The 144,179-nt window shown below is 39.1% G+C and overlaps 1 protein-coding gene across 1 annotated transcript; it reads left to right on the top strand.

Annotated features, from left to right (window-relative positions):
* Positions 1-57,212: 57,212 nt before the first annotated feature.
* LOC149302565 (F-box/LRR-repeat protein 7-like) lies at positions 57,213-123,334 on the top strand. Its single transcript, XM_089482354.1, has 3 exons — positions 57,213-57,294; positions 119,574-120,185; positions 122,598-123,334. Exons 2-3 carry the CDS (start codon positions 119,588-119,590, stop codon positions 123,332-123,334), a joined length of 1,335 nt encoding a protein of 444 aa, XP_089338480.1. The 5' UTR covers positions 57,213-57,294; positions 119,574-119,587.
* The last annotated feature ends 20,845 nt before the right edge of the window (positions 123,335-144,179 follow it).

The following is a 144,179-nucleotide window of genomic DNA, read 5'->3' as shown; positions in this document are numbered from 1 at the left end:
AGTTACATTGATTTAATCTAATAATGTTGTAGGAATCTAAAATACACATAATCATCTAATATGTGTTGCAGAGTAAAGGAGGATATATATATAGATAATATGTTTATTTTATGTCAAGCATACACAAACAGCATACACAAGGGAGTATGAGCACTTATAGGATAGTCATACAGTTATCCTTAATCTAAGACGAGATCAAGAACTGACTAGGCAGACTAGATGAACCAAATGTTTCTTACTTGCTGTTAAGTTCTATAACCTCTAAATTCATTTTTTATGTTGTTGTTTGATAGCAACTGTGTAGGCTCCTGTGAACGTTTAGTATAGAGGCCAAATGTAATTAAAGCATGATGCAGCTACCCCAGGTAATGAAATGTCATCCCAAATGGCAATGGAGCTAAAGAAGCACATCCAAAGCATAACTTGTATGGGGCATCTTAAGAGCCAACAGTAGATGGGCTATCTCGGCCCTTGTGACCGCTCTTTTTTCTGTGCTCTACCTATGAAGCCTTTTTTAATTACGCATTTTTGTGGACTGTGAGGGGTACCAGATATAGTGAGGGAAATTAAACATGCATGGGATAGGCATAAAGCTAAGAAGAGACCAATGATTGATTTGGGAAAAAATATGCAGACAACATGGATTGAATAGTTCTTATCTACCCTGAACTTCTGTGTTTCTATGTTTGGAAACCATCAATTTAAGTTTTCTCTGCAGAAAGTAAGCACTGAAGCACATTCATTGTTAAATCTGTTTTGGTGCGTAATATGGATTTAACAGACACAAATACTACCCATACAGTGGCATTGGAGCCTGGTGTTAAGATGCTTAGGGTAATTGTGAGGGCTAGATGTATTCAGCATTATTAAATATAATAATTTCATATTTGCCTATTACAGACAAATCAAAGAAGGTTAATCCTATAAGATCCTTATTAAAGGATGTCACATGTATACCTATGGGTGATGAAAAACCTACATCACTTAATATTTTCTCTGAATGAAGATAACAAAGCCACCCACTATGGTTTAAACAGCAGCCATTGTGGAAAGCAGCCAGCTTTAGTAATTTAAATTGTGGTCAAGTTTTTTTCCTTTAACTCCTGGAAAAAAGTTAAATGTAATCGGATATTAACAGAGAATACTTTGCCATCTAAAAATACAAATTAATTTCTTTTCAGAGAATATTCTCTGTCAAAGTCATGTCACATAGCCAGTGAAATAAAATGAAGATTATGGGTGTGTGGAGATGTCTGTCTGAAGAAGTCTTTGAGATAGCTAAGGACAGGAAAGCTTGTGCAGACTTGACCCGTGTGTCTTGCTTGTCCTGGTTCAGGGAAGTGAGCAAGTGAAGAGTCAGAACTGGCTTAAGATTTGCTTCCCTTCAGTTAGTTAGTTCTCACAGTGCCCTTCTTGGAACCCATTAGCCTGGTGCAAACTTGTTGTGCACTTTGTAGCTCTGCCTCAGTTGTTGCATTTTCATGTTGCCCCTGTAGACAGTGCACTTTGATATGACCCTCTATGCCACATAAAACCACCACTGAGGGTAATATAGCAGAAATGGAGATATAGCTGTATTTTAGTCATGCCCGAAGGTTGGTATGTTGTATAATAATGTATTATGTTTCAATGTAACCATTTCCTAAACGCCACATAGAAATGGCAGATAAGAACCATTCGGCCCATCTAGTCTGCTCAATCTATGAATACTTTCCTTAGTCCCTGGCCTTATCTTATATCTAGCTCACCCTTACTTGTATGCCTACCCCATGCTTGTTTAAGCTCCTTCACTGTATTAACTTTTACCAATTATATGACCGGAAGACTATTTTCATGCATACATTACCCTTTCAGTAAAGTAATGTTTTCCGATATACTTTTAAACCTTTGCCCTTCTAGTATTTCTTCTTTTAAATAAACTTTCTTGTTTTATCATGTTGATTCCTTTAAGTATATAAATATCCCCCGGTAGCCTTTCTCTGAACTCTCTCCAAAGTACGTATATCCTTCTGGAGATACCGTCTCCAGTACTGTACACAATACTCCAAGTGAGGTCTCAGATCTCAGAGTGCTCTATAGAACGGCATAAGCACTTCCCTCTTTCTACTGCTAATACCTCTCCTTATACAACCAAGTATTTTGCTAGCATTTCCTGCTGCTCTACTGCATTGTCTACCTACCCTAAATCCTCTGAAATTATTACCCCTAAATCCCTTTCCTCAGCTCTGACCATTTTCCCAGTTTACCTAAATCATTTGCCATTCAACTTATCCCTTCAAGAACATCAACCATGTTGCAAATCTTTGTGTCATCAGGAAAAAGACATACCTTACCATTAAAGCAACATCACTTATGGAAATATTAAAGAGAATGGGTCCAAGTACAGATCGCTGAGGTTTCCCACTGGTAACAATACCTTGATCCGAATATACTGCATTGACTACAACCTGTCTATCACTCAGCCATTGCCTTGTCCATTCAATAATATTGGCATCTAAACTCAGAGATTGTCAAAAGCCTTACTGAGATCTATCTAAGGCAATGTCTACTGCACGGTCTACACCACCTTGATCAATTACTTTAGTCATTCAATCAAAACAATCAATACGGTTAGTTTGGCATAATGCTCCTGAAGTAAACCCATGTTTGACCTTAAAACTCATGTGACTTTAGATCCTCAACATTCCTATCCTTCCTAACATAGTTTCCATTAATTTCCCAACTAATGATGTAAGACTCATTGGCCTGTAGTTGCCCTGCTCCTCTCTGCTGCCATTCATGGCACAACATTCGCTAATTTCTTTTGGGACTACTCTCATTAATAATGATTGGTTAAATAAATCTGTTGACAGTTTTGTTAGCACAGGGCTAAACACTTTTAATAACTTTGGGTGTATCCTATCAACGTGTTTTTTAATGTTTTGACAATTGCATATACTTATTTCACAGCAACTTCTGCAAAGCATAGTAGTGACTCAACAAAAATTCACTTTGTAAGCTCTTGTCGCTAGTAATTTGATGGCAGATAAAACAATTTGGCCCATCTAGTCTGCCAGTCCTTGGTCTAGTCCTAGATTCACGATAGACGTATGCCTATCCATATGCATGTTTAAATTCTTTCATTTTATTGGTCTCTACAACTTCTGCTGGGAGGATGATCCTTTTAGACCATACTCTTAGTACAGTAAAATCTCCTTGCATCTAAGCTTCTGGTAAACATTCTTCCTCTTTGCTTACATGTTTCTATTGTATCCTCTCTCTCCCTCTTTGCACATATAGACTATGCATATTTAGATTTTTTAGTGATTCCTGGGGTTTATATAACCCAAGGGCTCAATAAGCAATAACTAGCACCTAAGGGGGGAATATAGAGAGAGAAGGAGAGAGAAACAGGAGGAGAATAGAGTACTTCTGCTACTACTTTACATGGTAGCAGAGTGTCATTTCCTCAGTGTTGTCACGTGAAAAGATATAATAAAATATTTACAAAAATGTGAGGGGTGTACTCACTTTTGTGAGATAATATATATATATATATATATATACTGTATATATATATATATATATATACTGTATATATATATATATATATATATATATATATATATATATATATATATATATATACAAACACATATAACACATAACATCCAACCTCCCGCCCCCGCTTACCTTTCACCGCTCCTGCAGCTTAACCTCTGGCTGCTCGCACACGTGACCCCAATACATTCCTGTCTCCCTGTGTTGGTTCAAAAAAGTTTAGAAATGGCCCTTCAGACCTGGTGCGGTCCAGGTCAGAAGGACCATTTCTAAACAATTTTGAACCGGTACGAGGAGACAAGAAGAAGGCGTTGCAAAGGTCACACCAGGCCCCCTAAATGCACGGGCCCCGTTGCAGCTGAGATCTCTGCGACCCCGTACTTATGCCAGTGGATATACCTGTGCTCATATGTGGATATAATAACAATTTGCTACATGGTTTTGTTCGCAGAATATGTTTCTATTTTTTCTATAGATATGCTTGAATTTAATATGATTGGCTGGATATTTCCCACAATAACAAAACTGTCTCCGACACATTCCATGTAAAAAATAAATTACCAATCTTGTTATCTTACTTGCTAATCAGCTGTATGAAATATTACACCCAATAACAATCAAAATGAGCACGTATCTGTTAACAGGGAATCTTAAACAAAAACCATCACTTTCATAGCCTTTCACTATCACTACTAAAAACCATCACTTTCACTAACACAGCAAGATCATTTATCAAAACGAATTTATTAATTGATTTCTGGTCCAAATGTTAATCCCACCCGTCGTTATTAAGGCAGGCCATAACAAATAGGAACAGTAACAATAGTCACACACGTTTGCTGCCTCTTCTGGCTTTGACTTTGTATAAAGTGGTTTATCTTATTCTGTAAATTTAAAGATTTACTAGAATCAAAGATTGTGTGATTGCATGATTCACTCTGCACAAGAATAATCATAACATGACTTACGGCAAATAATGTATAATGTATTTTTTTGTAAGCTAATTTGTAAGTGATGCTTCCTTGGCTTCTTTTTTGAATTACCATACTTGCCACAATAGCAAAAACATATGTCTCTTTTTCACCACTAGGCACAAAGCTTTACAAGTTCCTGATCTAGAAGCAGTATCAGTTACATTCAGTAGACCTCATTCTCAGTCTGATTAATTACTTACCATCACCACACCCCTCCAGCATCTTGTTCATGTTATAGGATATGCTGAAAGAAAATATTTTGGCTAAAATATAGTTTTTCTTCATATACCCTATGCACGTTTTTAACTTTAATTCACAACTTGTTTAATATCGTTTTATTTCACGTAGCAACAAATAAGGTGGTGGTCCATCTACTCTGCTTAATTTAACACCTTTGTAGCTGAATGCATTTTAATGCAAACTAGTACTGTTTAAATGACCTGATTATATATATATATATATATATATATATATATATATATATATATATATATATATATATATAAATTAAGACTAAATTGTCATGTTGCCTAAAAGAAAGTGCTGATAGGCTCTTTTCACAGAATCTGGAAACATGACCAGCTGTTTTCCCACCCTAGTGTGTCCACTCATGATTCCCATTTTTATGTCTAGTGCACCCACACCATGTATTTATTGTTTTTCCAAAGACAGATAGGCCATTCTTTTAATACAACATTTGTATGTATGATCCATCTCAGACTGATCAGCAAACAGGGCTCTATAGCACTGCATTGCTGATTTCAGTATCTGCGATCTGCTTGCAGAGGAGGGGTCATTAAAGATCTGGGGGGGGGGGGTTGGATAGCCAACAGGGAATGTCCAAACTGAGGGAAAATAAAATTACAAATCTGCTCATTTACTTGTATAATGTTCAACTTGTGCTTATTTTTTCATTTCCCCGTCTAACACTATTATGTTGTTTTTAAATAAAAAAAATAATATATTCTATTCTGGGGGAAAAAAATAATTTCATTGCCAATTAAATGAGCTGAAGATATTCTGATGCCAAGTATTTCTGAGACTTGCTATTTGAGCAGTACTGGCAAAGTAACACAAGGGAATAAAAGTACAAAATTAATAATCTCTATATTTCAATGTCAGGCATATTTTTAGGAAAACAATATAGCAGAATCCTAAAATGTGGATCACAGCTTCAGGAAGCAGCTGATAAATTATACCAATTATTTAAAAAAAGGATATTTAGTTCATAAATTTTACTCTATTTAGACTGTTAATGTGGTAATACTTTGTATTTTTATTCAATATTAATTTCCTCTTTTAGTCGCACGCCTTTAGTTTTTCATTTTATTGTACTTGTCACATCTCCTTGAGAACCATAAGTAAGGTAGATTTAGAAGTCAAAATCCCTTTTTTATATTCTAGTCTAGTTGATGTTTTATGCATCAGTTTAAATCTAAATTATTTTTTACATTTTTTTAATTTAATATTGTAATATAATTATTAAATAATATATTTTCTAACCTAAGTGGTGGAATGGAGCATATATTAACATTAGTAATCATATGTTTTATAATGTATAGTCATGCTGAATGTGAAATATACAGCTGGTCAAGATGGTCACATTGGGAAATCTATATTGGTGTACACCATCTTTTAATTACCCAATTTTATCTAAAGGTCTGGTGAGACAATTTATCATCACAAATTTTATGCAATTATGTACAGTATATTTAGTATATACAGTATTTGCTCGATTATAAGACTACCCTGATTATAAGACGACCTCCCAAATCTGAATATTAATTTAGGAAAAAAAGAAAAAGCCTGAATATAAGACGACCCTATAGGAAAAAAGTTTTACCAGTAAATGTTAATTCATTTAAACTATTTTTTTAATAAAAGCTATGATTGAGAAAAATATTTTGGTTTTATTTCCTTCTATTTTCCAACCTGCCCCCCCCAGTTATGCACATCTGCCCCAGAAATGCCTTATACCCCCTATTTGCCACTGTGCCCCATGATATGCCTTTTAACCCTCTAAATGCCACTGTGCCCCATGATATGCCTTTTAACCCTATATGCCACTGTGCCCCATGATATGCCTTTTAACCCTATATGCCACTGTGCCCCATGATATGCCTTTTAACCCTATATGCCACTCTGGCACTTGGAGGGTTGAAAGGCATATTATGGGGAAGAGTGGCATATAGGGAGGTTTAAGGCATTTCAGGAGAGAAGAGCGGCGTATAGAAGAGATAAGAGTTCCCCGCGCCGGCGCCGCACCGGTGCGGAGAACTCTGATCTTTGACAGCCGGGGAATGTCTGCGCGATGCACGCAGACAACCCCCGCTGCTAGCCACGCCTCCTTCCGGCTGCAGCGTGAGTCTACATGCTGCCCCAGCTACATGACAGCTGCACACCGGGGACTCTGAAGTACCGGTAAGTGGGGCGGGGGGTTGAGACAGGACTTTGAGATCTGATTATAAGACGACCCCGATTATAAGACGAGGGGTATTTTTCAGAGCATTTGCTCTGAAAAAAACCTTGTCTTATAATCGAGCAAATACGGTATATATGTTTAAAAAATGATTGTTTAATTATACAGACAGGGATGTCTGGAGTTATGGAGGTGTTCAGTTTCACCTACATCCTTTGTATTCTTAATGTTTTCTCCTATAAATATGTTATACCAAGAAATATGTTTTATGTTTATATATTTGTTAACTTTATTGTTTTAATTGATTTCATTAGTGGAGTCCAACGCCATATTTATGGAACAGTAATAAGGACTTTTAGACATCAATTTGTTTTATAATGTATAGTGAAATGTTTTATAAAGGGAAGAGCAGTGTGTCTGCATTTTTTTTAGTTTTATGTTCTTCTTCGGGAGTACTTTCTTCAAAGCTTGCACAATTGTTCTTCTTTGCAATGGCTTTCTGGTGCTTGCCTGTTGCGGCCCAGTGGAACGGTTGCCTGCCACCAAGTTTTCCCAGATATAGGATACTCCAGATACGTGTTGCTTAATTAATATGCAACTAACTATCACAATGTTCATTTCTTATCCAGTCTACTAACAGTGTTGTCTGACTACTCAACCTCTTCTCTCATGGTAGGAGAAGATTTCAACATAATAAATAACCCCAAACTGGACCAATAGGGAAAACACAGGTAACTAAACTAGCAAGTATCTCACATTCTTATGCATACCTTTTATGTCATAGATCCCAGGAGGGCACTTTACTTTGCAGAGAAATAGCTCTCACACTACTCTAGGGCACATGCTCCCTCATATAAGTCAGACTATATACTGACATCCTCAAGGGTTTACAGAGCCAAGACTAAGAACATAATATGGATCCTCCCCTTAAGTGATGACACTTCCCTTGTTCCTTGATCAACAATTATAATTTGAATTGAGCAACCATGGCACAGAGGTGATCCACTAAACAGCTAAAAATAGGAGCTCCTCTTTGATGGCCCCTTTTTAACACACTCCTAGATGATAACCCAAATATTATCTCTATGAAGCAATTTATAACTATATTACGTCTAATACCTGGCAAGGATGCTTCTGTGTTACAATCTTACCGCTGTTTTGAATCAAGGTATTAAACACCTAACTAAACTTATGGCAAATCGTCTGTAGCAAACACTCCCTTTTCTACTAACTCACTACTAATTGGGTTTTGTCACAAGATGCAATAATGTTCAAGGGATTAGAACAGCATTGGCAGCTGTAATACTGTAATACTGTCCCACTCCTCCTCAAGGTCAAACTCGTTGGTCCTCAGTTTAGATACTAAGAAAGTATTTGCAGTGGCTTGGCCACAAATCTGCAACCTTAAATTTTCACATTAGACTGTCCATTTAAACACGTGCTACCTACTTCACCCTTAGGTCTCGTGGGTAGTGAGTTGTTGAGAGGACAACAGTTGCCAGATCAGGTTGTAGTCGTGATGCAGGGGAAAGATCAGGCCCAGAGCTTTGCTGAAGGCAGACAGATGGTGATGTGTCCAATTCAGAACTTTTGCCCACTATAATCTTATAGTCTTCCTGTCATGCAGAGCCTGTGTTGGGCTAATGCAGGGGTTTGGCGTTGGAAGGGTTAACCTAGCCAGATGTATTTTACAGCCTACAGCTTGCCTTCTTAAGCTACTCAGACTGACTGACATCTTGTACATACCAGAGCCCTGTCATAAATTCAGTCAGGTTCAGCTGCAGTGACCATTAGTGGTAACTCCCCTATGATATGGAATTTAGGGTGAGGGTTTTCTGTGCTGGGTTTGGGTCATCTTGAGGACACAATGGAATCTGTCACTCTTAACAAATGTATGTTAAGATGTAGCTTGATATGTGTGTGATAATAAGGGCTAGGCCTGGGACACTGGAGGGGCAGAACATCTCACCAGAGAATAAAATTGAAAGTTTTTTGGAAAATCAGAGAACCTCTCCTGGAACTTTTTATGGATTTGGAACATCACTGAAAACCCTAAAACTCAACAAGGACATTGAGGTTCACGCAGATGACCTGTGTAGATTTTGTATAATAAATTTTTCTGTGTTTCTCCTTGTTTATTTTTACAAACTGTATTGTATACTAAATACTATTCACATTTGTTCGTATAATTTTGTACATAAGCAGTTACTTTTGTACATAAGCAGTTACTTGTTTGAGCAGTGCCCTCCTCACCTGTTGTTTCTGTAAGTCAAATAGTTATGTTATATGCTACTTGTTATGCCCTGTCTAGCCATTCTACAGCGCTATGGAATTTGAGGGTGCTTTATAAAACAATAAATAATAATAATAATGAATCCGGTTTCCGCCTCTGTGCTCTAACTGAACTCCACCTTCCGAGAAAGCCAGAATAAATCACGTTACTTAATTGTTTTACTTAAATTGGGTTTTATACATTTTTGATTGGTTCAGTGTGTTACTGGGCGTTACTGAAACGTCCATAAGCTGTACTCATCTTAAAATATAACTTGGTGGTGGCAGCGTATTACCAGCCTGTTGTGGTTTTGTGGTGTGCTTAAGGGTTGAGTGACCAAAGGGCTGGTATTATTAACCCTTGCACACCCACACCCTATGTGTCCAGTTATCCAATAGCTAACCAGAACACTTCTTGTTTAGGAGCCATCTCTAGGAAATCCGGAAACAGGCAAGATACAAACTGTAGCTAGGGACACACAGCATTGAAAGTCCTCGGGTGGGACACAGAGGCTGGATAGCCCACAGACAGGACAAATGACTGGATAGCCCACTGACGGGGCCCATCCACTGCATCCAAACAAGCATCAGAGTTCAAGCAGGGTCAAGCAAGGTGAATAACCCTCCCACAGGATATCCCACAGGCAAATTCCTGAACACACAATAGGATAGCCCACAGACTGGACTCACCACAGGAAAGCCTTCAAGCAGGGCACTTGGACACATGGCAGGGAAGGCTGGCAGGGAAGCTGGCAGTCAACAGTAGACCAGCTAGCGGCAGCAGACCAGCAGAAAAACCAGGCAGATGGCGGCAGGCCGACAGGCAGTAGTGGATGCTGACAGCTGATGTTGTCCAATAAGCAGTACAAAGGATGTCGTGTATCCAAGAAAAGTTGCAGTTCAAGCCCAAGGTCAGAAACCAGAATATCAGGATCAGCTGGGTACCAAGGGAAAAACATTAGAACCAGGTCAAAGTCCAAAGCTAAAGGTCAAACTCAGAAGGCAAGATAAGATGCAGCAAATTACTAGCTCAGTATACAAGGTCAGGAACACAATGCTCTAGCAGTGAGGCTTGGAGAATTCCTGGTTTATATAGGCCCATAATGAAAGAATGAGGGGCAGGTGTGACTCAGGAGCATGCAGGTATAACCAGCAACTGAAAAGCTACCTGGTGGTGTAATGATTAGGTGATTTATCAACCATGCCCAAGGTTGCTGGGATGAGTCACTGCAGTGGTTTTCCAATTGGTTTATTAAACATGTTTACTTTCTACATTTTCAATTTATGTCATAATAAACTGGAAATATAAAATAATGTCTTAATGGCCTGCCAAGCACCCGTGTATCTCTGAGTATAATCAGATGAGAAGAAAGATGTGATTTTACAATAATCCATTGTGAAAAAGAAGCTTCACTGACCAGTCTTCCCAAATTCAACTCGGAACCTTCTATTACAAAATAGGTTCTTTTCTTAAATGTAACCTCAAACCAAAGAAAAAAATAACAGAACAACTTCAAAGGCCTAACCAATGTGTGGTTCTTCCAAAATCACTCACCAAAAAATATAAACATCCTAAATTCTTCAATCTTAATGCCAAACCTTTATTTAATTTAACCCTACATTTTCAGTTTCTTCCTGAAAACAGCTACATTTTACTGTTGGAATAATGTTATTCCACTCCTGGAATAACATCTGGCCAAATAATTAGAGACTTTGGAAACAATAGGCTAATTTGTGTAAAGTCCCTGTACATACCATTAAATAATTCCACCAATCTTACATTACTTAAATCATTTCCAACAAGTATAATTATAACTTTTTTTTTGCTGATGCCATTTCATACCCAGACATATATTTTGTCTTTTAGGTTATAATGCAAAGTGTGTTGAGCAGCAAAATCATAGCTCTTTCCATATTGTCACACACAAGTGTTTTTTTATGCCCATCAATGTATGAATCCACTATTACTTTAATAAATAAATTGAATAATTGTTCAGAACATTCAGGTTTTATATTTCTAACTTGAATGAGTTTCCAGAAATAAATCTATAGTTTACAGTCTAGACTAACAATAGCGAGCCATCCATGAATGAACAACTATCTTACATGTGTGTGCATGGTGGTAGTTATTTTTTATTACCCCACTATCTAAATCTAAGAATTCTCTACTATTGGAGTACTTCAGTGGTTGAAAAAAGACCAGGGTGTGGACAAACGCACAGTAAGCGTGTACCTGGGAAGGGCTAGCATTAGCCTAAGCCTCAATTACAATCAGACTTCTAATTTTTTCAAAAACGATTCATACCATTGTAAGGTTATGTGGTAAAATGGCTCATTTATGCAACCCAAGGGCATGGTACAAAAAAAGCATGATAAACATTTCACACAAAAAATAACGAGACGAGACGTATTTTATTTTGTTTAATTATGATAATTGAATTGAAACATTGATTTACTATAAACTGTTCTTAATGGTATTCACAATCTACTGTTAGAACATTTCGCACAGCTGTTACATCATGCTACATAATTAAACTAATTACATTTGTAATTTAATTCGGGGACTATGACAGAACTATGTGTATGTTTTAGCAATGTTATTACGTAACCTCTAAAAATCTGAAACATGGGCATTAATTGATTTCTAATTGTGTAGGTAACTCCTATTCTGGTTAAAGAAAAACAAACCCAAAATGAAACAAAAGGCATTATTCTGAATCGATAATTGAACATTTTTTTTTAATTAGAAGTAAAAGACATATTAAAACGCAGACGCTTGTTAATCATTGTTAATGATAATGGTTAGTAGGTTCATACATGTAATAATTACCGGACTAAGGATAAAAATCATGCTGGCCTTTCTGCATACCTGGAAACTCTCATGGTTTGACTCAGGGGGTTTTGCCGCAATGTCAGGGTCTTCGGGTGAAGGGGCAGATCTCTGCGTAGAGCTGACTCCTTGATATTCTACATGTTGGACGCCCCTGAAAAGGTAGTACTTAGTACCAAAAATTGTACATTTTGGAGATGCGGTCACGAAGATGGATCATAGATTCATATCTGGTGGGCTTGTAGTAAAATATGGGCAGGCTGGGTAAAGGCTTTTCAAATAACTTCCACCGTACAGGGACAAAGAATCGGCCCCTCTCCACAGATGGCATTATTACACCAGAATTGGAGAAGGATAAAGAAAAAAAACAGCAGTGGTGACTCTACATATTCTATTAGCAATTACGTTGATACTTGCTAGGAAATGGAGGAAACCAGTCCAAATTACTTGGGAGCATATTAGAAATCAGGTTAACTTGCAGAAATCAATGAAGAAAGGGTACTATAGTAAAAAAAAGGGAATACTAAGAAACATGATTCAATAAGGGATGGTTAAAATATCATAACAAATATACGCTGAACATTATGTCTGTATGTTGTGTCTATCGTGACAGCTTTGCGTATCAGATACGGATAATATATCTATTTTTGTTATTATTTTTTTTCTTCTTTGTATATGCTTGAGAATGTTGCATAACGACAACACTATTGAGTTTCAATAATTTATTCCTTTATCTGATTGTACTTTTGTATTTTAACAAAAATTAGGAACACATTGGTAAATACAAAAAAAGTTACATAAGGTGGAAAATTATACTAAATACAAAAATGTACACTTTGCAGTCTAACTGCACTTTTGACTAATATAAACAGCCAATTTTTTTTTGTTTTCTGCTCACACATTTAAAAATAGGACAGTTTCAATGACTGAACTAACTTAAATCAATTACTTAAAACTTAAATTAGCTTTTACACACCATTATTATATCACTCATTCCATTGAGTATTGTCCAATTTATAATGAAAAGAATACCAACGTAGTTGTAATTTTCTGCTAGGTGCTTATTCATAAAAAGTCATATTCTGGATTTGCAGGCATTCTGCTGGTTTCTAGTTTGTCAATGTCACAATTGCTTCATCTAATAAAATACTGGATACCTAGCACAAGACATATAGGGTTTATGTACAAACTAAAGTTATAGTGCAAAGTTTGAAAAATGCCAATGCCTAATGTCCCCTTAAGGACAATGGGTGGTCCCTAAACCCATTGAAAACACTGCATTTTGTCGTTAAGGGAATGTTGGACTTTGCAATCACTTTTTTGGACCATAATCAGTCTAGTTATGGGATGTACCTTTTATGGAGACAAACCTACCACTAAAACAGGTTTCTAGAGCAAGCAATCAGTGCCGACACCTATATTGTAGAGAATTTTAGTCCAATTCTTGTATTTCTGTTGTGCATAGACTGAAATACATACCTGGGAACATCCCAGGGTAGGCTACCCAGAGCTCAGATTCTTCTGGGGATGGCTTGTTGAAATGATGAGACTAGTTACACATAGGAGCAAGACTAGCCCCAGACAGCTCTAGATATGCAAATATAAAGTATTGTCACATTGACCAAATTAAGGAGATCACTATGCATCAATAACGTCACATCATTAGACCTTGATGAGCTGACATTTAATATAGAGCATTTAAAAAAACTTAAAATTGCATTTAATTTGTTTTAACATTCAACATGTAGTTACAGTAATTGATACCTTTTAATTTAGTAATTCAAGTTATTTCTGCTTTTACTGTGAATGTAATTTAACCTATAAAATACATGTCACCCCATAACTATTACATTATATGATTACAGTAGTAACATACATGAAAGCATAATTTTCATTTAAATCAAACTGTTTTCCAGACCATAACACATAAATTATCCCTAAAAGCATTTTACGTTGGTAAACCTTTTAATTCTAATGTACACTTACACATTTTATTTCATTTTCTTTCCGTGATATGTCATACCACTAATGATTTCCTGCTGGGTTATTTCCTGGAACTTTTTAGTCATTTTATTAACTCATGGTGCTTGCTTACACCACCTGTTTAAGGCTAATTACTATCTTGTTTGTTGTTTGTTGGTACAGTTGATTCAAGGATCATGAAAATTAAAGAGAAACAGGGCCAGACTGGAAATAAAAAAGCAGCCCTGGAAACATTTGGACACCAGCCCCATATATTTTATCACGTGGTTGATGTGTAAAAGGTTCTCCCTTAAGGGGAAAGGACTGTGAACCCAAGGGGAATTGTCCAATGTAGAGCATAAAAAAATCAGGCCTTACAATTAAATTGGGTTTCACAGACTCTGAAGAACCCAAGCACCATCCAAGTTTCTGTGACTATACCTTTGTGATGAGATATGCAGACTGAAATAGATTAAGTGACTACAAATTGATGAGGGTGTTCTATTTCTGGATAAGAAAAAATAAGTAGTTTAATTTATGCCTACAGTAAGTGCCAGTTTTCTATAAATTATGTTTAACAAAACTAGGGGGAAAAAAACATTTTTTTTGCATAATTTCATCCATTTTGCCCATTATAATAAGACTAAACAAAGGGTTAATTCTCTAAAGATGGTTTCAAAAGAAAGCCCTGTCTGTCCTTAAAAAAAAACCAACTAATATATAATATGCGGGGATTCGTTCAAAAACAAGCGTGCAATTCTGTTTGAATGCACACATAGCTAAAGGTAGCAAAATGGCTCTTGTCCCAGAGAAACATTTAAGAAAATAAACAATTGTCCTTAAGGGGTTAATGGTCAGGGGTGGCACAGGCAGAAGTTTAATAGGTAGAAGTGGCAAAGGCAAGCTGCTTAAGGGGCAGTGCTTTCAACCCCCTCTGGCTGTTAAATGGCAATTTGTATTTAGGGCGTAGCAGACAAGTTTGTCTTGTGGAGCTAAGGAGCCTTTCGTCTTGGAGCAATTCCAGACAGCTAGGTTATAAATCTTAAGGGTTGTATTCCTTCCCTCCTACATAAGCCCTGCTTCTTTAGGATGGTCACCTTGACCTGGTCTGCTGAGGTTCATCCCTCCCAGACACCGAGAAGGGGGATCTGTAGACGTAGCAGCTGGTTGTTTTGAGGCAGAAATCCATTTTTCTTCCATTGTTTTATTTGACATGTGATGCTATGTAGCGCTCCTGAGGGTATTGCAGGAGTGAGGTAAGGGGGAGGGAAGGAATCGTGCCTGACGTGTGGGTTGGGAGGAGGCAAAGGAGGACCGGGGGCTGCTGAACCTCCTACATTTGACGAGAGGGTATGGATGTTGGAAGAGTTTTTCTTCACTTTGAATGTAGTGTGTGAGTGGATGCAGCAGACAGCAGCCTCCCAACCTTCTTCTCTTTAATGCCCCTGGGTGGGGGGATCTCTTAAAGCAACACGTAGAGACGTCCTTCCAGAGTGGATCTGAGAGGTGATTAGGAGTGACAGATACAGGACAGATCTGTTTGCATTCACCAGGACAGATAAGCCCTGTCTTCCTCCCCATCTCTCTCCTGTGGATTATAATGTCACGGATCTGTGTGTGTAAATCTCCTTCCACCGCAGTCTGGGGGCTGAAGCCGTCTGTGGATATCGCACTTATTCTGGGGAAGAGCCTCTAATCTGCTGTGATTTGTTTGTCCCCCTCCCCATCAACTTTATTGCTTGGGGGTCTTTACTAAATTAAGGGGGCCTGTGCCATGGAGAGTTGCGATGTGTGTATTATTGTTTGCCCGATGGAAATACCCTGCGTCTGTGTGATAGGAGCATGAAGCCATCAGGATGGGAGCGAACAGTGGCAAATACGGCAGTGAGGGTGAGTGACAATACTCCTACTTACCCTCTACCCGAGGTGGAGCCTCCTCTGCTTCATTGTTCTCAGGAGCTCCACCGATGATTGTCTTACTGGGTAGATCACTTACTGTCTAGAATTTGCTACTTTTTGTTTCAGATTATCACTTTGCAGGACATATTTTTGTTTACTAATCAGATTCTGCTCGCTTTAACCCATGAGGAATGGATTACACACCATCCTGGCATTCAAGGGGTTAAACGCCGTTACAGTATTGCCTTTATGTATACCTACTAATGAGTATCTGTTTGGAGGTTTGCACAATGATATATGAAAGTTTGAAGTTACCGTTACTTTAAAATAGGCGGAGAGCCCTTGTATGTAGTCGAAGTTATTTGCCCCATTGTAGGGTAAAAGTGAGTTATCAGAGTGTAGAATGTGACTGTCACACAGCGGCTGTCCCCTGTCAACCATCTAGAGGGGATTCTCTTGGTAGAGAGTTTCCTTAAGTTTTCTTAAAGGAATGTCCAGCTCAGGGCTTTGTCTGGTTAGAAGTGATGATAGGCAGGAATGACACTATGTAATGCCACTTGTGGATGTCATAGCATTCAGTTTAACGCTTTACGTGTCAGGGGGTAGTTGTAAAGCCCATCATGTATGCACAGATAAGGTTAAACTGGAAAAAAAAATTTTTTTGTGAATTATTGCACAACATAGCTTGCTGTTACAGATGAGGATTTGTTTACAAATGTTATAGTTTGTAGCTTCCATCATAAATTATTTGCATCATCATAATATGTTGTATTAGGACAGTTGTCCCTTATATGACAAACTGAGGAGCAGTTTCTTGCAGACAGCTATTAGTATATTTTTTTGGTGGCTAACAAACTTTGGAGCACACCCTGTCCTACTTTAACTACCTCTTAAATTCTAACAGTCAGACTCCTTCTGGTGATCAGCTGTAGCTCCTCCTTGTCTTAAGTGTCCAATCACATGCACTGGATACGTAGATGGATCTTCTGTCTTAATGTGGTGTAAGAGATGTTTTACAAAAATGATAATGCTTTTTGGTTTTTGAGAGAAAATCGAATAAAGAAAAGTTGATTTGACATGTTCTAGCAAAGTGTTTTATGTAGGCCATTGTAAGGCCATGGAAAACCCACCATGAAACCCAAACTTCCCAAGCCATTTTAAATTGTTGGGTGTACTTTTTGCTGCCTTCCAAAATTGTCCAGACACATATATCTCTCCATCTGTAGTTGGCTTCCACTTTACTCAGCAAGCAAATTAAGAATCAGGGGAAAGGTAGGTTATCCACACCCTGCAAGCTATTCCTGAACTAATTACTTTATTGAACAGAATTGAAAGAAGATGCTTAAAAATTAAGTCAGTTAATATGGGAGACTGGCAAAAGATTGCTGAGATCGCAAAGCTGACGTTCTGAGATAAATGTCCCTTTTCATTTGCACCACCAGGTGGTGCATGTGCAGATCACATGAATGATCCTCTTAGGTGTCAGTGGTACCTGTATTGAACTCATGTCTTCACTGAACCTCTTGGAGCAAGACAAGGTCTATTAACTCATATCCCTATAAAACTGCCATCAGTTCCTCCTAATACTAAACTCAATGCCTCCGTACTCCTTAAAAGCTGTCCAGTGGTTCATAGGCTGTGTGGATTTCACAAATACTGGTGATGATGATGATGATGATGATGATAAGCCCACATGGTGCTATGTATTGCACATCTCACAGATTTTGCTGTACGGAATCCTAGCCAAACTTTATTTGCTTTGTGGTATGGCCTACAAAATATCTCATACTCCATGTTACCTATAGGTAAATAGCTTTAAATGGGCAATACTGTCAATCCATTCCATCGGTTGACACATTTGCGAGCTTAAAGTTGGAGACAATACGCTAAGTAAAAAGGTAAACATGGTTTCTGTGCTCAACAGGCCCCAATTCAAGGGGTTCCTTGACACCTCTCTTGTAGCCAACTGGAATCCACCTTGCCAATTTTTTTTACTTGTGTTTTTGCTATTATAGCTACATATCTGGATATGGCTCTTCTCTTGTTTCTTTGGAAGATATTTGGTTTCCTTTCTGTAAGCAGCCCTGTGTCTTAAGTCATTTTAAAAGTAGTCTTTTCATTATTGCATCCAGTGGAATATCTCTTCTGACTGGACCATTCCATTGGTTACTATAGCAATAAGTTTGCACTTTTTATACATAACTCCTTAGTGTCCTTTCCCAATACCGGCATATTATATATATATATATATATATAATATAGTGCATATAATGCCTGCATTATTTGTCAATCAGTTGTTATAGAATTCACTTTTACAATTATGTACCAAAGTTATAGCAATGTAGTATATGGTGCATAACAACATGTAACAATGAAAACATTGCTCCAAAGCTTTAAAAAAAACTTTTTCCAAGGTAATTGTGTATCCCACAATTCCTCCACATACTGCTCAGACCCTGACTGCATTCCTTCCAAGCAGCGATAGAGCAAACCCCTGGAGAGGGAGCTGAAACCAATGCGTTCCAGCTGTTTTGTGTAAATGCTACCAATGTAATTTCTCTCGACTTCAGGCATATACTTTTTTTTTTGGCTCAAATGTACATGAAGTTTTTGAGGAGGAGCGGTTGGGATGGTCAGCTTAAGAGAACTTTACAAAGCACATCAACTCAACGGTATATATTTATTTTACAGAGCTTTATTGAAATTTGCAGCACAGGAGAACTTGTATAAACACACACGTGTGTGTGTATATATATATATATATATATATTAGTACATTATCAATGCAGCCGGAGACCAGTTTAAATTGCTGTTTTGAAGTCAGTTGTTTCTAGGCCTGTTAGCTAGATGTGTGCAAATGGACCACACGTTTTTAGATTCAGCTGTAGCGTAGTCTGTACAAAATTAATATTCAGCTCCCCAAATAAAAACAAAATACTATTAATAAGCAGAATAGTATGCCTATTGTTATAGCATACCCACTAATAGTAACATTAAAGTGTAGCAGAGTCATTGCAAATACTACTAGCTACATTGACTTGTTGGTACCAAGGCGTATCATAAAGGATGTGCTCACTAAGAGAAGTGGGCCTAAGTTGGCCTTTGAAGAATTATGAGTGAGTTAAATGCAAACTACCACATTTGCTCGATTATAAGATGAACCCCCAAAATGTGAATATTAATTTAGAAAAAAACTGAAAATAAGACTACCTTATAGGAAAAATAGTTTTACTAATATATTTAAAAAAAACTATGATTCAGAAAAAAAAAAATTTGTTTTTATTTCCTTTTATTTGCCAACCTGCCCCCGAGTTATGCGCATCTTCCCCACGGGATGCCTTATACCCCCGTTATGCCACTTTGCCCCTGATATGCCTTATACCCCCTATATGCCACTCTGCCCCCTGATATGCCTTATTTCCCTATATGCCACTCTGCCTGCCCCAGATATGCCTTATACCCCTATATGCCACTCTGCCTGCCCCAGATATGCCTTATATTCCTATTTGTCACTCTGCCCCCCAGATATGCCTTATTCCCCGCTATTTGCCAATCTGCCCCCTGATATGCCTTATACCCCCTTATATGCCCCCCGACTTACCGATGCATCCCTAGACTTGTCCCTTGTGCTCCAGACTCCCTGGTATCAAGTGGGGTCAGTTGGTGGACGTCTGCACGATGCGCACAGACAACCTCCGCAAGGTGGTGCAGTAGACATTGCGTATCTGGATTTCAGTAAGGCCTTTGACACTGTCCCACATAGAAGACTTATAAATAAACTGCAATCTCTGGGTTTAGATCCCAATGTTGTTGAATGGATTAAGGAGTGGCTGAGTGACAGACAACAGAGGGTTGCAGTCAATGGCGTATATTCAGAACAAGGTCTTGTTACCAGTGGGATACCTCAGGGATCTGTACTTGGACCCATTCTCTTTAATATTTTTGTTAGTGATATTGCAGATGGACTTGATGGAAAGGTATGTTTATTTGCTGACGAAACAAAAATTTGCAACAGGGTTGATGTTCCTGGAGGAAGAAGCAAAATGGCAAACGATCTAGGAAAACTGGAAAAATGGTCAGAGCTGTGGCAATTGGCATTTAATGTAGATAAATGCAAAGTAATGCACCTGGGGCATAAAAACCCAAGGGCAGAGTATAGAATATTTGGTACTGTCCTAAACTCAACGTGTGAGGAAAGGGATTTAGGGGTAATTATTTCTGAGGATTTAAAGGTAGGCAGACAATGCAGTAGAGCAGCAGGTAATGCTAGCAGAATGCTTGGTTGTATAGCAAGAGGTATTAGCAGTATAAAGAGGGAAGAGCTCATGCCGTTGTACAGATCACTGGTGAGACCTCACTTGGAGTATTGTGTACAGTACTTGAGACCATATCTCCAGAAGGATATAGAAATGTTGGAGAAAGTGCAGAGAAGGGCTACTAAAATGGTTTATGGATTACAAGATAAACCTTGCCAGGACAGGTTAAAGGATCTTAACCTATATAGTCTGGAAAAAAGACGGGACAGGGGGGATATGATAGAAACATTTAAATACTTAAAGGGAATCAACAAGGTAAAGGAAGAGAGTTTTTTTAAAAGGAGAAATACTACCACAACAAGAGGACACAAACATAAACTAGAGGGGCAAAGGTTTAATGGTAACATCGGAAAATATTACTTTACAGAAAGGGTAGTGGACGCATGGAATAGCCTCCCAGCAGAAGTGGTAGATGTTAATACAGTAAAGTCATTTAAGCAAGCATGGGATAGGCATAAGGCCAAGCTAGATATAGGATAAGGGCAAGTACTAAAGGAAAGTACTCAGAGGTTGGGCAGACTGGATGGGCCTACTGGTTCTTATCTGCCGTCACTTTCTATGTTTCTACCCAGGACTTCGGCCGTGACTTCTATGACGGAGCTCCGGCATGGATGCAGTGTCGGGTAGCAGCGGAGGTTGTCTGTGCGCATCGGGCAAATGTTCACCGGCTGCCAGAGAGGAGGATCCAGGTCTCTTGTAGCGCTGCAGGGGATCCTCCTCTCTGGAAGCCGGTGAATGTCTGCGCGATGCACGTAGACAACCTCTGCTGCTGCTGGCCATTACTACGGCCGGGACTTCTATGGTGGAGCACCGGAAGGTCATGTCATGCCGGTGCTCAGTCATAGAAGCCCCGGCGGAAGTGCTGGCAGCAGCAGAAGTTGTCTGCGCGCATCATGCAGATGTTCACCAGCTGCCAGAGTGGAGGATCCAGGTCCCCTGCAGCACTGTGGGGGATCTGGATCTTAGTCTTATAGTTAGACCTCTATTTGAGGTCTAATTATAAGACGACCTTGAATATAAGATGAGGGGTATTTTTCAGAGCATCGAGCAAATATGGTATATTAAGAACTACTTATGTCAAAGAAAGTTAGACAACCTTCCTAACCACCTCCCATGGTAGTTACTTTTAAACTACCAAAGCAGAGTAGCTTCCAAATAATGACTGTACAAGAACCAGGGGGTCGTTGTTGCATGTACACATGGAAACAAGGGGGGTCCAGCATCCATTACATTCATAATTATGACAAATATAAATTAAAAATATACAAATAACTTGAACAGAACAACAAAAATATAATAATAATGATTTAACAATAACATTTAGATATTCTGCTTTAGGCACAATTATACTAAGCTATAGCAATATAGAGTAAATTATACATAAAAACATATTAACAATCCGAAACAAACAGAAAAACCTTAATCAACGGAATATAACCAAAATTATCATATATTAACAAGACCATATAATGTTACAGTGACTATATCCAAAAATTACAATGCTCGGATAATGCAAGATAAACAGAAACATATGGAAATAACCTTCAGAAAAGAGACAAATGCTGCACAAAGGTCACTAATCTATAACGTGAAAGTGGCATTTTTTTATGCATTTTTCATTTTCCTTTGGGATATTAGCAATCCATGTATCCTTTGTCTGATCATGTAGAAGATTCCTGTTTGTCTTTGAGGATTGCGTTGTCAGTGATCAGTCCATGGTGTTGTTTCCCAACATTCAACTATAGAGAACTGTACACCATTGAGGAACTCTGATGGACAAAATATTTATATTTTTTTTTTTACAGCAGAAGCTTTAAAAGTTTCAGAATAGCTGCAGGCAGGGCGTACTAAGGCAAGTGCACCCAATTTTACATGGGCCTTCAATAGTAGTAGTGAGAGGCAGGTAGAGAGATATGTATGTACATTATTGTATGGTATTAGTGTGTGTAAATGTATGGTGTTAAAGTGGTTGAGTTTTTGTTAGTGTTTATTTGCATAACATATGCTATTCCACAAATTAGTAATGTAGGTTTATAGCACATGCATGCTAGAATCATCAGACCAGTAATGAATGATGCAGGAAGCTGCAGCTTCTTCCTAAGTGTTTTTTTTAACCTTTTAAAAAAATGTTAAAGTACATTAACCTGTCCCTTTAAGATTTCCAGACATCACATGGAGGTTAGCAGTACCTTACAGGGGTCACCTCCATTATAATTTTCTAGTGATGGTGTACATTCTCCACTCCTGCTACTGCAGCTGTGTGCAGCACACTTCATCATTTTATTTACAAGCTGGTTTTGTGAGCAGATGGTTTCACTGTTGCCACTAGTAAGACGAACTTTATGCATGCAGAGTGATTTTTACCTGTTTGAATATTGCGATCTGTTACTGAGCTAAATTCTCATCATGTTCTGCTCGAATATGTCTTCTACCCCAAGTTTCAGGATGGCTTCGGTGCAGGCCCGGACTGATATAATTGATATTTAATTGATAATGAACAGTAACTTAAACATTCAGTAATATGCATTACATATGCATATTTAACTAACCATGGAAATTACTCCTGACCAGTTCTTAGAAAGTTCAAAAAGAAGAACAAGTGAGATACGTGACATATCAAAGGGGAGTTAAAATTACAAATAAATTTATAACATTTAAAAAGTGATTGTCACCCACTACCAAAAGTTTTCATTTGGCCTTTAGAAGGCCACTCTACCTTTGGTAGAGTTATTGAGGGAAACCATCTTGTCTCCCAAAGAAGAAAACTTGAGGGTTTTACTTTACCAAGATATTGGTAGATAAGTGAGACAACTTCCTAGCAGGAGTGGTAGAGGGTAATACAATGAAGGAATTTAAACTACTGTATTTGCTCGATTATAAGATGACCCTGATTATAAGACGACCCCCCCAAAATCTGAATATTAATTTAGGAAAAAACAAAAAGCCTGAATATAAGACTACCCTATAGGAAAAAAGTTTTACTAGTAAATATTAATTCATGTTAACAATTTTTTCATATTTAATAAAAGCTATGATTGAGAAAAATATATATTTTTTTATTTCCTTTTATTTGCCAACCTGCCCCCCAGTTATGCACATCTGCCCCCAGAAATGCCTTATACCCCCCTATTTGCCACTCTGCCCCATGATGTGCCTTTTAACCCTCTATATGCCACTCTGCCTCCAGAAATGTCTTATACCCTCCTATATGCCACTGTGCCCCATGATATGACTTTTAACCCCCTATATGCCACTCTGCCCCATGATATGCCTTATACCCCTATATGCCACTCTGGCATATAGGGGGTTAAAAGGCAGGGGCGTAACTAGACGCCTCAGGGCCCGGGTGCGAGAATCTTTTAAGGGCCCCCCCACCCCCCCAAAAAAACATGATTTTTACCCAACAATTTTTTTTTCAACAAATTACATATCGAATAATATCTGTAAATTTTTTTCAACTTACTTTATCTTCAACAATGCAGCATTCAGGACAGGTAAAAGGTGACACGTAACAGCCATTGATGGTGTGGTTCTGCAAATATAAAGGACAACCATTAATCAACCTGTTTTATACATTTAGTGAAGTTATTGTCAATGATGTATATTTCTATAAGAAAACCAAGAGAAATTCATGGCAATTATGGCAATGTTAGACAGGAACCAAAAGTGTTAAAAGGCCAAAATAAATAGCAGGGAATAGACAGAATATTAACTCCTCATCATCCATGTATGCTAGATAAAGATGACCTCAGAGCTCAGCAGATGTATGAGATAGAATCTTTTGTGATGGGATTGGGAGTACATCAATACACTAAAAAAGTCATGTTACATCCGAAGCCACAATTTAGTGCCACTAATAATTTTTAATAAAATATGCAGATTGAAATAGAGTAAATAACATAAAACCTTTACCTTTCTTCTCACTGATTTCAGGGCCTAGAATGTTTTGTCCACTGAAGTGACTACAAATTCAGAAATGGCGTTTTATCTCTGGATAAATAAAAATTACACAGTTCTATTTATTCCTACAGAAAGTAAAAAAAATGCCTAACATTAGGGTGCAGTCTTCCCTCCTTCTGACCCTGACCATGGTACTCTCCCCCGTAATCATCCCCAGAGTCCCCTTGTCCCTCATTCACTAAACCATACCTCTCTTGCTTACTCCCTGTAGTTCATGTATAGATCAAATAAACAACACATGTAAACAGTACGTTCATGTATAGATCAACTGAATAAGACATAAAAACCCTGTATTTACAGGTATACATAAATAATGCTTAAGAAATATAGATCACTCTATCACGTGATATGTGTTCAAATTAAAAAGTGAAAATTAAAAGTAAAAATAATAATAAACAAGACTCCTCAAGCAATGCACTGCAGCAACCTGACAAAACACTCCTCAGGATGTTCAAGACCAGACGTAATCAAAGAAAAAGGGGCGCATGTACATAGGGCGAAATCAAAGAAAAAGGGGCGCATGTGCATAGGGCGAAATCAAAGAAAAAGGGGCGCATGTACAAAGGACATAATCAAAGAAAAAGGGGCGCATGTACATAGGGCCCCTTTTGTACATGCGCCGCTTTTTCTTTGAATACATAAATAATGTATGGAAACATAGCATAGCAGATATAGATCAACAGAATAACACACAAACCCAGCTTTGCAGGTATAGATCAAATAGAATTCACATAAAAACTCTGCATTAAAGGTATATTTAAAACCCCCTAAATTATAGGCATTGATCACAGGTTACACACCCCAAAACCAGCCCTGGTCTCCACACTGCCCACATAGAACCTGACCAGCACCCAGATAACACACGTAGGGTTTGCCATCTTTGTCCCCAAACAGCCCATCCTGTGCCTGGCTGGATGGGGACAAAGGTGACACTGGGGAGCTGAACTTGTGTGTCTAATTTATATATGTATATCTATATAAAAATAAATCTAGAAATCTCCATTTTTTTAAGAAAAAAAAAACTTTGTGTTTTGTCCCCCTCCACAGACACACACACATATATTTATTTTTATGTTTATAATTGAAATAATAATGAAATAATAATTAAATGCCATATACAATATATTTTTTTTTAAAATACATTATTGTACCGACCTCCCTATTCCTTCCACTTTGGGGCCCTGATGAAGTGCTGATGGAGTGATGTATGAGGGGGCGGAGCTTTCACCCCTCATGCTCTATGTGATCCGGTGATCCTACACTCTGAGCGTGAGGGGGCGGAGCTTTCGCCCCTCACGCTACATCAATGATTAGGCGGCCGTCGCCAGCTCCGTGGCGCGGCTTGCCTTATTTAAAAAAAACCCAAAAAACATAAAAAGGTATCGGGCGGCCCCTTGGCTTGGGCCCCCCTTCCACCGGGTCTCGATTTCATGCGGCCCCTTTGCTTGGGCCCCTCTGCCGCCGCGGCCCGATTTCGTGCGGCCCCTTGGCTTGGGCCCCTCTGCCGCCGGGGCCCGATTTCGTGCGGCCCCTTGGCTTGGGCCCCCCTGCCGCCGGGGCCCGGTCGCAGTCGCGACCCCTGCGACCCCGGTAGGTACGCCACTGTTAAAAGGCATATCATGGGGCTGAGTGGCATATAGGGGGTTAAAAGGCATTTCTGGAGGTATATATATATATATATATAACTGCTAACAGCAATCACACTCTTATCAAGCCAAGGCAGACAGTACATGCTGGAACCTGGGGATGATAGTAGTGTGATTACAGCCTCCCTATGCCATGCTACCACCCCCACCCCCTTACACATCCATGCTATCACACACACACTCATTCACAAACATTTAAATACTCATTCATTAAATTAATGACACATACTTGCTCAAAAACCCTCCCCCACCCCCTTACCTGAACTGCAGATCTCTCACTCGCAGACTTCTGCAGGGGTCCGGCTGTGCGAGCAATTTCTCTGGCCCCGCCCCCAGAGGAAGGAGGGGGGAGGTAGAGTTATGTGAGGACTGTGCTAGCTTCCTGTTCTCCTGCTGCTAATAGCAGAGACGCTGCTCGCGACCAAAGCCCGGTAAGCAGCATGGCTCCAGCAGACATTTTTTCTGAGGTCTGATTAGAAGACGACCTCGATTAGAAGACGAGGGGTATTTTTCGAGCAAATACCGTAATTGGGATAATCATATGGCTATCGTGAATATAAGACAAAACCATGGACTGAATAAGGTTTGATATCTTCCAAGGAGAAAATAAAATGGGCAGACAAGATGGGTCATAAAAATTATTTTTCTGTATGCAACCTTACCCTCAACCTTCGTTCTGGTTTATTAGCTCAATGCCATCACGTCAGCGGGTCTTGGCTAGGTTCAGTTTGTGAAGTAGTGTAATTATCAACACAAAACTAGGTTCATAAAGATAACCTTCAATGTCAGTAGAGAAGGGTGTATTAAATATCTCATTGTTTTTAGTAATACATGAAATACACAGCTTTTAAAGTAGTGGAAAATAAAGCAATACTACGTGTTCCCATTAAAGTGCAGAATTGGCTTTAATGCTTCATTCTGTACTGTGTTACAATACCATGTGTTCTCTCTTTCTCTTCGATCATTATAAAATTCATACCAACCCCAATCTACATTAGCTTTAACTTTAAACCCTTTTTCTCCATCCAGCATTCCTTACATGCTTTAGTCTGTTTTTATGATGCCAGCAAATTTTTACTTCTATTCATGTTGCATTTTACACCCTATCTACGGTATATTTGTGATAACATACAGCATTGATATGTAGTGTTATTTAATCTGTATCATTTTGCAATCATTTTACTTAATTTTAATTGACTTCACAAACATATTTTGCTATGTTTTAGAATTAGGTTAGAGGTTATAAGTCCCTTCCCTTCTTTTTGGCTTGTGCTCTGTATTAAGGTTTAATTGGGTGAGGCATATAAAACCTGGTATTTTTTTCTTTCCACAGATAGCCACATGGTTCATCTATTTTATGTTAGATATTAATACCCCACCTCACATGGGGTAACTTGGCAGACGTGCTTTGGTCAAAATACAGCACTAAAGCCTGATGATTTTTAATTTGTTCTTCTTCACAAAGATATAAGTGCCTTTCCCTTTATTGCAATACCACCATTTTGGGATGGGATGGGCAGCCAGTCATTCCAAATGAAAGTACCTGCCTTCCCTATTCCGCATTTATACATATGGACAATATCAGTCATCAGTAGATAGCTTTAGTTATGAGTAATGTGTTATGTTCACATCTGGTAACTGTCTGGGTTTAATCAAGAGTCTCCAAATGAAGCCCTGCTTCCTTGGGTCTCAAGGTCAGTTTCTTGTTTCTCCCGGCAGGGGAGCATTGTTTGGTCATGCCTATTCCTTACCAACTTCCCCTCCCACTAAAGGCCATCTGGGGGTAGCTCTGCCTCTACATGAAGCCGCTTCGCCAGAAGAGGGAGCGCTCCTGGTAGCCTACCCTGGGTATGGTTACGTTATTCTAGTCTTCTGATTTTTTTGAGATTGGTGGATGCAAATGTACTATTTATTGAATGAACTGTAAATATTTTAGTGTTAATAGTCTGCTTATCGAATAAGCAAAATGTCACCATTTGGTGACATGTATGTAGGTACAATTTTGGAAGACAAATAATAAACATTGCGTATCTATGCACAGGGGGTAGGGAACATTCAATATTATTAAAATTAAATGAAACAAAATAACATGTGGTTTGGATCTTGAATTTACCCAGGTTAATCTCCACAATTTATGACACGTGAGTCAAACCTTCAGTGGGACCCACTGATTGTTGCTGTTATCAGTAAACAACATCTGTTAAAATGATCGAAAAGCCCGACCTTAATAATTCCAAGGAGACTTCCTCCTCTAGTGGTTTCTTCCTGTTGCCATCTTTTAGGTGTTAGCTGGGGATTTGTCTTTCTAGACTGAAGAAGAACTTTACCTGATTCAGCATTATGTTATCCACTGGATAAAATTTCTCTGAGAATACTTACCAAAGTTTCTGAATTTCCATACATAGAAAGATGCAGGTATCGACCTTACGTGTATGGCATGGGAGCAGCATCTAAACTTCCCATTCAAAGGGTCTTCAGTATTATTTTTTACCTTCAGTTAAAATCTACTAAAGTGACCATAATTTTTTTATTACTGAGATTGCTTAACGTATAGTGATGGGGGATTTGTGGGGACACTAATACTTACTGGTTTCAAACCTTACCATTAACATGATTGTCCTATTTTGTCAAACAATTGAACAATTTTAATATTTGAGGATATTTTTACTGTGTAGTAGCTATGAATGGGGTTATGTAACTATGTCTCAAGATGTTTGAAGGTGGACTAATCTGCAAGTGATTCCATTGATTATTATTGTGACTGCTCAACTTTGTCCACTTTATACCACAATTACCTACAGGACAATGATTGACCGTGTCAGTTGATGGTTGTGTTTCCACCATCTGTAGGTTGAATGGATAAAGGTTAAGTGACTTTTTAAAACAATTATTACAATTTACAAATGCCCTAAAGTCCAAAGATAAAAAAGAAATATGTTATGCTAATCAAACATCTTTTCTTCTGTTGGTGTAAACTCAGTGATAATAGCTAGTTCATTAGAGATTCCTTGGGTTTGCATTCCATGCCCTAGATACTCTGTCTGCTTTCTAAATAGTTGGCATTTTATACCAGTCTGTTTTCAGCGTGGGAAACATTTATTTTTATCTAAAGAAACACATCATCACATTATTTTGACTCCATTAAAAATTCAGCACATATATAGTGCTAACTAGAAAAATAATACAAATCGATTTATTGAGATGTAGTAAAATTCTTTCATATTGAATCACACTATGATGCGTACAAAGTGTACTAATAAAAACTTAAGAAATTAACTATTTTTATTATTTAACTAATGAGATGTGTTCTTCAAGTGTTTTTTATTTAAAAACAAAAGATGAGGTACGATGAACTGTTATTTTAGTCAGTTCAAGAAACAATTTACATGGTTACTTTGGGGTCTAGAGTCTCCTTGACGCCTTTCTAATGGACTTGTTCCCTTTTGTCTGAAGGGTCTTGAGAATGACTTAATGTGACAAGGTAAGATCAAATCATTTAACCTTATAATACAACTAATAATAATAGTATCAGTGGCTATTTGAATGAAGTGTGTGCATACTTTGAATATTTTTCAGACTTTATAAGCTACCATATAATTCTTTTCTGGGAATATACTTATTTGAGCCTTCCCTGTAGGTCTTCAAACCTGAAAGCAGATAGTACAAGGCCTTTGCTGTCTCGAGTATGTGCAGATGCGAAAAACATATGGACCACCAAAAAATAAATGGTTGTAATTCTTAAAATAGAACCTAAATCGATGCTGCTGCCCTCTGGAAATTATGGTAAATGACAGACAAAGTTGGCGCTGGCTGGTGGGAGGGCAACATCAACAGGGCTTCCCCGGAAGAGCATTTAGAAAAACAAAACATAATTTGGAACTAAGGATGTTTTTAATTACATATAGTTTCTAAGTGGCATCCATATTTTTATTGGTTACGATTTTGCACCTAACCTTTTGAGTGTCGGGGAAATATATATTTGCGGGAGGCCAGCGTATTTCCATAGTTTTGCTACAGTTAGAATTATATAAGCAGTTTGCCTAGGATAATGTATCATTATATACATATTTTTTTCAAAGATTCTTAATTTAAGGAAAGCAACCATGCATCCAATCACGTAATTTAACCGTATATATGCCAAACCAAATAGTGAATGTAACTAAAACTAGATAATTTTGTTAGCATCTATCTATATTATGTAAATGTAGATTGTACATGTACGTGGTAGTACATAATATATTTACATAGCAAGGAGTTAAATATCATAACTATGCTATAGAAACACAACATAAGTAAAAAATAAGTTTACAAAAGCATGACTTTTTGCACATGCTTTATGGGCTACAACTCCCATCACCCACATCCTTATTGCTGTGTGTGATTGGAGTTGCAGACTACAGAAGTTCATTATTAAGAGCAGTAACTGGATTTTTAATTGACTCTATTCTTTAATTGGACAAAATTCTGTGTATGTGGCTGATTAGCAACATCATCTTCAGAAGACGCCTCTGCATTTAACTGTAAACTCAAGGTTTTTCTCTTTAACACTAGTCTCTTGTGAATATGTTAACACGCATGACTTCCTCTGTGAGAGACAAGATGGCTGCCAGTCAGCAGCCTCCCTACGCAACAGAAAAATAATTTCTGCAATCATTTTTAGCAATTGCTGAGAAAGGACTTTGTTGGGACACCACATATGATACGTAGTTAGCATCACATACCTGGTTGACTACTAAAAAGTATAAAGTGCATAGCACACTAAAAGAGCACAGTGAGGAATGCATCCTCAGGCCTAATCAGATACATTCAATGATTTAAAAAAAAAAAAAAACTATATCAAAGAGGAAGTTCATTCTCCTGCAAACACATTAGCCAGGAAATAGCTGCATAAATTTGACTTGGATATTGTAATTGTGTGACATTCCTTATTCCCAGGGTTGGCGGAAAGAGCTTCACGCTGTGTAGCAAGGCAAAGGATAGCGAAAGCCAAAATTCTTTCTTTGTTTTATATTCCAGTTTGGGAACTGAATTTGTGATTTTAGCCAAAAGGACCATCAAACTGGAGTAAAAAGAAAAAAAATTGTGGGCCATAAACATACAATGGGAGAATAATTAATTATGTATAGTCAGAGGTCTAACTAGAAACCACAAGGCCCTGGTGCAAAAATGCCCTGGGGCCCCCCAACAGATGGTTTGTGCCATCATTGCCCCCAGACTTGTCTGTGCCTTCTTTGTCCCATGCCCCCCTTCCAACATACGCTCTGGCACACATTTGTAAACATACTTACACAAATTACACACACTTATACTCACTAACATGCACGCATTCATTCTAACACAAACTCCATCTCACCCCACTTAAACATACATACTCACACATAGAAAAACCTACACATCCGTGCTCACACACACACAATTACACATCCATGCTCACACACAAACACATACAATTACACATGCAGGCTCTCACACACAATTACACATCCATGCTCACACACACATAATTACACATGCACAGAAGTACACATCCGTGCTCACACGTACACAAGTACACATCCATGCTCACACGCACACAAGTACACATCCATGCTCACACACTCAATTACTCATCCATGATCACAGACACACAATTACTCATCCATGCTCACACACATACAATTACACATCCATGCTCACACACACACACAATTACACACACACAATTACACATCCATGCACGCACACACTATTACAAATCCGTTCTCACATTATCACACATTCATGCTCACATACATACAAACAAACAACCCCTGCCCCCGCTTACCTCTCACCTCTCCTGCAGCTTGTGTTTCACCACGGGGTCACATGGTGTAACGTGAACCCAATATACTCCTATCTCCCCGTGCCATTTCAAAATAGTTTACTTTTAGCTGTGCGGTCCAGGTCGGAAGGGACCTTTCTAAACTACTTTGAATGAGGAGAGAGGAACAAGGGGTCGCACCCGTCCCACTAAAGGAACAAGCACCATCGCAGCCTCTCCAGAGTATATAGTAAAGCTCAAATGAGGGACAGGCAGTTCAGAGCTTGCAGGTCCTCGCTGCTTTTGAAAAGAGTTGTTTCCTGTTGGTACCCATAATCAATATAATCACCAGTATGAATAGAAATCTGAAAAAATAACAGTATAGAAAGAGTACATAAGAGGATCCTCTGCATTTCATTCCCATTGCCTTCAATAGAGGTTGGAGGCAGCTAGCATTTGATGAACTATAATTGCCAAGATCCTATAAAATGAAGTTTGTGAAAATCATATCTTTATCTGGAACATTCACTACCAAGTTCTTAGCTTCCTGTGCAAGCAATATCAGCACCAGAAATGTTTCTAAGGAGCTTTATAAAAGAAGTTTTAATTGGCATCCCACACAATCCTAGGGTCAACCTACACAATAGCAAGTATCAGATCAAGTAGTAGATAACATAGAAAGATACAATGTGTATGTGTAGGTCCCCCTTTTGCTTCCAAAACAGCCCTGACTCATCGAGACATGTACTCCGCTAGACCTCTGAAGGTGTGCTGTGGTATCTGTCCCCAAGACGTTAGCAGCAGATGTTTTAAGTCCTGTAAGTTGCAAGGTGGAGCCTTCATGGATGCATCCTGGTGCCATGTGTTCTCCAGGTAAGCAACGCACCCAGCCATCCACATGATGTAAAAGAAAACGTGATTCATTGGACCAGGCCACTCTCTTCCATTGCTCCGTGGTCCAGTTCTTATGCTTACAAGCCTATTGTAGGCGCTTTCAGCAGTGGACAAGGGGCAGCATTAGCACCCTAACTGGTCTACAGTTATGCAACCCCATACACAACAAACCATGATTCACTGTGTGTCCTGATAAATTTCTATCAGAACCAGCAATTTGGGCTGCAGTAGCTCATCTGTTGAATTTGACCATGCGGGCCAGCCTTCACTCCTTGGACTACTTTTGATAGGTACTGATCAAAGTCCCCCACGTTTGCCCATTTTTACTGTTTCTAACACATTTTGACTAAGACGAGACCAACGACTAATCTTTGAATCAGAAAATCAGATTTCCTGTCTGCTCTCATGTTGTGCGTTTCTATGTAAAGTTTGCCGCTTTGGAGCAGGGGAAACATGTTCTTTGCAATTATGAACTACTGGACTACGCTTCATCTGGCAGCTGATCTGACGACAGAGTTGACGGATGCAAGGAGAATGCTGCCAACCTGCCAAAATGCCATTTGTAAAGTTTGTTTGAGGCAGAAGATTTGTCTGGGGATGTTTCCATTATTCATGAAAGTCCGCCTAGTTCTACTGATAAGACGTGTTAAAGCTACAACAAAGTCACATTGTAGACAATTCTTTGGGTCCAACTGTGACAACAGTTTTGGAAGGCCTTTTCCGGGTTTATGAATGAAAGGACCCCCATACATAAAGTCAGTTTTATAAAGTAATGGTTGTAGAGATTGTGGCGGGATAACTTGGCCATGCTACAGAGAGCACTGAGTTTACCACAATCAAACACCTTTGGAATGAATGGAATGGAAGCAAATCCAACAGCAATGTTCCAATAATTGATTAGAAAGAATTCTGAAGAGTTTAGGCTGTTATAGAAAAACAAGGGTGTATCAACTCTGTAATAATGTCCTGGTAATGGAATGTTTAAAGATGCTGTTCCATCTACTTGTGACACACACTCACACTAACACCCTGATAGGAAATACTAACACCATACTACTGTTGTGTGGGTCAAGTGACTCATGTTACAAGACCCCACTTGGCACGTCTGTTACCATCTTAACTTGCCCCTGGTTAGAAACATCATTCCTAGTACTGTTGAATGTCTAAATAAATGTTTTTTAATCATGTAATTATTTTATCATTTTTCACGGAATAACATGACAGATGGCAGAATCAGGTTCTCCCACAAACAGCACACAAACACAACAGAGATAATCTGTGTAAAGACAAAAACTTGATTACTATAGAGCAGTTCATTGATAATTAATAATGTTAAACATTAGGCATTTGATTGTCCAGGTTATGGTTAACCCATTTAATGGGAAGAAATGGAAACGATACAAATGCTAACAAAAGGATTTCAAACAAAACACATTTTTTATATGTAAACACACATAAATTTATACTACACTTTAAAATGTTGGACTTTGAGAAGGTAATTTTGAAATCCTAAAAGTAACTAGAATTTAACTTTACTGATACCTTTGAAGTGATTTGAAAGTACCGTATTTGCTCGATTATAAGACGAGGTTTTTTTCAGAGCAAATGCTCTGAAAAATACCCCTCGTCTTCTAATCGGGGTTGTCTTCTAATCAGACCTCAAATAGAGTCTGATTAGGAGACTAAGATCCAGATCCCCCGCACCGCTGCAGGGGACCTGGATCCTCCTGTCTCACCCCCCCCCCCCATCATACACACACTTACCGGTGCTTCCTGCTGTATTGCCTGGGCAGCGGGTTGACGTCTACGCGATCCGCGTAGACAACGTCCGCTGCAGCCGGAAGGAGGTGTGGCTAGCAGCGGGGGTTGTCTGCGTCCGTCGCGCAAACCTTCCCCGACTGTCAGAGATCAGAGTTCCCCGCACCGGTGCGGGGAACTCTGATCTCTGACAGCCGGGGAAAGTATACGCGACGGACGGATACAAACCCCCGCTGCCAACTCCACCTCCTTCCGGCTGCAGCAGAAGGCGACGTCAACCCGCTGCCCCGGCTGGAAGCACCGGTAAGAGAGGGCTGAGAGGGGAGGGGAGGGGAGAGTGTGTGTGTGTGTGTGTGTGTGTTAGTTAAATGGGGGTATAGGGTGTGTGTGTGTGTGTGTGTGTGTTAAATGGGGGCATAGGGTATTTCTGGAGTGGCGTTAAGGGGGCATTTAATAGAGCACTCTGCCTCCTGAAATGCCTTATACACCTATATGCCACTCTGCCCCATAATATGCATTTTAACCCCCTAAATGCCAGAGTGGCATATAGGGGTATAAGGCATTTCTGGAGGCAGAGTGCTCTATACAATGCCTTTTAACTCCCTTAATGCCACTCTGCCTCCTGAAATGCCTTATACCTCCCTATATGCCACTCTGCCCCATAATATGCATTTTAACCCCCTAAATGCCAGAATGGGATATAGGGGTATAAGGCATTTCTGGAGGCAGAGTGGCATATAGGGGTATAAGGCATTTCTGGAGGCAGAGTGGCACATAGGGGGTCAAAAGGCATACCATGGGGCACAGTGGCATATAGAGGGTTAAAAGGCATATCATGGGCCACAGTGCCATATTGGAGTGGCAAGCCTGGGGGCAGATGTGCGTAACTGGGGGACAGGTTGGAAAATACAAGAAATAAAAACAAAAAAAATATTTTTCTCAATCATAGCTTTTATTAAAAAAAATAGTTTACATGAATTAACATTTACTGGTAAAACTTTTTTCCTTTAGGGTCGTCTTATATTCAGGCTTTTTCTTTTTTTCCTAAGTTAATATTCAGATTTTGGGGGGTCGTCTTATAATCAGGGTCGTCTTATAATCGAGCAAATACAGTAGTTCTCCTTGTACTTCAGCTAACATGGGAAACTAGGGTATTGGTTTTTTTTTCATTTACTCACTATACATCATTGTCATGATGTTCCGTTTTAACACATGTAATTGCTTTGTTTGTCAGATCATTTCCTTGTTTGCCTTCAGGGGATGGATGTTTGTCCCACAGAAATAATTTTGATTAGCATCCAGCTAGAAGGACCGCTTATTCAATATGCTTATGGCTGGTAAGATCAAATATGTGACAAGCATAGCCTACCTGAGGGGTAAACACAAAAGGAGTTATAAAAAGGCAAGCTTGCACAGGCAGGCTTGCACAGCTTGGACTAAATTGTTAACTCCCAGATTTATCAAGCTTGACTACTAAAATACAATTCCAATGGAGTCCACTGCATGTGTTTAATACAACTCAAGCTGCAAACTTCAACTGGCACCCTCTGCAGGCGGCAAGCTTAACAAAAAATATATAAATACTGCTTGCTTATTCACAACTATTTCCTATACCTGATAGGTCTCCTCCTTACCCGTCTTGCCCCTCTACAATCCACCATGAATGCTGCTGCCAGAGTTATCTTCATCTCCCATTGCTTTATTAACACCTCTAACCTCTGTCGGTTTTTTCACTGGCTGCCTGTGCCCTTCAGGATTTATTACAAAATCTTGACTCTTAACCATCAAAGCCCTTCATAGCGATTCCCACTCATCTTTAAGTACACTGTTGCCAGTCACTCTGTTCATCCGATTAGCACTAAGGCTCAAATGGAAAGCAATTACAGATGGAAGTTGTTCTGTAGCCAGATTTATATGTATAATATATTGCTTGCAAGTTTACAATCTAGAGGAAATGGGGTGAGAAGAAACATAAGGTATGGAGAAAGGGAAGAGGTACTGTGAGGTTATATTAGTAGCAGGAAAGTTCATGCTACAGAGAGGGTATGCTTCATGAAGAACATTGGGAGGGAGGGTGAAAGCTGGAGGTTAGGTGGAAGTGAGTTCCAGAAATATGGGGCAGCGCAAGTGAAGTCTTGTAAACTGGAAATATGTTTGTTCTTTTGTATAAATGTATTTGAATTTTATTAATAAAAATCACCTTCTACAATATACGCATTCTTTGTCTTCTTCATGGTGATGGAACAGTGAGGCCTTTCTGCTATGTGTCTGCAGGCCCGGAGGGCCGGGCCGCGGCAGGGCCGGATTGACTTAGGGGCTGATGGAGATGCAGCTCCTGGCCCCTACCTTAAAATAGGCCCAGTCAGGACCGGGCTGACTGGGCCTATGCGGCCTCTACGGCCGCATTAACGCAGGGCATAAGGGGCACCTGCCCCATAAGCCCGCCGCAACTGCGACCGGGTCCGCCACCCTAAGGGGCCGGAAGCCCCCACCAGGGCCGGCCTTATGGGTGTGCGGCCACACAGGGTTTAAATTAAAACATCGGGGGGGGGGGGGTTTACTTTATTTAACATCCTCCATGTTAAATAAAGTTTTTGTTAACTTTATTTAACATGGAGGATGTTAAATAAAGTAAAAAAAAAACCCGATGTTTTAATTTAAGCCCTGTGCGGCCGCAGACCCCTAAGGCCGGCCCTGGTGGGGGCTTCCCGGCCCCTTAGAGTGGCGGACCCGGTCGCAGTTGCGGCGGGCTTAAGGGACCCTGCGTTAATGCGGCCGTAGAGGCCGCGTAGGCCCGGTCAGCCCGGTCCTGACTGGGCCTATTTTAAGTCAATCCGGCCCTGCCGCGGGTCCGGTCGCAGTTGCTGCTTGCTCTGGCAACAAGGTAAGTAGGGTGAGGGAGAGGGGTGCAGTGAGAAGGGGCAGAGGGGGGTTAGATAGTGAGAAATGGGGAGAGGGGATAGATAGTGAGAGGGGGTACATATTGAGAAGTGGGGAAGGGGGTACATAGTAAAAAGGGGGTACATAGTGAGAAGGGGCAGATAAGATGGGGAGAGGGGGTAGTGTGAATGCGTATGAGAAGGAAGGAATACATGTGTGGATGAATTGTGTGAATGCGTATGACGATTAATGAATTCATGTGTGGATGAATTGCTTGAATGATTTGTGAGACTGCATTAATGAATGTGTTAATGATTTGTGTGAATGAGTGAGTAAATGCAAAGATGGTACATGAAGGGTGGGCTTTAACAATAAATAAATAAAAATGGGCTGCTCAGGCTTAAATGCCCGGGCCTATTTTTTGCCCCAGTCCGGGCTTGTGTGTCTGCGCTCATTCTACGCTATATGGTGCCCTCTTAATAAGATCTGCAGGTAGCTGTGGATCAGACCTGCACAATGTTCATTTTAGACCATTATTCCTTACAGAACTGCCTTAACTCAGCCATTTTCCTAAGATGTCTGATGTGAACGGCTCTTTTGAGGTCATTCCACAGCATCGCTAATGGGTTAAGGTCTGGGACCTGATTAGGCCACTCCAAAAGACAGATTTACTTTGATGTTTAGTGTCATAATCATGCTGCAATACACACCTTGTACTGAGCTTCACCTGGCCAAAAGCCACTCTGACATTATCCTGTATTATACCTTGATAAACTTGGGAATTCATTGCCCCTTTGATGGTGGCAAGCTGTCCAGGCCCTGAGGCAGCAAAGCAGCCCTAAATAATGATGCTCCCTCCACCATACTTCACCATTGGGATTATGGCAGGCATGTCCAAACTTTTTTCGAAGAGTGCCAGATTTGATGAAGTGAACATGTGCGAGGGCCGACCATTTTGCCTGACATTCTTTGAACCATTACAATTAAATGCAAATTAACTATTTTATGCAAAGTTTATAGAAAGCGGCATACTTTTCATTTTGTGACTTGGATGACAAATCTAAACAGGTGTTAAATCACTCTGCCTTTAATATAAAAAAAACCAGATCTATATTTGGGCAACTTATCTGTGGGGCCTTACCAGTCCGGAACGCGGGCCGCAATTGGCCCTCGGGCCAGACTTTGGACATATGTCCTGGCAGCAAGCTCCTACCTGAAATTTTAATACATCATATTTTGCTGTTATGGTACCTTGTATGGCAGGGGTGTCCAACCTGCAGCCCTCCAGCTGCTGCAGGACTACATCTCCCATCCTCCTCAGCCAGCCCCTTAGCTGAAATAGCATTATGGGAGATGTAGCCGCAGGTTGGACGCCATTGTTGTATGGTATTAACAATGGGGTGATCATGCCCGCCCCACCGTTATTTTTAGCATACTTGTACCAAACCCCACTATCTAGGTGACCTATTCTTTCTTCTTATCCCCTGTTAACCCTCTCCTGCACAAAGCACATATGTTTTTGTTAATGTGATTAGCCTAGGGTGTCAGGGTCCGTACAGCAAACCCCGACGAAGTTACTCACCGGAATATCCGCTACTCGCGGGTATCGAGTCCAGCGCTGCGTCACTGGTCCTCTCCTCCTCCGTGGCTGTAGCTAGAGGGCATGCGCTCTTTCACATAACTTTATTGTTCCCGAACAGCGGGAACACACTCGAGTGACATCACGGGCGGCTAAGCTCAGTGCTCAGTTATTGTGCCTCGTAGTCGTTTCATACTCCAGCATTGTGTTTCCCTGTTTGCTCTCCGTGTACCAAACCTGGCTTATACTTATTTTTGCTGCTCTCCTGTTCCCGGCCCTTGGCATCTAAACGTTTTTCTGACCCTCCGTGTCCCGACCTCGGCTAGTTTCTGGACCTTGCATTTCTCAACTACTTACTGTGTACCGAACCCCGGCTTGTTACCCTACGCTGATTGTGGGCCTTGTCTACTAAACTCCTTGCTCTTGTCCGTGTCCTGCATACTGGACTCCCTCGTACCTACCAACAAGCCTGACATAGGGGCTCACATTTTTACACACACTGTGAATGTTTGAGTAGTTCATTCAATATGGAGAAGCGCAATACAATAATTTGTTTGTTATTATTTAAAACAGATTGTTTTTGTTCATTATTTTAACTTAGATGAAGTTAATATCCTAAGACTCAAACACTAATTCCAAAGTGTTGCCTAATGATTGCTGTAGAATGTATAATTAAACAATTGTAAACAAAGTCCAGTCTATTGAACGCATTGTCTCCCATCAAACCAGAAGATTGCAACTTCATTGATTAAAATTAATATAGTGACAAGACACATTGCATTGTTTAAAGTTATTTAAGCTTGACTTAATTATGAAGGCTAATGTTCACTTTAAAGGAGTGGACTTCCTGACCTTACATTCCCATGCATATTCCCATGTGATGTCATGACTTAAAGGACCTGGGCCAGAAAGGAAGTAGCAAATTAGGGCAAGATAAACATACTGAAAATACAACAATACAGACTCAGTTCATGGAAGTATTACAGTTTTGAAATTTAATTTATAATGCTTAATTCATTTACTGACTATGAACTTTAGGAATTCTAATCAAAGGGCAGGTGTGTAGCTGAAAACTGGTCAAAGAATTTCCCTACAAGACCACAAAACCAAACCTACCAAACAGGAAATTGCTTAATGTTTCCTGCTATTTGTCTGTGTATTTAAATTACCATTAGCTGCCATGTTAGGCTCCTGCTTTCTCTGTGGTCAATAAATCAAGATGTATTTTTATATTATCCATTTGGGTATTCCGCTCTATTCAGTCCTTCTCACCAGAAGGCATTTTGTAAAATGTAAGCATTGGTAAGCTAACCTTGGACTTGGGTTTGTATAGTCTAGTTGTCTCTGATGAATTTATCATTTGTTTATTTTCTAGATTACGTGATATGTGGTTGTCATTCTATTATAAAGGAGTGTCTTATCCACAGAGATGTAGTGAAGCATACTTATCATTATTGTATTCTGTCTTCTCTTTTTTTTTTAGAATTATAGATGGCTGAGTAACTAACTATGAATGCAATATTCCTATCTTGGTGAGAATGCTAACATTTTCCATAGCATCTACACCAAGATTGCAATATTGTAATCCCAGTTATTTAGCATGATTGAATATAGCTGCTTTCCAAATCATCATCTAATAAGCCCATTACAATATCATGGTTTCATAAGTAAGCAACAACCTTCAGGTGCCCATAACTGTAACTGCTTGTTTTCACCAATGGCTGTCAGCCGCACACAGATGGACCAGACAAAGATTATGAGTGTCTAGGTAAACAAAAAATAAGAAATGGCAATAAATGCTATGTTATAATAGCTCTAGGATGCATTAAGTGCATATATTAGAAACCAAAGAGATTTGTTGATGAAAGGCATTTAATTAAGTTACTACATTGCAATATGTTCATTTCAGTTCTACAACTTCATTCTGCACTCCTTGCTTCACCTGATTTGAATTTTCGACAGAAGAAGCAATTTTGTTTTCTGATTTGATTCTCTGTAGCCTAAAGGGAAGATCATGCACATCATTAATTGTTGGAACAAGTTCTACATATCGTATAATCAACAAGGCCTAAAAAGAGCAATACAACCATATGTATTTAATTTGTTCTCATTTAGTTGTTTACCGTTACAATTCAAAGATTGTACAGGCTCTGAAATCCCATCACACAACAAGACACGTTGGCAGTGATGATGAAGTCTAATTGTATTCTTAATCTTTTAAGATTTACTAGTACACGTGTCTAGCTCTTCTCTACAAACAAACATACAGAGTAGCCACAAAGGGTGTCATGTCATGAATTGCCCTTTTTGGTTAGATACTTACAAACACAAAAATAAATGTGTTAAAATGAATCTGCTATCAAATACTAACATAGTTCATACACATAGAGGAAATGCTTTAACCATTAATCTTCTACTTCTACGTGTTCTACATGCAACAATATTTACCTGGATTGTGTAAAAAATATTGTTTTGTGCCTTACTTATTTACATAAATAAGTATGTAAAATCTCTATAAAGCTCTGTCCATAGCCACATCTCTAACTATACCTCCTAAAATAAAAAGTGTCCCTCACCGGCCATTAAGTTGTATATTGGGAAGTATGGTGTATTACACGTATATGAGGGTTGTAGCACTAATAGGGAATTTTGCTTTGTTCAGTGTGGGTACATGTTTATATTAAATAATTTGTTTAAAATTACTATTATTTGTTTGGTATAAATCAACATGCTGGGAAGTAAATTGCTGTGGGCAAGTATGTTCATGTTTCAAAAAAATGTTTCAGCAGACCTCCTGGCAATCATACATGCGCTATTAAATGACTTCCAGATAGTTATACTAATTCCACAGATCATCCCAAGATATTTATATGGTAGGAATATGCTAGCCAAGATTGTGATTTGTCAGCCAACTTGGAAGGGTTTCATGTAATAGAAAATACAGACAGTGCATACAAATGCAGGAGGCTGGCTTGTTTTAGGTACAGAAGTGCTTTGTCAGCAAAGTATCTTGGATTTATGTTATCACCTTTTAGGTAACCAAATTTTATTATATCTGGTACACACAATACTGCAGTTATGACAGATGCACTGTATATTGACTATTTTCCTTAGATATTTGATTTCTGTTTAGATGTTAGTAAAGGCTTGCTTGCTGGACCATTGGTTTGTTGGTATAAGAGCACAGGAAGAAATGGGGCCATACGTTTAGTTAAATATTATGCATTGAAGTAATTTTGTTCTAACGTTTCATTTTACCGCTCGAATTCTTACTTTACAGCAATTTCTTTCACACCTGCCTACAACTTTACTGTATATACAGTATATATACTATTAAACAAATATCTTGCCCCTGAAATGAACTAACATTTGTTTTCGCATAGTGGTGTTGCATTAGTTCTTTCTGAATGTTCTAAATTATCCCTTGACAATATTCTACATTCATGCCCATACACAATGGTGAAGAAATGACATGGGTACGTGACTGAATACAAACATCTGTAACACTGAATACCAGACACAGTTGGGGTTAAGGGTTCATGTTCCATTATGCTAAATAAATACTTCAGACTGTTACCTTTGTTTACATCTATGGAAATGTCCTATGCAATATGATACACACAGTGTGTTACAGCTAAGGTAATGTACAACATAATACTAAAGACTTTTGGTTTCCTTCTTTGCATTGCAAGTATCTACTGTTGGTGTCTGACATCCACACCATGCTTAATAACATCAGGATATAAAGAGGCCACTTTTCATTGCAACTGGGTAAACATACAAGACCGGACTAGTTTCTTTTGAAAAATAAAATCATCCTGCAGATGACAAATCTAGCCTTGACAGCTTACATGGTTTTTGTTTGTTTTTAGATATAAAGGTCAAAAATTAGTTTTTGATCTGGTTGCCACTTGTCTGATCAGCCAATTATGTACTGGAGTGTGGATCCCAAGAAGAGAGGCTCTTTGAAATCACATGATTTAAAATAGACCTGTCATCCATAAATGTTGGATGGTTGAGTCTCCCTTTTACATACTAGGGTTTGTAATTTAAATTGAAGGAAAATGTATATCGTGCATGTATGTAAAACAGAGGATAGAGAGAATTGGGTGATATGCATTATTTCATTATATACATTTTGTATCTGCTGGTAGTTTGTATTTTTAATTGTATTCCGGGAAGACTCGGTGGCGTGTCCTGGTGAGTGAGGTGAAGACTCGTCTGTCGGGGGCCTGATTTTTTTTACATATACATACTTACCATTGCATGCAACCAGGAAAGATTTGGAGGACACCACAAGATTCACCATGTAAACAGTGATTGTAAGGAAGGATTTCATATTACATCCCCTGGGGGATGGGAGGTGATTTGTGAGTCAGCGACATCAGTAAATGATAAGCGATAGGGTACGGTGTAAGGCATTGGATGGATATAAATACCCGCCGCAGGGTTATTATAATCACACTTTTAAAATAATTTTAATTTTGCTATAAAGCATATTCTCATAAATTAGTTGAGTCAAGTTTTCTACAGACCACTTGATATCTTACTATATGGACCCAACAGTAAGGTTTTACCCCAAATAGTAAAATAGGGAGGTAATTCAACTTTGACATTATACAGAAATATAGCATATTGATTATGCTTTTTGTTATAATGAAATGATAAATTGGAAGTAATAGTTTTCTATGTATGTAACTATAAGAGTAAAGTTACAAATACAAACTATTGCATATTTTCCCTTTTTAACATTTTGTCTATGATTTTATCATAGCAAAATGACATTTATCTATGTATATACATTATATATAGATTATTAGTATCCATGATAGCCATGGTTTATTGTAGATAAGACTTTTGTTATATAACATAATATATTCTGTCTTCCTGGTTTGGGTAATCGCAACATGCGGTTGGCATTAAACTTCTATACTTTACGTTACATAGGCACAGAGCTTAAAAGTTTTAATTCATAACATTATTGCCAAGAAATGCATTATCCTAAAGTGGTCTTCAGAAGAAGACCACACAGAGTGGGATTGCAACTTGAGATGGAACATCTTTAACGCTATAGTTCTGTTATTTTTTTGTGATGATATATCACCAAATAAACTAGTACTTATTTTCTTTTTGACTTCAAAATGAGTAGGTGTAACTTTACTTTAGAAGTATATATTTTTTTGCAATATGTGTATCCCTTCCATAGCTTAGAATGTTAAAATCAGAAGCACGCCGTTATTCCCCAATTGTTAAGTGATACCAGCTTCTTATGTTACTAACAGGTAAAGCTTTGAGGGAAATGTCGGTTTATAGTTTAATAGCTGGGGAAAAACGATGTGCAGAACCCATTAATATTTCCTTTATGCCATAAAAATACCATATACAAAAAGCTGGGGAGACTGCAAGTAATTTATACCATTAAGGTTTACCACTAACATTTATAGAAGAAATTTCATATATTCTGCTCTTGCCCTACCCTCACCGCTTCGAAAACTCCATACATTTACTTTTCCAATTTATTTTTCATCTGTTTTCAATATTTTTAAATGCTACAGGTTTTAAATCATAAACTCACCATAAAGAATTCCACATATAATATCTTTTAGATCTATTTTGCCTCCAAAAGAGGCGCATGTAGGGAATATGTTTTTTTTTAAAGGTTTATGTTATTTTAAAATAATTGTGCTAATGATGTTGGCTCTCCAAAAGGTATCATTCTCACCTATAATAGATGCTATTCATTCATGTGGGCTTCTATACTTTTAGACCACCAAAATATCTTTTTTGTGGATGACTGGTTAAATCTCAGTACTCAGTATAGTTCTATTAGTGGATACCGTATGGCAATCAGAGTGTAGTAACCATCTTTAGTGTGTGGCCGCCTTCTGGATACAGTCAGGGCTCCAACACAGTCAAAGTCTTGCTTATCCTGTTGTTTTGTAGCACATTCCTAGTTTAAACCATCACACCTTTTCAGAACCACACTTTTGATTGCGGTTCTGTTATGATGGCTAACAGGTTTAGGTTGCAATGTCTTAGTAAAAATATTTCTTCAACATAGAAATGAGAGGTGTGTTAAGCATAATTGTAGTTTAATTCATATGTAGGTGGTATACAAGGTAAGCTGGTATACATTGTTCTCTGCGCTACTATAGTGTGAAGATTTTTGGTTACAAGCATATCTGCAATACATGGGTCCTTTCTGTGTCCCATTTATGAGTGTTCTATGCAGTCTATTTGGAGAATGTGTAACGCACAGAATATTATTTACATTAACAAATTACATTTACAATTAACACTTGGGTTAAGGGCTATCAAAACCAAAGGGCAAAATGGCAATTGACCAGGGGCCTCTAAAATTGCCCATTTTCTCTAGTCTTTTTAGTACCATAATTGACCCTTGCGTGCCAAGTTAAGGTTAAGAAACATGTAAACTGCAGGAAAACTGAGATAAAACTATGGAGAAGAGATGCTATCCCCTGCCTTCAATGGTTTGTTCCATGGGCACTTCTTGTCTCCAAAAAAAGGAAAAGAGAAAAAGTAAGCTTTATTGAAATTTAACGTGAGTTGCCCTATAAAATATGATGTTCAGATGAAACAATTAGATACTAATATTAATAATAATAAAAGAAAACAAATGCATAAATCAAACTACCAGCCAGTTATTTGTCTGTAATAATATTCTGATTCATAGGCTATATTTGTTTCTCAATCTGTTTTTTTAATGTAATATCTTATACAACATACTGCCCAATGCACCAACATCTAAAAGTTATCATCAGACACAATTTGCATTGAGGGTGTGCTATCTGTAGGATTTAACTTCCTCTCTCTCTTCCCTCTCATCTATCACCTCTTTCTTCTCTTTCCCTGTACACAGCACTATCCCGCAGGCTTGCCCTATACACAACACTATTGGACATCACCTCTTCTCCCTGCATACAACGCTATGTGTCACCCGTTCCTGATCACAACACAATCAGACATCACCTTTTCTACCTACACATAACACTATGCAGCAGCCCCTACCATAAACACCATATGTCACCCTTTCTCCTCCTTGCACATAACACAATGTGTCAGCCCCTCTTACACAACACCATCCAGCATTTTTTCTCCTTCCTGTACACAACATTATGCATTAGCCCTTCGTGAATGCAACAGAATCGGGCATCCCCTTTCCTACCTATACAAAACACTATGCAGCAGCCCCTCCCATACACAACACCATTTGGCATCCTCTCCCCTCCCTTACACAACATTATCAAGCGGTTCCTTTCCTCCCACCACACACTATATCGCAGACCTTCTCTCTTCCCGTACCCAACACTATATGACAACCCCATTTCTCCCTGCCTATGTTCTGCAGTAGACTTTCCCTCCCACTACATACAACATGATACAGCAGCCCCACTCACCGCTTGCATACAACATCATCGTGAAGCCTCTATCTTCTTGCACACAAAACTCTGGTAGAGCTTTGGTTGGAATTTGGGTTTACACTGCGGAGGGCTTAGGGTGAAGATCAATAGTAAGCTTTACTTTTAAGTCTTTTCTGGAGTGACAAGGCCTTTATAAATAGAGAGATGTAATTATAAACCTTTAAAATATTGATTAAACTGTAGATATGCATTCCAAACCTATACATGGATATGAGAAAGTAGTTGAATTCCCTCAACATATTCTATACGATAGGCAGACGATACAAAAAATATAAGTGGACACTAATATTCCACCATTAAAATACTGTAATAATGAGGAGAGCTTAGCTTGCACCTCATAAAACCCTTATTAAAAAGCGTATCAGCTCTGCTGAAAAGGTTACGTTTATTATACTCATCTGAGGGAAAGAAATCCATAGTCATTTGTGCATTTTCTTGTTAAGTAACAATAGCACATTTTAATATACCATAGGTGCAAACAAACATATCATTAAATAAAGCTATATTAAGAAAATGCAATTTTAGTTTCTAGGATTTTTTATGTTTCCAGAAAATAGTATGCCTTAAATTTTTCTAAGCTTTTTGGTATTTTAATATCTTTTTTATGAGAATTTGTTGGCAGAAATATATCAGAAAGTGCTTAAGGCTTATAAATAGAATGGCTGTTGTATGCTAAGAAAGCTGCTTAGATTTAAAGTACTATGCGTGAATTTGTGCCAGGTTTTTAGATGTTAGTTTGATGGCATTTGTTTTGCATAACGGTAGCCAGTTTGCATTTTACCCAAAGAATTTGACTATGACAGCTTTTCACAGGCTGCCCGGTTATTTTTTGTACTTTGGGTATAGGAAATGGCTTTTATCTTTGCCCACTTGCCTCCTGGTTCCTTAATCTCCCCCTAAGGCTTGTTATGCACCTCTAATCCTTACCTGCTCTCCCCAGCTGTCCTCCATCACTGCAGGCCGAAGCCACGGTCTGTAGTAGCGGCGTCTGCCTGCGATCAGGGGGGCCTAAAGTTCCAGAAAACCCCAGGGAGGACTTCCATGTGTTGCCCAGACATCGGCATAATGTTGCACACATGTGGAGGGGTGGTGAAGTCTGCCTCCGCCATCAACTATCCACCATAAACAGTGAACCAGGTGCTGTTGAATCACTCCTCTCTGATAACCAATAGAGTGAAGAGCTTGTTTAACCCAGGGGAGGAGTAGATACCTGCAGCACTATAAAAAACCCTCAAACTGTGACCACTTTACTCCAGTGTTCCAGAACTTTGTTTCCCGTATGTCCTTGGACTCAAGATCCCTGTTCTTCTCTTTGGCTCTCCTATTAAACTACCCTGTTTGTCTATTTTCTGACCCCAGCTTGGACCACCTATTGAACTGTTCCTGACATTGTTTTTTGACTATCCTCTGCTCCTCCAAACCCAATCCTGACAAGGCTATGCAGAATTTCCAAGCCCTCCCAGTGCAACTTCCTAGGATGGCATGTCACTCTCGGAATACTCAGTCATGTTGGGCAAGGCTTAAGCACTGCCCAGCATGACTTAAAATTGCCGCAGTGATATCACGTCTGATAGTGGAATGGAGGAAAAGTTAGTAATGATAGAGACCAAAAAGTAAAAAAGCAAAAAGTTTTTTATATGGCACATTATTTAAATGACAGACACATGCACTATTCCAAATTAACCACTTAATTTAACTTGAGTATGACTGAGACTCACGTGAGAAAATTTTTATTGTAGATAGCATGTTAGTAGAGTTGCCAGTTACATTGCTGGTACCATAATGCAGATGCTTCAAACAGATAGGGGAAGATGGAGGCCCCTCGGGGCCTGCTTTTTTCCAGTTTGCCAGAGGTAGATCTAGGCGTTTCCACATCTGCTTTGCGTGTTTTTTTAATGCTTCTAATGACATACACTTGCAAGACTTACAACCTGGGCTCTGTGACAAGCCCACTAGTGCCAGGTATCTAAAAGTATTTGATAACATAGCCATAAGATTGTCCATTATAGGCTAATGTTGGGTCACCATAATGAGAAACATATTAAAATAAAACACAGCAATATTTCGAAAATGTGCAGGTTTATTTTTATTTTTGCAATGAGGCAGGAGGATTGGTTACAAATAATTAGGAAACTGAAATCAAAACTACCAAGAAAAATGTTTCTCAGTGAACTGTAACTAAACAGGGTCTCTATGTCACCTCTATGCTACTCCATTTTGCCCACAGCAAGTTAAGACACCGGCTAATAAGGGACAGTTGAATGGGTAGATGCTAGGAGGGATTCTGGCTCTTCTATCAGTTTGCCGTACACTCTGTTTTACCCCTCAAATTCTAAACATTGTACAATATGGGTCGTGTATTCTGCTTAGGAGGAGTACTGTCAAGTTTTGGGCATGATACGCGTCTGTGTATAATATGTAGCTATACCCTTAATACTTGTGTGTAAGAGGCACCCACCAATTTAGCTGATGATCAGCGATACAGATTAATGATGGCTGACATAATCATTGATTACTACTTATTAGGTTAAAATTGTTAGAAAAATAAATAGTCTTAAAAAAATCTGTAACCACTGATCACTTGTAAGTGACAAGCTTAGGCCAATCAACAATTAAAAATGTAAACACTTTAAAAAAAAAAATTAAAAAAAATAATAATTAAGTGTTTATCTTTATTAATGTCCCTCATAGAAGCGGAGCATATTTCGATAAATATGTTCTGGTAAAAAGGTTACACACATGCACTCATCTTATCATACTGCACTGTTTTTCACAGCATTATGTGTTATGCTTCTCTAGGACAATCTGGGACAGCGGGGTTTCATATACATTATTGGTTGCGTTTCCATTACAAAATCAAATATCCTAAATTTACACCTAGCCTATGTTTACATGCTATTTAAGCAGTTTCAACGTGGATGCCTATAAACGGTTATTTTTGTTGTATTTTGTTTGGTTTAGTCTATTTTGATTAATGCAATGTCTTTGTTCCTCATATAAACACAGATATAACAGAACCCACGTTCACAGACGCAAGTAAATAATTTACTATATTTGTCTGCCCGAAGGCTTGATATAACATAACTATTTACACAAAGGCTGAAAATTAGTGAGTTTAGGTTTACATTCACCCATTCGTACAAACAGTAGAGGAGTGAAACATGTTGGAATAGATTTAGTTTCCAGAACAATGCACGCACATTTACTCCATCACTTGTTGTTTTTCTGTGTTCACATTCTATACGTTTCCTTAAACACTTTCAAAGATGATTAATTCGGAGAAGTTAATGAAAGAATGAACTATTGGTTTGCTTTATAACATAACATGCATAAAAAAGTTGCACTATAAATTAATTGTACTCAGATATGCTTTATTTTTATTACAAAAGTCTTTAATTCTAATGGGGCCCTCGACCAACATCTGTTATTGAGCCCCTAAGCCTATATTTAATATATGTATGTGGACATAGAGCAACTCTATACAGTCATTTTAAGTAGACACTATGGCCACATTTCACATTGTTGCTGTCACAGGCATGCATGCGATACACGCTCACACTTCAGAGGGGAAGTGCCCCTGGAAGAAACCCCCTGATCGGGGTGGGATAAGGCGCTATATTAAACGATAATAATCTGTTCATTTTAGAGTTTGCTTACCTTCCTAGCAATTTTCCCCTCTATGTTTAAAACCTGACACACGAGGTCAGCTTTAGTCAAAAACCACTTAGTCTTTAAAATTGAGCCATAAAAAACACACAAAACATGTACACATGTCATAAACACTGAGTTATTAACAAAATATAATTATTTTAAAAAAAAAAACAAGCAACATATGTTTATTTTAATTGATACAGTGCTGAAAACAACTATGTTGACGGTTTGCTCTTAAACACCGAAGCACTGAATTACTGAATTACTGAACACTATTGTGTCCATATCACAGTATAATATTTAACAAGATATTTAAAGAAATAGAATAAATGCCTTTTTCTTCCCCGCTCTAACACATGTGGCTGATCATTTTGCAATCTCTGATTGCGTTTAAGATTCTCTCTCATCCAGCATTAATCTGACACTTTTATCCCTGATGAAAGCAGCTTGAGTGGCCTTTCTCATGATTAGATTTGATGTGCAATGCCACACAAATCCCACTTAACTACTTGGTGACATATGATATCAATTATCGGTCATCTAGTGTTGGGGCAATACGAGTGCCCATTAATAGACCTAATGCAAGTGTGACAGATGCACTGAACCAGACTATTGTCAACACATATGCCGCTGACTTTGTACCGTTAATTAGTCAGAGGATTGACCCGATATAAAATAGAAATATAATATTAGATACTTCAATAAAGATTGACTTTCATTTGTAAACAAAAACGTGGAATAAATTACACAAGGAAAATGTCCTCTTTACTGACACCGTACATAGACATTTTATTTATAACAGGGAGAGCAAGAAATGGTAGGATAATGTCTTGGGGAAATTTAGTGGAGTGGGGAATTAGAAAAGATTCAGGACTTAATAAAGATGCTAGTTGGGTTAGTAGAGACCAAAGAAAAGGTGGATAGAACTAGATGAATATTAATATTCTTATTTAGCATAATTGGTTTTAGCTGTTTTGTTGGATTGTTGAAATGTATGAACAACTTTAAACCGCATTTGTTTCTGTAAGTGGTCAGTCTTTCTTAACAATTTATCACTACAGGTTATTGAATGCATATTAAAGAACCTTCATTTTAGGAGAAGCTGTATCTGCAGAGCTGCAGTAGACAGCTCCGTCCATGGTCATGTTGCTTGAAATCAGTAGTAGCACTTCCTGTGCATACATGCAGAGCACCACTAGAGCTGGCTGGTAGTGAATATATAATTAATGTGCTTTGACCAGCAGGATATTAATCCAAATACACCCTCCACAAGCCTAGGAGCTGGGCATGAAAACAGAGGCAAACACATAGGGGAGCATTCTTCAGAAAGCCTCAATGTACTTGCAAGGAGGGCAAATGATAATTTGGGGCCACTTAACTATCATGAGCTTTAAAGTGATTATGATGGCTGCAGTGTCTTTTTAATAAGTGTTTACTTAATATGTGTTGACAGCTTTGACAAGGTGCTCTGAAGACAGTGTATTAATCTTGTGTTTTTACAAAAAAATGTGTCATCCTAATCTATGAGCTCTTCATATGGTAAAGATGACCCCACTTAAGGTTCCATAGCTCCAGCATGAATTTGTGTCTTTAAATTAATCTCACATGAGACTGTTTTATGGTCACTCTTCCCAAGTGCTCCTTATCTAAATGATTAATATAAACTCATGGTTATTTGATAACATATTTTCTAGTTGCTCCATTTGCTTTTTGACATGAAGGTGCCCTTTAGCTAACTCACAAATCTTCTAGCCAAAGTTGAAATACCTGTCACATTAATACTGTCAAGTTAACTATAATTAAAGTTACCATAATGCATGTATGACCTAGTTGTGCAGACTTTTCTATTTGTGGTTAAACCTGAGCATTCTGCATTTAATATCCCATGTATCATAGAAACTCAAAGGCAGCTTCAGGCATCCCTCAGCGAAGAAGCTTTCATCTACAGATGACTCCTCTTTAGCGCAGGCATGTTTTATGACAATGACTTGGATCTAGTTATTGTCTTTGGTGTGAAGTAAATTTATACTTGGCAAGACAATTTGTTTGCAGTATTTACATAATGCATTTTATTGGCTCTGGTGTTTTCATTTTTTTTTTACACACTCAATGCTAGCCTACAAATGAATCGGGCAAAAACACAAGAAAATAGGGAACAAATAAAATGAAAATATATTTAACATTGTGTTGGTATGGTAAAGATGGCTAGTCCGTTAAGAAAATATTTTAAACAAAAGGCTGGAAAAATATATATTTTGGTGAAGTTTAAGAATCCATGCCGAGCAATTGTTTCCTTTGCGCTTGACCTTGTAGGAAACACCTGTGCAGCCCCCTGTGATATCATAGAAAAGAGAGGATGTGGAGGAAGTTCACTACTTCCCTATTTTCAGCGTGAACTCTACTTAATGGGTATATCACTTGTTCACTCCAGTACTGGACCTTAAGCGATAACATAAGTAATCGAATCTCTGAATGTTAATCTTAATATAATATTCATAGGATATGGCAATATCCCTTTCTTTTACTTTTTTTTTTTAATTTTCTTTTTATCGATTTCAGTTTCATTTCATTAAAATAGTAAAATCCAAAACTAGATAAACAAGAGACAATAACAGATTTGATAACAGGTTTGATCTACCTTGACTTACAGCATGTGAATTTACATTAAAGGGCACTAGCATTACACAGCGATATGTTGAATTTCTTTTGTGTTTACCATGCAACTTAAAGCTAAGCTTCAGAGATAAAACTGAACCAATTTTAGGGATGTTTCTTCAACAAACTGACTTATAACGATGGCAGAGTGCTATGCAATTGTGCTTTGAAAAGGCATTAGAACAATAGGTTATGGGAAAATAAATCAGGACCAGCATGTCTTTGACACTGAGCAAATGCAATTTAGTAATACGTGCAACTTAATGAGTTTGGTGAGCCAAATTATACTCAGACAGAAGCAACCCAAAAGTGTTTGTATACCACATTGTTCATATGGGCTTTAACCAACTTAAAGATGTACGTTAGTCATGCCAAATGACCCATAATATATCAAATGGAGTCATATTATGACATTGTATAGTAGACAGTGCCTTCAATGATGGTATGTTTTCAATTATCCATGTGAATTATAATTTATGGTCTCTGTGCCATGAAGTGCAATATGATCATCCTTTGCAAACATCTACACATATGCTTGTCGTTTAGAGTGAACTCTGGGCCAAATCTGATCTGCATACTAAAGTATATTATTTTATATGATCATGCGACTTTGTGTTACTTAAAATATGAAATCGGACCGCTGAATTTTGGTGAGGGAACATTGAGCTGCTGTTTGTTGTTGTGTATTTAATTTTGCAATACCACTTTACTAGGAGCATCATATTGCAATATTATGTATAGTGTTTATATACCTTATACAACATTTACCTCCAACACACACACAAATTAGTAGTAAGTTGATCAATAGTTACATTTGATTCTAATTGTCAAAATACATAAAGGCATTGTACTGGCCTGTACCTTGGTTCTTTAATCCTTTGTAATGATGATTGGTGAGCACAGCAGTCTTTCATATTTTATATAAAACTATATAAATCTACTTGGAATCAACACATATGGAGTGTAATATTATTATAGCCACATTTTTAAACCTGGGCAACAGCCAGTACAACAGTGAACCTGGACTAGAGATTAAAACTGAGTGTGGTCAACCACCTTTCCTGATGATGACTACTCTGGATTCCATAATTCCCCAGTAGTTGTAGCAACCTGCCAAACAGCACAGTGTCCTGTGGATTATTGTTGATTCTCATCTTCTTTGTAGTTCAGGACTGGACTGTAAAGGGAAATCTTGGGGATACGGGCACCTTTATGGCAGTAATTTAAAATCTTTAATTTGATTTTCTAGGAGCTCCACTGTGAGACACTCTTGGCTTCTAGCACTACTTTTTTAAAATAAAATAGACTCTACTGGCAGCTACTACATAGGTGTAATGCCTGTTACCATATCGTAGGTTCCCATGAACTCTTTTGTTTAATTTCTGGTCCATTAATACTGTGCATTTATGTTTAAAGGTACATAAGAAGCATTTGGTGTCAAACTTCGATCCTAGAACATCCAATTCTACAATTGCAAACTTGCCACCTACATGGTTTTATGTATTGTCAATGGTTTTTCAACACAATAAAGGCTTGGATTATTTCTCTTCTATGCAACATATATAACAAAACATGATATAACTTTTAGCCTATGTAACAGATAGACTTTACTGCATATTGTATCCATAGCAAGTTACAATTTTTCCATTCGGTAAACCATTAGTCTGTTGAACAGCTGTAAGGTTTCAGCTCACCCACTTGATTATACACTAAGTAGGGTCAACCCTAGGGAGTTTATTCAATATGAAGGTCTGGGTTTAATCTGATTAATGCATAACTATATCAGTGATATCATTCACTTTCATATTCAGTTCACAAGACTGATGCTTCATCTTCAGAAATGCATTGTGTAGATGGTGAGTGGAAATGTTCCTAGCCTTCCGTATTGTCTAATATGACTGAAATTACAATCCCTTAATCTGAACACTGATTTCCTAATACCTAATGTTATATTTCTGTTTTATTTATATTATGTTATTAATGCATGGCTATAAGGATAAGATTAGTTATAGCTTGTCGTTTTGGAGTCAGGAAGGAAATTTCCCCCTTTATTATTATTATTATTATGATCTTTTATTTATATAGCACCAACAATTACGTAGCGCTTAATACTATATATATATTCAAGGGGTATGATAAGATGAAAATTGACAGACTAAAACAAACTGATACATTAGGTGTAGGGCCCTGCTTGCAAGCTATTATTATTATTAGGTGCAATTGTAAATCGCTTCATGGTGTGTGGGGGGTTGCCTTCTAGATCAACAACAAGGTTGAACTTTTCTTTTTAACCTAAATTACTATATAAACCATGGATGTAATATATATACAGTATATTTTTGTTTTCTTCAGAAATCTTCTTCTATTATACCTCATCGCTCAGGGCATTTATAGGCTGTGTTGGTGGGAGCATGCCTGATACTAATGTGCACTACACACAATATAGAGGAGAAAATTCCCTGGTGTGGTTTATAGAAGATCCTAACCTCATTAACAGTTGCTGGTGTGATTGCATTACAGCTGAGTTCACAACAAACATGCCTTTAATATTTGCATATTTTCCGTAGTAAACTTGGGTTCACATAATACACAGAAATGCTATAGCTTATACAGAACCATAATTACACCAAGAATTCCAAAGACTACATAGCATACATATTGTATATGTAGTGTAGCGTAATGCTATACAATTTAACATTAGCATACATTTAAAAGTATAATACATGGATGTTATTTTTAAAGAATGTTTCAAATAACGGTAATTATGTTGGTGTGTCTATGCATAATTTCAGAATCAATGTGTGTAATATCTTCAGGAAGCATGATTACTTTCTCCTTTATAAAGGATCAGACATAGCACAGAAACCACCGGAATGTGTGATTGAAATTACAGACCATGGAAATCTCCTGTGGACATTGCTCTGATTACAGGCTTATTCAAGTGACAAAATATGTCTCAGTTTTATTATTCACATTTTATAGCCCGTGCACAAAAACAATATAGATGATCTGCTCTAAAATGTTTAACATTAAGGTATTTTTTTTAAAATACATAGTTTTTTTTTTGTTTTGTTTTTTTTTTGTGACGTGTTTGTATAGGCTAGCCAAACTAATACATTGAATCATTAGGATTCATCTACAGAAACATATTTTTGTTGGTTACTGTACTAGGCCCTACCTACGGGCAGTGACACAGCCATTCATGACCTACCTCTGTGCACACAATCCACTTCAGAAGCAGCCATGAAATCAGGTAAGGAAACTATGTAGGTAGTGTTTCCCCAACTGACCCATTAAGTATCAACGTACTAGGGAGCCTGATCACCAAATAAAGCGATCTGTTTTACAGCAGACTGTCAAATACTCTGTTCGTACTGCCTTAGGCCTAGTTGGCTTAGGTTAGTATACTCCACCGCTTACTAAATAAACTAACCTTCTATATTTACACAATATTGACAACATTGTACTTATAAACGCACCGCTTACTGCCCTGTAACAGATTCTTTGTTTCGCTTGGGTTTGGGGTTTGCTAATGTCCAAAAATTATCTTTGTTTTAACACATGGAAATTGGTCTGACATTTCTTAAACTTAAACTGGCCTCTGTTTTTTGCTTCATTACCTCAGTAAATGTGCCATTAAGTCGGTGAATTATTTCTTTCAGCTTAGCAAAGATGACATAATTAACTGTGACTTAAAACCTTGCACTATATCAGGAGATAAGCGAATATGTCCGCCTTCTACAGTTAACTCCTACTTAGTGTCATATGAACCAGCAACAACGCCCCATGCCCTTTTGCCTTATCTAAAACCAGGCAATTCATTAAAAAAAACAAAAAACATTTCACAGTTTTAAATATCCACAGATCATATTATATGACATATAAATTCTAGATAAATATAAGTTTTGTATATGTTCTTTTGAATTTACTTGGATTAAGCTAGTATTACATGTATATATATACACGTTACTCTGCTCCATATCTTAGAACATCAAAAACTAAAGATGATGACCACATCTGCCATTTTATCAAAGACATATAGGTGTTGTTGCTGTTACCCTGCATTATGTGGGATGTGTACTTAGGCAAGTGATTCCCTTCTTTGAGTGCATATATCCCACAAACGGCACTTTACATGTGTAGATCCCCAACATGTTTACCAGGGATAGGCAAATCCTTGTCCATGACAAGGTTTGTGAAGGTCCATAGAACATTGTTAGATTGTCGACCACAGAGCATAGTAAATGTCTACCATGAGCAATGTTGGTGCCTACCCCTGAGGTTTACTGTACATGACTTGTGGAAAAAAATGGCCATCTCAGTGACCATACGACCATATCACTAAGCCAAATGGAAAAGCATCTAGCTAGCATCAACTTTTAGAAGGCATTCCTGCTAAACTGATTATCAACACTAACGTACAGTATGTTCAAAATGTCAGATATAGCATTTTGTATAAACATGGCGTGAAAGAGTTTTTATAAACCATATCGCGTTAATAACCATATGTATATACATATTACATACTTAAAATCTTAAACATCTTATTATCAGAAAACAGTGTTGTTGAACATTAGTAGACTGATGACCATTCCTGCCTTAGTAAAGAAATTATAATTACCATACTATATAATGGATTAACCGCATATGTTTGCTTTGATCAATAAGAAACATACTTTAATAAATGGTTATTTTCCATATACTGCAGCTTTCGTTGTATTTATGTTATTTTTCCTCTCATTTTTTTAGGCAAAGGCAGCTCAAGCATCTCATCCGACGTGAGCTCCAGTACAGATTACACACCGACTAAAGCACTGAAGAATGTGGCTACCAGTGAAGGTACACATCTTCTCCTCTTAAATGTCAGCTCTTGCCAGCCTTGGGAGTTGAGTTCTGAACCGAATTTGTAAAAATGAATATCTAAATCATAGTGCACATTGTTTTATTTTACTCACATTTTCCAACCATAGAAAGGTTACGTTACCACTGACCTATCTACAGCATTTCCTTGTATTAAATTTTAAGCAGTGGTTGTTATTTGGTTATAAGACCTAATGATTTGAGTGCAAATATCAAACCAGATTATAGGTTGTGGAGCTCACATAATGTTAGGTTTCTCCATTCGTGCATGATACAAGGAAGAAAAATAGGTATTTTATTAAAGTGCAAGCTGAAATAACAAGCACATTTATACATCAAATAGGGAGTTTGCATGTACGTTTTTGTAAACTCCCTACTATTTTGTAGTAATATCTTTGACAGTGCTGTTCCATAGAGTAACGCTGGAAATCCTGCACATATACCCACATGTAAAAACCCATAGGTTTGACATATTAACATTGTGTTATACAATTGTACAATGAGTTTGTAATGAACTGTATGATGACGTTATAGATATATGGATTAAGAGTTTGAAATATGAAACTAGGATAGGAAACTAGAGTATAAAAATTACAATTATCCAAACTAGCATTATTGGAAATTTGGAAAATCATAGATGAATAACAAATGTATGACGGTACAGTAGCTTCTGTATTGCAGTAATACATTTTTGCATGTTTCTGGTTGGCTTAAATAGGCATATTTTGATTAAAAACTATCATATGATTCATGTATATAAGCCTTTATTATGAATATTATTATATTATTAATCCTAAAACGAAAGGCAGATTCAAAGCCAAGAAATAGTTATTCAGTTGTATTAATAATAATAAATGATCACATGTGTGTTTCCTCTGTGGAGACTTGAAGTGTAGTGTTATACAAAATGTAAACTTGTCCACATGGCACCCTATTCCAGATTGATAGAGGCCACACCTACATTAGCCACTAATATAATGGCCACTTTCTTTCTTCTCCATTAGTCCAATTGTACAAGATTACAACATGATAAAGATTGCATAGATTATTACTCTTTAAATGCTGGTTGTGTTTTGCAATTTTACACAAGTGACAAAGAAATTGTAGTCTTTGGTGAATCATATTATTTACCTGTGATTTTCATGTTCCTTCTCTTGGACCTATATGATTACAGACAGATACTTAACCTTTTCAGTCCATGGGGTAAATGTTAAGTATTGTGTTTTACCATCAGCCCCTTTCTGGTACTCTAATGGTTAACTGGAGACATTAGAAGAGCTTAAGTATGTGATCTAGACCCTTTTCCACTCTGACCCAGCTTCCCAATGTACATTCCAGCCATGAATTTACTTTTAATTCTTTCCATTTGTCCCTTTTCTTTCTACTAAAGAGCTGCCCAGCCCTTTCAATTAAAGGAACAGTCACCACGAATCCTGAACATAGTGCCTTCAGCTTGGCATTCTGGACTTTTTTTAATGAGTTAGAACTGTCTAAGGAATCCTCTCAGATGTCCAAGTTTTGAGAGCAATATAATACATTTCCAAGACAGTTTGTCTCATCTTTCTTTTTCTAAGCACACGCTTTTGGAATTTGCCAAAAAAAAAAAAAATGCAATGTGGCCTTGTTCCAGATGTATATTCATTGGCCGATTCTTTGAGACAGCCTCCGTTTAAGACAATTCAAGAATGTTATTTATTCAGTTTTTCCCCATCCTCCACTACTGTCCCCTCCTCCTTTTCCCTTCAGTGCTTAGCTGGCATAGAAAGCAATGAAATCATTTTATAGTGACCTTCTACATTCCTTCGCTAACAAGCCATAAAACCCACATAGTGAAGTGCTTGTTAAGTCACCATGGGACTTGAATATCCAACTTTTTGGTATTCCAGGTGCAGGGAACTGTAACTCCCATTATACCACACAAATGCCTATGCATGTTGGGAGTTTGGATAAAAAAAAAAAGTACAAATTACTAGCAATCCCTGCTGCACAGAACTAATCTTATCAAATGCTTTGTTATTTGGAAAAAAAATAAAAATTTTAAAATGATAGTTTTCTTATTCATCAGACGTTGGATAAATTAATAAAACATAGATATTATGGTATATATCGTGAAAAATGCAGGCTCCAAGATACAGTCTTAAATGTATAATACTGCTCCTTCTTGTTTTCTTATTTATTTTTAATGCCTGGGATTTATTGCAGTTTCTCGATTTATGCTTAAAAACCTTTGTCCAAAAGAAAACTGGATATGCTGTACTTAAAGTAATGCTTTATGTTCCTCATCCTCAACCCTTGTATTATAATTGAGAACTGGATGGGGTAATGTCAAACTTAAACTAAATGCAGCATTAGAAACATCATTCACAGCGCAGCTATGCCCAGAGCCTTTGCAAAAGGGATTCTTTCTTTTGCCTCATTCAATTTCTTAAAAGTCCATGACTTTGATTTTTTGGGATGTGGATAAACCTTCAGAGGAAAGAAAACAATGATGGATCTGCTAAGGTTTATTTGCTTAATGTGCTGGTTAGAGCATAGATTAAAGTTTTGTCAAGTACGTCTTCCAAATGTGATGTAAGCATTATTATTTAATCCCAATCCCACGTGCATTCCTTACACTATACACACATAAAAAGGAAGCACTTTCTGGTTATGAACCTAAAAATTTACCATTTTGAGTACTTCGCCTGTCCACAACTGCGATAGGCTCAGGACTCCTGCTTGTGATGTATTAACCCAGAGTACTTCGACAAGTGGAGAGAAGATATATCTGTGCCTCCCTAGACCACCAGTGATTGTTGTGCAAGGATAGTCCTTCCCCAAGAAACATATGGGATGTGACCAAGAGGCAGAGGGGCTCAGGAAACATCACTTTTACGTTGTGCTACGTATTAGGTGTTAATTAGAAAAGTAGCACGGTTGCAATGCTACTGTGACAAAAAAGAATTACTTGTGCAAGTACATGGAAGTCAAGGAATGGCCTGATTCTGCAATAATTAATCTCACTTGGAGCCAGATGCTTTCGTGATGTACTTGACCTCCTAGCTGTGCGCTTTAGCGATAATCTCTAGTTTACAATTGTTAATACTCTTATCAGTGATTTTCTTCCTGAGAACCCATTAACCAAATTAAAGGAAGAACTAGATGTAAAAAGAGCTTGCAGATTTCTGATGTTCACCCATAATATGACTCATTATGATTTTGTTTTGTTCTCTCTTAATACAAAGCAAATTTACCATGAACCTTCTGTCACTTTGCTCTTGAATAGAAGTATAATTAAGTTTAAATTAGGGCTGCAACTAACGATTATTTTAATAATCGATTAGTTGGCCGATTATTTTTTCGATTAATCGGATAAAAAAATGTAAAAAAAAATTTCAATTTAAAATAATGTAATAAAAAACGTACAATTTACACTTTCATCTCTTGATCACAATAGCCTCTCCCTATTCACCTTCTTATTTTACTGACATAATAATAAAAGCTACAAGAACCCAAACACAGTGTTTCTCAAACTAGGTTTTAATTCAAAGTTATTAGTAAATATTAATTCATATGTTAACTATTTTTCATATTTAATAAAAACTATGAGAAAGAAGCCTTGTTTAAATTTTTTTTATTTACCAAACTGCCCCCGGTTATGCACATCTGACCCCCAGCTTGCCACTCTGCCCCCATATATGCCTTATACCTCTTATATGCCAGTGATATGCAACTGAGCCCCCTGATATACCTTTTACCCCCAGATATGTTTTATGCCCCCCTGATATGCCTAATATCGATATGCCTTATACCCCCTATATGCCACTGAGCCCCCTGATATACCTTTTACCCCCAGATATGTTTTATGCCCCCCTGATATGCCTTATACCCCCTATATGCCCTGAAATTCATAATACCCCCCATACACCACTATAACTCACCCATACACCACTCTGGCTCCTCCCCCTCCCATACACCACTCTGGCTCCTCCCCCTCCCATACATCACTTTGGCTCCTCCCCCTCCCATACACCACTCTGGCTCCTCCCCCTCCCATACATCACTTTGGCTCCTCCCCCTCCCATACACCACTCTGCCTCCTCCCCCTCCCATACATCACTTTGCCTCCTCCCCCTCCCATATACCACTTTGCCCCCTCCCATACTCCACTCTGGCTCCTCCCCCTCCCATACACCACTCTGCCTCCTCCCCCTCCCATACATCACTTTGGCTCCTCCCCCTCCCATACATCACTTTGCCTCCTCCCCCCTCCCATACTCCACTCTGCCTCCTGTCAGCCACGGAGGTTCACAAGACACCAGGGAGCCGGGTGGAGAGGCAGAGTGCCGTATGGGAGGTGGAGGAGCCAGAGTGGTGTATGGGAGGGTGGCTCCCATACACCCCTCTCACTCCTCCCCCCTCCCATACACCGCTCTGCCTCTCTACCCGGCTCCGTTACTGACAGGAACTTTCACTGCAGCTTCATAGAAGCCTCAGCGTAAGTGAAGGTGAGTAACGGAGGCTGTCTGTGCGATGCAGACCCCCACCGGCTGACAGAGAGGATGATCCTCTGTCAGCCGGTGGGGGTCTAAACGATGCGCACAGACAGCCTCCGTTACTGCCCTTCACTTACGCTGAGGCTTCTATGAAGTCAGTAACGGAGCCGGGTAGAGAGGCAGGAGGGGGGAGGAGTCAGAGGGGTGTATGGGAGGGGGAGAGAGACGGAAGTGAGAGACCGGCCGACAGTGAGGGGAATCCAGGTCCCCTGCAGCGTTGCGGGGGATCTGGATTCTAGTGTTATAATCCGATCTCTGTTTGAGGTCGGATTATAATTTTTATAATCGCTAAAAATCGATTCGATTAATCGATAATGAAAATCGTTGACAACGATTTTCATTATCGATTATTATCGATTTTATCGATTAGTTGTTCCAGCCCTTGTTTAAATTATTACAACTTGTACTTTTTCTGTTTGGTCGCCTAGTTACGTTATTATTTTGTTTTCTTGTTATTTGTTGGCTTCTAAACCAAGTATCTGTGATAAGAAAAGGAGGCATGTATCAAATCCTCAGTCAGTGCACCTTTTCTGTAGAAATAATTTTTTTGGAGCGGCTTTTAAAAAATCTCCGCAATTAGCTATGCATTACGCACGGCCAACTTAGGCACACTTGTATGAGACAGTAACTGGGTTTTCCCATTACATGCTCAACTCTATGGCAGGGGGAAAAAATAACTTGCCATGTGAACAAAACATTAACGCATCCTAACTCTGTAGCCAATGTCAGCCACCATTATCACCACCCCATGCACTCAAATTATTTTACCTTTAACCAAAGCGATTCAGAACACATAGGGGCTTATTACCTAAAGCGAGAATTGACAGGTGAGTTGTGGTTTCAACTCCTTGGCCTCACTAGACAGTATGAAGAGCCAACCCCATTGAGCTTCTGTTGAAAGAAGGCTGTCACTGTATTATGCTTAACTAAATTAGTGGGAGTTCTCCTCATTGAATTATACACTATGCAGGATCAGTTCAACTGTTCTTTTTGGAGAAACCAGCCAATGTTGGCCCTTCGTAATGAATAGTAAACTCTCCTGACAACTATGCCTTTAGTGAATAAACCTTGTGGATCACTCTTCCAAAATTATGTACACGCACACCATCTAATGTGCTGATCTAATTGATTCATCAGTGAGTTGAATTACTAAGTTGATTAGCATTTCTATTTATTATGTGTATTGTTTTTGTATTTATTTATTATCATTACCCTCTCAATGGCTTTCCTTGCGGGTAATTTATCCATGCCCTACAAGACCCTAGCATTTAGGCTTTGGTCACGACTTCCATTATGCCGAACCGCATAAAAACAACTTAAAGTATTAAATAATAATAATAATAAAAGGTAGTGCTTCCTACCCAACCCAAAGGGTGGTTAAAACAGTAATATTATTAGAATATAAAAGGGTTCTGCATTAATAAGGGTTTTCCCTGTCAAAAAAAGCAACAATTTAGTTAGAAATGATCAGTTCTCAAGGTATTGAATCTCAGACAACTGAGTAGGAGCTCATTCTCGAGTGGATGAGTAGATAGTAGATTTTTCCAGCCCTGCTTATTTAATTTCTAACACAATAAATATTCCAATTACAGTACCCACCGAAAAATATTTTTTATCCAATGTTTAGGTTTCTGTACTCCAATTGTTTGCAAGCCTTTGCGATATATCTTTAGATCTTCACTGGTGTAATAAATTGTGTAGACAAGCAGAGTCTGTGTCTCTGTCTAGATGTGTGGCCAATCATTAAAAAACAGAAGTCTGTTTATAGATGAAATAATTAACCCCTATTAGTATTGTTTTGTGTGGACTTTTTTGTGTGCGTCATCGTTGACCTCATTACTTACGTGAAAGTTTGGTTCCAGTTAAATGATGCAGTTATTATAACATTTGGAAATTCTGTTTTAAAGGGAAAGTCAAAAGGTTAGTTTTGAAAAAGATAAAAATCAATCGCCCTTGGTATTTTGGAGGGATTTACTGCCGGTGAAGAATGATCCATTCATAGGCCACATGAATGCAATAAAAAGCATGGGTATGTCATACCGACAAGCCACTTCACTGGGAAACATGCTAGACATATGCTGTGTAAATAACTGCAGGGATATATTGCACAGAAAAAATATGTGTTCCTTTCTTCAGTCATTATCAGGTCATATTCGCTGTCTGCGATCATAAATTTAGCCATTCCTTAACTCAAATGGTCTGCAGAAGACCTTCCATGCCTAGACTGCTCCGTGGTAAATAGGTTCACATATACTTGAGTTAACAAGCCATTGTAAATGTGTTTCAAGGATGTACTATTGAGATTCATCATCCTTGCTCGTTTACACTCTGTGTGAGGTAGGTGACATGCTGGAGCCAAGAGTGAGACAGAAGACTAAATAATAAAGCTTGTAGGTTAGGCTACTAAAGTGGCGTATCACTTGATGGTTTCTGTTTCATAAATTGATTTATTTAGAAATACATTTTATTTTTTACTGCTTTAAGTAAACATCTTAAAATGATACCATTTTTGAGATTATTTTTAATTTTATTAAAAATAGTAATAATAATGTAGTACAAAAGTTACTTGTTTTGATGTGAATAAAGTACAATTTAGTAAAAAAAAAAAAAGTATGATCATATATATTGTATTTGGGCATTTGCTGGAATAACACGCATTGGTTTCATACCTGGGAGCATTATGAATGCGCTGAGCGTGAGACGCTTTTAAGGATTTTACTGCAGTGACATGCTAATGGGAGGCAGTCAAAGGGTTCTAAAAATAAACTATTGTACCTACTTTAGACCATGGAGAACTCATTACTGGTAGTATGACTAATGTGTATCATGCTATTAAGAATGGACTATTGTGACTAGTCCCTATAATGGTATTTACTATGTTTTGCATCTTGGACCATACTAGGTAATTGTGCTACTTGTTCAAATAACTTCCACAGGATGATAAATTGCATTTAAAGTAAAACCTGATATCTAACATTAATAAAACACCAGCATCTGGAAGGTGTTTAGAGATATTGTTTTACCAATGTTGCTTCATCTTTATAAATCTGAATTTTTCATGCTGTTCCCAATTCTAATGATCAGCATTTCCAGTAAATCTCTGTTATCTAGAATCCTACTCAAGAACATTTTTGTGCTCCTGAACTTGTGCCACTCAGTGGCTAATGATTACAGCAGATGGGTTTGCTTTTTTCCATTTATTTCTCATCTCTTAAGGAACGGACATAAAAGATGCTATTCTCTCTCCTCTCACTTCTCTTTTTTCTTTTCTCTCTCTTCTTCTCTCTCTCTCTCCCTCTCTCCTATATATACCGTATTGGCTCGAATATTGGCCGCACTTTTTCCCCCCACTTTAAGTCTTTAAAGTGGGGGTGCGGCCTATATTCCGGGTCTAGCGCCCGACGCCCGCAACATGCAGTCCCGGGCGCCGGGCAGGCAGCGGGGTTAGGATACAGATCCCCCGCAGCAGTGCAGGGGACCTGTATCCTACTCTCGGATGTGCTCCGACAGCCTCCCCTGCCAGCACTTTCCACGGGGGGGGGTGTCTAAGCGCATCGTGCAGACGGTCACCGGCTGCAGCGATGCAGATAAACAGCCTCCGCTGCCGGCACGTCGTGCAGATGTCCCGGCAGCGGAGGTTGTTTACCCGCATCACCGCAGCCGGTGACCGTCCGCACAATGCGTTTTACCTCTGCCCCCAAGATTTACCAGAGCAGACTCCCGGGTGTCTTGCGGGGGACATCCGCTGAGTCCCGGCACCGGAAGTTTTATACGCGGATTGCGTAGATGTCCCCCGCCGGCCCCGCAAGACACCCGGGAGTCTGCTCTGGTAAGTCGGGGGGGCAGAGTGGCAGCATATCTCGGGGGGGGGGGACAGTGGCAGCATATCTCGGGGGGGGGGAGGACAGTGGCAGCATATCTCGGGGGGGAGGAGGACAGTGGTAGCATATCTCGGGAGGAGGAGGAGGACAGTGGCAGCATATGTCGGGGGGGAGGACAGTGGCAGCATATCTCGGGGGGGGAGTGGCAGCATATCTCGGGGGGGAGGACAGTGGCAGCATATCTCGGGGGGGGGAGTGGCAGCATATCTCGGGGGGGGGAGACAGAGTGGCAGCATGTTTTTTTGGTGCTTTTTTAAAGCACCAAACTTTTAGGGTGCGGCCTATATACGGGGGCGGCCTATATCCGAGCCAATACGGTATATATCACAGTTGTGATCAAAAGTTTGCATACCCTTGGATGTTTTGTAATATATGTACCATTTTTAAAGACTACATGAGTGAGCAGCAAAACACATTTCTTTTATTTCTTATATGATTCATATTCAACTGTAGGTTATAACAGAATGGCACAATCATAAAACAAAACATGGCTTAGTTCTTAATATTGTGTATTGCATCAATGATAGCATCAATGCCTGCAAGTCATGCAAAGTCTTTGGTAGTCTTGCATGAACTGCACATTTAAGATCTCCCCAGAATGGCTCAATGATATTAAGGTCAGGATACTATGGTGGCCACTCCAGAACCTTCACCTTTTTCTGCTGTAACCACTGCATGGTCAATTTGGCCTTGTGCTTAGGGTCATTGTCATGCTGGAAAGTCCAAGAGCGTCCCATGTGCAGTTTCGTGGGGATGGTATTCTTTTTGCTATAGGCCTTGTTGACCCCTCTCCAAATATAGCGCTTATGGTTGTAATCATAACGCTCTATTTTGGTCTCATCACTCCAAATTACAGTGTGCCAGAAGCTGTGAAGCGTGTCAAGGTGTTGTGGGGCATATTGTTACCCGGCTTTTTTTGTGGCATTGGCACAGCAAAGGCTTCTTTCTGGCAAGTCGACCATGGTCAAGTATCGTCATATTGTGCTCCCAGAAACAACCACATTGTTGTTTTCCAAAGCAGCCTGTATTTCTGTGTGTATATATATATATATATATATATATATATATAAAATTATTTTATCTGGTAAAGGAAAGAATGACTATTATAATGAAGCAGTTAATATACAGGGGGAAATAAAACACTGGATGGACTTTAGAACCATAAATGGTAAAAAGTAAGTCTGATTGCCTGCCAAAAGGCTCAGCTAAGGGAGTAAGGTTTTGATTTACAGAAACAGCAAAGTTAGGTCTGAGTAGCAAGTTTCAAAACTGCTATGTGATTGTGATTATTGAGGGATTTAACAAGAGAATGGCAGCAGGAATCATTTTTAATTCTTGTATTACAAAGGCTTTAGGGTTTTGAATTTTTTTTTTTGCAGAACAGCATAGGCAGACAACTCTGGCACTATGTACTGAAGGACAAAAGGCCTCAGGATCTTTGGATTGTGGCATATAGCCCTAATTAAATTCTTTAAAAATCAGACAATGTGATTTATGGACTTTGTTCTGTCTCTCATAGTTGAAGTGTACCTATGGTGAAAATTACAGGCCTCTCTCATCTTTTTAAGTGGGAGAACTTGCACAATTGGTGGCTGACTAAATACTTTTTTGCCCCACTGTAGCTCCCAATTTGTACAAGTTTATAGAGACATCTTGCAAAGGTTGGAGGCGAAAGCCTAAATTGCCGACATTTGTATTATTTTCTACAGTTTATGACCATTTTAATTCCATTTTTAAACACTTAACTAGTTACAGATAATGTTTTTAAATGGGTCTTGTGAAAAGAAAAAGAAAATGCCTAGATGATGAGTTGCTTGAAAAAAACAGAGCAGACAACAGAAATATTGTTGGCAGGTTGAAATGAAGACAATAGAGATAGAGAGTATACAGCAAGAAGACCATTGAAACATTTGTAGGTTTTCAGTCTAGTTCATTAAACTAAATTCAGATGATAGAGTAATTGGGAGGGTTTAGGGGAACTGCTTTAAGGGGAGGAATCAGTGAAATAATGATGTGCTTTATTATCACAGAAGATAACAGTCATACACTTCAACCACACTCCTAGGCCTGATGGCAGAAAGGGTGGTGGTGTAGGCATCCTTCTCTCACCTCACTGCACCTTCCAGAATATACCAAGCCCTCCCTCCCTCTCATTCTGTTCCTTTGAAGCTCACATAATCCGTCTTTTCTCTCCACTCTCTCTTCAAATTGCTGTAATATATCGCCCTCCAGGTCCTACCTCGCAGTTCTTTGACCACCTTTCTGCCTGGCTCCCTTTCTTCCTCTCTCCTAATATCCCCTGTCTTATTCTGGGTGACTTTAACATTCCTTTAGATATATCTAACAACTCTGCTAGCTCCAAACTCCTCTCCCTGACATCCTCCTCTGGTCTCTCTCAATGGACTAATTCCCCTACGCACACCGACGGACACTCACTTGATCTGGTTTTCTCCAGATCATGCTCCCTTTCCGATTTCTCCATCTACCCCTTCCCTCTGTCTGACCACCACCTTCTATCCTTTTCTCCAGTGCTAACCCCTAACAAGACAAACTTACAGCGCTCACCTCATACTTGTAGGCCATTACAGGACAATACCATTACCCAACTGCCTCACTTGAACCTTTCTTACCTTCCATGTTAACCCTTTCCTGCCCAGACACAGCAGCCTCTTTTTATAACAACACACTTGCTTCATCCCTCGACACCATAACTCCAATTACTACATGTTACCCCCGACAATTTAAACGCCAACCATGGCATATCAAAACCACACGGTTTCTTCAGAAGTGCTGCCACACGGCTGAGCATTACTTCAGAAAATCCAAATCCAGCGAAGACTTTACTCACTATAAATTCATGCTTCACACGTACAACTCTGCCCTCTCTCTCGCCAAACAGCTCTACTTCTCCACTCTCATATCCTCTCTTTCTTCCAACCCACGACACCTTTTTTCTACTTTCAACTCCCTTCTCTGTCCCTCCACACCCACACCACAAACCTCTCTCACTGCCGAAGATCTTGCTACCCACTTCAAAGAGAAGATCGAGACTATTAGAAAAGACTTCTCTTCCTTACAACTCCCTCCTACACCACTCACCACCACTCTCTCCACTCCTACTATACTAACTGCCTTTTCCCCTACAACCGAAGAAGAGATAGCCACTCTTCTTTCTTCCTCTCACCCAACAACCTGTCCCCTCGACCCCATCCCTTCACACCTCACAAAGTCTCTATGTCCATCCCTTGGTCCATCACTTACCCACCTATTTAATCTTTCTCTATCATCTGGAACTGTACCATCTGCCTTCAAGCATGCGCTAATCACACCAATTATAAAGAATCCTTCCTCAGATCCCGTCTGTTTGACTAACTACCGCCCTATCTCTCTGCTTCCTTTTACCTCTAAGCTGCTTGAACGGATTGTGTACAATCGCCTCACTAACTTCCTCTCCTCTAATTCCCTCCTTGACCCTCTACAGTCTGGTTTCAAACCCCTTCACTCTACTGAAACAGCTCTAACAAAAGTCTCCAATGACTTGCTCTCTGCCAAAGCAAAAGGTCACTACTCTATTCTAATACTACAGGATCTCTCTGCTGCTTTCGATACTGTTGATCACCACCTTCTTCTAGACTCACTTGCTTCTATAGGCATTCGAGATACAGCTCTCTCTCCTGGATCTCCTCATATCTGTCTAACCGTTCCTTCTCTGTCAACTTCTCTGGCAAGACATCATTGCCCCTTCCACTTTCGGTTGGTGTCCCCCAAGGTTCAGTCCTTGGCCCTCTGCTGTTCTCTCTTTATACTTCCTCTCTTGGCAAACTAATCAACTAATTCGGCCTCCAGTATCACCTATATGCAGACGATACCCAAATTTACCTGTCTTCTCCTGATCTCTCTCCATCTCTCATGTCCCGTATTACCAATTGCTTGTCTGCTATTTCTTCATGGATGTCACAACACTACCTGAAACTTAATCTTTCTAAAACTGAACTCATTATCTTCCCTCCCTCCATCTCCACTCCACTAACTGAATTCTCAATCACCATTAACAACACTACTATCTCTCCTACTAACCAGGCCCGATGCCTTGGGGTCATCCTTGACTCAAACCTCTCCTTCATCCTTCACATTCAGTCCCTCGCCAGATCCTGCCGCTTGCACCTAAAAAACATCTCTCGTATCTGCCCATTCCTCACCCAAGAATCCACAAAAACTCTGGTTCAGTCACTTATCATTTCCCGTCTTGACTACTGCAACACTCTTCTGGTTGGCACTCCACTGTCTCGACTCTCTCCTCTACAGTCTATCCTAAATGCCGCTGATAGGCTCATCTTCCTTGCACGTCGCTCCTCTTTTGCTTCCCCCCTCTGTGAAACCCTCCACTGGCTCCCAATTACCTTTAGAATTAAATTTAAGATCCTGGTACTGACATATAAGGCCATCCATAATACTGCTCCTCCGTACATTTCTGACCTCATTAGCAAATACTCTCCTACTCGATCCCTACGTTTCTCCCATGGGCTAAGGCTCTCCTCCTCACTCATCACCTCTTCTTTTTCCCGTCTACAAGATATCACTCGAGCTGCCCCATATCTCTGGAATCTACTCCCAAGGAACCTTCAGCATTCACCCTCCCTCCCGACATTCAAGAAACATCTAAAAACCCACTTCTTCAGAGAAGCATACCATCTTAGCTGCTAGAACTTCCTTGTCATCGATACAACCACCACACTACCTCTCACCCTTTCTCTATGCCTTATGTTTGTCACCCATTTCCCTCTAGATTGTAAGCTTGCGAGCAGGGCTCTCTCCACCAAATGTATCGGTTTGTCTTAGTCTGTTAATTCTTGTCTTGCCATATCCCTTGAATTTATGTATTGTATTAAGCGCTGCGTAAACTGTTGGCACTATATAAATAAAGGATAATAATAATAATAATAATAACATATAAAAAATCAAGGAGATAAAAAATATGATGTAATGATTGCAACACTATACTACAGCAGGACCCAGACATAGATCTTGCGTGATATAGTTTAATCTTCAAACCAGAGAATATCTCTCTCTCTGTTGAAGCCCTCTGCTTCAAGGTGTTTTGTTAGTGTTGTTGGGGTGTATCGTTAGCGTTGTCGGGTGTTCTGTTCACACTCCCAGGGCATCTTGTTTAGAATTTGTAGATTTGGCTGCACCTCATCGCTCGTCTCTCCCCTCCCTGGGCGTTCCTCTCTGTGCCTTTCTCCCTCCCTCCTCCATCTTAAAACTGAGTACACGCATTCAATTCCTCTCATCTGCTCATCTTGCCACACTGGCGGGGGGGGGGGGATTTGTTTGGGGTTTATATCAAGAGCTGCTGCAACTCTACTCATTTCATGTACAGGAAGGGAGGGGCTTCCATTTAGGCAGAGCTGCTCAGCAATGTTTCATGTGCAGCGAGAGAAGGAGGGGCTTGTTTAAGGAAATGTAGCCAGAGCTGCTCAGCAGCTCTACTTGTTTCATAAGTAGGGAAGAGGAGGAGGGGTTAAGGGCGCTTAAAAAAACTCTTTCTCTCTATATTCGGTTCTACCTTTTGCCACCTTCACTATCAAATTATACATTGCGGGCATACAACATAAGGTTTCCCTGGTTTTGACAAACCGTTGTAAATAGGACTTGTAAACAAGACCAAATAGCAAGGCAAATAGCAAGGCAAAAATAGGCTCTGCCTCCACATGTTTTTAAGTATTTACAATTAATTTTAAACTGAGCTAATACACACCACTCATGGATCAGTGTATTTTCAATTGAACATATCAATCAGTTTAGAAATGTACAATGTGACTGTACAGGGATTAAAATACACGATTTGATGGCAGGTAAAAACCACTGGCCCATCTAGTCTGCCTATATTTATATATTTATAGTCTTGGCATTGTCTTAGGATAGCAATTTGCCTATTCCATGCATATTTAAATTCTATAACTGTATTATGCCCTACCACTTCTGCTGGGAGACTGTTCAGCTTATCTATAACCCTTTTTAGAATTTGTGCTGCTACTAACCTTCACAAGGATAAAGAGGTGACCCCTTCGATTGCCTGCCTTCTGTATACTCACATGTGCATGCACAAAGAAGGAAAAAGCCAGGAAAAGAAACACATTTATTTTGATGATACTTCTTTATTATTATCAAAGTATATATTTCTGCGATTTTCCGATAAATGTTTCTATAACCTGTAGTACAACTGAACCATGGTATTTATATCAGGTCCACAGAACGTTCCTTTGTTAATATGCTCTGCACCTCCAGCATTATATATTTTTTTTTTTTATTTAGCGCCATTTTATTCTGTAGCGCTATACAATGGATGAACAGGACATATTTAACAACAGGTCAGAAGGGCCCTGCTCAGACAAGGTTAGACAATCTAGAGGATTTAGACCACGTATTAGGCTTATTAAAGAACTGAAAATGCATACTGTAAAAATATGTTTTCAGATTGCAAAGTTTCATGAATGCAGAGTTAACCTCAATTAAATAACAGTACATCACAATTTAAGTTTTTTTAATGTTTTATATTCTAAGAAAATAAAACAGAAAAGTAAGCATAAAAGCATACCTCTTATATTATTTATTATTATTTTATGCCAAGAGGCAGTGGCTGAGGAAATAAGGCATGTTACCACTGCTAGGTATACACTTTAGAGAAAGAAAACATCTGGCTAAAAGTATTTTTCAATAGCACAGAGAACATCGAAGGAGGATCAAGTTTCAACTCTGTCTAGAAACAGCAAGAGTACTCCAATGCTGAAAGGTAATCGCTAATTGAGGAACTGGAGAGAATCCTCCTGGGAAATTCATGTGAAAAAAAGAGAGTGAAACTATAATTTAATATATAACAAGAAAATAATAATAAATATAAACTGCAGGGAAAAGGGGAATTGAAGATTGTTGAATAAAGTTAAAAGTAGAATTATAATCACACTTGGACAAGTTTTTCAACGTGTCATCTTGGAAGCCATACCAGATCCCTCAGCGGATATTAGGAAAATTTAAGCAAAAGAATAACAGAGCGCTGGGTAATCTGACATGTCTTCCATGCATTGCTTGTTTCCAGATGTTCTAAAAGAAATGTCTTTTTCAAATTATTTATTACAGAGATGTTTTCTGTATTGCTTGTCCTGAGATGCATTTCTTGGCTTTTTCAGAAATACTTTTGGAAAATACAAAAGTAACTTGTGTGCTGCTGAGCATCTACAAAAAGAATGCGATCAATACCTGGCAATAAACACTTAGTTTGCGATGAATCACAGTGTCCCTGCATTGTATTTGGGGTGCCAAAGCTGCTTTGAGTTAAATCCTTTCTCAGATGTGCGTATTTTTTGCGAAAAAGCAAAAATAAGTCCCTTTATGGTGGCTAAATCATCAGTATCATCGAAGAGGGCAACACCATGCCAATGTTTGCTCATTTTCATAGCTGCTATTAAATTAAAATCCTTGTGAGTATTTCCAAGTTGTTGAATAGTACAGGTGGCTATAAAATGTTTAAGATCCAAGGCCATCTATGGGGCTTTTCCTGGTAAGTTGTGTAACCAACAAACCATTTTAACTATGCATTCTTGCTAGAAAATCTCAGCTTTTTAGTCCATCCTAATGTATAGAAAAGTCAGTGACTAGAAATCTTTTAATCAGAAATCACCTGTAAATGCGCAGTTTATTGAATAAACCTCAAGTTATCTATGCATACATATGAATTTGTGTGAATCCATGAACTCACGTGATTTTCCATTTTTTCCACACTGCAGTGATGTCATATTACATTGGCATGATATATATATATATATATATATGTATGTAGAAGCATTATTAAACACTCATCTACAAACACCAGACAAGCCAGAAGGCTTGTTGTTCCCTCAAAAATCTCATGGTGCTGCCACAACCACAAGGGATTCTGGGTAGGTGCATGCAAATAAGGTCAATAATTATCACCTTTTGCCTCTATATCCACTTTATACATGGAACCCTTGAAAGTAATTGCCCGCTGTACAGGACAGCCTTTAGACAAAACTCGGGAGGAAGTGCAATAGCCAGATTACCACTCATGGACAGCACCATGAGATTTTTGAGGGGAAAAACAAGCCTTCTGGCTTGTCTGGTGTCTGTAGATGAGTGTTTAATAATACTTCTACTACCCCTTTAATTTTAGTGAAGGGTTTTCCATCACCTTTACCCTCCATAACTTATGTAATGGTATATATATATACACATATATATATAGATAGATAGATAGATAGATAGATAGATAGATAGATATATATATATATATATATATATATATATATATATATATATATATATATATATATATATTGATTGATTCTGTTAAACCTCATGCTGTTGGGGATGTAAGGATAGCAGTGGATGCTAAGAGTTTCCCTCCAGAAAGACTGAGTGGGGTGTCTTCGTTAGTATATTTGCAATGTTGGGATGTATGCTTTGTATGTGTTTGTATGTGTTTTGATGTTCAGTGATTTTAATGCAAAGTGATCACCATAGTAATGCCATTTCCCTGCTGATTTAGGATCCCCTCATTTGCTATAGGGATAAGACCACTTTTTAAACATAATCCCAAATTGACTGATGCACTAAATATGTGTAATGAAATTCCATGGAACCAGTTTGAAAACAATGTTCCACACTTTTCATTAGAATTTCCTCTTACAAATCTTCAAACGTATGACTTCAATTGTTATTAGTGTTGATAAGGACTGAAGGCTTCCATTACTCGCAAGAAACAATTTGAAAAAGAGGAAACTAAAAATACAACTTTCCCCTATATCTTTTATAGCATACTCGATTATAAGACGACCCCCCAAATTTTGAATATTAATTTAGGAAAAAAGAAGCCTGAATATAACACTACCCTATAGGAAAAAAGTTTTATTAGTAAATATTTATTCACATGTAAACTGTTTTTTCATATTTAATAAAAACTATGGTTGAGAAAATTGCATTTCTTGTTTTTATTTCCCTTTATTTGCCAGCCTGCCCCAGTTATGCACATCTGCCTCATGGCTTGCCAATCTGCCCTCCAGATATGCCTTATATCCCCTATATGCCAGTCTGCCCCCCAGACTTACCAATGCATCTCCAGACTTGCCCCCAGTGCTCCAGACTCCCTGGTGTCTAGTGGGGGCAGCCGATGAACGCCTGCATTTCCACCGGGGCTTCTATGATGGAGCGCCGGAAGGTCATGTCACGCTAGCGCTCCAACATAGAAGCCCCGGTGGAAGTGCCAGGCAGCAGTGGAGGTTGTCTGCACACATTGTGCATACGTCCACCGGCTGCCAGAGAGGAGGATCCATGTCCCCTTCAGCAGGGCCTGCAGCAGTACGGAGGATCTGGATCTAAGTCTTATAGTCAGAGCTCTATTTGAGGTCAGATTATAAAACGACCTTGAGCAAATACGGTATATAGGCAACAATATCTATATCATAATATATTTAACATTGTACTCTTGCTATATGGGCTTTTTGTTAAAGGAAGTTAGCCTTATGCAATGGGGCTACCATAATCTCACAGTAAAGTCAAAACAGGATTTTGGGCACTCATCTGTATTTTCTGGATGTCGTGCAGCATTTTATAGCTGTGTATGTGGCAATATACCCATAGTAGAAGTATTGCCAGAAACAACAATTCTCTTATACAGGATTCCATGCTCAAAAACAAACATATCTATCTGGAGCACATTTCCTCACTTAATAAAACAATATATTAACAGATGGAAACGCTCTGCTAAAAATCAGCCCTGTCTTTAAATTCATTCTTCTCAGATCTCCTAAAGTAGATAGAATAGGGGTAGGATTTGGTATTTTCACTATACTCCTCAGCGTAATCCTTGTTTGCTGTGACCACTAATCCAGCAGTTCTAGAACTACACTAGAATAACAGTAATCTGGAAATATGGTGGCTTGATATTATTTTATTCCTGAAACGTATACAGCAGAAACAACATAATTTGAATGGCATTTGTAAATACAGAAGAAATGACACTGCTACAATGAAAAGTAGTGAGTCTACAGTCTGTATAACAGTGTAAATGTGCCATTTAATGTCTAAACCTTGGCAACAAAACACACCTCCAAGAAGACCACTGCCTTGCTAAAGAAGCTGAGGGTAAAGGTGATGGACTGGCCAAGCATGTCTCCAGACCTAAACCCTATTGAGCATCTGTGGGGCATACCTCAAATGGAAGGTGGGGGAGCGCAAGGTCTCTAACATCCACCAGCTCCGTGATGTTGTCATGGAGGAGTGGAAAAGGACTCCAGTGGACACCTGTGAAGCTCTGGTGAACTCCATGCCCAAAAGGATTAAGGCAGTGTTGGAAAATAATGGTGGCCACACAAAATATTGACACTTTGGGCCCAAATTGGACATTTCCACTTGGGGTGTACTCACTTTTGTTGCCAAGGTTTAGACATTAATGACTGTGTGTTGAGTTATTTTTAAGGGAACAGCAAATTTACACTCTTATACAGGCTGTACACTCCTTTGCATTCTAGCAGAGTGTAATTTCTTCAGTGTTGTCACATGTCAAATGTGAGGGGTGTACTCACTTTGGTGAGATACTGTAACTATAATAAACTAACCTGTAGTCATGAAGGGAATACACCTATACCGTACCTAATTAAAGAAAATCTCCTGCTAACATGCTCAACTATCATTAGATCTCTGTAAAGGTACTCAGTTCCAGACTGTGAGGCACTGACTCTTTAGCGTAAACATTGAGAAAGTGTGTTGTATTGAAGAAGGAGATGAATTTAGGGGAAGAACATTTTGCTGTGAATTTCGCTCTGCCACTGAAACCAGCCCTCAACACAAAAACATTTCTGTGAATGATGAAAGTGATTATTAAAATGTTATCTTGAGTGTCGTACTATTGAGTGCCAAGACAAAAACCTCAGATACCATTTTAATGAATGTACTACATTTTTCTGATTGCAAATCGATTTTTGCTTTGTAAAATAAACCTCCAATTTATTATACAATTGATCAATGTATTGTTGATATTTTAAACGCAAGTCCTGGCTAAACCAAATTAGTTACTTAAACAAAGAATTCCCTCTTTTAACAAATAAGGTATGACAAATCATCTTAACAAAAAAGTATGTTCGGTTGCAGTATTTGGAATGAAAATCAGGAAATGAGTAATTATTGTTCGGTGACTCACATTGCAAACAGGTCATCTATTTCCAAATCAAGCAACCCCATTCTGTATCATAAGAGAGCATATTGTTTGCAACTGGGTTACACCTAAGTGAAGAATTATAACTCAGTTTCTATAGAGATTAGGAAGACCACTTCAATATTAATTGGTTTAGAGACAACATATCAACACGTAAATAGTCATATGTAGTAAATGTACCAATAATTAACAGTAAGATAGCAGTAAGGCAAAAAAATTATAGCTGTGTCTATTATAAGAAGATAAATGAATTATTAATAAAATAAGTAAAGGTCTCAAGCAGTCTCTAGTGTTATTATTGGCGCCGTCGTTGGGGCACAAGCCAATGGAGATGGTGTTATCATACGTTAAATAATCGTAAGTGGCACTTTGCTTCTTTATTGTCACTTGCCAGATGTGATTTGATTCATATAACAACTACGCTCAAAGCTCTATTATAGTACATACTGCAGACTTTCAACGTGATACGTAGCATGCAAATAGTTAAGTTTCCATCTCTTAGGTTACCTTGTGGCAGCTGTTCAATGTAAACTCATATAACCTTGAATTTCTTAAGGGTCCTTACAGTTTTCATATTAACATTAATTCTAAGTCTAAATTAATTAAGTGGTTCTAGTCAATAGGATTTTGTCCGTCTGAAAGTAGAAGCAGTGACTCTTTCAACTGAACTCTTGGGAATGTTTTGTTTTAAAGGATATATTTTTCCAAGAGAGGAGGAAGAAGATAAGAAGCAAGGTTATAGTCCACCTAAAGCCTAAATTCATAAAACATGATTGGCAGAGTATGTTTGTAGTGAATAACTCTCATTCATTTTACAGTAAAAAAGAACCCAGAACCCAAAGTAATTGCAACTTTAAGTATAAAGCTTTTTAAAAATGTGGTGTTTTTTTTAAGAACAGCATTGATGGTCATCTGCTCAAAACACTTGTCCTGGTTAAGTAAGAATATGTTAAGCAACATCCAGAATTTGCAATTACCTTGAAATACATCCTCAATGGCTCAGAAAATATGGTTATGTTAACCAATACATGTGTTTGAGGGCCTCAGTTGACTCTTGCAGTAGGCTAGATGTTTTGTGCTCTACTCCAGACTTAAGACCAATTTCTGCTATCATACTGCTACTACGTAGACACTCTTCTCGTACTCTCATATTCTACTCCTGCGCTACTTACAAGCAAGTAAAGTGGATGCATACACATCATTTTAATTGTTTGTGATATTTGGGGCACTAGCTGACAAAATATTGCTGGGCAGAATTTATGATTTCCTATTAACCATTTAGAGAGCCACTGCAGCTAAGCAAAGGCCTTTGATCCAAATTATATTAGCTAAATTCTGTGTCATGCGTTTGGCAAACCCCTACCTTCGTATGTTTTCTTATAAGATAGACTTTTTACCACATCTGGGCCGTTACCCTGGATTGTGAGGAAATCCCTTTCTTAAATACTGCCGCTTTGTCTTATCGTTTTAACTCGGCTGGATTAGGCTATAAGAATGGGAGTGTGTTATTTTTAAATGAGTACATCTGAACGCTAAATACATTTTTTGTTATCCTGAGATCACATTGCTTATTTATACTTCTGGCTAACATCTATGCTCTGCGACTAAAAATGGAACTTTAGAATAAAAAAACAAACCTTCCACTAATGTCAATTTAAGGCTTAAATCCTCTGCTCTTAAGTATCGTATTACTGCATAAATTATATACAGTGTGGTATCTACCAGCTTGCTCATTTCCAATGTTCTTGTCACACTCTTTGCTATATGGTTAATAGGAAACCGAAGTTGTCTGCATTACCAGAGGTCTACTCCGATTGCCAGTACTGATTCAACCTAAACAGGGTAGTTGGGGTTATATCGAAATCAGGCACAGTGATTTCCTGAAAAAAAAATTTGGGGGGTTTGTTTGCTATGTAACTTTACAACTCTTACAATAATGGTAACAACTGGATCAGATTTGTAAACAGGTCAATGATTCAGAGTGCGATTACTCTGCAACCCTGCATTAATATCTTTCGCTTAATCAGCTATGAGTGGCTTCATGTTTACAAATGAAATAGTTCAAGTTTACCCCTCATTTTCAAAATAGTTAATACATGTGTTAGTGTATACATTTTTCATATAATAGCCCATCTTTAATAACAAATGTTTATATTTGTCAAGATAAACTAATCCCTCTAAGTGAGAGACCTAATACTAAACTCAGTGGCCAGCAGCACCAGCAGGGATGCCAGTTTTGGCAAGGGGGTTAGCACACCTGCTGTTTTTTCATTTGCTTTCTTTATTTTATTATTAAAATCATTAAAATAATGTTTTTGTTAATGTTTCTTTAAAGAGTGTCATTTTGCATTTTGCCATCAGAACTTGGACATTATAGACATTATTATATGTTGTTGTACTAAACTAATCCCTATAGATCTCACGATGAAATGTACGATTTAACTGTATCTTTATTGTTTAGTACCAAATATCTGCTAGATTCACTGCCTGTAGATTCTATGTTAGGTCACTAGATACTATCATCCTGCCAAAGTTTAAGATGTTTAATAATTTCTATATAGTTACCAAACTTAGTTATGTTCCTCTAAATAATATGCCAAGTATCACCATCTTGGTGTTATAGCTCAAGTTGGACAGCAGTGGTATGCACAGTGAACTGATAAAACAAACTGTAAAGCCATAAGCACTACTTTTACTTGTCCAACATCTACCCCCAGTGTCACAGTGCTTTGCTTTCCAGGAAGATTGTTGGCCAGGATATGCTGGGTCTTGCCTGTTTTGTCAGTCCAAAGCTTTTTTTGTGGAGAGCAGCAATAAAAATGACAAATATCAGAACCAGATGAGTAACTTGGACTTTGCGTTAAATAACTAGTTAAAACTCGGCTATATAAGCAAGGTCATCCAAATTTAACTTGATACCACAGTGAACTCAATAAATGACATCATTATATTTACAATGAGTTTTGAACATGATGTTTGAAGATAATTTATAGGTTATCAACACTGAACTTAGTAAAACTATCTTAAAACCATTTTTATCACCAAGGATTATATTTTTTCCTCTATTCTTGACAATTTATTTTCCCTCTCTGTGAAAAGTCAGCAATTTAAGCTGTTGTAAGAATTTCACAGGGGGGGGGGTATTTTAAGGTCATTACTTCCCAAAGACCCCCAGGAGGACAAGACTGACTACTGAAGAACTCAAGTATCTGTAAGGTCTGTTGGAGATCCCCACTGTTATGTTAGACAGAGTTATTAATAAATTGGGGAGCACATTCCTGTAGAATTATACAATTATACTAAGATTACACTTTTCTATTTTAATGGAAAACTCATTTAATTTGTTTTTACTTGACCTTAAAATTTAAAAGTACACCCACGCCATGTCCTTTACACAGTGTTCCAGTCAGCAGCATGTTAACTTGCACATAGATTCAAAGACAGAGGTTTGGTGGGGCTGCCTGGGCAACACCAGAAAATTACAAGCTGCCTCAGGTGGAAACCCGTAAAATGTCATATGCAGTTGGGATTCTAGAAATAATACATAGGGGGCACATAAAATACCACAGTCAAAACGGGGGGGGGGGGGGGGCACTAATAATTTCCACCACTACATCATGCAACTGTTTTCCTCTCTTCCTGAGGTATTACTTCAGACCTGAGAAAGAGAGGGAAACTCCCAAAAGCTTTTCTTTATAGTTTACAAAAAAGTGCAGAGGCAGAGCGTTGTTGTGTGAAGAGCTATAGCTAGTTCTTTTTGCGTCCAAGGCAACAATGGAAAATTATGCCTCCCTGCTATTTTCTTTACAGAGGTTATTTTATTTACACTGCCCACACACACTGCCTTTACTGACACCTGTCCATAAACCCACATATACACATACACTGCCCTTACACATGATTTCATCCTGTTGTGGGTCTGTCAATTCAGACCTCTACTTTAGTGCTCCCTAATCCCAATGCGCCAGCTGAGCACGAAAGCCGAGGTCTGAAGTGGCAGACCTTGTGCTCCCTAATGTTGGGTTGGCTAGAGGGAGATTATGATCTCCCTAACCAGCCCTGCTCATCAGGCACCTCCTACCCAGACTAGCCTTAATGGTGCCTGGGTGCACACTGCCCACAAGGCCGGTTGATGAGCAGGGCTGGTTGGGGAGATAATCTTGGAGCCTCACCGCTCGCCCTCTCCTTTATACATTCTCTACTGTTTTAAGGGCTCTGTGGTGAATCACATTGCTGTCACCAATGTGATTCACCACCGGCACCTACAAGTGTGCCCATGTGTTTAAACAGCACTGTGCCAATTGGTCCTGAAGCTGGGAGTTCCAAATTTGCCCCCCCCCTGTAGCAATGGCTATGATCACATGGCAAGGCCAAACACAAAGTAGAACAGTATTATTTTTAAAGTTGGTTGGGCATAAAATGGTTTGACAATAGGGACATAGTGTTCCCCTGTTAAAATAAGAGGAGTGGAAATTAAAAAATAACATTAAAATTGAGAATATACAAAACTGGCAACAACATTAACACAAGTTAAGACATACTGGATAATTAATCTGCCTTCAGATTATTTGCCAAAAAATATAGTTTTTATTTTATTTTGTGCACAACCATTCTCTACCTCCTGGCACAAAAAAATGTTCTGTAATAAAAACTAAACACATCATATCTTGAAAAATCTTAGACCTGCTTACCAGTTGTGTACATGCTACATTGAGGCCTGCAGTCTACAATTTCTATGTGTATCCAGCAGTGGTCACTTTATACTAATGTACTTTATTCAAACACTTTCAAGGGTGAAACATTACACATCACATTCTTCAAAGAAAGAGAAACACTAGAAGGAGCTTGAGGTGGAGACAGGGGAGAAAATGTTAGCACGTGGTGGCTTCACGTTTCATAACTAAAGGTCCGTCTGGGATTGTATTGATCAAACTTGTGCTCCACTGCTGTTTTTGTAAGTTACACGCTAGGCCATAAAAAGAGATTTTTATTGTATCCTGCCAAGTCTCGTCATTTACCTTTTTCCAAAAAGCTAGACTGATAAGCATTAAATTTGGCCTGCAAACTGTAGATTCTGTGCAAGAATATATTAAGTTGCCTATTAGCAGCCATCTGGTTATGGATACCAACATCGACTCCTGCAACATGATAATCTGTGAGAAAATACCTGGTGCTCTAATGCTACGGGACAAATTGTTTTGTGTGCCATGGTTATTTAATCATTCTGCCCTGACATATTAGACAAGTAAAATTATTTATCATGGAAGCAAAAATAACCAGACTTTGCACCATTTCCTTTTCAATAAGCTCTGTGAAACAATTGGACATTCTGGCAATTGAAGTCTGCCCCACCTTCACTGACAGGGTTTATTCATCAACTGAATTCCTCTGGGTTTTTATGATGAATGACCAACTGGGTTTGTTAATGGGAAGGAAAGCACAAACGTGATTGGCGCAGGCTTACATGTCCTTATATCCAGACTTAACCTTAGTCATTGGCCCAATATTACAGTAAGTCATGTGAAAGTGAAACAAATGCATATTCATAAAGACTACACAGATTCTAAGTTTATTGGGGGGAAAATGGCCCCATGCCTGCTTTACTGGAGAAAGAAAAACATCAACTCAATATCATTAGGCATAGGTTCCACTCATGTCAGATTAACAACCAAGTGTGTTAAAGTAATTGGATAATATAGTCATTAAAAATACATATAGCTAGTGCTGCAACAACTAATCGATAATGATCGATAATGAAAATTGTTGCCAACAAATTTCATTATCGATTAGCTGAAACGATTTAATCGAATATAACATGAGGGTTTTTTCAGAGCAAATGCTCGCAGACAACCTCCGCTACTGCCGGCACTTCCACTGGGGCTTCTATGATTGAGCACCGGCATCACATGACCTTCCGGTGCTCAGTCATAGAAACTCCAGCAAAAGTGCCAGCAGCAGACGTTCACCGGCTCCCCCTACTAGACACCAAGGAGTCTGGAGCACGGGGTTAAGTCTGGGGGTTGCAGAGTGGCATATAGGGGGTATAAGGCATATTTGGGGGGCAGAATGGCATATTTGGGGGTTATAAGGCATATTGGGGGGAACATTGGCATACAGGGGGTATAAGGCATATTTGTGGGGCATAGTGGCATGTTTGGGGGGCAGAGTGGCATATCTCGGGGTTATAAGGCATATCAGGGGGGCAAATTGGCATATAAGGGGTATAAGGCACATTTGGGGGGCAGAGTGGCATATCTGGGGGTTATAAGGCATATCAGAGGGCACAGTGGCATATAAGGGGTATTAGGCATATCTGGGGGGGGGGAATTGGCATATAAGGGGTATAAGGCACATTTGGGGGGCAGAGTGGCATATCTGGGGGTTATAAGGCATATCAGAGGGCACAGTGGCATATAAGGGGTATAAGGCACATTTGGGGGGCAGAGTGGCATATCTGGGGGTTATAAGGCATATCAGAGGGCACAGTGGCATATAAGGGGTATTAGGCATATCTGGGGGCAGAGTGGCACTCTGGGGGTATAAGGCATATCAGGGGGGGTAAAAGACATATCAGAGGGCACAGTGGCATATCAGGGGGGGTAAAAGCCATATCTGGGGGACAGAGTGGCATATTTGTGGGGGCTGAGTGGCATATCTGGGGTATAAGGATATCTGGGGGGAAAGGGGTATATGGCATATCAGGGGGTATAAGGCATATTAGGGGGTATAGTGGCATATCTGGGGGGGCATAAGGCATATAGGGGATATAAGGCATATCTGGGGGTATAAGGCATACAGGGGGTAAAAGGCATATCTGAGAGGCAATGCCGCAAGCCTGGGCTCAGATGTGCATAACCGGGGGGGGGGGGGCAGGTTGGGAAATAAAACCAAGAAATACATTTTTCTTAAAGTTTTTTTATTCTGCTGTTTGTTTTTAACATCCCATTATTTTAAATAAACAAACAATTTACATTTATTTTTTTATCCGATTAGTCTAAAAAATAATCTGCCAACTAATCGATTATGAAAATAATCGTTAGTTGCAGCCCTACACATAGCCAGTTGAAGTAAGGCTACTCATAGGAGGGTGAATAGCTGCTTTCCTGGGATGATCTTTTTTTGGTAAATCAATGATCATTGATTTCCAAGGACATACAGAAAAAAGAGAAGGGGAAAAAAGGTAATTGGGCTAAAGAGGAGAGGTGCTGGGGCAGCAGTCATCCCCCACCCAGTCAATATCAAACTCAAGTCAATCTCCAGGTTGGAGTGTATGCTTGCATCCTTCCAGCAGAAAAGTATCAACTCCTTCACCTCCCTAACCTTCTCCACCCTATCAATCCAATTTTTATATGAAGGCTTCCCATGAGGTGATTTTTAGTCATGCCTACACACTACCCAGGTTACCTTCACTCCTGCCTACTCTTCACCCACTCCCTCCCCTTCAATCATTTGGGCGGGGGGTATTGAGATGGCTTCCTCTGGGATGCTGGGCAAAATTGTGTAGTTTTGCTGTAACTCTTATTACAGTCACACTATTGGGAGAGGGGGAATTCTGTGCAGCCAACCCTGGGAAGATATGTCATGTAATAAACTGCCTGGTAATCTATTCGCGATGGACCTGACCCAAGACAGTGCCCCAGCCCCCTCTTCCATGGCCACCATCCTCATTACTGAGCACTGCAATAAGATGTCTCATTCTGGTGCCTTGTATCTTAAAGGTGCATGGTAAAACACTATGGAGGTTCTGATAGCTCAGCACAGTCCTCCTCCGTAGTATAAGTGGCCAGAGCACTTCATGGTTGTCACCACATGAAAACACTAGATACCAGCAGCATCTCATTTGACTTGAGTGAGCAAATAAAAACTTACTTTGTGTCTCATACATTTATTTATTAAACAAATATTAAAATGATGTCGCCATTAACAATGTAGATAAATCATATCTGACAAGGAGGAAACATTTATTAGAATCATATCCAGACAAAATATGTGACTTTTCTAAACATGCAGCTTTATCTCTGTGCATGATATCAGATCGTTTTCCACACTATTGTCTTTTAAAGCCTTTCTACAAGAGAGTGACTGTTTGAAAGAATGGGATACAGGCAAGGTCAGTGCTCACACAATTGTTTATTTTGCTCTAGAGACTTTGCATTGTAACAGAAAAACAATTGTTTAGAACCAAGAAATGAAATTCACCATGACCTATTATGTATAAATCTAAACATAGCCTCTTTTTATTACAATTATAATAGCTCTTACTGCTTTATTTGTTCATGTTCTGTTTCGTATTGTTTTACAATTAAATGACTGTGCACCACAATTACACCAAATAATATATAGTAAAGTGAAAATAATAGTTTTAATACTTTTTTATTTGTAATGTCATTGCGGCATTGAAAAAAAAAAACTAGGTTTTGTTTCACATTGTTCCAATAAACATTGTTTATCTGAATATTTGGATATCTTGATTGTTTTGTATTGTTTTATGGTAATGCCAATTAACTTCTTCTTATGTTTTTGCCATACAAATAACTATAAAACATTCTTTTTATCACATTATTTGTATTAAAATTGCAGAACGCAAAAGTGTTAAAAGGCCCTAATAAATTAAATACATTAGACATAATGGAATCAAAACATTTGCTACTGCAAACATTTTTAGATAAATAAGTTCCATTTTATTCAGTGGAACAAAACAGCGATCACATTATTCTTTACGATATTCTTGTAAGAAACTTTTATTTCTTTATTAATTCATGTAAACTGTTTTTTCATATTATTATTATTTATTGTTTTATATAGAGCCATCAAATTCCATATTTAACCTCTTAACGACAAAGCCCGTACATGTACGGGCTTGCAGTGCAATGTTATAACGACAATGCCCATACACATACGGGCTGCCGTTAAACAGCTGCATCAGCGGCTTTGCAGCATCCACGGAAGCCTCGCAAGTGAAGCTGGCTGTGGATCTGGGAGGAAAGCCCTCCCCGCAAGAAAAATGGCCGCCGCCACACCGATCATCATAGATCGCGGCAGGCTAAAACAGCTTACCAAGCGATCGGAAAACAACAGAATATCATAAACTTAAACACAGGGCCGGACTAGCCCACCGGGATACCGTCAACTTTCCTGGTGGGCCAGTCCGGCCCTGTGTTTAAGTTTATGATATTCTGGTGTTTACTACAAGCCAGTATGTTAAGAACTTGTGACTGCCATATAAGCATATGTATAATGTAAGACTAAATGGTCCACTAAATATCCTTGGACACAGAACTCCTACAATCCTCCTACTCCTAGTTGTGACATGGCATGACTGCATAAAAGTTATAAAATACACCAAGTGGATAGAGTTGTATTATACTTACCCACAGCAAAATGAAGCTTGTAAGGACCTAAACAAGCAAGAGGAAGAGTCTGAACTATGCTCAGGCCCACATTACTCCACCCTTGATAAGCCATTCCTTAGCCCAGTTTGAAGCCTTGTCTTGCCCTGAAATATTAGAGATAGGTCAACAAAATACCATTGCACAGACACACATCAAAACATGGGTACACCTGCTATAAAACAACACTTAAAACAACCTATTACTTCCAGTCCTAGTTGAGTTGACTAATACCATGTTTACCAGTGCATGAAGTAGAACAATATAACACTCTTTAGTGGCTGAATTAAGCTTTGCTACAAATCTGTAGAGAACATACATCATGTCTCAATGCTTCGGCCTGTGGCCTTTAGGATTGTCCCAACTTCTTGCAAGGCATTAAAAAGTGATTTTATCGTCCATCAATCTTTTTATGATGACATAAAATTACCTTCCATATGTTAATCGTTGGCTTTATATTAAGTTTATATTTCTGAAACAAGAATTATACACCTTTCTCTTTCCTGCAGGGAAAGTAATTGCTTTTCCAGGGGCTCTGGCAGGTTACTTGACGCTAGCTAGCTTTACACGGCTGACATGTGCCATCTTTGATTTGTAGCTTTGGGAACAAAACCAATCAGATTTTATTTAGAACTATAATAAGACATTAAATGGCTCCCTTTAAAGAAAGTAGCTCCACTGATCAGTTTATTATGATTTTGCAGTTTATTTGACTACATTTGATGGTGCCACTTCATTTATAAGCCTATTCTTCTACTTCTGTCATAACTGAAGATAGTTTATGATAAATAAAAATTGTTGTACTTTGACATAAATGCATGGGCGTAGGAACCGGGGGGGGACCGATAATGAAGAAATCCCCCCCAGGGCCGTAGGAACCCCCCAATAGAAACGCTGCAAATGCGGCCCGCAAGACCTCGAGGTGCGGCCCGCGTAAGATCGGCAGCCAGGGCATCCGATCTTTCGCGGTCTGCACCTCGAGCCCTGCTACAACAAGAGCCCTGCTACTTACCTGTGCGAGGGTCTTCTGTACTGCACAGAGGAAGCGGAACCCAGCAGAGTTCACGTGACATCACATCACATCCTGCTTCCTCTGTGCAGTACCAGAGAGCGCAGAGGGAGGCCGCACCCCCTGCTGAAGTCTGTGAGCGGCATCGAGGAGCTGCAGTGCAAGTAAGGGGGTGGGGAGGGTGTTTGAATCAGTATGCGTGATTGAGGGAATGAATCTGTGAATGAATGAGTATATGAATGAATAAGTGTGTGTGTGATAGCATGGCTGTGTAAGTGCTGGAACCTAGGCATGATGGGACTGTGATTGCTGTTAGCAATCACACTCCTATCATGCCAAGTCAGCCAGTACATGCTGAAACCTAGCTAGCTGCGCCCCTTGTGTATTGATGCTGCCAGCAGTATGGGGTCTGCATCACTACATCACTTACGGCCACCCTGTACCAGCATGTACTGGCTGACTTGGCATGATAGGAGTGTGATTGCTAACAGCAATCACAGTCCCATCATGCCTAGGTTCCAGCATTTACTGGTTGGATGTGTAAGTGCTGGAACCAAGGCATGATGGGACTGTACTGGCTGCCTGGGTATGATAGGAGTGTGATTGTTGTTAGCAATCACACTCCTATCATGCCAAGTCATATTTTTTTTTTGTCCAATTGTGGTGTGTTGCTTTTATTAAAAGTTTTTATTATTATTTTTAAAGGTGGGGGGTTATTTTCGGTTTTGGCTAAGTGAACCGTGAATGTTTTGGTCCAGAATTTTCATTTTGGTGCATCCCTAGAATAAATAGAACTATTTCATTTTTAATTATCCTGAGTCCTGAATTTGTAGTCACAAAACTTTTTAGGCCCAGAAATCAGGGAGAGGAAAAGTAAAGGTTTTGTGTCATTTACTTTATTTTAATCTGCATATTTTATTAAAGGCCATATTTTCTCACAGTGAAAAATAAGTGCGGCCCGCGCACATATACAATTCTGATTAAGTGGTCCACTGCAGAAAAAACTTGGACACCCCTGGGGTAGACAGTGAAAAGGGGGGGTAGGGAGAGGGTAGCTAGTGAGAAGGGGGGGTAGGGAGAGGGTAGCTGGTGAGAAGGGGGGTAGGGAGAGGGTAGCTAGTGAGAAGGGGGCGATAGGGAGAGGGTAGCTAGTGAGAAGGGAGGGTAGGGAGAGGGTAGCTAGTGAGAAGGGAGGGTAGGAAGAGGGTAGATAGTAAGAAAGTGTGAGAGGGGGGAGAGGGGGTAGATAGTGTGAGAAGGTGGAGAGGGGGTAGATAGTGTGAGAGATGGGGAGAAAGTGGGGATCCGATGGGGAAAATGCTGTCCCCCCCAGATTTTTAGGGGTTCCTACACCCATGCATAAATGTATCAATATATTTTGAATTTGAGTCTTAAACCTCTTTCTTTCCTCTTAAACTGATTCTAAGCATTTAGATCAGATTTAATGTAACATAAATGCCTCCTTGTAATATCTATGAATATTGTAATTTAGTTAATTAGAATGTTTATTAATACAAGTGCAAACTTTAAAGGCTTATATATTATATATACTTATAGATCAATACATTTTAATTTATTGATTGTTTATTAGGTACAGTTTAATTAACATGGACACATTTACAAAACGTGTGCCAGTCAACAACTTTAACTAGTGTATATTCTTCTTTTATTGAGCATAACAAATATGATTATTCCGTGTGGCATCTTTTTATTGGCAAATTAGAGAGCTTCATATGCTTAATTTAATTAATCAGTTAAAGAGAATTTGGTAACTACTTTTATAAAAAAAAATACAAACATTTAAAGGAGCATATTGAGTTTATGTAAATAATAAATCATCTGGGAATTATGGTGAGCTGTAAGCTTTTTTCTTCTCAAGTATTAGTTTCAACCAATATAGTCTTTTCCTACTTGTAGTTAAAGTGTATTCTGCACACTTTAATGGTCCTAGAAGTTATGGCTACAGACTAATTTGCAGGCTAAGGGGTGGCACTTATTTTTAAAGAGGCAATAATGCCACATTTTACTGGCATCAGTGGTTTATTTTTTATTTTAATTAAGACTGTAAATAATGTAAGGGCAGTAACCTATGTAAATAATTATTATGTCCGAAATGCAGGTTGTAAGTGTTGGTATTAGACCTACCTTGGGCTCAGCCTTGAGCTGTTTTAAACCCAGAGCTAGCTGCCAAAAATACAAATGCATATATCTGAATAATATAACCCACACCTTGACCTATTTTCGGCATCTTGACTGGTTTTAATAATAACAGAAAGTCAGGATTAATGCTCCCTTTGTGCTCTACATACCTTTAGGCATTACTCTCAGCAGGTGATAATTAAATATGACACCTTCAAACATTCCCAGGTACAAAAAAAAATAACAGTTAAATTTCCAGCCAATCATAATGGAATTTTTCAGATATACAGTGTGTGTGTGTGTGTGTGTGCATAATGTGTGTGTAATATATATACATATATTTTATATTTATACAGTTATATGTAATATTGCTAGGTGTATTTTAAAAAGTACTTGTTTACTCTATAGGCAACTATGTTAGAGTGGGCACATGTATTACACTACTAACTACTACTAACCAATTCTCTAATTTAATTTATCCCCCTATTCCCAAGGGTGATACAGCCTAAACTGTTATTCTTCCAGCAAATACCGTATCACTACTGCTGCATATTTCTAAATAGGGGAAATAAGCATTTAGAAACACCAAAACATATAATTTGATGGCAGATAAGAACCATTCGGCCCATCTAGCCCGAGTGATTTTCCTGCTGAGACCCCAGATTCAAGAAGCCATAGGCCTATTCCATGCATGTTTAAATTACATTACTGTTTTAGCCTGTATATGTATCATAGCTTTATGTATATTGCAACTTACTGATAATATTCTGAAGGAAAAGCACGATAGCCTTCTTCAGCACAAATGGAATAGGTCTGTACAATGTATAGCTAAGTCAATGAAGACAGTTTTAAAAGATCTCCCAAGAAGACCTTAGTCCAGTTCAGGACATCTAATGATAATGCATAGTGCTTTCAGACAGTTCCATGCTCAACACTCATGCAGACTGCATTTTAGTGAATATGTCCCTTTAAGTACATTTATTCACTAAAGAGGGACAGGTGACACTGCATGCAGTGGCGTACTTGGGGGAAAGGTGCAGTCCACTCCGGGTGCCCTTCATCAAGGGCTTGCCACATAGGGGCAGACTGCCCCAATGCTGTTCCAAAATCATTCTCCAAGATTTGGTTCTGAACCATTCTGAGCCAGGTCAAAACAGCCCTTTGTGAAAAATGTGGGACCGGACCAGGGAGGCAGGAATGTAGCAGGTCACAGCCAGAGAGAAAGCTACAGTTGAGGTAAGGGTGTAAGTGAGGGAAGGAGGGAGAAGCCAAGGGAGGAAGTATGCATTTATGACTGTATGTACCTTAGAGTGAGAGTATATAATTGTATGTGAGTATGTATGTATGTGTGTCAGCATGAAAGTGTATATGTGTGTGAGCATGAATGTGTATATGTAAATGTGTGAGCATGGATGTGTGTTTGAGCATAGATGTTTATGTGTAAGTGTGTGAGCATGAATGTGTAAGTGTTTGTGAACATGAATGTGTATGTGTAAGTATATATCAGAGGTAGACTGTAAGCTCGTTTGAGCAGGGCCTTCCTCACCTGTTGTCTCTGTTTGTTTTGTTACATACTACTTGTTATGTCCTGCCTACCTATTTTTCAGCGCTATGGAATTTGATGGCACTATATAAAACAATAAATAATAATAATTTAACATTGTGTTAATGAGTATGTGCGTGTGTGTTGAAGTGTGTAAATCTGAGCAAATATGAGTGTGTGTGTAAAAATGTGTGCCGGGGCGTATGTGAGTTACTTAGTGGTAACAAGGGGTTGATGGGGATGCCAAATATAGGATCTGCCCCAAGTGCCAAATACTCTAGATACCCCCTTAACTACAGGAGTTGTTTCACCTGCATTTTTTAGGTGAGGCATGGATGTTGAATGAGAAGGCCTGGCTTGCAATCTCAGTTCCAGTTCATGCCGAAGGTGTTCAATGGGGTTGAGGTCAGGGCCAGTCAAGTTCTTCCACACCAAACTCATGCAACCATGTCTTCATGGACCTTGCTTTATGCACTGGGTCATAATAATGCTGGAATAGAAAAGGGCCTTCCCCGAACTGTTTCCACAAAGCATAGCATTGTCCAAAATGAGTTGGTATGCTGAAGGGCTTGTTGGTCATGGTCAGGTCTTTCTGTAGCGTACATGTCTGTAAAGTATGCTTCATTAATATAAGTGTGTGTGACTTTTGACTGTATTTTTCTACATATGTGTAACACAATTTAAGTATATCCACCTCCAAATCTGTATAACTTTGAATAAACAGACAATGCTGGCTTAGAAATTTTCCTTGATACTACCTAGATTGTGGCCAAAATATGCTCTTGCCTATAATGCATGTACTTTATCCATTACATGTTTTATTGTTTAGTTCAGCTCACATGAAGAAAGAACACATGCTTTACAGTACTCTGGCAGTTAGTACTGTAAGTGGCTAGGAGCACCAATTACCAAGTAGGAGCCTTTGCTGTGGTACAATTATCCTGACAGCCTCACAAGCCCTGTGAGCCAATTCCATGTATGACTTCATCTTGAATATTCAAACCAGGTGTTTTTTCTTTTTGAGAATGTCTATCTATTGTTCCTATGCCCAAATGTTCCCATTGTATCAGGAGTTCCTTTTCATGTACAGTTAAGAAAAATGTTTCATCTCCCGATTTTGCAGAATAAAAAATCACAACAGCTGTAGAAATCAAATCCACAAGCATATCAATCCACTTGTTTTTTCTCAGTTTATCGTCAATTTTTTGTTTTGTTATGACTGTTAAGTCTTTTGTTGAAGTTAACACATTTTATAGGACCAACATTACAAAAGGGTTAAAGTTACATAAACTGTTGCGAGCTCAGAGGTCTCTTCTTCAGATAAAACCAATGAATATTGCCATATTAAACAAAATAGAAAATAGGATGAACTTCAACTAAGATACTGTATTCTTTTACTGAATAGACAAATTCAGCAATATCCATATTTCTTCAGTTGACTTTACAAAATGTATTTTATATGTTTCAGTTACATAATAAAACATTGCATTCCTAATTAGTACCTATGACAATTTAATAATGAACCACATGCTTTAGAGGGATCTGTGTATGAGTGCACAAAATGTATAAAACCAATCTAGTATAAGATACATTGACCAAAAGCCATGGACACAATTTAAGGGCAGGTTATTTAATGTAATTAATATGTAGTTTTACAAACTTTCTGCCTTATGGGACCGTAAAAAATACAGTGTATCTACAATTTTCACAATAACTCATACCAGAAAAGTCTCAATGCAGTTAATGTTAAATAAATTAATACATTAGCAAACATAACAGAGAAGAAATCATGCCTTGTTTGATACGTTCAATATAGTAGTTAATCATGGATCAGCGATTAGGTGTAATCTACCTTTCATGGTGTGCTAATGATCTGATGTTTCTGCTAATCCGCTTCGTACTAGAGTGCCTTTTTTCTACTTTGCCTTAATGACTCAAGAAACATGTTTACCAACAATGAAAGCTGTGTTAAAAGTCTGGCTGCTAGTGGTTTTCTACAGTTCTATTGATTTGCATTGACCCCAAAGATCAACATTCTTCAGAATTAAAACAATGTCTACCATGGTCCATCTGAGCTTTTTTTAGTGGTTGAAGAAAAAGATGTCACTATAGAGATCATCAGGAAAGGCTTGCGTTAAGTCGATGATATTTGGCAGATGACAAGTGCTATATGCTGTTAGTAGTATTTAACATACTGTACATTCAGCAAAAAGGGTCAGAATAATAAGCCCCCAAAATGAGTTCAGTAAACATTCAGTCGTGGTCGATGCAATACTGTGGTCACTCTAGACACCCCAGTGGCTAGATGTGGAATTACAATTGAATACGCAAAACCACTTCTCTAGCGGTCTAGGATGTTCTGACCAGTGTGTAAGAAAATTGTCCCCTGCTGCTTTTGTAGAGGGTATGCAACACACATACATTTGTATGACCAGTTTACCCATTTGTACAGGGATGTGTAATATGATGGTGCTATATGAACCAATAAACAAAAGTAATTCATATTCCACATAAATAAATACACAAAAAAATTACTAAAATGTGTCCAGGGAAAATAAGGTCTTTGTGTCTAAGCAACACAATTATAAGGAACATACTTCATATTTAATATGTACTGCTTTACAGGTTAACAAGGAGCAAACATGTAAATCTAATTGGTACCATATGCTTGTTAGAGGAGATGCAATTTCTGATGACTAAAAAACAATAAATCAATTTCTATTTTATTGCTTGGGAAAAGTAAAACCATTTCACCTTCAATTTTAACAAACCATTTTTAAAGGGGCATCAACAGTACTTTTTTTCTTGGATGACAGCTTTGCTTTTTGCTTGAAATATAATATTGTTGTTTTATTATATGCTAGACTCTTGGTACAAGGCACTGATCCTTCCCTAATTATCTTTATCATTTCAAATACTTGAATATCACTGTGGGGTAAAATTGGTCAGGCAAAGTTTTCTATAAATTTAACATTGTCTATAAATCAGTACAAATTCTTCTGTCAACAAAGATGTGGCGCCTCCATGCTGTCTATAGCTTCATGTTGGGAGGTAAAAACATAAAATATTTTCTGGGAGGAATAATCTAATTTGACAGACAAATCACTTCATTGCTTAAACTAATTCCAGAGCACATAAAGTGCTAAGCCTTGCAAATGGTGAAGTGTTTACAACAAAAAGGGAATACCATAGGTCCCTTTGGCCCTCATAGTGAATAAGGCCCCCAAGGTCTTAGGGCCACCAAATTGGTGCCTAAATTCATCAATTAGTACATACCAATAAGCACCCGTCTTCGTGATAAAACTTGTAGACATCATTGATATCTATGGAACATATAGATTATGGAAAACCAATGTAAACAGACAAAATCAATTATATAATTTATCTCTAGATCGTAAACTTGTGCGCTGGGCCCTCTTTACCTAATCTATCGGTTTGTCGTCATCTGTCAGTTCTAGCTTTGAATATATGTACTTATTTATTATTATGATTATTATCTTTTATTTATATAATGCCAACAATTTACGCAGCGCTTCTTACAATACATATATTAAGTGGTACGACAAAACTAGAATTGACATACTAAGAGAAACCGATACATTAGGTGGAGAGAGCCCTGCTTGCAAGCTTACAATCTTGAGGATATTGAAAAAAAATTATAATAATACCATCTCTCTATATATATATATCTAGATATATAAAATAAATAAGCACTGAAAAGCACCAAGATTATAAAATATAATGAGCTTTAAATGTAATAATAATGCCGATAATGTGTGTGTACATATATACATCCAATTTTTGGTTTATAATTGGAACATCTAGTGAGCATTCCAGTTAAAGGTCTTTTTAAGTGATTAAGAGGTTTAGTCTTCCGTTCATATTAATAATTTCAGTTAGCACACAAATTTAATTCATTGCAATTTGTGCTCTAACATAATGTGCATACTTGTTCTTATGTATCACTTTCAAGTTATTTAATTGCCAGAGCTTGATCAGTCCACGCACATCTGTTTTTTCCCACTTCTCACAAGGATTTCCCATGTGTTCATATTCAGGCAGTGTCTTATGGTTGGAGTGTGTGGAACACATTTTAAATCATTTATTAGTCTGGCACTAATGCTTTTATTGCAGTTGTGTAACACAGTGGATCTACTAGCGAAAATGTCTGACAAGGTTTTGTCATCATCATGATTCTGTCTTGGACAAATCAGAAGCCCATTACAACATGTGTAACAGTATATATATATATATATATATATATATATATATATATATATATATATATATATATATATACCATTTCATAAGTTATGGTGGGTAAAGGTGATGGAAAACCCTTCCACTTAAAATTAAGGGGGTAGTAGAAGCATTATTAAACACTCATCTCGACAAGAGGCTGCCAGAAGGTGAAAAGCTCAGCTGTGTCCTCTGCATGTAGAGTAAAGCCAATGTGATTTCCATTGCTTATACCCTGACAAAAATAGGGGTCATCATAGGGGTCCATGCCCCTCCAACAGGTGACAACAGTTGGCAACTATGTACTAGTTGACCTCAGTGTCTTAACATCTACTTACAGACTAAGGCCTATTAACTTGGTGCTGATACTTTCCATAATAAATGGCTGTGGTTGTCATCATACAAAGTTATTGACAATGTTACAACTCAGACCATACTGATTTAATCAGTCTGGCAAGGGTTTATTATTACTATTTTAATGTAATCTCTGCAACTCGGTTTCGCATTAACATTTTTTTTTTCTTTCATGCGAAAAGCTTGCCAGAAAACCTCTTTGGCCCAGATTATTTTGTTTACAAATCACGTCTGCCAAGGCATTATTTTCTCCTTTGCTATGACTAAAAAAAAGCGAGGCCATTCAAAAACGTAAGCGAAATGAGAGCTTGTAAAGTTTGCCAAGAATGTAAGTTTTAAAAAACTATAAGAAAAAAAACTTGGGTAATTTGCAGACTAGACATAAAACTGTTTATTTTTATTCCGTTGGAGGATCCAAGATCAAGACCATTGTGCGTATAAACTGTATTTACTCTCTAAATATCTGGTTTCAATGAGAACGATCATTATTTGTAAGTAAATAGCAAGGTGCATACAGTTTCAAGCATTTGGCATTGCTGGAAGGGGCAGCAACGCAATCAAGATATATTTAATATTACTGTTCTGATGACATAGACATTTAGAGGAATCACATCTTAAGCTGCTAGATAGACTAGATGCATATAGGTTCATAGAATCTCCTTATCAGGGTTCAAGGTTATATTCACTAAACCTTGCGTTTGCTCATGAAAGGGCTGTAAGCGGCAGTTGCTTCAGTCACCCAGCCACAATACCCCTGTGCCTCCTTGTTCTTCCCTCTGTTTCCAGAAGAACATCAGCTCAAGAACTGACCCCTAACCAAGCCCTAGGAGCCAAGATCCCAAATTAAGACTAATAATAACATTTAGGCTTATGAAGGGCTCGTCAGGCTAAAGAAGCTCATTGAAGTTAGCCAACATTTAAAAGTCTAATGCAAAATTCTAGGTTAGTGAATCCACCGCTCTCTGTCATATTCAATTACTGTAAAATATAGGCAGTTGCCACTGATCTCTAGTCAGTACAGAGAAGTGATACATCACTATAGACGACTATAGATTCCCCAGCTATTTACTGTTCAACTTTTAACTACTTAGTCATGTCCAATCCCCACTTCATTTAAGGCCATTACTAATGAAAGCCCCTGTTTTACTCAGCTTCACTCCTTTAATGAAGTTGAAGGGAGGAATCTTGGAGAGCAATCTTTCACAGGTATATACTTTGTTAATGAAACATACCATACATAGCCTTAAGACACACAAAATTTAAATAAAGTGCAGCACTCAGTTTGTAATAACTCTATATTAGTAGTGTTATGCAATTTTGTATTATATACAATTAAATATGTCCCTTCTTACAAAGTAACACCCATCGTGTATAAAGAAAAAAAAAAACACAGTATACTTAGATTCCGATCACAGATCACAGATCACAGGTGATGTTTTAATCTTTTGAGGAACCAAGTTTGCTCAAACTATAGGGCATCTGTAGAAGAATGTCATGTTGTTCTTCAATGAGCATCAGCTCAGGATATACAGGAGGTCAAATGAAGAGGAGGATTTTAAAAGAAAAAATAACAATTTATTAGTAGTAAAAGTTAAAAAAAACTATATGCTTACAACAAGCAAACAGCGTTCCATGCTTTGCCTGTGTAGTTTGTGCTACTTCCAGGTGGCCTTAAGGCAGAATAGAAACCACCTTCTGGTCAGCAACATATTAGATGCATATGAGTCCTGGGATAAAATGGCTGATATGGCAACCCTACCTGGTGGTTCATTTCATAATAGTGTTGCTGTTGAATGACATTTCTAGATTAGCAGGTGGAGAAAGATTTATGTTTTGAAAGTTTACACATTTTCTCTTATGGTAGTTTAAGAATTAAGCCTGCTAAACCAGTGCTTATTTCTTTAATATTATTTTAACATCTTTTCAAGTCAACTTATTTTCCATTCTGGCTCTCTAGGGCCTTTGCATTGACTTCATGCCCTGTTTTGTTCCACTGCACCAGTAAAAGCCCTGTAAAAGGTGTGAAGCAGACCTGTGCTGTACCTTAAGTTTGTTCAGGAAAGTTAATATCTGCTATTACATGTTAAGGAATATAAACATACCTCTTGGTCAAGAACTTGCAAGCATTTTTTGTGGTTCCATTCCGTTGAATTTTCTGCTGAAACGTCAGTAATTATTTTAAACAGTCCGGGTGTTTATTTAGGTTTAGAACGCTATTGGTTTTATAGGCATAACACTGGCAGCACAAGGACATGGTCTCCATTGAATTTAACTCGTTTAGTGGTCTCCTTATTAGAAGATAAAATAGAGGGGCACAATTTCCATTTTTTTTTTTACTGAATTCATGGCTAAAGTGACCATAATGTAAAGGGAAAGTTAACGGTTAATCAGTGGCAAAGCTCTCTCTTTGAAATCAGTGAAAGTGTTCTGCGCACATATAGAAAAAGTAGAGCATCCAAAAGTAGAATCCATCATAATGCTCAATGCTGCCCTTTTATATGACACTTTTTTTGCTATATAGACACTCTTTAACAAGACACCATGAAAAAAATCACAGATTTTTTTTTTCTTTCTCGAGTTTTGTAGAAACAAAGTATGTGAATACAATATACTTTTTTCGTTTACTTTTTGCATTTTTTAATATTATAGGATTAAATGGCTTAGTGTATATTAGGACATTCTGGTTGAAAATAACAGTTACTCTGCAGTAATACCCCATCCTCCAACAAAATGCCCATTCCAAAAGGACACGGATTCCTAAAACATAGCATTATTTACAACAGTGATCTGCCACTATTTGTAAATGGAGAAAGCTCATTTCTTCACAGGAGAAGAAAAATACAACTCATAATTCCTCCTTTATAATTGTCTTCTATTTCATTTTTGGTTAAGACAAGTACAGCACCCAGTTAAAGTGTAATGTAGTGTATTCCTATCAATTACAAAAGAGTTACAGGCTGTTCCTTAAACAGTGATTTTGCAGAAAGTCTTAGAAGCAGCATCCCATACATTTTTAAATTGCTAGTATCAGATTAAAAATAAGGGTACTTGTTTATTATCTGGGTGCCTCCTATACTTGTTTATTTATACACACGTATAGGTGGCGTCCGCATAATACACACTTAGTTTTTAAACACATTGTGGTGTTTTTGTATAATAAAATGCTTTAATTTCCATTGGCTACTCTGTTTGAAAGCCACCTTGACTCCTTGTCATACTGCTTTGTGGTAAGCAAAAGAAAGGTTCAATCTTGATCTCCCAGCCCAACACTCCTGGGTCTATTCAAGTTCAGTGGTCATACAGGTTAAGGGTTAACGACTGACCAGACTTGCCTCTACTTGAACAGGGGATGTTTACATTTATGTATAAAGTGCCAGCTGTTACAATCAGTGGAATAATTAAAAGTCACACACAATAACAAACTGGTACAAAAGGAAAAGAGGGTCCTGCTCTTGCGAGCTTACAATCTAGTCGGTGGTTGAAGGGGAAGTGAAAAAGTAGGAGAGGGCTGCTTAGATGGGGATGATTTAATAGAGTCCTAATGAGTCCTGATGTTCTGTTGAGGTTGTTGATCATTCAGATGGCATGATTAGGATGATGTGTTAGGAGTAAGGGTTGTACTCTTCTCAAAAAAGGTCGGTTTTCAGAGAGCTTTTTAAAGTTGCGTATGAAAGAGAAAGTCTGACAGGACAGGGAAGAAAATTCCACAGAGAGGAATACTACAATATTTGTAGTGTAGGTGTAACCCTGAATCCCAGAGTGGGGAGTGGTAATGACGGTAGAAGCAGGGCCGGCCCGACAATGGAGCCAAGTGGGGCAACCGCTCCAGGCGGCACTTTTGAAGGGGCGGCACTTTGCCGCCCCAAGCCCCTTTTTTTTTTTTCAAAAGCGAAAGAGAGAAAGGGGCGCCGAGTGGTTTTCGCTTACCAAGCTGTCAGTACCCGCTCGGCGCCCCTCTCTCTCCTCTGCGGCGAGTCTCCCTGTTCGGTCTCGGTGCCGGCTTGTAATGCTGAGTGCCGGAAGATTTCCGGCGCTCAGCATTACAAGCCGGCACCAAGACCGAACAGGGAGACTCGCCGCAGGACTGCTGAAAGGTAAGTACAAGGGGGGGGGACACGGAGGGAGAGGAAGGGTAGATAATGGGGGGGGGGGCGGCAGGGACGGAGGGAGAGGAAGGGTAGATAAGGGGGGGGGCATTTTAAAAGTCGCCACAGGCGGTATTTTGCCTTGGGCCGGCCCTGGGTAGAAGAGACAAAAGTTGTGAGAGAAATGCAGAGGCTGGTATTTGGATAGGAGGGTTGAGAAATAAGGGGGTGCATAGTTGTTAAGGGCTCTATAGGTCAGGGTCAGAAGTTTAAATTTTACTCTGAAGGGTATGTGAAGCCAGTGGAGAGATTGGCACAGTGGAGCAACATATGAGAAACATTGACAAAGAAAGATTAATCTAGTTGCAGTGTTAAGGATGGGTTGGAGTAGTGAGAGGTGGAAGAGAGGGAGACCAGAGAAGTAGGGAGGTGCAATAGTCCAGACAGGATATGTAAATACTAATTTACTTTGCAGTATTTAGCACTGTATTTGATGCTCAATGAAAATATTTTTTTGTTCATGTTACGTCTTTAAACATACAGGATTAGCTCTTAGCCCTTTAGCCCTTAAAGACCAGAGCATTTCTTTTGCATAGTTTTTCCTAAATCCTGTATTTCCCTCTTTCTCATTTAGTGCACACACACCTACAATAACTCCAAAGAATGCACAAATGTGCATGCAGTAAACTGCATTGAAATCAATGCTATATAGCCTTAAATATGTATTAAAAAACATTTTTGGAAACTAGACTGTTTTGTTTTCTAAGCAGTCTAAATCTATTTTCCATGCTTGTCCATTAAATATGAAATGCCACCTTTTTAGTGGCTCCCCTCGAACCATTTTGTCTCCAACAAAAATGTTTCTCCAAATAAACCCCAGGAACACAGCCAATCTCTTATTATAAGATATCACATATACTCAACGTAATTAATAGGATACTTATCTCATTGTTTTAACAGAATGGCTGGAAGCATCCAAGACACTTATCATTTAATTTTGTGCAACCAGCAATCTATGTTTCTGGCACAGTGTCGTTAATATTTTTTAAGTATATTTAAATTCCAGAATAAATAAATAAATGCACATGGTCTGCAATACTTGTAGTGTGTGCAGACCCTTCTAGGCAGTGTGAAAAGTGCATCTTGCAGGAGCCATTTAACTAGATGTTGAACTCTTTCCAAGAACAACAGAATCAAGCAGAGTTGGAAGCCAGAAAAATGTTAGCTATGCATGGAGTGTTCTATAAATACACTGGTTACAACAGTACTGTTCCCTAAAGCACTCGATTTAGAAACACATATTGTTTCTTTCATCACTTTTGGTCCTTACAATACATTTTAGCATGCAAACTGATTAATATTCAATGTAAAATATGCAAAATTTTCTGGAGATGCAGATGTGCAAAGAATCTCAAATAACCTTGCCGTATCCGTCCATCACTCTTTTATTTATTTTTTTTTATTTTTTTTTTGCAGAATGAATTTAAAATACATTTCTTTGCTGAGACATTTAATGTCTTTTGGATATACCATCCAGTACAACACACGCTGATATTTGTAGGAAAATAGGACAATACATGTTCAAAACGTTTTAGTAATAAATAGATCTTCTAAAAACTTGCTGTTTTAGGAAGATGGTTATAACCAAACATTAGCCCCAGCTTTGTGTTGCCCAAATTATCTAAACTTAACCCTTTATTTTTTCTGTATTTAGGTGGGGGCTTCTGTAATATTTGTGGTTAATGGCAAGTCATTTTGTTTTGTAATACAACCAATTATTCTAAGCTCCATCCATGTATCTATGTATTTGCATATTAATTACTAAATTTTAGAAGAACGAATTATGAATTAATATACATTTTGTACGTTTATTTCAATGCATTAACTTAAATTATCTAGGGCTGCAACTAACGATTATTTTAATAATCGATTAATTGGCCGATTATTTTTTCGATTAATCGATTAATCGGATAAAAAAAAACAATATGCAAATTTTTCGTTTATTTAAAATAATTTAATGAACTGGATGTTAAAAAACAACTTAAAATTTACATTAACATTCTTATTTTGTTATGATGTAATAAAAAACAATATTTTCAAAGTACAAGAACCCAAACACAATATTTATGAAACAAAATAACCCCAAACATTCTGAAAAGAGGTGGACTATTACTGTTCAAGAAACTTTGCCCCAGCCCTGGCACTTTGCACCCAGCACTTTGCACCCAGTACCCAGCACCCAGTACCCAGCACCCAGCACTTTGCACCCAGAACTCAGCACTTTGCACTTTGCACCCAGCACTTTGCACCCAGCACTTTGCACCCAGCACTTTGCACCCAGCACTCAGCACTTTGCCCCAGCCCTGGCACTTTGCACCCAGCACTTTGCACCCAGCACTTTGCACCCAGCACTTTGCACCCAGCACTTTGCACCCAGCCCTGGCACTTTGCACCCAGAACTTTGCACCCAGCACTTTGCACCCAGCCCTGGCACTTTGCACTGTGCCCCTGCACCCAGTCTCCAACTCTGCCCTGCACCCAGCCCTGCCCCCACACTCACACCCTGCCCCCACACTCACACCCTGCACCCACTCTGCCCTGCACCCACACTCACACCCTGCCCTGCACCCCCACCCCACCCTGCACCCACACTCACACCCTGCATCCCCACCCCACTCTGCCCTGCACCCAGTCTCCTGCCCTGCCCCCACACTCACACCCTGCCCTGCATCCCCACCCCCACTCTGCCCTGCACTCAGTCTCCTACCCTGGCCTGCCCCCCCACCCCCGCGAATCGCTCTGTGCGAATGGAGCCACTCGCACAGAGCGATTCGCACAGACATGAAGAATACTTACCTCCGGAACGCGTCACATCCGTCACGCAACTAAAAGAAGGCGGAGACTGCAGAGCATGTAGCAGAAGCGGGGATCGCTCGCGGAGATAAGTAAAAGGAGCCGAGTGCTCCAACAACGAATCGATCACTCGATTAATCGATAACGGAAATCGTCGACAACGATTTCCGTTATCGATTATTATCGATTTTATCGATTCGTTGTTTCAGCCCTAAAATTATCTAACTCACTTGTCCAAATCCAAATTTATCTGTCTAGATCTTCTCATTCATACCATTTTAAAATATGCAGCAATAGGAAATGAACAGAAAAAAACCACTTTATTTAGTGTTTAAAATAACTGAGTTTGGCAAAATTATCTGACTTGTCCATTTGTTATGCTTTGTACTGAACAAGCTCCCTAATGGAATGCTAAATAAAGGGATTCCAAACTTTTCATTATTAAGAGTTATGCAAAATTAAAGTTAAATCATCTATGACAATGTATCAAAATATAATGCCGCTAATCCCTAATCTGTAATTTAAGTGAAAGTTTAAAATGCTATTTTTATTTTTATTTTCATTTATTTATTTTCTTCTAATCTACATTAGAATAGATACATACATAACCCTCTTTACAAGGGTCACTAGTAAACTGCCAATGCAAGACACAAAGTGACAGCCCGTGACAAATAACAAAATAAATACAGTAAATTATCAGTTGTTGCCTGCTCTAGAAAAAATGCAAAAAGATAGCTCTGTATCAATATGTATCCAAATGTTATTGCGGATAATTTATCCTTCATGGTTATTTGGATATTATTACTATAACAAATTAAATACACTTAATATTAACAAATATTATTACATTATAAAACTGAAGTATAAAAACAACACAAAAAACAAATGTAATAGTCCTGGACAGATATTTCCTCTTATTTTTATTACAAGACAATACTGTATATTATCCAGTAAATTGCTTACTTAAACTTTCCTATATTAACAAAATACAGCAACACATTGTTCTTACTGGCACCAGTGAGAAACAACTCATAGACTGAACCATCATGTATCTCTATGAGCATATGAAGCACACCCATCCTTAATAATCATCAGAGCCTGAGATGAATATGTATCCTAAGTGCCTTTCAGCACAAACTCTAGAGCACCACCAACCAAAAATTTAAAGGAAGATATTATGTATTTTGTGAATTGGGCACAGGTAAAACTTGATAAGATGACACTGACTGAATGGATCACCTGCATCACACACACTTACAGCCATTTTCATGCACACTTTTATTTGTGTGCTTGTAACATGAAGTGTCTGCCTCTACAAGCGGCATGTTTCCATCTTTTACCTCCCTACTGATGCAAATGTTTCATGGGTTGGACTGTGGATGGACAATCATTGGTGGTCTCCAATAAATGGCTTTATTGTCTTAGTAACTGAAGGTACCGAATATGATATCACACTAAAGAATTTCTGTTACTTCATCTGCTTCTGTTTTTTTGTTGCCAACCACCACAACACTACTATATATTTGCAAAAGTGTTTACACAGCACTTACTTACTTACTGTGGTAAGTACATACTTTATTTAATAGGCACCCCCATGTGATAATACAAACAAAAAATGAATATTAACACAAATTCCTATAAGCGTCTCTGTGGGCCAGTAATTGTATTATTTCTATGAGCCAGGAAATTACTCATAAGTGTTCCTACAAGAAATGTCACATATGAACTAAAGTTCATTATTAAATAAAGTACTATTCATCTAGAAATAGACACAGATCCTTTGGGTCCCCATACTGTGTCCTTGTACTTCACGTGGGCAAAACATTTCTGTAAGCTGAAACAAGTTGTGTTGCATAACTATTGCAGAACACAGTATTAGTTATAACCGTGACACTGTGAAACCAATAACACAATTACTTATTAGCATCTAAGTATGGTTACCTGTGATCAGACACCAGCTTTAACTCTATAGAATTGTAGGTTAAGTTGAACTGATTTAATAAAAGAGATGCTTTAGAATATGTATTCTCCAGGGCTGCATTCAAATCATTTCTGCCGGCCTGCGTAATATTTTTTTTTAATACATGATCTCTCTTAAAGGAGACATCTGATCACACTTACTTGGTTATGTGTGTACATTGCCTGCTGGGAAATCAGATACGGGCTAAAGGTGACTCTATACAGTTTTGTACATTATCACTAGTTATGAAGACTGATGTTTGTGCAGAAAAAAACCATCCTTGTCTAAATGAGGTCATTGTAAATGCAGTGAAACATCTTTTCCATCTGCTTTTATTCAGATAACCTAAATAATCTGCTTTTACATTTTTGAACTATGCACTTATATGGTATGCAAAGTCCTCGATCCTTGTAGACTATACAAGGCCCTCTCTCCTTTACTAGCTAGCTACAGGTGTGATATAGAGAAAACATATGTGTTATATTATAATAACCATATATATATATATATATAACACCCCACTTTTTGGAATCGGTGTCTCCATATGAATTACCACGAGAATGCTCACAGGAATAGATTAAATTTGTTGAAGTGGTTTTTACTTTAGGCCTCCCAGAGCTACAGAGCAACATGGCCTCACTGGGTCAATTAGCTGATCCCAGCTGAACACAGATAAAAGTATAACTACAAGTCAAATCTATGTATATATATACTTGCTAATTGCAAGTGATGTTGCCAGCACGACATAAGCAATATCCTGTCACAACGTGAGGCCACCCAGTAATAATCTCTGTATCGGGCCTAATGGAGTGTGCCTGTAAACAAAACAGCTTGTGTCGCAACTAAATGATTGATGCCTTGGAAGACCGATAGTGCTCGAGAATGAATTTAAATGTATTTAGCTCATTGTAATTCTTGAACCATACTTTTCTTTTCTGAAGAATGCATAATGCAGTACTAAATTGATTCTAGAATACCCAATAATTCCAGGCCTGGAAAATATTGTAAGTCTAATCACAGTACTGTACCTTCTAGTTTTAGAAACATTAAAAAAAAAGATTTATGTAAAGTAGAATGAAAATATGGCATTTCTGAATATTTAAGCATTCTAGGTATGTTTACTCTGTACAGAAAATGTTGTAAAACACCTTGGGGGTTTATGTGAATTATGCCAATGAAATGTCATGTTTCACTTTGCATCTGAATTCCTCTTTATAAACGACCACAAGCAACTATAAAAATATTGTAGTCTTCTTTGGAAGAAAAAATGTAAGGTATTTTCGAAACTATTTGAAGTTCATTGTGATTTAGTCCTCAAAGCCCTAGGTGTCGAGCTTTCTCCATTCTCCAAAAATCTCATGTTTGATGAGACAGCAATATGCATCAGAGCCTCAAGGAGGTTCCTCAACCTTAAGGAGCCACTTAATCATTTTAGTTTGCATTAGTTGTGTTCTTCCTCATGAATCTGCGACATTTATTTATCATTTATTGCCAATTCTAATATGTATTCAGTGTTTACCAGAAATGTTAATACTCATTTTGACTATAAGTTCAGCCAGTTTGTACCTAGGACTCCTAATTTTTTTTTCTTGCAATCCTCTCCTTTTTTTTTTAATACTAGTCTGGACATAATTCTCTTACTGGCGTCGAGAATATCCCTCCCACTCTAAATTCTACACATATTTAAGTAAATTAGCACCCACAGAGGAATAGTTTACTATATTTAAAAAGAAATGATAACAATATAAAATATGAAACAGAATATTTTGTTATGCCTCATCAATTTTTAAAATATTAATGAAATGAATGCATAACATAGTTCAGTTTCAAAGGTTGATTTGTTCCAGATGAGTATAGTCTGACATTGCTAGTGTCTCTTAACCCCTTGAGTGCCACAATGAATGTGAGGTATTGCAGAGAATCACACTCATAGGAATCAATTAACCAGTATGATATCTAAAAAGTATAATTTGGTGTTGCTAGCATATAGGGTTACATTTCACCTCCCCCGGGTTAGCCCCCCCATATTAATTTTTTTTACAAAAGATCATGGCATTTGTTAGATCATTGTTAGATCAGGTTTGATCAACTGTTTTTTTCGTTAGATCTACTCTAAAATAGGCAATATTAACAATCTTTTTCAGGGGGGGCTAACCCGTAGCCAGCCCCCCCTCAACAAAAATTTCAACAAAATGTTACTGATTATGATAGCTCTACGTTAGATCAGGTTTGATCAGACAAAATTTTTGTTAGATCTAGTCTAATTACTGAGATATTGCATATTTAATGAGGGGGGGCTGGCCCCCCCTCAACTGAAATTTGGATTTTTTTTAATGGATCTTGGTAGATATTCGTTAGATCAGGTTAGATCAACAGTTTTTTTCGTTAGATCTACCACGCAGGAGGCGGTATTCACAATCCTATTTTGTGTGCGGGGGATGGGTACACATACGGTCTGGCCCCCCCTCAACTGAAATTTGGATTTTTTTTAATGGATCTTGGTAGATATTCGTTAGATCAGGTTAGATCAACTGTTTTTTTCGTTAGATCTACCACGCAGGAGGCGGTATTCACAATCCTATTTTGTGTGCGGGGGATGGGTACACATACGGTCTGGCCCCCCCTCAACTGAAATTTTGATTTTTTTTTAATGGATCTTGGTAGATATTCGTTAGATCAGGTTAGATCAACAGTTTTTTTCGTTAAATCTATCACACAGGAGGCGATATTCACAATCCTATTTTGTGTGCGGGGGATGGGTATACATAGGGGCTGGCCCCCCCTCAACTGAAATTTGGATTTTTTTTAATGGATCTTGGTAGATATTCGTTAGATCAGGTTAGATCAACAGTTTTTTTCGTTAGATCTACCACGCAGGAGGCGGTATTCACAATCCTATTTTGTGTGCGGGGGATGGGTACACATACGGTCTGGCCCCCCCTCAACTGAAATTTGGATTTTTTTTAATGGATCTTGGTAGATATTCGTTAGATCAGGTTAGATCAACTGTTTTTTTCGTTAGATCTACCACGCAGGAGGCGGTATTCACAATCCTATTTTATGTGAGGGGGGATGGGTATACATACGGGCTGGCCCCCCCTCAACTGAAATTTGGAAAAAGAATTATGGATTTTGGTAGATATTCGTTAGATCTGGTTAGATCAACAGTTTGTTTCGGTTGGAGGGACAACCCATATGTATTCCCATCCCCCCGCACACTATATAGGATTGTCAATACCCCCTCTTGTGTGATAGATCTAACAAAAAAAACAGTTGATCTAACCGGATCTAATGAATATCTACCAAAATACATGAAAAAAATTCCAAATTTCAGTTGAGGGGGGGCCAACCCGTATGTATACCCACCCCCCGCACACAAAATAGGATTGTGAATACAGCCTACTGGGTGATAGATCTAACGAAACAAACTGTTGATCTAACCAGATCTAACGAATATCTACCAAAATCCATAATTTTTTTTCCAAATTTCAGTTAAGGGGGGGCCAGCCCGTATGTATACCCATCCCCTGCACATAAAATAGGATTGTGAATACCGCCTCCTGTGTGATAGATCTAACGAAAAAAACAGTTGATCTAACCGGATCTAACGAATATCTACCAAAATCCATTACAAAAAATCCAAATTTCAGTTGGGGGGGGCCAACTCGTATGTATACCCATCCCCCGTACACAAAATAGGATTGTGAATACCGCCTCCTGCGTGGTAGATCTAACGAAAAAAACTGTTGATCTAACCGGATCTAACGAATATCTACCAAAATCCATTTAAAAAAATCCAAATTTCAGTTGAGGGGGGGCCAACCCGTATGTATTGCCATCCCCCACAAACAAAATAGGATTGTGAATACCGCCTCCTGCGTGATAGATCTAACGGAAAAAAAACAGTTGATCTAACCGGATCTAACGAATATCTACCAAAATCCATTTTAAAAAATCCAAATTTCAGTTGAGGGGGGGCCAGCCCGTATGTATACCCATCCCCCGCACATAAAATAGGATTGTGAATACCGCCTCCTGGGTGATAGATCTAACGAAAAAAACTGTTGATCTAACCGGATCTAACGAATATCTACCAAAATCCATTAAAAAAAATCCAGATTTCAGTTGAGGGGGGGCCAGACCGTATGTGTACCCATCCCCCGCACACAAAATAGGATTGTGAATACCGCCTCCTGCGTGGTAGATCTAACGAAAAAAACAGTTGATCTAACCTGATCTAACGAATATCTACCAAGATCCATTAAAAAAAATCCAAATTTCAGTTGAGGGGGGCCAGCCCGTATGTGTACCCATCCCCCGCACACAAAATAGGATTGTGAATACCGCCTCCTGCGTGGTAGATCTAACGAAAAAAACTGTTGATCTAACCTGATCTAACGAATATCTACCAAGATCCATTAAAAAAAATCCAAATTTCAGTTGAGGGGGGGCCAGCCCCTATGTATACCCATCCCCCGCACACAAAATAGGATTGTGAATATCGCCTCCTGTGTGATAGATCTAACAAAAAAAACTGTTGATCTAACCTGATCTAACGAATATCTACCAAGATCCATTAAAAAAAAATCAAAATTTCAGTTGAGGGGGGGCCAGACCGTATGTGTACCCATCCCCCGCACACAAAATAGGATTGTGAATACCGCCTCCTGCGTGGTAGATCTAACGAAAAAAACAGTTGATCTAACCTGATCTAACGAATATCTACCAAGATCCATTAAAAAAAATCCAAATTTCAGTTGAGGGGGGGCCAGACCGTATGTGTACCCATCCCCCGCACACAAAATAGGATTGTGAATACCGCCTCCTGCGTGGTAGATCTAATGAAAAAAACAGTTGATCTAACCTGATCTAACGAATATCTACCAAGATCCATTAAAAAAAATCAAAATTTCAGTTGAGGGGGGGCCAGACCGTATGTGTACCCATCCCCCGCACACAAAATAGGATTGTGAATACCGCCTCCTGCGTGGTAGATCTAACGAAAAAAACAGTTGATCTAACCTGATCTAACGAATATCTACCAAGATCCATTAAAAAAAATCCAAATTTCAGTTGAGGGGGGGCCAGACCGTATGTATACCCATCCCCCGCACACAAAATAGGATTGTGAATACCGCCTCCTGCGTGGTAGATCTAACGAAAAAAACAGTTGATCTAACCTGATCTAACGAATATCTACCAAGATCCATTAAAAAAAATCCAAATTTCAGTTGAGGGGGGGCCAAACCGTATGTGTACCCATCCCCCGCACACAAAATAGGATTGTGAATACCGCCTCCTGCGTGGTAGATCTAACGAAAAAAACAGTTGATCTAACCTGATCTAACGAATATCTACCAAGATCCATTAAAAAAAATCCAAATTTCAGTTGAGGGGGGGCCAGACCGTATGTGTACCCATCCCCCGCACACAAAATAGGATTGTGAATACCGCCTCCTGCGTGGTAGATCTAACGAAAAAAACTGTTGATCTAACCTGATCTAACGAATATCTACCAAGATCCATTAAAAAAAATCCAAATTTCAGTTGAGGGGGGGCCAGCCCCCCCTCATTAAATATGCAATATCTCAGTAATTAGACTAGATCTAACAAAAATTTTGTCTGATCAAACCTGATCTAACATAGAGCTATCATAATCAGTAACATTTTGTTGAAATTTTTGTTGAGGGGGGGCTGGCTACGGGTTAGCCCCCCCTGAAAAAGATTGTTAATATTGCCTATTTTAGAGTAGATCTAACGAAAAAAACAGTTGATCAAACCTGATCTAACAATGATCTAACAAATGCCATGATCTTTTGTAAAAAAATTTAATATGGGGGGGCTAACCCGGGGGAGGTTTACATTTCGGCCATACTGCTCTCTGATGATATAAATCTTTTTATTCTGCTGGCTAAAATTTGAACTGCTCATATCTCTGTAACTGCATCAGATTTAAAAGAAATAACATAAATTCCTTTAAAGAGGAGACAATCATTTTTGAAGTACATACAGATCTCCTGAAACTTGATGAGATTACAACCTAAGTATGTATTATTTCACTCCTAAAATTAAATAATGCACCATTTCACACTTTCTAAATGTTTTTGGCCACAAGTCCATGTGTAATCAGTACAACACACCTAAACATAAAGTCAAGCCCCCCAATGACAATCCTATATAGTGCTGTGCCTCTATTAACACTGAATTTTTGAATTTAGAGAAGCACATTCTGTATAAATCTACAAAGTATACTTTCCATTGGCTAATAATTTACAAACACAACACTTTTAAAGCATTACTTTTTATTTATTTATTTTCATAAATGTAAGGAACTTATTTTAAATGAACCCCTTTGTTTATGGTTGTTTAATTTTGCTTATCAGAAAAAACTAGTTTTATGTACAATGTTCTTTTTCCTTTGACTTCCACTTAGTTATTCCCAATCCTCAGTGACCTCAAAACCCTTCAAAATATTATCCCTTCAATGTATTCAAATATTATGTATAATGACTTGTCACATAAGTTAATTAACCATTATAATAATGTTTCTAATAATTTGGGAGGGTCAGCTTTATCAAATAAAAGTGACGTGTCAGACAGAAAAGGGTTATATTGAGAAAAATAGATGATTACTGTATTTTTTAATTGATCGTTTTAGCCACCTAAACACCTTACAATTCCAAAGAATGTATGCGTAATATACTAAGTTTTAAAGAAATACATTCTTTCAGTCCTCTTCCAGTGTACTAATTTAAGTTACTAATTAAAGGAAAAAAATGATGGCTTAGGTATGGGTTTAAATTGGGTGTGTATTAGTGAAAGAGAGTAAATGGGAAGGGTGAATTTATGGCACAAATGACTGCAACTAGCAATGGTTGGGGATTGCTGATTGCTACCACTTGTATAAACTATATTTTGACAAGTGATGTTTATACTGTATTTTCCAGCTTCAGTAAGGTATTAATTTTTTTCACAGTAGACATTTCAAAGTATTCAGAAGGAATTGCATTGAAAAAAAAATATATTTGTGAAGTGTTGTAATGTCTTATATTATGTATTTAAGAGATATATCTTCATATAGAAATCAATGTGTTAGCAGTGTAATCGTAGTTGAAGTGTCTATTTTGTGCTTTTGGCACTTGCTAAAGCTAGAACGCTTCATGAGCGAAATCTGTGCATGCTGCTCATCCTCCTTGCAAAACGTACGTTTGGGACCCTCAAGCTCATTCTATACACACACTAACATACTTACACACACTAGTGTATTTACACATACTAGCGTATTTACACACACATGAACTAACACACTTACACACAGTAAATTAATGGAGCTGCCCAGCACATCCAAGCCATTCCACTTGGGCCAATGAAATCTTCAAGCTATACACTTGGGGTTGCCATTGTGTTCCTGAACCACTTCTACCAGTATTTTGGTTAACCATAAGATTTTGTGAAGCTTGCTTCATGCAAGTCATTTATCTCTAAAGATAATGTGATTAAACTAAATACAGCAGAGTTAATTATAGTTTTACACAGAGCTAATTTTAGTGGTTAGGTCTCAGAAGACCAACACCATTCCTTTCTAAACAGAGACTAATGTATCTTATAAAGACAGGGTACTAATAAACCGAGTGCAGAAGTTTATAAATTTGGTCAGCCAAGTTAGCAGCAGTGCTCTAAGTATATCTATCTGAAACTTAGTTTTGAAAAACCTGTCAAATCTTCTGTTGTACATCCTGGGGACCTGGTCCAAGTTTACATTCTGGAAAGGCATTTTGCTCCTTGTATTTATTCCTATTAAGAAGAGACAAGCTCTGGGGATTTCCTGTATGCACTCTTAAATAGCAGACATTGTTACCAGGGTAGAAAGATATGATATATTTGAAGTCATCTACACAGGCAGTGTTATGAAGAACATATGGTCACCATCATTTCATTTCCAAATGTTATTGAAGATGCAGCCAAACATATAATAAAAAAATATACAGTGGAAATATAATTACATATTACCTTTGTAGTACTTAATATAGTACTGAATAATAGTGATAATTTGAAGAAGCCTAGCTGTTCAATTATAATTATCACAAAAGCTGTGTTTACTTAAAATGGAGGATGAGATGCACATAGTATGTGTAACAATTCTTTCAACATGTCAACTATTTGGTTAGATATTATCCATGTCTTATAAAGAACACCCACTTTACTCAAAAATAATTATGATTCAAAAAGTAGTAATAGCAGTTATCTAGGACAACCAAATCCTACTGTTACCTTTTGTTAGTTCATACATATTACATACTGCAGGGCAGCACTTTAAATGTACTGGCCAGCAGTATATGAACATGGCGTGTGTCCCAAAAATGGCTAAAGTTATGACCCTACTGTATATTATGAGAAATGTATAGAGAGCGCGCTTGAGAAAGTTCTTCTAGCGCCTTCACGGTTGTAGTGACAGTTATAATGGGCAGTGTGTGGCGACCTAGTTGAAGAGAAAATCTGGTCTTGTGTAGGAGAGCAGGAGCCCTGACTGTAGCTGGAAGTCTAGTGGACTTGAATCCTAACTTGAGTAGTGGTCATGGAGGGAAATGGTGTTGTATACTGGGTCTGCAATGGTGTTCTGTATAAGTGTGGTGGAGGTGCTGTGGAGATGAAGGTCACCACAAAAAGATAGAAGGAAGGTGAACAGGTTTGATGGAGGAGATGGAGCCATCTAAGTTACGAATGGGAATGTGTGTAGCTTTGTACTGGGCAGTAGCTTTTTAATATGAGGCTCATTGCAGGTGATAAGGGATGTGAAGTGGAGCAAGAGAAGGACCTGTTAGGAAGGAGGTCGCTATGTGGCAAAAAGGAAAGACAGAGGGATCTGTTAAAAGTGAGAGAAATACATTTACCAAGATGTGGTAGAGGGGGAGAGAGATATGTCAGGTGGAGGGAGAGAGAGAGAGAGAGAGAGAGAGAGGAGAGTCGGTGAAGATGAAGGAGAGACATTTGTGAGGAGAAAGGAAAGTGAGAGACATAGATTTGTCAGGAGGAAGGAAGAAACAGAGGGGGGGGATCTGGCAAGAGCAGGAAGAGAGGAAAGAGAGAGATGACCCCAGAGAACAGGGAGATCTCAGGTCTGTCAGACAGAGGGAGAGAGTGAATGATAGAGAGAACATAAACAAACCGTGTTTCTTTGCACTGCAGAGCTCTGCAGCGCAACAATGCACCCTCACTTGGAGATTCTTTTAACATATGTCATTGGTTTGTCAAGATGAGATTTTTTAGATTTGTGCGTTTGGACGAAGTCTATGTACAAAGGGAACATATCTCAGCGCTCGAGTATTTTTCACAGGACATACTGAACAGACAATGAAAACATTGTTTGATACATAACAAAACCTGATATATATTATGGAAGGCCCACTACATGAGGTTTTATGATGTTCTTTTTGAATGGTCTTTCAATACATCCATTTTAACTCTGTGGTGATACAAATCACACCTGCCCAGCTCCAGTACTTGGAACTCAGTATACACTGAGGAATTATCAAACATCTGGAATGTAGGATCTAATTCTAATTGTAGGTCTTTGGGGATTCCTAACTATCTGCTAAAACTTAAACGTTATCTCAATGATCTGAAATTTCAATATTATTGGAAATCCTACTATTTAAACTGGCCAGTGTAAAGTCACACATTTTATTTAATAACTGCATCCAAGAAATGGTGTTGGTGTTGTAGACCTTTCAACAAATCCAGAGGTAAAAGGTATCATTTTCCACCACAAAAATATACATTATTTTATAGTTTGTGGTCGCTTTTTTATTGAAACATTAGTCTTACAAGCTTAGTTTAGAGAGCTGCCTGTATTTAATTTCTGTCCCATTTTAGACTATGAAGTCTAGCGCAATATATATATATATCTATATATATATGTATAATAATGTATATGTATAATAATATACAGTATATACTGTATATATATAACCTTGTACAAGGTTGATGCCCCTTTAGTACCAATGTGTGAATATGCATGACATGGAGAAAGATTAATTTTGAATAGAAACCAAAGACATTTTTTAAAGATGACAGACAGTCCTATTTTTTATAACACATAGTGGGGAAAAATTGAAAGAAGTCTGTTAGTATAACAGCTGACCATCTGTAGAATACTATACTTTAGAAAGTATGGATTTTTGTTATATATTTCTCTAGATTCTAAGCTCATTGAGCAGGGCCCTCCTCACCTGTTTTTTCTGTATGCCATCGTGTTATGTTATATATAAATTGTTAGGTCGGAATATGATGGTGCTATTTAAAACAATAATAATAATCATAAAAATAGACATTAACAGGTGTTGTCCTTTGGTTTCCATGGTGATAGCTCAATATTTCTAACATTGCTTCAGAATTCCACAGAATGTAACACTAAATAGTGACTATTTTGCAAGATGAAAAAAATGTAAGGGAACATTAAGTATCAATATGTATAGCTTGGAGGACAGAAGGGAGAGAGAGGATGTAATAGAAAGGTTGAAATACATAAATGGATTTAGCAAAGTACAGGAGGAGAGTTTATTTCAAAGGAGAAATGTTAGAACGCAAGGCCATATTCTAAATCTAAAGGGTCAAAGGCTTAGATGTAAGGTAAGAAAGTTTTACTTTACTGGGAGGGTGGTAGATACGGGAAACAACAATGTTCTGGTAGAGGGTAACACAGCAAGGGCAGTTAAACATGCATGGGTTAGGCATATGGCTAGCCTGAACCTAAGGCAAGGCCAAGGACCAATAAGGTTTGAGTCTTTAATTTAGGAAAAAGCGACAGACTAAACGGGCTGAATGGTTCTTATCTACCGTCAAGTTTCATGTTTCTATCACTATTTCTGTAGGGTCCCTGTAAACATTGAATCATTGCAGAGCTCACCAGCCATACATTTAAGTTGCTCCCATATTAAGAATGCTTTAGTTAAAGCAAATGTGTATCAAGATGTGTAAGGCAATGGGATAGATGGGAATTGTTACTGTCCTCAGATTACAGAAAGCTTTGATGCAGTTCAGGTCACTTGGCCCGTCTCTTAGTCTCATATACACCATATATTATTAGTCCTGCCTCGACTGACAGCATGCCTCTTGACAATATTATCCATGTTTCCTTCTGCTAAATACTTGTTGGAGCCACAGCTATTTGTTATCAGACATTACAAAACTTGGTTTACTTCTCCACAACCAGTGGAAAATAATATGTCCCCACAATCTCTGATCTGTAAAACAGGCTAGCTTGCATTTTAAGAGGTATTTAGCACATAATGTAACTCTAATGATAAAGCTGTCTGAAAAAGAATACTTACAGACTTTATACATACACTTTATACTTTATTACAAAAATGTATCCATGTTTTTGTAACAGTAATATTTTTGTGTACATATACATGTATGTATATATACACATGTAAACATGTTTAAGTATGCACATGTTCACATGGCCATGTCTACATGGCCCATCTCTCAGAATCTAGCTCGCCTTGCTTTCCCCTTTCAATTTTCATTCCATTGCTTGCATGCAAATATAAAACAATCAACAATTGCTTACTTTCTTTAGTGATCACCATGTAAACAATAAACAACTGAGGTCTGTGTTTGTTACAACGCAAGAATAGTTTTCCAAAACATTGTACAATATTTTACTTTCCCTAAGCAATTATGTTAATTCATTATTTCAAGAAATATTAAACAAGTTAGCCATTCATCTTTATTTCGGTAAGGTTTTGGTCTGATATACATTGTCATGTGAGATGCAGTTGTTGAGGAAATGATGCCACTGAAGGCCTTAGTAATGGTAGTATCCCTTCATCTGTTTCTCTTCCCCTTCCAGGATGTCCCTCACAGGCACTGTTGTGAGTACATTGAGTAGAGATTGTTGCCCTTTCTGACATAGATCTTCAAAAGTCCTTGTGTGTTTACACAATGGCATCATATACAACTACAGCCAGTAGATGGCCACTGTGAAAAATGAATTGTATGAGTCTATAGAAGTCTAAGTTTTATAGTATTATGGGGCAGTTCTAACTTTTTATGGGCTCTTTTATTATAAAATAAGTTATTATAAAATATATCTCAGTCATACTTTTTTAAAAAAAAATCTGTATCACGCTATTAAAGTTAATTGTATTCCATGGTCTAATTGGGCACTACAGATTAATAAGGGCCCTAGACAGTTGCTTAATCCACTTTATACTCCTTTTTTCCTTCCAAATGAAAGGTATTAAAGGGCTTATTTCTAGATACCCAGTACCTGGCAAACATGTGCAATATGAATATTAGACCTTTTTTGCCTCTATAATTTTCTATGGTTTTGTGTAGATTCAGTTTACACCACTGGCCACAAATGAATCACATTCTGTAAATAATATAATATTGTAACATAGTAATTTAGGTTAAAATGACAATTCCACAAAGTTCAACATTAAAAAATAGAACCAAATAATTATAGCTAATCATATATATTTTACCCAAGCAGATAATGTTTCCAGTTATCTTGCAGCTTTAATTATATAATATTGTATATACCGGTAATTGTTTGAAAAATTATATTATTTTAGCCCAACCTAGAATCTTAAAATTTGCCAATCCCAGCTCCCCAGGGAACCCTTAATGGGGTTGAACTCTGAGGTCTGTAGCATGCAAGCCTCAAAGTCAAGAAAATCTACTTTAAACTTATTCTTGCCATTCTGATATTCAAATTGCTTAATGGGTTTAGAGATGACTATTAAAAATACCAATATTTAATGAGAACATTTGGAAGTAGTGAAGCATGCATTACGCTAATCCATGATTCATTTAACAGAAATTGCAATGAAGTTCATTGTGTTCCAAAAGTTCAAATGATGGTCCAAAAACAGCTCATTATAGTTTAACTGCACTTCCTGCAATGTCTTCGATACGGTATTTACATTTAGTCTTTTGTTGACAATCTGCTTGTCTGGCTCCATTGTTTTATGGAAAACTGTGGTTTCCAAAAATGATGTACTTGTAAATCAATCAAATAATGCAAAGCCAGTGTTTTACCTCAAATGGCTGCTTTGGTGCTGGATTTTTACAACTCTTTAGTAGTTGTATTTACTTTGCTGATATTTCGGGACACACTTGCCACTGAACAACACATGCATACTTAACTGTTGCTTTATTTATTTTTTATAAATACACATATTTAACCGCTACAAAATAACTAAATATTTTTTTGCCTGGTTGATCTCATGTGCCCATACGCAACACCAAAACAGCATGTCTGTGCCATATTTTACCCCCAAGCAGCTTGTCTGTGCCATCTCTTCCCCCAAACAGGCTACCTGTGACATCTCTGCCCCTGAAACAGCCTGCCTGTACCATCACTGCCCCGTAAGCACCCTGCCTGTGCCGCCACTGCCCCTTAAGCAGCCTCCTTGTGCCACCTCTGCCCCAAAAACAGCCTGTCTGTGCCACCTCTGCCCCAAAAACAGCCTACCTGTGCCATCCATGCTTCTCTTTTTTGCAACCTTCAATGCAAGGAGGTTGACAGAAAACTATTTGAGGAGTCCTTGCAGAGTAAAACTATGCTTCTAACCACAGCCCTTAAAATTAAAGTCTTCCTTTTTAAACATTTCATATTTTGAAAGATATGATTTACTATAGGTCCCCATGCCCTTCCCTGGTGGTCCATGAGTTGATAAAAATGTGAAACATTAAAAGCTGGAGACAATCATTTCTTAAATAGGGCAGATTCTTATATTTCCAGAATTTAAGATTAGTTATTTTGCATTTTTTTTTAATGAATAACTTGTACTTATTAACTAGGACATCCAATTTGTTTCTAAAGTGGACCTTATTCTTGAAATTCTGAGAACTCACTATGTTGCAATGTAACAGTTTATCAAAGATCATTTTAGTAATTTTTCTCATAGATTTTCATATTTAAGCTCTGGAATCTGATTTATGTATTTTTCTGATTGAACTCAAATCAGGTAATCTAGTGATCATAATTAGCAAACTGAAGAAGTAGAGGATGATGTATTTGGCATGTGTCTGACAAGCCGTGTCTTAAGTTGAGCAATCACTGAATTCCACAGTTGACTGACCACCCAGAAGGGCTGTTTGACCAGAAGAGTTATGGTGTTGTAAACCAGATGATAGCTCTGGAGGCTTAAAGATGTTTACAGACATAATCTTTTCAATATATACTATGTTAGTTTGTGCACACATGGGAAACGTCCCCATTTAATGCTAATGGCTGTCACAAAGATCATGAAAATAAATCAGTGGAATTTACCTTCTACTGACAGTTTGACAACAAAATCACTGTGAGGTGATCAAAACGGTGTTTATGAAAACACTTGCTTTCTTTACTGCAGTTAAATGCATACTGTTCATGTTTCCTATGTGTCATTTAGCTACAGATTTGACACAGTCATATCACAACATTTATTTATAAATGCAGAGAGCCATTACTAAAAGTGGGATCTCCAATTTTTGAATAATAGATCTATATTTCTGTAGATCTAATTGATTCTCTTACTAGGTCACCAGGAGATGGGCTTTAAGAACAGAAGACACTTTATATTCGTGACAGATCCAGAATCCTCTGCTCTAAGACACTGGTCTTTTAGCAATCTAACACTATGGTTGTACATCTAGACATAATACTACCCAAGTTTGTGAACCCACTGACCTCATTCATAGTTGTTAAGTCTCTATGACACAAATATACTGTATTTTAATGGGAGCATTGCTAAATATGTGTTTATGTTTTGAGGAGTTCTGTCACTGAACTCCAGTGACTGCAAAATGTCTTATTTAAATGCTATGATGTATTAAAAATAACTTGTCATATTCTGGGTGATCTTTATGTTTCTGTCACTATTAGAAATGTTACTAAATGTAGCTACCACAGAAAAAATGAATATGAAGAATTTTCCATCTATATTTTTAAGTACAGCTTTGAGGAGATTTAATTACCTCAAACTGTGTGTGTATGTATTTTTTCATTTGCTGTTCGCATGCTAACATTTTTTGTGTTATGTTCCTTCCAGACTCCGACTTGAGCATGCGAACGCTCAGTACTCCGAGCCCCGCACTCATATATCCGCAGAATATACATGGCTTTCAGAACGGTAGAGGATCATCCACTTCATCATCGTCAATCACTGGGGAAACAGTGGCAATAGTTCATTCCCCACCACCAACACGCCTGACCCATCCTCTCATACGTCTCGCTTCTAAGCATCAAAAAGAGCAGGCAAACATTGACCGATTGCCGGACCAATGTATCATCCAAATTTTTTCTTTCCTACCCACAAATCAGCTATGCCGCTGTGCTCGAGTTTGCAGACGATGGTATAACCTAGCATGGGATCCCCGACTATGGAGGACTATTAGATTGACTGGTGAAACAATAAATGTGGACAGGGCGTTAAAAATACTGACCCGAAGACTTTGTCAAGACACCCCCAACGTCTGTCTCATGTTGGAGACAGTAATTGTTAGTGGCTGCAGGCGGCTTACAGATAGAGGACTTTATATAATCGCACAGTGCTGCCCAGAACTGAGAAGACTTGAGGTTTCTGGCTGTTACAACATCTCCAATGAAGCAGTGTTTGATGTGGTATCATTATGTCCAAATTTGGAGCATTTAGATGTATCAGGTAAAGAAGTAATCAACTTAAATGGTCAAACCCTTTAACTTTCACAAATTATTTATCTATTTTGTCTACTGTATCGATCTATAATTACAATACAATATATATTCAAACAAGAACATGCACAACACTAGCAAAGTGAAGCTGTTCTTCAACAGTGATAAAGAAGCACAAGGAACTAAGTTGTTTTTATTAAACCTGTATTTTATTCTGTTACTTTAATATGAATAGTAGAATTTAGAATAGCGAACAACAGACCTTTGGATAACCGTACGTCTGCCTTCCCAAGAGACACATGGCTGTGCTAGCTAAACTTCTGGCCTATAGTGTCTTGGTTTTTCCATTACAGTATCCTATTAAATCTCAAGTTAAGTAGCACAAACTTTTGGGACACTTCTGTACAGCAAGTCTTTGTTCTTTCAGACATAGCAGAGCATTATAGTTCAAAGGAAGCTTTTACACTAACAGTTACTTGTGGTGAAGCTAGAAATACTTTTTTTTTTTTACTTAATACATTATTTACTATTGTTGACATAAAGCTTTTTAACAAGGGTTAGGTTATCGACCTCCATAAATGCATCACTGGCCACAAGGAAACCTTTCTTGGCCAACAGCAGGTATTTTGGGTAATTTATGCCTCCATATTATACATAAGGATGTTCAGCCCTAATTTGGCACCAGGGGTAGGGAAAGAGTCCCTACGCAGATTCCAGAGTCTGTTACATGCCTTGTGGAAGTCGCTGGTGTATGTGGGACAATTAGCGAAATGTCCTTCATATAGTCCATTGATGCTTACCCTTGTTTGATTCCCTCAATACAAAATTAAGCTTCCAAAAGGTTGCTGGTTACTAAACGTATTAAGAGATATCTCATACAAAAATGATACTACTCCAGCACTTATTGGCCAGGGGACAGTAAAATATTATTTTTATGTTTAAACATTAAAAGAAATCCAAGATGGAATAAATGATAATTCGAAAGACTCATGCTTAGCTTTAGTAGCATATAATTCTGAACTAGTGAAGGGCTGGTGCCATCTTCCCCTTGCTTCCCTCACATACACACTGGCACACATATTTACGCACACATACTTGCACAAACACATGCTAATACATACTGCCTTACATGCACACTTACACATTCATGATCACACACACACACACACACACATACATACATACATACATACATACATGCTAACACATACATGCATACACCCTCATTCTAACATACTGTACATACTGTACATGAATGCACTCATATATACATACATGCTTACTTGCCCCTTACCCTCTGACTTACTCACCCCCTCTGTTACCCCGCAATTGCCCCCTGAGCAAATCTGCCCCTGCTGACCGCCCAGGAAATTGGAATGACATAGATACAGTGACATTCAGATGGCATATTAAAGTAACCTGACTGAAACGGGGTATAGTGTCATAAAAAAATGCCTTAGTGCTAAAGTATTGTGCCCCCACATTACCTCTCACCGTGTACCATTCATGCCTAATGATTTTTAGCTGTTTTGCTGTATATGAGAAACAGTTATCATGTGCTTTTTGAGTAAGATGTGTCCAGAGATAAAACTACAATTGAATTTTATCAATCCATTTATCTGGTTGAAAGACTTTAAAATTAACAGATGCTGCAGGGCAGCGTTTGCCATACTTCTTAATTCATTTGAAACATTTAACTAGAACCAGTGGCTTTAGCCGAAGTAGTGGTGATTTTTTAGGACTCCCTAAAGGCGAGTAGATCGCTGGAGTTTGCAGCATGCCAATAAAATCTACAGTTGATTTTGTTGTGTAAAAAGCCAGTTTATTTTGGACTGATTTGAAGATTCAGATTATAGAAGCAGAGTAAGAAGGTAATATTTACTATTTTCAGCTTCTAGAGAAACTGACATTGGTCCCATGGCCTTTCATGGTGGTCCTCTGTATGATAATAGGACATACCTCACAAATAGTCTTCATTGGTGGCTTACCTTTTTGCAGAATATTATTTACTAATTCATTTACAGAAATTGTAATTTAGGCTTAAAAAGACTGAAGCCCATCAATTACAGTTTGTATTTTCCCTGTACGTATTTGGATAACGTTATCATATCCCTACTGAGATACATACATGAATAATATGTTTATTCACAAATGTTTCCCAAATTGATCCACAAGGTCCTTAACCCCTGCCTAGGCCTAGTTTGAACTCCCAAATAAAATTAGATTCATAAGTAGGTTTTCACACATTATCATAGAATTATTATATATTTTATTCAATTTTATATGATGATATCAAGTATCCTAATGTGTTCTATTTTAATATTTTTTTATATTTTGCCTTTCTTTAGCGAATTGTAACCATTTTCTTTATTAAACTTCCAGAATTTGTTATAATGTCTTTTGTACATCTTTCCCTTTACAGGTTGTTCTAAAGTGACATGTATTAGTTTAACCCGTGAAGCTTCCATCAAGCTGTCTCCAATGCATGGAAAACAGATCTCTATTCGATACTTGGACATGACAGATTGCTTCGTATTAGAGGATGAGGGTCTACATACAATTGCAGCACACTGTACCCAACTAACTCACCTATACCTACGTCGCTGCATACGCATTACAGATGAAGGTCTCCGATACATCATGATCTATTGTACATCTATCAAGGAACTGAGTGTAAGCGACTGCCGCTTTGTAAGTGACTTTGGTATGCGTGAGATCGCCAAGCTGGAGTCACGTCTGCGGTACCTAAGCATAGCCCACTGTGGCCGGATAACAGATGTGGGCATCCGATACATTGCCAAGTACTGCAGTAAGCTGCGCTACCTCAATGCACGAGGATGTGAAGGTATCACAGATCATGGTGTGGAATACCTAGCAAAAAATTGCACAAAACTCAAATCTTTAGATATTGGGAAGTGCCCTCTAGTATCTGATATTGGCTTGGAGTTCTTGGCCTTGAACTGTTTTAACTTAAAACGTCTGAGTCTGAAGTCTTGTGAGAGCATCACGGGCCAGGGGCTACAAATTGTTGCTGCCAATTGCTTTGACCTTCAGATGTTAAATGTACAGGATTGTGAAGTCTCTGTAGATGCTCTCCGGTTTGTCAAACGCCACTGCAAGCGCTGTATCATTGAACATACCAATCCTGCCTTTTTCTAAGTGAGCATTTACCGTTGTCATTGTTCTTGCCATAACCCTTTGTGTGCCAAATGGTTTTGAAACAAGTTGTATGCAAGTGAATGACTTAATCCTTCTGGTACCCAGAGGGTTAATTTTAGAGAACTGTATGTATGTTTTCTATAATAAATAGTTAAAGCGTAAATACACAAGTAACAAATTATCCCTAGCGGGTTCAGCTTTTTGTAATGTCTGATATGCAAACAAATGTCTTTTTTATAATTATTTTTGTCTACAACTGAAATATTTAGCTTCAGATGCATAATGAACATGCATTATTCCATTAATGCATAAAGTATGTGTATGGCGTATATATGCAGATGAAAGTAAAAGAGTTGTTTGTTTTTTTTTCTTTCCCATACCTTTGAATACCATTATGTAACATGAAACATTTTTCTGTTTATTGCTGAACATTTTGTATGTTGTGTGAAACGTGCTAATTAAAAATATCACTTATTTTCATCTGTAACATGATGAGTTAGTATCTGCGAAGCAGAGTAGCTATAAGTGGAGACTTTTTATGATAACAAATCGAAGCTGTGAGTGTTTCTAAATTCTATGAGTTCCGCAGAACACTATGATGATTGACACTTTTCTACAGCTTGCTGCTCACATGCTGGGTGCTAGGGCCACAGTGGGTGAATAGCAGCTGGGGCCCATACTACAGAGTGCAGCTACACTGCTGGTATTTAGTAGATGTTATCTTCATATTAGCAGAAACAGATAAATCAAGCCTCAGTCATCATGAAAGATCCACATATACTACATGAGATAAGATATGATCCAGCAGCTGCAGAAATTCGCAATTTTGGGAAAAGCAAGGACCACTGTAATATATCAACCCACCCCCTCTTCCATGTCTTCCTTTATTAGATTTATTGTCATTCAATTTCAATATTAACTTTAATGTCAGGCCTTGTAACTTCTTTAAAAACCCTTACTCACAATGGGCCATTAATGCCACAACCAGATAAGATAACCACAAGAATGATTCCTGAACCCGGGAAAAACAGCCCATTAAATAATCTGCCCCCAACTCTACCCCCTAAATTCCCTGTCAAAAAGCCTACCCCTTCTCCTCTGCAACACAGTCAGGGTCCATTATAGCCCATGCTGGCCCACCTGTGGGCATTAATCTATCTTGTCTTAATCTTTCAATGTTAGCTACACACAAAATAAAAACCCTCCAATTTATACGTTATATGTTAACAGATTCTCAATGGCAATATTGTAATTCATCTCTAAATTTGGGGTAACACTAATGCAGGATTTAAAGCTTCAAATATTCGTGGTCATTGTTTAACATTTAGATTAGATTAGATTAAAGTGACCCACCCCCGCTTCAACAGGGTGGATTCAGCACTAGGGTAAAATTTGTCAAATGCACCCCGCAAGACACCATTGGTTTTAGTGCAGCCCTGCTGCATATTTTCTGTTAATGGCCTTGGCTACAGGGAGCATTAACTATGGTGACACATTCTAAATGATGTAATGATGAAAAACAGATAAACATTTGCACTCACCAATAGCGTAATGAGGAATTTTGGAATATTCAAGTGTTAAGTAATAAAAATTATTTACTCATTTATGCATATAATTTACACAATTTCTTTTTGGTTCTGAATTTGAATGAAAAATCTGACAGACAATAAAAATCTTTCAGAAACCCGACCAAACAATAGAAATACCTGTGCATGAATACACCTCCATGCAAAAGTATGATTTGTGCTGATACTGCATCTGCAGCTAACCTACTAAGCTTATCTGTTATGGCAGGCATGAGCCTAGGGTAAGTGATGCCATTCCCTATAACGAAAACGTACACACACACACAGGCTGACACCCACAATCTTATATGAATACCATACACTAACACAGACTCTAACACAATATGCGGACACACAGTCATGCTAATACCATCTACTAACACCCACACACATTCTTACTAACAGCAAATACTAACATACACATTCATGCTACCATCATACACTATAGTGCACACTCTAACAACATGCAGTGCTATATAAACTCACTGGCCACTTTTTTTTTTTTTTAGGTACACCTTGCTAGTACTTAGTTTGACCTTGTTTTGCCTATAGAACTGCCTTAATTTTTTGTAGCATACGTTCTACAACGTGCTAGAAGCATTCCTCAGAGATTTTGGTCCATATCGACAGGGTGGCATCACGCAGTTGCTGCAGATTTGTTGGCTGCACAACCACGATGCGAATCTCCCGTTCCACCACATCCCAAAGGTACTCTATTGGATTGAGATCTGGTGACTGTGGAGGCCGTTGGAGTACAGTGAACTCATTGTCATGTTCAAGAATCAAGTTTGAGATGATTGTGCCATGGTGTATTATCCTGCTAGAAGTAGCTATCGGAAGATGGGTACACTGTTGTTATAAAGGGATGGAAATGGTCAGCAACAATACTCAGTTAAACGATGCTCAATTGGTACTAAAGGGCCCAAAGTGTACCAAGAAAATGTCCCCCACACATATATATATATATATATATATATATACATACATACATACTGTCATACTTTTCTCACCATAAGTGCAGCTTCTCCCCTTCACTGCTGCTTCCAAGCTCTGTGTGTACTCCTGCACTTCTTCCACCCTACTACCAAAGTAACTGGGGCACCTGGGTGCCATGCACTCATGTCACCCACCTTAGCACTCCCCTGTGGTATAGGGTCATACTGTTAGTTTTAGTACAAACAGCCAGCTACTCACTGTATAACATATATTTAAACCAAATCTAGTGCTTAAATGCCTATATCTAGAAAGGCATGAGAGGTCATTATCATGGTGCAAGTCAGTTTGCAAAGGTTTAAGTTGTCAGTTGAGTTACAAAGGTGACTTGAAATCCCTTGACCGCAGTTGACTATGCCAACTCCAATTCAAGTCAGTTTTGGGTGATAACATTTTCATAGCGACTCACTGTGAGTTGTCAGTCAAATCAGCCTAACCTATTTGGCTCAACACAATGATAATTTTTGCTTTTACTGTTGGTAAACTTTCAAACCAAAATACGTTTTCAAACTATTGGCGAATGGAGCTACACCCTTTGTTAAACAGTATTTCATCCAGTGTTACAAAGGTACCTGCATACTAGAAGCTGATCAATTATTACATCACATTTTCCAGTATGACAGAAAAGGTCTTTTAAAGGTGGTGTATCAGCAAATCTGTGCAACTTGCATTAGCACTTAAAATAACTCTTAACATGCATGCACTCCTGGCAGGAGAGTCTAATGAATGTAAAATGTATGCGTGTTCAAAAAAGCAGGCAACTAGTAGATTCATTAATCTGTGAGTTTCAATATTTCCAAGTTCCAACTCATAAAATTAAAGTCACTCCCAACCTAGGAAAATATAAATCAATAAATATGACCTCTGTTAACCCTCTTTCCCCACCGCAAATGTAATATGAGGTAATTAAATTAACCTTAGAAGGTTATGGTGGCTAAATACCCTCCCTTCTCCCCATCTTGTTCCAGTGGGATGGGATGTTACTGTACATTTAAACCCATTAAAACCCCACTCCCTGCCCAGTGGGGCAAAGGGGGTTAAAAGGAAAATGGACATCCATCTTAGCAAAAAATGGCCACTGGTTGTGGGCGAACATATCTATACTCCTGCAGCTATGTTAGAAAATGTGTAATGTTAATGGTATAAATAATACATTGAAATGTATTGGCATGTATAATGTGTGAGGTAGCGCCCAATCAAACGAACCAAAGAGTTCGGTAGTGAAACACGGGAGCAATCTGGCCACAACTCAGGCAGAACTTGGGCATGTTTTTCATCTTGTAACACAGACATGTCCAAAGAGCTGACGTTCACATTATGGGACTAGGTTTAGGATTCAAAAAGCTTAAGTAGTGGTCTGGTTTGGCCATAAATCTGTCCAGAAAAATGAACACATTTTCCAGTTCTCTAGAAATGCAAGGACTAAGATGACCCTCGTGACACTGGTATTCTCAATGTTATTTCTCATTTCGTTGGCCCTGTGACAATTTTTTTTTTATTTAACAGATTTGCAAAATTCAACATTTTAAGGAAACTTTGAAAATGAAATGTAATCCAAAATATTTGCAAAACTGCCAAGTTTCATCTGAATCTAAGTCATTTTCCAAGCTTTCAAGCCATTGATAAACACACTGTAAGGTTGAATTCTCCATGGATCTTGACTGTGTCTGGTAGTCCTGCCTTAGACAAAACAAAAATGTGACAAGGCTTACAGTGAAACAAAAGCAATAATACAACACAGCTGAAGGCCTTGAAGTGTTGGATTATCAATGCAAAACCCCAACTTCCATTATGTGTTCCATGCGTGCATTCCCTCTTCTATTATTTTGGAAAACTCTTCATTTTGTTTTGTAACTACTTTTATCTCTGGTTTAGCATGTAAAGGAGGCGATCAAAACCAAACAATGCTGTGCTCATGATTACTTTGACATTTCAAAAAAAGTCTGTTTTGCCATACTATTGCTGTGTCTGTTAATACGGGGTTCCATCTGTGCTTTTGTTTTTATTTTTAAATAACATAGTGATACACATTACCATAAGCAACAGAAATGTAAACTCCAGAACCGCAATAAATTGTTTTTATCCTCTCTTCTTGAAATTCTTTGTTTACTGGCGAGCTGGAACTTTAGTGGGAGAGTTTGGAAAATTCTGCGCTATATCAAATATATCAAATATCTCCAGCCTGTTTTATTCTGCTGTATTTGAATTAGTCAATGTTTTTGACTTTGAAAAATGGAACATTAAATAAAAATAACACAAAGGACAGATGCTTTTCAGTGCTGGATGTAATTATGATTGTAGCTTACACAAGACAATTCCCCAAATTTATATTTTCCAACTCTTGACATCACATCTTCCTTAACTAAATACATAATAAGGTATTTTAATACAAATTTTTCTTTGTTTCCCCAAATCCATCAGGATAGACTTGAATCTTACTGTCAGGCCAAATACTAAGTTTTAACATACTTCCAGGACTGGTCTAAGCCGACTAGGCATTAGGTGACAGCAGTCCTTGTGACACAAATTGAGGTGGCAGATCACGTTTTTGGGCAATCAGGTTTCCTAGTGCACTTCTGCTCCACACATAGACCTAACCAGACCCACTCATCCTTCTTAGGCAGAAGGTCTGTATATGACCTCATAAATCAGCAGACAGGACAGTGGCCTTGGAGGTAAATTTCATGGCTATTAATGCAATGCAATGGAAAAAGTGTATTGTTTCCCAATAAAGCACCAAGTTGCCCACAGGAATATTGTAAATGAATGTTTATTGATTTTCAGCATGGGGTACAGAATAAAAGAGCGAAGAGATAAGAGTCAATAGGTTCAGCACAGGATTACCAGATAACATTGACATAAGACCAACTGGAGTGAATGCCATTCTTGTCATGCCAGAGACACTTTGTTCCTACAACCTCACCACCAGCCCACATGTTTGTGGCTGACCTCCCCAGTTACCTCATCTTCCATGCACTGGTGCACTCCATCGGTACTGAACAATTTAGGGGTCTATGACATATTATCAATACCAAACCTCTGAACATAAGGACAAAAGCAGAAGAAGAAGTCAGGTAGGGAATGAAGAAGAAGAGAAGAGGGGAATGAAAGAAGAACAAATTGTTATAAAATTGTGAGGGGAAGTGAAAAGTGGAACATGCCATGGAATGCTCAGGTGGCACAGAGAGAAACAGGTCCAGAGGCATTGAGAGACTACTCACTGGACAGTCCAGTTATAGTTAAATCTACACATGTGATCAAGGTTGCAATGAATCGTTGATTGCGCCTATGGATGAATGAATGAATTCCTCTGTTGCCCTTACCCTCTCTATTCTAGCTGCCCATTCCTTATAACAGGGCACTGGAGGACTTTGCCAATGGAGTGGAATCAGACATTTAGCTGCAAATGACTGGTCGTGGCGCATCGGCATTCCTCCCTGGACATGGAGGTGTTGTGAAAGAGCATCACATAAGGAGAGAAAGGTGGTGTCGCGGAGCTGGATAGTCCGACCGACTACCTCCACTGTCTTGTGCTCCCTTAGCCTGGGACACACACTCTTTCCCCGGTTCCCCAGTCACTAGCCGAGACTCAGTGTAAGGTATAAACCAAAACGAAGACTGATTTATACAACACATTAATGCACCATGGGGTGGGGGGGATTTGATAATAAACCGAAACAATGGTGGTCACTCTCTGCTTATAGATTCTGGCTGTCTGCTGGAGATAATCCCCTCAGCAATTGCTGGGGTGATATACTGCGTGGGGTGACACAGAAGTCTTTACAAAGTCAGGACCCATAGTCAATAGGGAGGAGGCTGGCTGTCGGGCCTCTCCAGTGGCTCCAGTGATGGAGGTTTCCGTCACAGGTGGGGAGCGATCCGTGGGCCCTCCAAAAGGGCATGATAAATGAGCATCCCCCCCATATGCCCCCCTATGTCTCCAACATCTAGTATTCGCTTCCAGGAACACTCTGTCCAAGCTACTTGGCGTCTGATATCATAAGGTCAGGACATTGTACACATTCTCTTGGAACCTGGATTCAAGGAAACACCTATGGGTCAATCTGCAAATCTTTAACCATCGGGCCTCTGGTATGGGATGGCCTAACATGTCCTCCCACCTACCCATGTAGCTTGGTGTTTGGGACTGGCTTTACATTTTAAGAAACCTGTGAGACCCCTTGTCTAGGCAAAGATTCCTGGTAACAAAGTTCATTAAATCCCGTACACTCTCTCGTTAGGTTGTGCCTGCCACAGAGAGGAGAGACGTAGTGCATTACCTAGGCAAGTCGGTATGTATCTAGACCCATGAGGGCACTGTCAAGGAGTAACTCTCTTAGCGGGTTCACCCTTTCCCCCTCTAGCTACTGGGAGATCCTGATCAGAGCTGAGACCCCAAGACACTCCCAAAAACCCAGGCTGCCCAAGACGTTTGGGTTGTCTGTTAAGAGTCAGTGAAGGGGAGGAAGACAACACCCAGACTGCCACATTCATACCGTAGCCACAAACAGTGGATGTGAGCACATCCAATCCCTGAGTAGTTGGGGTCAGAGCCACATGCCCGAGCCCAATACAACTGTTGTGTGATTTTGTTTCATAAGGATCCAGAACTTCTCTGGGGGGGGGTCATATACCCACTCCATGACCCTCACTAGGGGAGACACCTGCTAGAATCTTTACATACTATACAGTCAAAGTTGAGAAAATGCTGTTTACTGTAACAATATGTAAAAATATATCATTCATATTTCTTTGTGATGTTCTGAATATTCTTTCACACTGGAACAGCAGCCTAAAGGGCACAGATGGGTCCTTAAATCTTTTTAGAACTCACATCAAAAATCAATCTGAAGATTACAGGATATGCCTAATCTCATAAGAAACTCTGTTTGGCCAAGAATAAAACTCTGGTGGGCATATAGCACGTCTTATATAATATTTGTCTGGTATTTTTCAGCATGCTGTTTCTAAATTGCTTCTAAACATGGTTAATCGATGTAAACCATTAAAAACTAAAGCAGACAGATGATGGCATAGAAATGAAAACACTGGTATCCATTTAAGATCTTCTCCACTCATTATGGCACAAACTTCTGTTACTAATATGGAACAGACACACAATTATGTTCTGAAGTGGGCCCATTTGATTGTGCAGGCATTGTTATGTTTTATTAGACTATACTTACCATAAGTTTGATGTATTGAGATTTGTTTCTGTTGTTTACTCTAAGGAGCAACATACCAAATAAATGGAATTTAATTATACACTTTAGTCTTTTGGACATCAGTCTATTTACTATTTCACTTAAATATTTTGTTACAATCAGAGTTATAACAGGGATGTTATAATACGGATTATGCTTAAAAAAACATCCATGTTACTGACATTGGCTAAGCCCTACACTCATTAAAGCTTGATGGGGGGCTGGGCATCCCAAATGTAAATATGTCACTGCCTATAGTGGTTAAACAAAGTGATGTCATATTTTAGCATCTCTTGGGGAGGCTACCAACTTTTAACACAAAAGCAAACTTACTTAGCTTGCTTAGTGATATACTGCCTAAAATACATATTTGGTGCACACAAATCAGTGCAAATCACTGCAAGCCCAAAGTATGATGCTTTATCTTGTTAAATATAACATTAGTTGTATGAAAAGCTGTAGAGGGTGCATGGAAAAGACCGGTAAGAGGTCTAGCTAAGTAAAATATTATTACATATCACATTTGATTTGCATTTTGGAATAAACAATACACAACTGACAATGCAATACACAGTACAATGTCCCAATTAGTTAAACAGACTTTTGTGACATATAATAAGCTGTTCTTTTAATATATTTACTTAATTTAAAGCGTTTATATGTAGTTACGTATATCAAAAAACTTGGTACCCAGTTGAAACCCAGTTAATATGTAATAATATGTAATACTATACAGGCCACATGATCTTTCAGGCTAACTTCCTACTTGCCAAGACTAAAGTCATTGCAAAATGTATTCAGTTATTCTACCTTTTCTTTCTTTTTTTAAGATCTGCATTAGATCAATCGGAAACTATAATTTCAGCTGTGTAGCACGTCTTCTTAGTTTATAAATATGGAGATGGAAAATGAATCCCTCCAGTTGTTGTTACAATACATTTAGTGGTCATATGAGTTGTTTAGTTAACTTATGGGCCAGCGGTTCTCAGTCTGTAAAATATGCAAACTATGAGGCATTTATGACAAGTTAATAATATAATTAGTGGGTTTCTATTGAAACAACACATCAACTGCACCCTCTAGAGCAGTGGTGCCCAACCTTTTTGGCACCAGGGGCCGGTTTTGTGGCAGATAATTTTTCCACGGACCGGGGGTGGGGTGTTTTGGGTTTGATTCAAGTGCATTACATTTATTGTGAACTTTACTTCTATTATTATTTTTATTATATGTATTATCTATTATTATTATAAAAAATGCTTCCCACACTGGTTTGTGTGTGTTTCCCCCTTTGTATATTGATGCCCCAGCCAGGGGCCCCTTTAGTTTTAATGTATCCCCCCCACCTCTGTGTATTGCCCCATGTGTATTTGTGCCCCCCCAGCCGGCCCCCACACCCTTGTGTATTGATTTGTGTGATGTCCCCAGCCAGCCCACCTCCCTTGCGAATGTATTGATGCCCCCTTTAATATTGGTTAATATATCCATGTGTATTGCCCCCAGCCACCCAGCCCCCTTTGTGTATTGATTTATGTGATGCCCCAACCACCATGTTGTACACTTATACCCCCAGCCACCCCCTTTCTGTATTTCATTGTTGTCCCAAGGTACCCCCTCCATTTGAAAATGGGTCCCCTTCAACTATTTTTTTTTTTTTTTTTTTTTTTGATACTTACTTTTTTTATGGCTTCCTTCCCTGCAGACCGCTTTCCTCTTCCAGCTGTCACAAGGAATTGTTCCATGTGAGCCCGCCCCCTTGAGCGGCACGTCGCATCTTCAAAGGGCGGGACGAAGAGCCTCACTGAGGCACAGGACGCCATGGTGGAGGCATGCTTTTGCCCTGCATTAAAGATGGCCCGGCGGTCTTGCGGACGTTTAGTAAAGATTCAGGGCGGCCCAGGGGACAATTGCGGCCCAGGGGACAATTGCGCCCCAGGCCAGCCCATCCCTGGTTGTGATGCTGCGGCCCTGGGCAGAAAAAAAAATTAGCGCTCCGTCGCCACAATATGGGCCATGCGGCCCAATTGTTTAAAATAACAGACAGGTACCAGTCCATGTCCCAGTGGTTGGGGTAAATAATACAATGGCAGATAGGCTAAGGTTTATTTACTTTACACTCTAGAGCAGGGGGCTCTAGAGTGTAAAGTAAATAAACCTTAGCCTATCTTCCATTGTATTATTTACTATGAAGGTTTAACCACATAAAAATTATAAGGAAATATTAAAGAAGATGTTTCTCTTCCTATAGGAATGACCTATCACAGACTGCTTTTGTGTGTTCCCGGCAGGAATGAGATAAGAGTTTATTTCTGGTAAGAATTATTTCTGGGAAGGGTTTGTCCATTCAACAGTTTCAGGAATGATGTTTCTAATATGTTGCTTATATAAAAAAAGTGTTACATTCTTCAGAGGAGCTTGTTAATGGACAGAAAATTATTGTCATGGAAAAAATAAGTAATGTATTAGCATTGCGTTCCAAAAAATATTCCTGCACAGAACATATCAATCATCTAATGGGGTTAATTCAATGAAGTGACATTATAACACAAGGCTTTAAACACAACCAACTGTTCTAGGTCTAGTTACAGGAAGTTCTTTATACAGTAGACAACATTAAATGAGCTGTAATCACTCAAACTAAACCAAGAGAGGATAACAGGACGGCAGAAGCCACCAGGAAGAGACTCCTTCACAAGCAAAAGAGACTTCCAATGGAACATAACTACATTTAAGAGAAGTGATTCTAGAGGAAAGAGGAAAGAGTTTATATTCAAAGGGATGAGTTGGTGTAAAGGATGTTTGTTAGACCAGCAGTGGGAAGGATGTTGGCTTGGCTAATGACAATAGCTGGTTAAGTATTTTTGTAAGTAATTAATGCAATTAGCTGAAACAGATTGTGTTTTTTCATACATAATGTCTTAAAACATAATTTAGTCACATTCAATAATGTAAAAGAGAATGTGAGTGTGAAAGAGGCCATTTTATCTAGGACAATTTTACTTCAGGCAGGTAAAAAAAAAGCTAGTGTTAAGAAATGACAGGCATTTTGTATTAATACAATGGGGAGTCTTGTTTAAGGGAGTTTGATGAGAACTCCTGCACATACATAGAAAGCGATCCGATTGATTTCAATGAAAACACTTTCTTGCGTGTTATTGGCTGTCAAAACTGGCGTCAAAACTGGGCCACCACTTTAGACCTGCAGCTTCTCCGAAAAGTTTTTCGTTGTTGTTTAAATCTAAAAACTTACAACTGATCCCTATGGGCACTGAAGTGTCCCTTTAATGATGTATATGAAAGATTTCAGTAACAGAGTAATTGTTAGGATTTCGGTTAAAAGCACCATAGAAAATGTATTGTAGTGTTACAGTGGAGAACCACATATGTATTGGAGTGCAGTGACATCTACAGGCATAAAGGAAAACAATTGTGTTCCGAAAATATCTTCAGAAATTTCACGTTTATAATGGACTTTCCTCATATAAATATTTACCACATTCATTCTTAATATGCTATTGTGTTTTTTTTAATATAACTGAGTAATGAGAGTAGTGTAATAATAAGCAACCTAAGCATGGTACAGGCAAAAAACGTAAATGTGTTTTATGGCAGCCCTTCTTGCTTCATTCATTTCATCATTCCAGGAGACTAGCCTTTATATAAGAAGAAAGAAAAAAAAAAAAAAAAAAAAGGAAGAAACGCTGAAACGACAATTCAAAACCAATAAACTATATGTATCTCTACATGTAAAGAAGCAACACACTTCTCTGAGGAAACTATGAGTACTAGATGAGTTACAGTGAAAGGAAATGTTCAACTTACCATTGTTGATAAGAATAACACAGGCTCAGGATCAGGAAAGACTAGGGAATCTCTATATGTATAAGCTTGGAGAAAACACTTGAAATCCTTAAATGCATTTAACAAATCACAGGAGGGATGTTTGATTCAAAAGAGTTGAAATGGTTAAACAAGGTCATAATCTGAAACTAGAGAGTTAGAGGCTTAGATGTAATGTAAAGAAGTTTTACTCCTAGAGTGGTAGATAAATGGAACAGCCTCCCAGCAGAAGCGGTAGAGACTAATAAAGTGAGGGAATGTTAGCTTCAAAGACACAACACAACAGAAAAGGGATTGAACAGGACATGTTAAAGATATGGAAAGAAGAAAAACTACTCATGATAAGTGAAGGAAAAGACATTAGTATTATTGGAGACGATAGGGTCTGAGACACCTTGTGCCTTCAGTAACAGCAAAGGTGGAAACAGGAAAAAAAAAACTAAAACACAAAAGGGCCAATGGCAATATAAAAACAGAGACACGGGAAATGCTGTAAAAAGATAAGCCCTGGCCTAGACACATCCCACTGCAACCACTGCACCTGGATTTCACAAAGAAAATGAACATCAAAAGAACCAAAGGCTGCAAGTGAAGCTTAAATCCCCCCCCCCGGGTCTCAATCCCAATGCCTGGTTGGCTAATGAAGTCACTTGACCAGGTTCAGCCAATCAGACACATCCCACTGCAACCACAGCACCTGGATTTCTCAAAGAAAATGGATGAGGACAATACACAAGGGTGTGGGGGGCAATGGGTCATTCATTTACATGTAGGGCTGGCTGAGGGTCATCACATAAATCAATACACAATGTGGGGCTGTCTGGTGGGATAAATGCACAGTGTGGGGATGTATGGTGGGATAAATATACAATGCAGGGGTAATTTTTAAGTTGATGATTTTGTGTGGCCTGTGAATGATGATATAAATATCCAAATGTGGGGGAAATGGCTAATGCTGACAGAGTGACTCAATTCTCTTTGAGTAAAGCATTCAATTTATTTTTTTTCAAAATCCAAAGTTTATTGGGGTCTTCAAAAATTTTTAAAGGATGAGGGAAGGAGGAGTACAGAAGGCAAAAAAGGGGAAGGGGGAGAGGAGCAAGGGACAAAGGAAAAGGAAATAATACAACATTTGCAATATAACATTCCAGCAAGACACAGTGTATAAAATGAGCATACCTGATAGAGTAAAACACAAAGGTTACAGGCGAAAACATCCCGAAACGGACAGGACTATGCGCCCATCCCAGCGTAGACAAAACAAATAGGCAAAAAGAATTTTACACCCCTAACGAGTGAAGCAATCATGGAGCACGCCTACCCAAGAAGGAGAGCCAGTGGAACCAGGTAGCGGTGTAAGCCTCCCTCTGTTTAAGAGAAGTGGCGGAAAGGTCCTCAATCACCCTAATGTCCTCCACTTTGGACATCCAGGTATGGAGCGTCGGAGGATGGACCGACTTCCAGTTGAGAGGGATAAGGCATCTCGCCGCATCAAGCAAGTGACGCACGACTGATTTCTTATAACGCGATACAGGGAGCGACGTGTGATGTAAAAGCATGGACAGCGCCTGGTAAGGCGGGGGTGAGTCAGTAAGCTCTGCAATAACCTGGTATACCTCCTTCCAAAATACCTGTAGCACGGGACAGGCCCACCAGATGTGAAGCATGGTACCAACATCCCGGCCGCACCGCCAACAGCATACGGAGGCAGTCGGGAACATGGCATGTAACTTCTCGGGTGTGCGGTACCAGAGAGACAGGATTTTATAATTAGTCTCCTGGACCTTGGTGGCTCTAGAACTCTGATGGGTGAGGGAGAATATCTTGGTCCAGTCAGCGTCGGAGAGTCGTACGTCACATACAGATTCCCAAGTCAGGCAAAATGAAGGGGGCGAGTCCGACAACCCCGACAGCAGCAACGAGTAGAGCATGGAGATGGCCCCCGCCGGCGGGCGCTCCTGAGTGCATAAGGTCTCGAATACCGTGAGGCCCCTGTACAGGCTCTGCTGATTAGGAAGGGAGGAGACATAGTGCGTTATTTGAAGGTAAGTGAAGCGATCCAGCATGGACGGTGAACCGTGTGCGTGGAAAGCTGCAAAGGGCAAAACACCCCGATCACCCAGAAGCGCGTGCAATCGAAAAGGCGGAGGAACCCACAAGAAAGCCAATCTCCCTCGGGCACGACCCGGTGCGAAGTCCGGATTCCCCCCGAGGGGCAACATGGGAGAGGGCGACGAGGAGAGCCGGGCCCGGGGACCCACGCTCCGCCAAACCGCCAGGGTGGCGGAAATCAGAGGATGCCGCCCCACACCACAGCCAACTCTAGGACCCCATAAAGCATGATGGACACGGCCCCTGAGCGCACCCAGTTCCAGGTCGACCCAGGGCTTAGCAGTCGGGCCAGCAAGATTCCATTCTAGGATGCGCAGCAAGTGGACCGCCCGATAATATGATTGAAAATCGGGAAGAGCCAAGCCCCCCCGGGACTTAGGTCGAGTGAGTTGCGAAAATTTCTGTCGGGGGCTCTTATTGCCCCAGACAAACCTAGTGACAGACGAACGGAGTGACGAAAAGAAAACGCGCGGCAGCCGGATCGGAAGGGTTTGAAATAAATACAGCGCTCTCGGGAGCAGATTCATTTTAACCACGTTGACCCTACCAATCCAGGAGAGGAAGAGAGGCGTCCACCTGCGCAGGTCGTCAGCTAGCGCAGAGAGCAACGGTGCAAAATTAGCCCGGTAAAGGTGCGCAAGGTCGGCAGTCAACAAATCCCTAAATATCGCATACGGTCCGAGCACCACCGAAAGGAGAAGCTAGACACGAGCGACGGGACCAGAACAGGGGGAACCGAGATATTGAGAATCTCAGACTTGGCGTAGTTAATCTTGAGATTCGATAGGGACCCATAAAGGTGAAACTCACGCATTATATTCGGCAAGGTAACGCTGGGGTTGGACACAACAAAGAGGAGGTCATCTGCATACGCCACCACCTTGTGGTGAGCGTCCCCTGCGCAATAACCCTGTATGTCGGCGTTAGCTCTTATTGCCTCCAAAAACGGTTCGAGGGACAGTAGGAAAAGCATTGGGGACAAGGGGCAACCCTGTCTGGTGCCGTTCCTAATCACCACCGGGGGTGACAAGGCGCCGTTAATTCGAATACGGGCGGTAGGCGTGGTGTATAGAGCCCCAATCCAGGCCAACATAGCAGGGCCCAGGCCCTGATGCTCCAAAGTCGCCCGCAGGAATGTCCAGTCCACCCTGTCAAACGCTTTTTCAGCGTCGGTGGACAGGAGCAGGACCCCGCGATCCTCCTTCTTCGCCCTATGTATGACGTTAAGCACCCTGACCGTATTATCGCGTGCTTCACGGTGGGGAACAAAGCCCGCCTGGTCAGGGTGAACCAGTAGGGGGAGAAACGGGGCCAACCTGAGGGCCATCATCTTGGCGAACAATTTTAGGTCAGCGTTAAGCAACGATATGGGCCTGTAGCTCTGGCACAGGCTAGGGTCTTTCCCCTCCTTGGGAATAACAGCAATCGTGGCAGACAGAGCCTGGGGAGGAAAACAGAGGCCCCCCTGGACGGAGTTAAGAGCCCGCACAAGGTAAGGGAGTAGCCGGGCCGAAAAGGTCTTGTAGTACCCCAAGGGCAAACCGTCCAGCCCCGGGCATTTACCCCGTTGGCTGGATTGTAGTGCCAGTGAAAGTTCCTCAACCGTAAAAGGGCCTTCCAGGGAGGAAGCCTGCTCAGGGGTAAGCCGGCGGCGAACATTACGGCTAAGGTACTCAGATACCCGCGCCAGCACCTCCGGCCGTCCGTCTTGGGGATCCCCCGCCCGTATGTTATAGAGTGAGGTGTAGTAGGCATGGAATGCCTCGGTGATCTTTGCCGGGAAGGGGGAGACCTGACCTCCCACCGACCGAATCTTGTGGATATAGGAGCGACGGTCGAGTGGACGCAGCATTTTAGCAAGCAGGGCACCACATTTGTTGCCGTGCTCGTGGAAAAAACGCTGGCTATAAAGGGAAGCCCTTCGGAAACGGGAGTGGAGCAGATCAGCGAGCTTACTCCTCAACGCCGTTAACTCTCGGTAGGACTCAGTAGAGAGAGAGCGTTTGTGCGCAGTTTCCAGAAGGGAGATCTGCCTAGTGAGCTCAACAATTTCACGATTACGTGCCTTCTTCCGTCGTGCCCCTTGCTGTATAAGAAAACCTCTGATCACACTCTTATGGGCCTCCCACAAGACCAGCGGGGACATCCCCTGCGTATCATTGCTCTGGAAATAATTTTGTAATTCAGTCTCAATCTGGGTCACCATAGTTTCGTCCGTCAAAAAAGAGTCATTTAGTCTCCACGACCATTCCCTGGCCCTACAAAGTGGCGACAACATGGTCATGAGCACAGGAGAGTGGTCCGACCACGTCAGCGGCAAAATAGCAGCAGACTGTAAAAGGTCAAGATGGGCGTGGGAGAGGAAGACATAGTCCAGTCTGGAGTAACGATTGTGGGGAGGCGAGAAGAAGGTATAGTCACGAGCCGTGGGGAACAGAGTACGCCAGCAGTCAACCAGAAGGAGTCGTGTCAGGGTGCCGCGGAGTGAGCGCAGGCGACTATCAGGAAGGCAGCTGGAACCGGACGACGTGTCCGACTGTGGAAAAAGGGGGGCGTTCAGGTCCCCTCCAGCAACCAGGACACCCTCCTGAAAGGTCGACAGAGAGGCCGCGATGGATCGCAGAGCAACGTCCTGCCCCTTATTGGGGAGGTAAATACTCGCAAAGGTATAAACGACCTCCGCGATCGTGCCCTTAACAAATGTGTAGCGGCCCGAGGGATCCAATAGAGTGTCCTTAACAACAAAGGGGACCGTACGAGCTATCAGAATGGCCGTGCCCTTGGATTTGGCCTCTACATTATTGCTAAAGAATCCTGTAGGGAAATACGCATCCCTAAGGCTGGGGGCCTGTCCCGCTTTAAAATGGGTTTCTTGCAACAGCACGACAGAGGCCATGTGAGATCGAAATGTGCCATGTGAGATCGAAAGAAAAAAAAAAATAAAATAAAAAAAAAATAAAAAAAAAAATAAATAAATAAATAAAATAAAATAAAAAATATATATATATATATATATATAAGCCTGGTTAAACGAACAAATGCAACGTGTCATGTGACATAAGGCCACCAGGCCTGAGTAAAAAAGAAAACAAAAACAGGTGTCTCACGTGAGCCAGGGGCGCGCTGGCGTATGAAATGTCCAAGTCCCTTGGAAAGAAACGCCGAGAAAACGACAGATCACGGAGGGAGCCGTGCACCGGGGAGATCAAACTTGGGCGTCCTCTTGCGCAGCACCACGTGGAGAGCGAGGGCGGCCATCTCTGATCCGCGAAGGCCTTGGTCTGTGCGGTCGCGGTACAGGGATCCAGTCGAGCCAATCGTCGAAGGCCACCTCCGGTAGTTGCAGGGACCGCAGGAAAGGCCCCACGTCTGCGGGCATACGAACCATGGCCGTGATATCACCTCTGCGCGCTATCAGGGCAAACGGGTGGCCCCATCTGTAAGCAATTTTATGCTCTTGGAGAACAGCAGTGACGGGTCGTAGAGCCCTCCTGGCCTGTAGGGTGTAGCGAGAGAGGTCTTGGAAGAGGGACACTTGGTGACCCTCAAAGTCCCAGAGCCTGCGGGCACGTGCCTTCTGCATGATTGCATCCTTCAGGGAGAAGCTGTGCAGGCAGCAAATTACGTCCCGGGGGGGATCACCCGGGCCTCCTCCGGGGCGAAGCGTCCTGTGTGCACGGTCGAATTTCATGGGCTGACCACCTGAAGCAGCAGGTTTCCCCAGAATCGTTGAAAAAAGGCTATCCAGTACCGTACGGAGGTCCTCAGGGCGCTCCCCCTCTGGCAGGCCCCGCACGCGTATGTTGGACCGGCGGCCGCGGTTATCAACATCCTCTAAATGGTAAAATAAGTCAGCTACCTTGGCGGAGAGTGACCGGTCAAGAGCAGCAACTCGGTGCTCAACGTCCCTCAGCCTGGTCTCCGTGGTGGTGAGCCTCGTGTCCATGCGCCCCATGTCGGCACGCAGGGCCGTGACTTCCGTCCTGACCGTCTGCTTTACTTCGGCCACCAACAAACTGAAATCATCCTTGGTGGGGAGCGAGGCGAAGATGCGTCTCCAGTCCCGAGAGGTAGGTTCCGGGGAGCCCCCCGAGTGCTGCTGTGCAGAAGCATCCCCGTCCGAGGCCTGGGAGTCAGCGTGGGTCGGCGCCATATTGGAATCGGCACGTTCAGGTTGCAGCAGCGCCGGCGTGTGAAAATACTCCCTCAGGGAGGACGAGGGAGGTCGGGAACTGGTCCCCGGTGTGACAGGGTCGGCAGGCACCTTTTTATTCCTGCCCATGGTATGGTATGCGGGTGTGCGAGCGTTCGATCAGAGGCAGGCGGCGCGGAGCTCAACAGTTAAGCGCCCATCCTCATCGCCAGGCCAGCCACGCCCCCCAAAGCATTCAATTTAAATGCATGAACTGGGTGGCTTGTGTTTTGGTCTACCTGGTTGCTAACAATAGCTTTTTTCTCCCTCACCAAACAAAAAAAAACCCACAATGTAGAAGAGAGCTGAGAGAAAGTTCAAGATGGAGCACAAGGGAATTGAACCCAAGACCTTAAACACTCTAGCTCAGCTCTTTAGCCATTACTCTACATATGAGAAGGCACCTAGTTTGTCTCCCACACAAACACAATTAATAAACGAAAGAAGGGTAGCATGTACACTACAGACAATAGCAAACCTGTCCCCTGCAAACAATCCATTGGTTTTTGACCTCACTGCAATCTTGTAGCGTGTCTTCCTCCCAAACAAACACACCAAATAAATCAATTGGAGTGAATTAAACCCAGAACATCAAAAACTAAATCCAACATCTCAACCATTGCACCCGAGAACAGGTATAAGGCCCTACAGAAACAATCCTTTAGTTTTTACAGCCCTTTAGCTAGCCTGACTCCCAAACAAATGCACTAAATAAACTAAAGAAGAGTGGCTTGTAAGGGCAAAGACAAAATGGCTTGTGTTTTGGTCTATGTGCTTACTTAAAAACCAGAACAGACACAGTTGAAGCCTAGGGGAATTGAACTCAGAACCACAATGCACAAAGTCCAGTACCTTAGCCATCAGGCTACAGAGACTGGACAGTAAGGACCAGAAAAAAGTCCTCTAGCTGTCCTGACTTCCAAACAAACACACTAAATAAACTAAAGAATGGTGGCTTGTAGGGGCAGAGACAATATGGCTTAAATTTTGGTCTACGTGGTGATCTACGTAAAAAATAAGCCTCAGGGAATCACTTAAACTAAAATCACGCTAACACCTAAACCAATGTGCTACAGAGACAGGTGAAAACTTAAGCAGCAAAAAAAAAATAAAAAAATAAAAATCTTGTTATTAATGATTCCATTAATAATTCATAACTAATAATAAAGTTCCATGCAATCAGGACTAGGGCTGAGGAGCCTAGTCAGCTGACTCCAGCAACCAATCAGCAGCTGGCACAGGTTCCCCTCTCTCTGATTGGTCAGCCCTGGTCAGATGACACCAATCAGGAGGCTAGGGCTGAGGGGCAGCCCCTGATTGGCTGAGCCTAGTCAGCTGACTCCAGCAACCAATCAGCAGCCGACACAGGTTCCCCTCTCTCTGATTGGTCAGGTGACACCACCCACCAATCAGGAGGCAGGAAAAAATTAAATTTTTTATACTCATATAATCATTGTGTAATCATTGACACAATTTGGAATTTGTAAATTTTAAAACACAGAGTTAGTCAAACAGTTAAATCTAGCTTTAATCCACTGTGACATTGGTGGTTAATGTGGTTATTGAACAATCCATCCTCTGTGTGTATTTAGGGGAATATGTTAAAGCTACTCTGAGTACAGTCGATTAATGTGTCCATAAAATAAGTTACTGTTCCTAAAGGTTAGGATGGACAGTACTGCAAAAGCATAAACTCTCTGCTCTCTATTGCTCCCTAGTGTCTGTCTTGTCTTGGAGCTTTCAATGTGGGGTATATATAAGTACGCAAAATCAATAAATAACATATGCAGAAACAACAGATTAATAAATTGCTCTAAATGATTTACCCAATTAATTAGCTATTAACCAATTCACATTAAAATCACTAAAACAAACAATACAATATACATGTTGTTTTACAAATACATTGTAACAATGCACCTTTGTCATAATTTAATTAGAGGCTACATTTCTTTTTTATATATGAAGTGTAATAAAGTGTGTTCTTTGCCTTGTCAACTCAGTAGTGCAATACTGCCATTCACTAATGATATGACAGGGGGTTGGGGATCTTGGAGATGTCATTCTATCTGTCAGATAGCTAAGGGTAAAGCATATGGCAGAGGACAGGGAAATTCGTCAAAGTTGGTGGTATTAAAAAATATTACTACCACAAATGTTAACAATAACTGGTGGTTTAATAAGTGCATGAAAATTTTTTAAATGTAAGCGTTTGAAATACCCTGGGGTGTCTAGTTTTCACAAATATGTGGTTTTATTTGCTGGTTTGAATGATGTCCCAAATAGGACATGGATGCAGGGTGACCAGATAAAAGTTCCAAAGTGAAAAATGCACACCTCCCAAATGTGGCCTTTTAGTTTCCAAACAACCTGACAAATATATGCACTGCTGGTATGACTGTATTCAGGAAATATTGCTGAACACATAGTGGGTGTTTTTTTACAGTGCCGTATACTAGGAGCTGTAAATTCATACGTGAAGTACAACGTGTGTGAAAAAAAACACAAAACAATTGCTTGCACAAACTTTGACAAAAGTGCATGGAAAGTGTTTAAATACCAGCATTTTAAATACCATGGGGGGGTACATTGAATTGGCTGGCTTCAGTGGTGTCCCATATAGGACAAACTGAAATTATTTTTTTCATTTATTGAATTCAAAATTTTAATAATTTTCATTATATATACTGTGGGACAGAGGTGTAGAAGCCAGACCACCACTCATAGACAGCTGTTTCATCTTTAACCTGTTGACGACCGAAGGACTTTAATAAAAAAATACATAATTATTACCTGATCACTTGTCAATAACATTTTTGGTCACTGATTATTGATTAGTCTCCCTGATAAATGTCAGTGGCCTAAATGTGTCACTTACAAGTGATCTGATAGCTATACATATAAAAATATATATATAAAAGTTTGAAAACTGAAATTCGCAT

The sequence above is a fragment of the Sceloporus occidentalis genome, unplaced genomic scaffold (assembly GCF_023333645.1).
Source record: "Sceloporus occidentalis isolate IW3139 unplaced genomic scaffold, rSceOcc1.0.p SCAF_18, whole genome shotgun sequence".
In the NCBI taxonomy this organism is placed as follows: domain Eukaryota; kingdom Metazoa; phylum Chordata; class Lepidosauria; order Squamata; family Phrynosomatidae; genus Sceloporus; species Sceloporus occidentalis.
This window is presented reverse-complemented; position numbering and strand designations above follow the sequence as displayed.

Bases quoted from the DNA above. Each gene is read 5' to 3' on its own strand.
- LOC149302565 (XM_089482354.1), top strand. From the start codon at position 119,588: ATGCGAACGCTCAGTACTCCGAGCCCCGCACTCATATATCCGCAGAAT. The intron at 120,186-122,597 runs GTAAAGAAGTAA...TTCCCTTTACAG, and splicing joins GGAGCATTTAGATGTATCAG to GTTGTTCTAAAGTGACATGT.